Source organism: Strix uralensis, chromosome 3 (genome assembly GCF_047716275.1).
Source record: "Strix uralensis isolate ZFMK-TIS-50842 chromosome 3, bStrUra1, whole genome shotgun sequence".
NCBI classification, from domain to species: Eukaryota; Metazoa; Chordata; class Aves; order Strigiformes; family Strigidae; genus Strix; species Strix uralensis.
This window is the reverse complement of record NC_133974.1, coordinates 82,565,772-82,709,950: the sequence shown is the minus strand read 5'-3', so window position 1 is coordinate 82,709,950 and position 144,179 is coordinate 82,565,772. Positions and strand designations below refer to the sequence as shown.

Below are 144,179 nucleotides of genomic sequence, written 5' to 3'. Positions count from 1 at the left end.
TTCAGAGGCAAGGAAAACATTTAGTTCCTTTGTCATTTCTTTTTCCCAAGAGCTCTATTTATTGACCCATTATTTTTCTGTAGTTTTCATTCCTCTACTATACTGATGACATTTCATTTCTTTAAATATTTATATGCTTTCTTCTTGGTTGCTTTTTTCCCCCCTTTTGCTCTTCATGTCCTAATGTTACTTGTGTTTCTTCCCATAAACTCCTAAGATTGCTGTACTGTTTTTTTTCCGTACCCACAGTTAGACCATCGTTGTTTTACTGGAATACTGTAAGTATGGCCTAATTCCACTCTGATATTTTTTGTTGGATTTGGCATGTGAAAACCAAACAAGCCACATCCGGCATTGGTTTCATATGTGGGTAGATTGCAAAATTAATCTTATATTTACTTCATATATTTACTGACGTCAAAAGACACCTTTCTTCTTCCTCCTCCCTTTTCCCCCTCCTTTCCCTGATACATTTTTTTTAACCATACACTGCTGCATGCTGCTCCCCAGACAGTGTCACGGGACAGCATCACTGATATCTGATTCCAGCCACCCTCTTGCTCGTAACACTGAATACACCTCCGCCACTTGTGTTGAAGGTTGCTGGATGAGCATGGGGGTCTGCTGCCTTCGAGCCACCAGACAGAAGGAGAAAAAAGAGAGAGGACTGGGCACAGAACTGTTTGACTCTGCAGAAGGCAAGCAACACATTTTCTGCCTCTGTAAGATGTTTATGCTATAGCTTTTTGTTCTGCATCATCTGGCATCTCAATGAAAGTCTTACAAAGGTATAATTTAATGGGAAAAGGGGTTGGTTAAGAAACGTGGTTGTGGTAAAATCCAGTAAAATGAAAAGAAGTATTTGAGGAAAAGGGAGAAGAGCTCCATTTCAAATTCAGTCAAATAAACATGACTTTGCTCTATTTTGTAAAACAATGTCTCTGTTTTTCCATCACTTCTAGCAAGTATGCAGGAAGAGTACTGACGGGAAAAGAGATTTATCAGGGAAAAGTATAGTCTATGGCCAAAGCAAGGGTAGGCTTTCTCACTGACAACAACCTTAGAAAGACATTTGAGATTATATGAAACCAGCTGCCTGCAGCCTGTTGAATATAACTATTGGAGAGGTACCTGGTGGGTTTTTTAATCTGTGTAAATTTATTATGCAGGTAAGTGTAGAGATAACAGACCTGGCAGGAGGGTACACAAGTATCCAGTACCTTGCTGTCCCCACTGCTGGTTAGTATGGCTTATAAGTCTGAAATCTCCTCACTGGCAACAGTATTGTCAGTCAGCTTGGCTGCCTGTGGGAGAGCAGAAGAGACAAACTAGATCAGGCTAGTTACATCTACTGCCAGTTTTGGTGTATTTATCATTTTATCACTTTGATTAGCGACACTTTGAGACTCTCACTGTGGACTGAAGCCCTGGTGTGCTACATGCTGTGCAAGGACAAAACAAAAAGATAGTCTTTGCCCTGAATACTTTACTTTTTCAAGATAAAAACCCATCCAGAGAGCAGAATGAGATAAAAGAACAGTAGTCATCAGAGCAATAGTGAAGCTTCAGGGTTACAGGCTAGGGGTGTGTGTCTCTGCAGCAGTAGCCTTACAAAAGGATGAGGGTGGGATTGTTTTAGTTAAGTCAAAGCCAGAGAAATGGATGTTGCACCAACAGAGATGTGAAATGATGAGAAACAGGGTAAGATTCTTGCTGGGTGATTGCATCATGTTCTGTAAAATAAACGATGCAGAAAGAAAAGAGGGTGGGACCAAGAGCAGAGCCTTGAAACCCCAAAACCTGAAGGAAGGACACAGACGACCTCCCAGTTGAAGGGATGGGAAAGAAACACGCAGGGGGAGACAAAAAGAGTGTGGTTGCCTGCATTGAGAGTGATGGACAGGCCAAGATAAAGGAGGAGGAGGAGGGTGGAGTCTTGCAGTCTGATTTAGAACAGATCATTAAGGACTTGCCTATAAATCCCTTGCTGACTCCTAACTGGACACTGAAAATATATAATTTCCATGTCCTTAGCTCCCACGTGTGAAACAGAAAAGGCTATTCACAGCCAGGTAGAATAAGCAGACATCTTCAGAGAAAGCAATATCCCTAACTGAGAGCTATGACTGTGCAGGAAAGAGGAAAAGTAGGGATGAGAAGCTGGTTATTCCCAGCTGCCCAGTGCAGGAAGGGGGAGCTCTCCCAGCAGCCAAGAGCCACAGTAGTAATTGAAAGAGGAAGTGATGGGAGTCCAGGGGTGATGCTGAGGTCACCAAAAGCACGTGGAAGAAGAAACATGAGGAAAACAATTGAGATGCCAATAATATCATTGGCAAGGGAGCTGTTGAAATCCACCAAGATATCAAGAACATCAGGACAAGGAGGGAGAGGAAACAACAAAACAAAAGATAAAGAGCAGGATCATGCCAACACATCCCTGCGTGCATGTGGACAGCGGCCCCTGGTTCCTGTGCTGTGTCCAGCAACATTGCTTCGCTGTCTTCTCCAAGGAGGCTGGGCAGAGCTGACTCTGGACGAAGATGTTGGCTGGGGCCAGGAGCCATGGGCCTGGTGTCCAGTCAAAGGCTTGGTTCTGCTGTGACCTTCTCCCTCTGCTAATCACCCACCTCTGCCCCAAGGCACACACCTGAAACAGGCCATTTTCTAGCCATTGTGCTTTTTTAACCTCATCCTACATTTTCCACTGATGGCTAGTGACACAGTTCTGGTGGCATTTATATCCAGTTTTGTTTCTTTTCTCTGTTTCTTCATGTTTGGATTTACACCACTGCTTTGTGGTGTGTGAGATAGGGAGAGCCTTTACGTAATATATGGCAGGCAATGTTTATTAAAAAAAGAGGGAGAAAACAGAGAAGTGAATGATTTGGTACAGTAACTCAATAAGCCAAAACATATTTTACAAAAAAACATCGTCAGTCTTGTAGTATAATATCACACACTGAGCGAAATAAGTTAGTGCAGTACCTTGACAGATAAAAAGATTAATGAAATCTTCCCTCTCTGCTCACAGAAAAAATGGTTCTCACAGACTCCCTTAAATCTCTTGTCATTGCCAAACTCCCATTTTCCTTCTCCATGAACTCAAAAGCCGAGGATGAAAAGGCATAGAGAAATTTTGCCAACCTCCAGCTTCATATTTTCTGGCATCGACATTTAATTATCTCTGCAGGCATGTGGCAGGCAAGTCTGTTGCCATACATTTTTTATATACAGAGGATAAAATTTTGTGTGGTGATTAGAAGGTGGTACTTGAGGTGGGGTGAGGAGGTTCATTGGCTTTTAAAATGATTGTCTGTCTATCAGCAAAAATGTCTAGGGCACTTTACATATGAAATAAGAAAATTTAGCTCACAGTGCGAGCTAAATATCTCAAGCCCCAGCTCTGCATCAATTACACATGCACTCAACCTGTCTGTGCTGCTAGAGAGGACTGGGAAACCACTGGGCTTGATCAAGTAAGCCCCACATGGATGTTCAGAGCCAATTGAGATGCCTTTAGATAACATGCTGGGGCTGAAGCTGGTAGCCTGGAGGGCCTGGGATCTGCAGGCACTGCCTCACCTGCCTCCAGCTGCCCATGTCTTGGGAACTGGAGGGCACCTCAGGCAGCAATGGACTGAGGGGACCTCAGGTAGAAAGGACCTGGTCCCTGGGTGGCTTTTGGAGTCTCACTGGATGGTGTTGAGCTCCTGGTGAGGGCAGAGGTTTTAGATGCCCACCTGTGCTCGAGGTGCCTGAGCCAGCCAATAGCTGGAGCAGCCAGAGGGGGACTGAGCTGGCCAAGAGGGTCAGGATTTCCTCTGGCACTGCTTTCCCTTCCAGGCTACTTTGTTAACACAGGGAACAAGGATGGAGAGGGCTGAAAAGTGAACTTCACACCCATTGCTTTCCCTCGGACAGGACCCAGCTGTTTTGTCTGTGTTCTTGTGGATATTTTCCCAAGTTGCTCATTATTTTACGTGTCTTGAGTTGTTTAAACCGCGTCCTCCTTCACAGCTGTCCTTTTCGCAGCTCTATGGATTCGCAATTGGTTTTCATTTACTTTTTTCCCTCTGTGAGAATAAAAATTGGAGTATTGAACAGTTCATTTTCATATCTACAAGATGGATGCATGCTGGCAGAATGAGTAGCTGCGCACCTTATATAATCCTCTTTGAGCACTTTCTGTCCCTCGTCCCAGGCCCAGCCCATGGCCTCTGCATCATCATGTCTTTCTCTACACAGGTGAAAAGGTGCCTCTTGTGAGGTTTGGTGCATCTACCCAGAAGATCTGGGTGATGAATGAATCTGTGGCTACCACAAACCAGCATCTGTAGTTACTATGAATGTCACACTGAGACAAATAAGTGTGCTTTGGCAAACAAAACCCAAAAAGGTGGGGTTTTTTGGTTTTGATTTAAAAAAATAATTCTGCTTTATTTGAATGCCCTTCCATCGATAGTACTTTTTTAAAATTTTATTTTATTTCCCCCTTTGGAGGAAAAAAAATGTGAAAGAAAAGATGTAAAAATGTAAAATGATATATTTTTCCCTCGTGGAACAAACCAGAGCTGAACATTTTTAACTAATTCCCCTAACTCACATGGCTCTTTACAATAAGCAAAGAGTGTAAAAACACTTAACAGGCTCTTGCCTAGACAAATACAAAGCAGTGAGCCCGAAGTTGCCAGCTGGGTGGGTCTTGCTGTTATTCTGGTGTCAGGGTGGGCTGGATGCCAGAACCATTTCTCTTCTATCTGACCAGATCTTCTGGCCATGCCCCGTACAGTCTATTGCTGCAAATCCTAGCCCCTCATCAATGTATTGCACAAGTACTGGTCATTTGCAGTGCGTGCTGCTTGGGGACGGTGTGCAGTCCCCAACCCCGGCAGTCTGTAAGAGAAGATTAGGTGAACATCTGCCAGGAGCTTGTAGGTTTAGCATATGATGAAGCTTGATGGGCTTGATGGCTTACAGGGTCCCTTCAACCATATGGTTGTGCATGATATACATGATGTTCTTGCTATTCCTGGGGACCCCACAGGAGGTGGCCATCACCAGGACAATTAACACACCCTCTTTCTAAGAGTGGGCAGACAGCAGTGCGCTGTCTGCTGTAGCTGCCCTGACAGCTGCTGGGACAACTCCTCCTTGGTCATTCCCAAGAGAAAAGGTACCAGGAGCAGGCTGTGGACCAGGTAAATAGTCCCCGTGACCTGTATTTGGCCTATATGTGAGCTGTGAGTTTGGTACTCCAGATGCGGATGCCTCAGAACCTCTCCAGGCAGCACACTATGGTGCAAGTAAAAACAATGCAGGGTAGTAAGAGTGGAAAAGACCCACAACAGTGAGACATTTGGAGGAAGACAGACTTCAGTGGTGAATGTGGTTTTCTCGCCATTACCCTAAAGAGTTAGCTGAATAAGTAGGTAGTGAGGAAGCTGCTCCAGAGGCAGGAGGGAAACTGGACAAATGGCACCAATGTGAAGTAGACAGCAGCATCCCAGTGTGCTTCTGGAAAAGGAGCAAGGGAAACTGTTGAGGAGGAATGGGGCAGAGGTGTAGGGAAAGGCAGAGCCAATGGGAACCATAAGGAGCTTCGGGATGTGATACAGGAAAGAAGGCAGAAAGACAGAGAGACAGACAGAAAAAGAGGAAGGAAGGAAGGAAGGAAGGAAGGAAGGAAGGAAGGAAGGAAGGAAGGAAGGAAGGAAGGAAGGAAGGAAGGAAGGAAGGAAGGAAGGAAGGAAGGAAGGAAGGAAGGAAGGAAGGAAGGAAGGAAGGAAGGAAGGAAGGAAGGAAGGAAGGAAGAAAAAGTGGTGCATAAGGTCCAGGCCTGGAGAAGACAAGGAAAGGTTAAAAAGCCAGGAAAGGAGGTTATGCATTATACTGGCTTATATGTGTGATAGCTCAGGGAATCATCATGGTTACTCTGTGGGGATGAGGGTGAGGTGGCAGTAATAGTCCAGCAAGTGTGTGGCCCAGTATGAAATTGCAAGCTGTGTCCCTGGCTTTTAATCATTCTGAGAAACATCTGGCTAGGATTAGCATGTCTGTGGCCAGAGCAACTCCATTAGCCTCCCCTTCAGGGTGGGCAAGCCAGTGGGCTGGCAGTGGCTGGCACACAGGGAGAGGCAGGGAGTTACTGAAATGGGTAACTTGAAGTGGGGTCTTCCCTCAAGACCTCCAAGGAGCACTTTGGAGGACCTCCCTGCTCTGCAGGGACCACAGGGGCAGGCCAGGGAGACTCGTCTCCTGCCTCCAGCATCGCAGCATCCTCTGCCAGCAGGGCAGTCCCAGGCAGCAGGGAGGGCAGACAGGCAGGGTGCCCCACACCACCCTACCCCATTCCACCTGCCTCATTCATTGATGCCCTCGCCCCATCAGCACAAGAGGCTGAAAATCTTGGTCCCCTCACAGTTTTATTCATGCACATGGTTTGCAGAGGAAAGGCAACACATATATTAGCAGCAGGTCTATTGACCCCAGCTTGGTCCAAGCAGTACTCGAATTTGCAGGATGCTTGGTGAGTGCATAATGTGGTAGCTGCTAAATGGTTTCCATATGCTATTCATGTTCATATTGTTCTTCTGACAGGTGATACCTTTTTTCCATTGAAATGGTATCCCCTCTTTGGCAGGCTGCGGGTCAGTGAGGGGGAGACGTGGTCTGTTCCAGTTAATTCTGTAATTGCCATCTAACTGCTGACAGAAAGCATTTGGGAAGCTTCTTAAGCAGCCTAATGATTTTACATTGTGTACACCTAGAGGAGCACTCAGCCTTTCCAGCTCTGTTGGTGCGTTAACATGTCAGGTAATGAAACTATTCAGTTGAGATTAGAGGAAAACTGTAGCAGCAGGCAGTGGGGAATTGGTTAGAGTCACAACTGTGTCTTCTTGACACTTGTATTGCTAGGGTCACAGAAACAGGTGGAGTAGAGCATGAAATGAGTACATTGATGATAATTTATTAAACAAAATAAATTGATATTAAGCCATCTAACAGAGAGAGTACGATTCTCCTCCAAAAGCCAGCTATTGCAATGCCACCCTCATATTCCTATAAAGCACTTTTTGCCCCAAGATCTCAAAGCATGTCCTGGTCTGAGCATTTTCAGTTTGCAGGAGGTCAAGGATGGGAAGGTTCACTGCCAGTGTCCACAACCTGAGAGCAAATCTGGGCCTTCAGCAGGATTTTTGAATGCTAGTTCAGTGCCGTAACTCAGCAGCCACTCTGCCTCCCTTGCCAAATGGACAACAAATCATCTACTTTAAAGAACACCCTATTCAATGATGTCCTTTAATTTTGGACAGGGTTTAGCATTTCTGTACAACATTCCCCAAAAACGCCTGTAGCTCAATAAATTGCAGTAGAATTAGATGGCAATTTCTATTCCATGACAGAAGCTTCTCCATGCCTCGTTATTAATAGTTTTCAAATGTTGAAGTTAAGTCAACAAAATCGCAATTGTTTTTCCCCTAATCTTCCAGCCAAGGGAGGGAGTATTTACGCAGATATTGCTCAGAGTACTTGAGGAAATGTTTGTTTGTGGCTTTAAGTAAAGGACTGCACATTTCCAGAAGAGCCCCTCAGGAGTTATTTCACAGTCCTATGCTTAGGGAACTCAGTTGTTGTAGATGACAGCCTTCTGCAACCCTCGCAAGTGCTGGGCAGCTTGTACTCCTGTGAGTAGTTCCCAGTAGATTCAAGGGACTACTTTTGTAAGCACCACTAAAAATTCACGTGGGTTTCAAAATTTGCCCTGGAAAGTCTGATAGGGAAAACTTATCAGAGAGGAGTGCTTTCTCAGTGCTCCAAACAGAAGAAATTGTCTTTCTTTTGTTCTTTCGTTCCTCCATTTCCTTCCCTCCCTCCTGCCTTCCCATCCTCCCTGGCTTGCTTTCTCTTCCTTCTCTTTCTCCCTCTTCTTCAACACAGATAATTGAAAAACTGTCATTCTGGAATTCCTTTGTCCCTGCAGAAGGCACTGAATAGTGATTCCAGAATAGCCCAGCCTTTTCTTTTAATCCATAATTCATCATCCTAAATTGTTGTTCACTCACTGCAACCCTGAACAAAATGTCACAGACGCAACATAAAGAAAAGAAATCAAGTAAATGAAAAAGGGACAAAAGGAAAAGCAGCAAACCCCAAGGGTGTCTGCAAAGAGAAGTAATTTAATCCAAAAGGCTCCTCAGCTCCTATATAGGAAACCTGACTTGTGCCATGTGTGTCACCATTTATTAGGGGAACACAGGACTGGTCTTATCCCGAGAGATGTTGTAGAGTGACTTACTGGGCGGAATAAAACAGAGGCAGGACAGAGACACTAGAAAATAACTTTCTCCACCACCTGTACCTTCACAAGCAGGACTGCAGTGAGAAGCCAGGCCTGGCTCTGTCAAGACTTTCTGCATCCTATAGCAGACTCTCACCAGACTGTGATATATTTGCTCCAGCTGACACCAAAAACTGGCACTGACAGCCTGGTGACTCTGCTCCGATCCCCATGAAATATTATAGCAGCTATGGAAATGCTGGGAGAGTGGAGACAGCAAAGTGGGATAGGATCCCATGGGAGTGGTGGTAGTGTCTTCAGGCCTCTGAGACCTGTACCTAGAGCAAAACTCATCAAGCCTCCCCAACATGTGGGATGTCTTGCAGTGTTACGCACACCAACCTGAATGTGACATTAATACGGGATTTTTTCAAAATGTCTTCATCTAGAAGGAATCCAGAGAGAGAGTTTTGTGGCTTGCAACCTGTAATCTGTCTTCAGCTCTAAGCACATCAAGCTCTGGCAATAGTCACCCAGAATCGGTTCCCCTCCATACCCTGTGAAGTGCCACCAGCTTCAAGGTTAGGAGCAGACAGTTTGGACAGGGTTGCAAGAGGAGACAGGTAGAAAGCCAGTCAGGCAAGAAAGGATCCTGAGACCTGGAATATTTGAATTAATATGTACAAGTCTTTCTGCTCCTGCTCCCATTGATGTCAGTGGGGAATTTTACTATGTCCTTCGGGGGAAACAGAATCGGGCTCACTTTTGGGAAGAGCAGATCAAAACCAGGGACAAAATGCTTGTACATATATGTGATTGTGCTGTCAATCTTGTTTGTTTTCCTGAGATGTCCATGCAAAGATGTTGGAGAAATCAGATTAAAAGAGAAGGTTTTAAGCTTCCCTTGACAAGAGAAATGGAATGGAGAAAGTCATGGGGCTAGTAAATGCAGTCATTATCCGTTAATCCCACTTATGCCCTTAGGCTTGTGGCATTCACATTAGAGTTGTCCTTTATATACACTGGTCTAAGTTAGTCTTGATACTTCAAATAATGCCGGAGAAAAAAAAAAAAAGATGATAAACATATTCAAAACTTTTTAAAAGCTTGCTCAACTGTGAGGAAGAGAGGTTAAGTCCTTGATCCAGCAAGGTGTTTAAACATATGCCCTTATTTTAAGGGTGTGAGTGGTCCCATTGATTTATATTTAAGAATTCTGCTGAAGAGGGGTCTTTGACCTCTGGCTCAGCAACGCAGTTACACACGTGCTTTGCTTTTGGCGAGCATAGTCCTGTGACTTTCCTGAGGAAACTCACGTGCTTGGCTGGCTTGGGGCTGAGGGCGAGTCTTCAGTAAGTAGACAGCATTGCGGCACAGCCAGGGTTAGAGGAAAAAATGTCCCAGATCTGTCTCTCTGTCTCGGTCACCACCTCTCTCTCAACTTCTTAACTCTGTTCAACTGCTTGTAGCTTTGGGATAAGCCACAGTGGTGAAAGAGTTTCTCAGGGAAAAAAACAAACTTTCACTCAACATTTTGGCACTTACAGTTCTGGCCTTCGCCAGACATGGAAAAGAAAATATGTAGCCAAAAAGTTTAGAGTTTTGAAGAAAACGATACTATAAAAGTTTGGTTTTAATCAGGGAGAAGAGTTTCGGGAAGCAGAGAGGAAACAACAATTTGGGTCTAATTCTGCTCCTTCTGGCAAAATGCCAGCTGCCTTGTATGAGATCATTAGTGTTGCTTTTCTCCAAGCTGATAACAGAAGTGCCTGGCTTGTACGCCTTGTTCACGTGCTCGGATAAATCCGTTGCCAGTTTTGTGACTAAAAGGGATTTCTCCCTCAGGTCAACTGCGCCAACTCGGTTTCACCCTCCTCTGCAGGGAGAGGCATGGTCTGCTCCCCTAGACCGCTCAGGATGGTCTGCCAGCCCTCCTCCTGGGGCCTTCAATGGGAATAGCTTTCGGTCTTTTACTACAAGAGTTGAGCTTATAATGGGACAATGGGAAGTATCTTGCGGGGGGTGGGGGTGGGGGTGGTGATGGACCATCCTTCTGCCCTAGGCTCCACCCCACCTTACCTGTGGTGCCAGGGCCTGGGCTCAGCAGTCCCAAGGTGGTCCCTTCCCACCTTCCCATGTCTCTAAAATCCATCTAGCCTATGCATCATGGGGAGGGACACCCCTTACAAGCAGTAGCTGGTGGTGTATTGGCAAATAAGTATTATAAGTAAGGGGATAAGGTGGATACATACACATACACAGCATATGGTTTGTTGATTCATTTTGACAGCTGGAATATCTTCTGACTTGCCGTCAATTCACAATCTCAGCTCTACTTTCAAAGCAGAATGAAGCCTCTGTGCAGGGCATGCCACTAAAACTTTGGTGGGAGCTGAGCAGCACTGGCAGCTTGAGCAAACGACAGGAGAAATATCTGAGCACATCGGGACGCAGGAATGCTGGGGAAAGGATGATGGAGTTGTCTGGGATTCCGGCTCCTTGGGCCTGGCCCAAGGTTTTACACTTTGTTTATACAATAGTAATCCCGAGCACTTCATGTGATAGATCCCCAGTGATACTTTTCAGGGGAGTAACACTGATTTACACTGCTCGAGGCCTTGGCCTATATTTTCCAAAGGATTTTCCAAAATTTTTTAATGAAAAATACCAGAGTGGTCTAATCAGCAGAGGGTTAGGTTACCACAGTCCGCAGGCTGAGGAGTGCAGGGAGCCTGTCTCCCCAGGCTCCCCCAGGGAAGGCCCGGGTACATCTCTCCCAGCATGTTGAGGGGTGCAGGATGAGGTCTGTAGGCATCGGGACACTGAGAGTTATCTGCTGGCTCTCACCCCCTCTGTAAGACTGTCTGTAACGCACTCAGCTCCCACTTTCAACATCTGAGGGGCACCACTTGCTGGGCATAAGATTTAAAAGTCTCGACAGTGATTAACTCCTTCAGCCCCAAACAGCACCCCAGAGATAGTCTCCTCCCTTTGCCTAAATTCAGCTCCGGGAGCGGCAGAAATGAGCTGACAGTGCATTAGAGCCTGTAAAATCCCATTCCCCAAGTAAGACGAAATAACAGTTGGGTCTTGACTTATTCTGTACATTCCCGCTGCTGTACAGTTCAGAAACAGAGCATTGTCCTTGTCAGTGCCTACTAGGGGAGCCATTTGGCAGGAGATAGGAAGAAGAAGAGCAGTCATGACTGGAGAGGTCAGGAGATGCCTTCTTTGCTGCTGGAGCCTCAGACCCATCCCTCTATATGAACAGCCCCAGTAGTCCAGCCACAGGCTCCATCTTGCCCAGGCTCCTGTTTCCAGGAGTGGCCCTAGGTTGACATCATGCATATGACCCTCATCACCCTCCATCTCCTCATCCAGAGCTTCCCTACAGGGCACTATGTTCCTTTGAGGTAAGGACCAGCACAAATGTAGGTAGCCACTAAGGATTGCTCTCCAGGGAGGAGGAATTTAGTCCTTCTGCATTTATGGATCAATGGAGAAATGGTGTAGGAGGAGAGAAGGACTGATGAGAACACAGTATGCAATCTAAAGCAGATTGTTTGTCAGGATTTTGAAGTCTGTGTAAACCATATTATTAATACCTAAACAAGGCTTGCTTTTTCCTTTTTTCTTTTTTTTTTTTCCTCCTGTCTTCCTGTTACAGGATTGCAAAACTCATTTCCAAACAGGCTTATTTCTTTCCTGTTACTAATAGCAGCAGAAGTGATTTATATGCACACTGGAGGAAGAAGTGTATCTGAAAAGAAAAACCAACCGTCCTTCTTCCACCTGTATCCAAACTTACTCTCTTTTCTTCATTCTTCCCTCAGGGCTCAGATGCATGATGGCATTACTCCGATTTCTGGAGCTGCCATGGTAACTTGATAGCATGTCCAGGCCAGGAAGAGCCCAGCTTTGCATTGTTCAAAGCAAAAGGTCCCCCTTTTTGTTTCAGGAACTGGGAAAGGCTGAGATGCTGAGTTAAGAACATTGCCTGCCTATGGGCAGTAGGGTACGGTCTGAAATTCACTGCTCCAGTAAGAACTTGTGTTGCAGCTTTTCACCTGGAATTCATTTTAATGATTACATCATGCAAGCTCTGGCAAAATGGAGTTTGTAATGGAAACACTGGCTTCACTTTAGTGGGAGCAATGAGAGGGCAATATCAATGCCTGTGATTATTTAAGCTTGTTTGGGCTATTTTGGTATTGGAAATCTGAAAGTCTTCCTTGGGGGCCACAACCCAGCCCCAGGCAGAAGTGCAGTGGCAGGGCTGTGGGTAGTGCCTGTCCCTGTGATACAGCTGCTGAAGAGGGAGGCACAGACCATGGGTGAACAAGCTCTGCAAAGTCAGTAGCCTTGCCCAAATGCTTCTTTGTGCAAGCAGTTTACAAACCAATACAGAAGAGCTCACCTCTAGCATCACATCCATACTGTGGGAGAAGGGTCAGAGTTAACTGAAAAGAAGTTTCGGAGGTGAAACAAGTGGTCAGGGATGACCTTTGGCAGGCTGGAATACAAGAAGTTAACAGCAAACACTGCACCTGATTTTACTGGGAGGCTTTTCTGTGTGAGGTTGACAAGGGTATGTTAATAAGTATCGTTAGAATTGGGTAACAACATACTTCCATGTAGGGTTGCCTAACTCTCTTGCTGTGCTTTCAAGCTGAACATATGTTTTCAATTATTAACATGATTAATGGGAATGAGGTGACTTGAATCCCAATGAGCTCTATCTTGCCATCACACACAAAACCCACAATATGGGAATGTCTATGTAGTGTGGAAGTGCATGATCTCTTTCACCAGGAGGGGTCTTAGGAGGTCCAGGTGTCTAACTCTTAGCAAGTTTAGAGCTCCACAATTAGAGCCACGTGCTGTATTAAGTCCCGGGGCTTCTGCCCCTGCATCTCCAGGAGCACGAGGTGTGGAAACTGCTGTCCAGGAGGTGGTTCACATTGTGGTCTCCCAGCTTGGCATGGGTTTTAGTCAGGAGTCTGAGAAGGGCTGGGAAACATGAAGCCACCTTCTTCCCATTGTCATCTGGAAAAACCTCCAGGATGCATAAATCTGTGGTTCAGCTGACAGTGTCCCACTACTTTGTGTTCATGGTGGGCAAATTTTGCTAAGGTGTGCATCATTGTCTTTGGGAAGGGAATAAGGTTGAGGATTTGGAACAAGAAAAACAGACTTGGAGATTCTTTTAATGTTTAATTTCTCTTCAGCTGCCAGACCCAGAAATCATCATTATACTTGGACCCTTTTTCCTCTATCAGTTAAGTCCTGGTCTAATTCCTTCTGACATAAGTATATGTCACTCACCCAAAATCTGAAATCATATCTCTGGAAGTGAGTCATTCAGCCCCTTAACAAATTGCAAAACATTGGGTAGAAGCAAAATTGTACAGAGTAAGTGTATTTGCCAAAGGTCAAATCTAGAAATGGAGAGAGGAACACCCTTCTTCAGATCAACAGAAACAAAATAGTGGCATGAGCATTGGAACTAATGAAGCCAGCCTTCCCATCGGCTTGGGTCTGGTGGTTGAATGGAAGTTCCCATTTAAAGTTTCCTAGGTTTGCTAGACTTTCAAATTTGCTGTCTCTTGCAGATTCTGTGGGGTAAGTTCATATTAAAGGCTTTACCTCAGTCACGATACAGATCGAGGCTTTCTCCTCTGTCTGGATGTATATCTTCATTGATTTTGTAAGAATTTAACTGTCTTCAGGTAAGCTTGGAGCTGCTAAAAAGGTTTGGGATTGCAAGGAGAGCAAGAAGGCAGAAGGAGAATGATTTCATAAATCATTATTTCCATGGGAAATGTGACTAAAATTGCTATAGAGTGCAAGCGCAGATGGTTTTTACAGTACCAGCAGTGTGTGCACATGTGTGTATGCAGATAGACATACAGTATCAGTTAGCATCAAGAAGCTGTGTGACTAAATCTCCTTTTTAGTTTTGAAATATTCTCTCTATATATGTACATATGCGTATATACACATACATATAAATGACATCTTCCTGTCTGTCTCTACGCATATATATATGTGTGCATTTCTCTGTCTAAGCATTTTATATATATTTAGACTGAGGATATAAAGTTTTCAAATAGCCTGGTGTATGATTATTTGTCTTACTGCACTTCAGATGTATACTTATTCTTTTCAGATTTACCAAATTAAACAAATAGGTTGCATGTTAGGACTCCTGAATTCAGCCATGGAAAAGAGCGCGTGTGTGTGTGAGTGTGTGTGTATAATAGGTGATGTACAGCCATACGAAGGTTGCATTACAGTGAGAGACAACTACATAATATAAAAGCAGTAGGACCACCCCAAATAAGCACCTATTGCCACCGTGACTGCCACAACCCAAGCGTCTATATGCTAGCGGATGGTCCCAAGTTGCCTGTTCATTCTCCATCTTTCTGTGAGTAATTTTACTGTTAGCAAACACAAAAATTCACGTCACAGGAATAATCTGCGAATGGTTATGGGTGGTATTTCCATGTGTGACTGTAGCTGTGATCTGTACAAATAAAAACTTGCTTAATAATAAACTATGAGTCCCTGGACTGTAAAATACTTATAATTGGATCTGCACTCAACTGCTCTTTTGCTTGGGTGAGCTGCAGTAAAGGAGTATGGAGCATTACCAGTTAACTAATGGCAGTGGAATAGGCTCAACACTGTTGCTGCTACGGGTGTACAATCACACAGAAGTTGCCGTCAAACAGTAACAATTTTTGGTAATTGCCAAGCACAGCAAGAGGCAGCAATCCTCCATATTCCATTACCCATTCTCCCAAACATCCACTTCTGCTGAGGAAGGGATTTTTAGAAACAGAACCTATATTTAAGGTCAATTGAAGTCTGAAGAGGTTCCAATTTTTTTTTTTAAGTTGCCATTATTCAGCGTAGTGCACTGCTGCGAGCATCTGGAAAAGGCCAGGCAAGGGGGTGAGCTGCTCTTGTGCTGGGAGCACAGGCAGGCATCTGAAAGCAGTGCAGCTGCTTTTTGGTTGGAGCAAGGCAGACCCAAACCAAGGACCTTAAATGAAAGCAAACTGCTGTTTGTGAGAGAGAGCGTGTGCCAGACTGTGAGCTGCTTTCTGCACGACGCTTCGTTGGTGTTGGCTGGGCTAAAGAGGTTATTTATGGCAGGTCATGGGATTTCAAATGAAAAAGAGAAGCTTCTTTTGCAAAAGGTGCTGAGGTGTTTCAGGCTGAGGACATGCTCTTAGGGCTGGCAGGATAGGTCCCAAGAGAGATTTTCCCCTCCTGCGTCCCTGGCTGCCTCCACCCAGAAGAAAGTCATGTGTGTGCTAGAGCCAGACCTGACTAGGAGGGCTGACTCCCTCATGCTTGCCTTGTCTCTCTGTATGTAGCAGGAAGTGAATAAAACACAGCAGCCTGGGTTTTAGTAACAAATGCTCATCATTCCTGGGAGATGGACAGTTAAAGGCGAACAGAAGGATACTCTTGTGGGTTGTGCAACAGTGTTAGCTGGTGCATAAACAGGTTGCAGGGTTTGTTGCCCTATTTTGGTACCAGTTTTTTGCTGGAAAACTTTCAAAAGCCTCAGCGCCTTTATGCCAAATCCTTGTGCTTCGTTCTCAACATCAGATTTATCTGGCAGTTGGACTTTTCTTTGACCTAGCGAGAACCTCAGATCTTGAAATATCTAAAGAGGATAGGGACAGGATCATTTCCAAAGCTAAGTCTGAGGACTCATCAACCAGGCCAGGGCATGGTATGCAGTGGTGGGGGAACTGCTGAGACCCCAAACTACCCTGCTTGGGACCCAGAGATGTGGGCTGTGTGCTGCAATGGCAAGGAAGGAGTGGAGGCTTGCTTTCTCCCACCCTTTCTCCTTAGACCCTTTGTGCAGGTTGGCAGCCCCTGCTGAGTGACCGAGGGAGAGCTGGGAGAGCATGGTGGCTGCTGCACCCCTGAATAAACTGAGTTAGGGGATCTCTATTTCTGAATGAGAATGTTTAATCCACCACTGATTAGGTATCAACACCTAATCCACTTCCAAAGTTAAAACAATTTAATTCTCCTGAATGTCTCCATGTCAACAAGCCCTGAACGTGACTGAAATGAAACCTATCTTCCATGCATGAGATGGCTGGGGACATAACAAGTTTTAGGAAGTCTCGGGCACCTGATGACCCAAGGCAGATGTGAGGCATGGCAGTAACCTATTTCCTGAAAACCTTGTGAGGACTATCCTGTGAAAACCCCTGTGTCCGTCTCAGTGGAGGCATTTGGTGGCTTCAGCAGGGGAGTGAGAGCCAGAAGCCCACGGGTGCTGGTGCTGGCTTGTCCTCAGCTCCATTGCTTTGCACGCCTGGAGCACGTTCCTCCCGCTGAAGGCAACACCATGAACAAAACCACATTCTTCTGCCCACATTGTTTCCAGCTGCAGTAAATTTTAAGCAAAATCAGATACTGTTTAATGAGGAAAGTTAATTTTTTTTGCATCTTCTTGCAGGTTTCTCTTTGTAAACAGTACTTAAACCTCTGGATTAGAATATTTTGTAAGTATGACGTGGCAGACCATCAGCACAGCAAGTAGGAGTCTGATGAATCCCAGCAGAGACATAGTGAACTGGAAGCATAAAAAATACCTCAAATTTAGTTCTGAAAGAACTGTGAAGATTTGACTAAAATATAGATGTATATTGATACTAATGTAAAACTGACAATCTTGTATTTGTTTTTTTGAGATAGAATGACACTGAGAATACAGTGTTTATTACTGCCATGCTGCTATTTATAAGGGTCAAACCCTGCCAATTCAGACAGAAGAAAGCACTGCAGATTGTTAGAAGAGTGGTAAAAATGACAGTTTTGCTGTTGGAAACTGTACTTCCAGAACATCACAGCATGGGACCTGTGTCATATTTTAAGTACTTTTAAATTAAATGTTTGACAGTGCCATTTGAATGCCACCCCCCGAAAAGTCAGTAACTGCTCATCACAGGACAGAACAGGGAAGTATTTGGCAACCACCTTTGTAGCTCCCAGTAAGTATGTGTTGCAAGCCTCTATGAGAATCACAGAGGGTAAGAGTAGTTGCAAATATGAAGAGATGCAGTTCTTTGAGAAACAGTAAATTTTCACTCAGAAAATCATGATATTTGTGGAAGAGAATCAAGGTATTCATGAATTTCAGTCAAATTTGTCAAATCAAAGATTTTAAAATACTTTGTGTTCATGGTTTTGAAGTTGAATATTTTGTTTGGGGAAATCCTGGGAAATATGATGAAGATGATGCAGCAACATCATTTGGGAAGGAAACAAACTATTTTATTTCAAATAAACCAAAATATTTCAGGAAAATTCATTTTGGGTGGGATGTCATTTTTTTCACAAAACCTCTAGTTTGTTCTCGTTCACTTTTACCTGAACCTGGATCTGTTTTTCATTTTCCTCCTCCCCAAATGGCACAGCACACGGAAAATCCAAGTATCACAAGCCCTAGATCCAACTTTCTTTCAGCTCTGTGTTTCTCCCAGACAGTCCTCCTGGGCTGGAAGGATGTGTCCATGACACAAGACAGGTATGCGCTGCTTTCCAATCATGGCAAAGCCCACAAGCAGAAGAACTCACCTCTGGTTTCATAAGACACCCTCTCTGCTGGTGCCTGGGTTTTCTGGAAAGAGCTGGTGGTTTTCATACAGAAGATCCTGGGTTTGGTCCGTCTGCCAGATGTTGGTTGGGAGGCTGTTGACACCTGTTGATGTAGAAGCTCGCTTTTTGAGATTCACGTCATCTGGTCCAGACCCATCAGTATATTGCAGCCAGTGGCTTTTATGTGAGCAGGGTGAATAGGTCAGAAATCACTTAAAGGAGATCTGCATTGTAAGCAGTAGGAGGTAAACATTCCTCTCTGTAGAGTGAAGGAAGGCAAGACTCGATAATGAGTGATTTTCCATCTCAGCAGTTGGCTTTTGCACTTTCTTTTTGCTCTCTGCTATATGCAGAATAAACTTCTCTAAATCATTCATAAAAATACCACTTTGTCCTCTGTAAATCTCACTTCAGTTGTGAAGTGCAGAGTCAACTGTTCTGAGTAAATATGTATTAGATGCTAATAACATGGTTCAGTATTTCCTAATTGTATCTTCTAAAGAATAAAAATGTGCTACTTGTGCCCAGAACACAAGTGTCTTATAATTTCTAATCCTTCCCTTCATTTCTCCATTCCTTCCTAACAGGTTTTCTTCTGGCACTTGATGATATGTCTTAAATCTGATTTAAATATATTTGATCTAGAGACTTTTTCCCTATCTGCTTGTATGACAGAATGATTCTTGTCTAGCTGTAGTATTAATAACAATTACACAATATTTTTGTATCATCACAGCAGGGATGATATGATCCTGTGGTTTTATCCTGGTCCCAACTAAATTCTGGGGAAATCATCCTTTTCTATGGCAGGAGCAAGTCCACTACAATTACAAGTCCTCAGCATCACCCTTCAAGGTGTGTACCAAGGGGCTCAGAGGTTCTGCTAGCTTCAGAGCTGACCTCAGCTGCCTGGATGAATTCATGTCATGATTTGTGTTGCTCCAGTCACAGATGAAGACCAGAAGCTGAGCTAGAGGAATGGCTGGTTACTTGCTCCAATGCAGCAATGCTTCTGGTTGCACTAGGTCAGGCAGTGGCTCTTAAATGTTTGCCTGAAGTGCCTGAGTGTGAATAGCCTAATGACAGCAAGTAGATTCCAATCCAATACACCAATTTGCAATATGAGGTGCAGTTAATACCAGCTTGAACCAGCTGGTGTTCATCTGCTTGTCCATAGCCCTGAATTATTTATCTATTAGCCATTGCACAGCATTTTATCGCTGCAGCTTACTTTTTTGAGCCTTGCATTCATTCTCAAAAGGATAGTACAGATCCACAGAAAAATCTCCCATGTCAGTATCCTGTGACTAGAAATCCCTTGTTTCACTGCAGCTGTTTTGAACAACATAAGAAAGGACTATTTCTGAGACAGATGTTGTTCCATCAACATATGATTTTGTGCCTTCTGCACTCATCCAGCCTTTTTATTTCCCCCCAGTCCTCTCTCACAAATAACAAGTGATGCACCATAGACAAGTCTGGCAGATCATCAAGATGCAAAGGTTGGACTGTATGTTAAAAGAAGAATTCAGATATCTTCAACGCTTCAGTCATTACTCCCAGAACACCATCCTTTTGGTTTATGGACCTGCAATATCATCTGCCTGATAATTTATATACTATTTGACCTACTACAGTCTCAGATGATTGTTTTTATCACTCTGGAATGACTGGTGTGTCTTGGTTTTGGCTGAGATCGAGTTAATTTTCTTCCTAGTAGCTGGTATCATGCTGTGTTTTGGATTTAGGATAAGAATAATGTTGATAACACACTGATGTTTTAGTTGTTGCTGACACTAAGTCAAGGACTTTTCAGCTTCTCACAGTGCCCTGCCCATGAGGAGGCTGGGGGTGCACAAGCTGGGAGGGGACACAGCCAGGACAGCTGATCCAAAGTGGCCAAAGGGATATTCCATACCATATGACATGATATTTTATCTCTACCCAAGAGTTTTACCTTTTTTCTGATTCTCTCCCCCATTCCACTGGAGAGGAGTGAGAGAATGACTTAGCTGCCTGCTGTATTAAGCCACAACACTGGTGAAAAGTAACAGTTACTTTACTATAAGCTTTCAGTAGAAGTGTATTTCCCTCTGCTGAAGGCAGCATGCCATATCTAAGGGAATTCCACACACAGAGTAATTTCTGTGTATCCTTTTGGTTATGCTTCAAATTTTGTTATCATTATTTATTTATTGAGCATTGCCAATGAGCTTAGTTTTGTACACTGTGTAGGAAAAGCACGCAGACCCTGACTCTCAGCCAAGTTAAACTGGTGTGTTGTGCTCTGGTGAGTCTGGCTTTCACTCCCTTATCTTCAGGGCTTACCATCAAAGGGTTTCACATGGGTGCATTAGGTACCAAGCTTTCTTTGCTTCGTTCGCTAGCTGTACATTCAAACACCTTTGGGGACCTGGCCTTGCTGAGAAACTGGGACTTAAATCAGCTGCAGTGGGAATTCCAGTACCCCATTCCTAAATCACACTGGTCTGCTTCTCCTTTTATTTTCTGTCTTTTATTTCTTTTATCCCCCCTCTTGCATGCTGAAAAAGTGCCGTATCTTATCAGGAGCAAATGCCACAAGGCTTCTTTTATTCCTTTGAACACAAAAGCAAAATTCTCCAGGATGTGAATAGCACACAATTGGGGCACTTGGTGTTGTGAAGTGTTGCACAACCAAAAAGTTAACCTACATTACCTTCTTCCCTGCTTGAACTCCTAAATGTTGCTCACCAAGGGGCTACAAAAGGTCCCACTAATCTGGGGAAAATGATTTCCTTGTGAGCTCTGCAGTGAGGAGTCAAAAGGCTATATTCCTGGGCATTTGGCAAACTCTAGGCAGAGATGTGCTGGGGTATCATGACTTCTTGGGAGGGAGTACATGAGGAAAGGGGGGGCATTCTCTCCACTGCCATTTCTGGATAGGACCATTTCTCCTGGGAAAGCTCTGGCAACATCCCCCTCTGGACTCCAGCAGAGTTTCTGCATTACTCAGGGCATTCTGGAGCAAGACAGGATGGGGTAACATACAGGTGGTAAAGGCTGCCATGCCCTGATCATGGAGGTTGTGAGCTCCCTGCCATGCCTCTTACATGATAAAGCTACTTTACCATGCAAGGATGTGCTTACAGATCTCTTGGGCCTCATGTAGCTGTCACAGCATAGAGCTGAGCCACATCTAAGCCCCCATGTATTTATTCAGATCCTGGACAGACTTTGTAGTCCATACTAAACCCTGCACAGCTATAGTTCTGCTGTTTTTAATACTGAGCTAATATAAATCTAGGTGCTCTATCAGCTGCAGCTGGTGCTCTGGTTTGTAGTGTACCCATAGCTGGAGGGGTGGAGTACAGAAACTTACCCCAGCTGCAGGGGACTGGAACCAAAACTAGGAGCTCATGGGAAATGTGAAAAATGTGAGGACTTCTGTGAGGACAATAGCCAAAACCAATAAACATATAAGTAAATAAATCAGTAAATGGCTGAGGAAACATATCCCTGGGTGTAGTAAGAAAAGTAAATAGAAGAAAGGATAGATTTAGAGAAAAGGACTGGAAGAGAAGGAAAGGACAAGATATAGGGAAGAAAAAGAAAATTTTACTGGATGTTCATTTTTCTTAGGGGGACATGGAAGAGGGAACCGGCAAATGGGAAGAAAGTATATAGAAAAATTGAAAGCTGTGAAAGGAAGGAGAAAAAGAAAGATGCTGAAGAATGTAAAAAATGTTAAAAATAACATGTTGAAATTATGGGATAGGAAAACATAGGCTGTGAATGAAAGTAAAAAAGCAAGTAGAACCAGACTTAACTGTCCTTACACAAAACAAGTAAGCCAACGAACCCAGGGGGGTTGCTCTGCAGAGCGAAAGGTCTGTCTACATGAGAGAAGGTATCAGAATCTGGCAGGAGGGTGAGGTAGATGGAGAATTGAATGGCTGAGAAAATGCATGAGAAAAAAGAAAAATCAATGTTACTGTGTAAAGGCTGATGCCAGAATGTTGTGGAAAAATATTTTGATTTTTCACTTTTTGCAATGCATGACTGCTGAGAGGCAGGAGAAGACCTGGGCAGGTCTGATGATGGCTGGATAGTGTGCACATGCGTTGCTGCATTTTGGGTACAAGTGTGAATCTCCCTCTTCAGTAGTTGTCTTGAGCTGTTCTGTGGTGGCTAGGACTCACCTGAGTGCATCTATGCAGTGACTTTTCTTGGTGCACACTGATGTATCAGAAGCCCAACGGCTTGTTATGAGCAGGTTAGAGTTCCACCAGGAGCCTTCTCTTATTCTGACTTAAAGTCTTATTTGAACAAAAAAAGTCTTCTGAAAACACAGACAATTGTACTTTTTTTTATATTTTCCAAGAAAAAGAATTACCTGTATGAAAGCTTCTTCATTTTGCTTTACTACCTCTTCTCACAGGTTTGACTGTTGGAGCAGGGGGAGGATATTCTCCAACCGTAGTGAAAGCACTACAGGGTGGTGCAAGGGAGATCTCCAGTCTGTTTGCCTGTGTGGGTCTCAGTCCTGAGGTTCCCATTCAGCATTATTCTTTGTGCTAATTGCATTGCTGGGGTTTTCGGGCTGTGAACAAAATAATTTGTAAGAGCCACTGTGAAGCAGGGCAAAACAGCCTGCATGGTGCTCCATCCTCCTGCAGCTGAACCATTTCTTATAATCTGAAGTTACTTCACACATGTTGATACTGCATCACAGTCTGCGACACACAACAGATCAGCGACTGGACAAACATTGCCCATACTACTCCCCTCCACTAAGACAGGGAGCAGGTGAAGTAATGGTGGTGTCTTCATTTTCTTGCTGCACAGGCACTCCCTTGTGCTCTATTACAAACCTGCATGGAGGAAAGAGTCTGGTCCTTTCCTCCAGGTCCATGGATCATAAAGCTGCTGCAGGTCTGCAGCGCAGTGGGAGAGAGGGTTTTGCGAGGGGTGCTGAACTTTCAGGCTCTGGCAGAGACCTTTATTTTATGTGATTCCTGAAGCAGCATGCAGGGGGTAAACTGGAACAATGCTGTAGATCCCTCGTTTTCTGGGCCCTGACAGGCAGGGATGCAGGACTCACAGCATCTGCAAAGCAGCCCATAGGTCAGGTTGGGGGCTGCAGTATCCCACAGCCCAGGCTTTGCCTTCAGCTGGATTGATCCTGGGGTAGAGATTGGAGGCTGAGGGTCTTCATGGACAGATGAACCCTGATTAACTTTCTCTGCTTTCCATCACAGTAAGGACAAAAATTCAGGGTGACCTAGAAAATATTATGAGTAGAATCCCATATCAGATCAAGATCTAGGAGCAACTGGAAAAGGGGTATGTGTGACCAGTCGAGTGTACCCATGCCATGTAGCTGGGAATATATGCAGTGCGCAGAGAGGAGGAATGCAATCCCCTAAGGAACCTATTCCCCTAATGGAAAACCCATGTGTACAAGCAGGGAGCAGATTTAGATGATGAGAATGGTCCCTGCTTGTCCACAAAAGCATGAGAAAGAAAAGGTGTTTGATCCTGAATTTGTAACTACCAGAGTGCTGAAACAACTGAAAAGCACGTGCAGCTCAGCTTCAACTTGGTGCTGTGGCAAACAAAATGGAACTGGATGGAGCTGTTGATAAAATAAGATTGAGAATGTTGAGAAGCTATATGAAACCACTGAGATAATTTCTCTGCTCCAAGTGGGATCAAATAAACCTGTAGCTCTGCCAGATCTGTTCCTAAAATCCTCCACTAGCATAGTGTCTCAAGTCTCCCTAAGGATTATTAGCCAGCCTTAGATTTTCCTCCAATATCTAACTGTCATTCTGCAGGATCTAGTGGATTCTTTCCTGAAAACTGGGCAAAGGCAATAAATTGTTGTTGTTCTTTCTTGGACAGTGTGCTGGGTTTGAGTGAGTGGTGGGGTTTTTGGTAGCGGGGGAGGGGGCTACAACAGTGGCCCCTGTGAAAACCTTCTCAGAGCTCCCATGGCTCCAAGTCAGACCCACCTCTGCACCAAGGCTGAGCCAATTAGTGATGGTGGCCATGCCTCTGTGATAATGTATTTAAGAAGGGGAATCTGGGAGGAGGAGTTGGAGTTGTGAGGAGGAGCTGCGAGGAGAACATCTGTGTGAATACTGAAGTCAGTGGAAGAAAGGAGGAGGAAGGGGAGGAAGTGCGTCAGTGCAGACCTGCCCTATATCCCATGGTGGGACGACAGGGTCACCCCCCCTGCCACCCATGGAAGTCACTGGTGGAGCAGATGCCCACCTGCAGCCCGTGGGGGGCCCCACACCAGAACAGGTAACTGCACTCAAAGAAGGACAGGACTCTGTGGGAAGAAGCCCCTGCTGTTGTAGTTTGACACTGGGAGGACTGCAACATGCCGGAGTGACCCATGTTGGAGCAGCACAGGAGCAGCTTGTGGGAGTGACTCATGTTGGAGAAAGTTTGTGGAGGACTGTCTCCCGTGAAATGGGAACTGCACTGGAGCAGGGGGAAGAATGCCAGAGTTTCCCTCTCTCCAAAGGTGGAAGAAGTGGCAGGAGTGACGGCATTCCTTTTCCCCTGCACCTCTGGGAAGAATAGGTGGAGATATCTGGAGAAAAGCTGAGCCTGGGAAGAAGGGAGGGGTGAGGGTAAGGTGTTTTCAAGATGTGCTAATGCTTCTTACTATCCTACTCTGTTTTGTTAAGTGGTGTTGTTAGTGTTTGAATTAAATTTATGTTCTTTTTTTCTTCCCCTAACGAGTCTGTTTTTTGCCTGTGACCATAATGTGTGAATCATCCCTTTTGTCCTTATCTCAATTCAGGAGCCTTTTGCCTTATTTTCTCCACAGCGTTGCGGGGGGAAGAGGGGAGTGAGCGGCTATGTGGTGCTCAGTTGTCCTCTGAGCTCAAACCATGACAGACAGTCTTTCACATACTGGAATATTAAATATCCATTCGGAGCTTCTAGAGTGACCAACCTAATTATCTGAGCTGTTTCTGATAGGCCATGTTCTCTAAATGTCTTATATTCTTGTTGCTCTTCTTAAAAGTCACCCAGAACTAGATCCAATACTCCTGCTAGGTCTCCACCAGTGCCTTGCAGACCTGAATAGTTCCCTGTTGCTTATGACATTCCTGTAATAATACATCTCAATATAAGATCAGCCTTTCAGGAGATTTTTCCGCTTTGCTCGTATTTTCTTTGAGAGGTACTGTAGCTCTCACATGCTTTTTTTCCAGTCCTTCCACCTCTTCTATGAATCCTCATTTTGTATTTGTGCATTTGATCTTTCATTTCTTCATGTAGTAATTTGTACACATTGTTATTAAATTCTGTCTTGATAGTTTTAGACTATTTGTCCAACGTATTGAGATAATTTTGAATTCTGATCCCATCCTCTGAAGTGCTTCCATCCACTCCCACCTTGGTGTCATCTGCAGATTTTACAAGTGTACTCTCCACTCCATCATCTCTGAGGATGGTAAGAAGATACTGAGCTAGGTAATAAAACATTCTTTTTAAACCTTGCAAAGATAAATTGTGAGTTAACCTCTGATAAAGAACACTTCAGGATGAAAAAGGTATGAATATATCTTAGCTCTAGGACTTCTAATCCTGGTTTGTGTGAATAGTTCGCATATGCTACATACTTGAGTAAAGATTGGAAAAACACAATCCTACCTTTTGTGAGGCGCTTTCTTCCTCTACCAGCCTAACTGCAAATGAAGAAGGATGCTGGTAAACTGAAGTATAAAAAGAGCCATATTGTATAGTACAAGATAGTACCAGGAAGAAGTTTAGTATTCAGGGAATGTACAGCACTAAAATACTTGTCAATGTTGCAGTATTTTGACATATAAGTGGGACACATCTGAAACCTCATCTTTGCCCTCCATTGCCTACTGCTAGGAATTGGCACAGTGACAGAATTCATCTTGCTCAGGAGTCAAGATGTTACAAGAGCCATCTCTAGCAAAAAAAAAAAAAAAAAAAAAAGGGAAAAAAGAAATGGCAACACCTATAGAAGTCTTACAGCCCTGGGCTGGCAATTGCAGCATCTACAATACTCTTGACAATCCTGGGAGGTTTTGTCTGAACTCAGAAATGCACAATTTGTGAACTTGCTCTCTGAGGAAATGTCAAGACGCATTGGACGAAGAGGATACTTTCCTTAGCCTTTGGAGTGTTGCCAGTTCTCCCAAATTGCTGTCAACCTTGCCACTGCTTGTATGATTTTCCCATCCATGTAATCAATTGACAAAATATATATTTTTGCTTCCAGAAGGTATTCATCCTGCCATCACTTAAAGCTGTTTTTTTCTATGTAGGATTGTTTTCATGTCTGGAGATCTAACTGAAACAATGAGCTGAAAATACAGTAAATTCCAGTTGTATCTGTTCTTTTTGTTTGGTTGGTTTTAGTGAATTTAATGGTTCTGAATGGTGCAGGATCAACAGCCTCTGTACCCATGTTACCTTCTTTTCCATAGAGCTTGTAAAGGATCAATTCTGGCTTTAGTAAGGCTTCCTTGCTGGAGTGTATCTCAGTTCAATAGGACTGGGCAATGTACTGGCTCTCTTGTGGTCCCTGCAATAACCCACAATGAAGGTACCTATTACAAGTGTAAATGCTGATCATAACCTGTGCTGTGGACTCTGATCCGCTACGAGTGGCCTGAGACCAGGCCATTTCACAGATTGGTATTGAACGGCTTCGGCTTCGGGGGACTGAGCAGCCCTGCCAGTTCTCTCTGGCAGAGACTGGGAGCTCTGTGTGCTCTTTGCCAGTGGCCTGAGGCCGCCAGGTCTCCCAGCACATGCTCAGAGAGCCTGCTTGTGGCAGGACCAGTCTGAATGCTTCTGGGCTTTTCTCAAGGAAGCAGAGGAAAATCTTGGCAGGGAGATTTACATGGGAAGGGGCTAACTGGTTACACAGTGAAAAGAGGCCTTGGCTCAGCTGATTTATTTATTCAAACTTTTCTCAGCTCTAGGTAACGTCACTCCCCATGGGGCGTGCAGCATAAAAGCACAGCTCTGGCATGGTTTCCTACACTGAAGAGGTTCCTCTCTGAAGACTTTATTCTTCTTGGAAGGAGAAACTTTTCCACCTGGTAAATCACAAATGCAGATCTCTGTTGTGTTTGTAGATGTGAGCCCTTTGGTCCTGCATTTCTTGGGATGTCAGAAGAACATTGACTTCTCTCAGATATGTATTAGCTACTGCCTCAAGTTCCCACCATGACCCTGCTTCCTTGTCTGGGGGGATGAGGTGTGGGAGTCCTGTCAGGACCTCTTCTGGCTCTTGGAGGCCCTTTATTCTAAGTCTTTTTTCCTGGGCAGCCGCACAGTACAATTTTTCAAGAACTAAAAGAATGACGTATGCAGACTGACCCTGACAAGCACTCAAGATCTGAATCTGTTCAGGTCCTTCAAACACAAGCTCCCCATCTTTCCTTTCTCTTTCTCTTCATGAGCTATGATATGAGCTCATGGCTGATCAAATTCAGCAGCTGAAGTACCAGTGGGATCCTGAACTAATTTGGTGTCCCATCAAATTCTTTGATATAGCTATACAACAGCTCAATATTTTAGTGAGTAGAGGGAAAAAACAGCTCTCCTGGGTGTATTGGGACTGCTGATGTTTTTTTGGCTTTTAGAACAGAAAATCTAACTAAAATAATAATCTTATGAACTGCCTCGTTTTTCCTGTTTATTATTGTTACTCAAGCACATGGTATGCCTGAAGGTAATCTAGCCAAGAAAACAGCGTAGACAGCAAGCAAATGCTATGGATAGCCAGCACAGACCATCATGATCTAACCCAGGGAACTCCAGCTGCTGGATTAATTATTGTTATTTAGTCAAACATGATTAATTGCAGCAAGAAAATGCACTGCCCTTCATTAAATTTAAAAGAAGTCTGCCTGCCAGAAAGAAAGACAAAATCTGTGAAAGTGATAAAATTGAAATAGAAGCAAGAAAGAGAAAGATAAAAGCTAACAGTGGCCCTGCATCAGGTGAGGCTTCCCATTGCATCCAGCCTCTAACAAGGTTCCGTCAGAAAGCAGGGAAAGCCATGACACGCAAGCACAGAGGACGTTCCTTTTGTTCTGGCTGAAATTCTGTACCAGCAGCTTGACAGAGCCCTGGGGAAGTGTGGAAGCACAGGGAGATATTTCTCAAGTACAGGGTTTCTCTGCAAAACGGAGGTGTGTGCCTGGCTAACGTGCAGTGTCGTGGCCCTCTTCCTGGTGGGATCCTTGCCTTCAGGTGTGACGATGATTGCAGCGTGGAGCCGCCATCCACTTTCCACTCTCATCAGCAAGAGCTCTGGGTCTCAGCTGCTCCAGGGCATGTAACATGCAGGATCCTGAAAGGCCAGATGACTCAGACAAATAATGGTTTAGGTGAGGCACTGCTAGGCTTGGCAGGGGCTGTACTGGTTAAAGGCAGGATTTCTGCTGGTGGACTGCTAGCATTTCTGCTGGTGCTCCACGCGGTGTACGACCACCAAGGTCAATATTGTGTATGCACACTTGTCTCTCCACTGTCACACTGTACCTCTGTGAGTATATCTGTGTCCTTAGGCAAGTATTTAGTGAGCTCTCCTGTAACAAGGACACACAGAGAATAGCTGGTAAACATTTTATATCGTGCGGTACAGCCAAGGATGTTTGATTGTCCTGGGACATCCGTCTAGAGGGGATGACTCAGACAGTGCAAAAAGAAAAATAAGTATACACTAAAAGTGCTGCTTACAAAGATGTGAAACTAGAAATAATGTTTTTCTTGTTCAGCAGCACAGAGCTTTCCCAGCATCACAGCAGGAAACATTTCCTAAAATGTAGGGTTTTACCTCCTTAACAAGTGATGTGTGAGAGAATACAGTGTGAAGGCATGTCCCTCATGCTGGGCTTCCTGATACAACCAGTATATGCCTGTATGTATCCAAATCTGGGGCATGTCCTCTCTTTTCTGATTCTTCTCTCCTCTTGCTCTTGCTCTTGCCTTGCTCTTCCTCTTCCTCTTCCTCTTCCCATTGCCTCCCTTACCACCCCACCTCCCTGCACGCAAGACTTTAGGGCTGACAGTGGCCCCGTGAGCATTTCCATGCACAAGGTCTCCTGTGGTGATAGTTTTCAGGACTGTTCTGTGCAAAGTATATCTAGAAGTGCAGTACTCTGTGCAAATGCTTTTTTTGATCTACTGTATATTACTACCTTTCAGTGAGAGAGGAACTGTATGGGAAACCTTATTCTTTTTTTCAACTAACATCAGTTTTTCCCTGTTGTAGTGACGTGGCCTTCTACAAGTTACTCCCAATTTACACTAGTGCATGTGAGATGGCAATCAGACAAAGTATCTCTCTCTTGGACTTATGTAAGGAATGACCTTGCTGGGGAATTCCTGAGCCCAAAAATGTTATTTCAATAGGGAAGGCCTCATTTAAACCTGTATGCACTAGAAGAATCTAATTTACAAGTAAAAGTAAAATCATTACTTGGCCATCTCTCCAGGAGGTGCATGTCTCTTGTCAGTTCAGAAATAGTTTTGAAAGTTAGAGAAAACATACTCTGGTACTCTGATACTCTGGTAGAATGAGAAAGGCAAAAGGATCTTAAACTCAGTTCACAAACCCACAGTACCTTCAGATTACAGAAACAGGACAGAAAGTTCTTTAGTTGCCATTTGACTTCTTGGAAGAAAACACTTGCTCCTTTACCTGAAACTCTTGAAAGAACAAAGAGAATGGAAAACACATGGTCTCTGCAAGGCAATCAGAGTTTCTCTTTCAAATTATCTCGTTTGTGTGATAGGTGCCAGGGCCAAGTTCATTGTGGTTCAGTCATGTTACACAGAGGGTGGATCTGGCTACTTCTGTCAGAAGAGGAACAGTGTAATTTCTGCAGGTTTGCTGGTTTTGGCCCTGTTTTCAGAAACCGTGTCTTTTCATGATTTCAACAGATGATGATAAAGGTTTGAAGCCAAAAGGGTCATGAAGGCTACAAACGGGGTCAATTTCCATCCCCTGTGGTATGTGAGCCTATTTACTCTCTGTTCCAAAGTACTGAAAGATTAAATTTGGGAGAAATCAATATATGACTTCTAGAGGGTATGTGAACTGAAATAGCTGTGAGCATCTTTCTCCTCTTACATGAAATATGCTCTTGAGTGTGATACAGATGACCTGGGTAATTTGTTATAATAATTGTGGGGTCCAAACACTGAATTTTGCAAATTGGCAAATATGCAAATGAACATGATAAAGTAATATATTTATAGATGATATGTGCTGTGCGAAAAGACTACTTTTAATTGCACAGTTGTGCTGGGTTTGTGTGGTGGGGTTTTTGGTAGCGGGGGAGGGGGCTACAATGGTGACACCTGTGAGAAGCTTCTCGAAGCTCCCTTGGTTTCAAGTCAGACCTGCCTCTGGCCAAGGCCGAGCCAATTAGTGATGGTGGCTGCGCCTCTGTGATAGTGTATTTAAGAAGGGGAATCTGGGAGGGGGAGTGGGAGTTGTGAGGAGGAGTTGCGAGGAGGACACCTATGTGAACACTGAGGCCAGTGGAAGAAAGGAGGAGAAAGGGAGGAAGGTGTGCTGGAGCAGAGACTACCCTGCAGCCTGTGATGAGATGGCAGGGCTGTCCCTCCTGACACCATGGAGGTCCATGGTGGAGCAGATGCCCACCTGCAGCCCATGGAAGACCCACACCAGAGCAGGTGATTGCACTTGAAAAAGGTCTTAACTCTGTAGGAAGAAGCCCCCACTGTTGTAGTTCAGCACTGGGGGAACTGCAACACATGGGGGTGACCCACGCTGAAGCAGCTCAGGAAGGGCTGCAGCCTGTGGGAAGAACTCAAGACAGAGAAAGTTCATGGAGGACTGTTTCCTGTGAAGGGAATCACGCTGGAGCAGGGGAAAATGGGAGGAGCAAGAAGCGGTGGACTGACCATAACCCCCATTCCCTGCTCCCTGCACTGCCGGAGGGGAGGAGGTAGAGATATCGGGAACAAAAAACTGAACCTGAGAAGAAGGGAAGAGTGAGGGAGGTGTTTTTAAGATGTGGTAATCCTTCTCACTGTCCTACTCTGTCTGTTAAATGTTGTTGTTAGTGTTTGAATTAAAGTGATGTTCTTTTTCTTCCCTTAAGGAGCCTGTCTTTTCCCCAACCATAATGGGTGAGTCACCCCTCCCTATCCTTATTTTGATTCCTGAGCCTTTTACTTTATTTTTCTTCTTCTCATTTCTGAGAGTGAAGAGTTGAGTTAGCAGCTACATGGTGCTTAGTTGCCCTCTGGGTTCAAACCATGACAACAGTGCAAAATATTCTTGAGCAATATCCGGGAGTACAATCTATAGCTTTGATAAAAAAATATATCACTGGAGTTTATTTGTTTAGCCACCAACATAATGCAAAAAGCAGACACGGTGCTAGGGCAGGTGTGTGGGGAGTGGCGTCCTTTGCCTGGTGCAGAGGAGTCTCCAGGGATGTACAGCACTGCTGGCTGTCAGACTGCACTGTGTCCAGAAGAACTGTGAGAACAGGTTTCTATGGGCAGCATATCACTTTTAAGGCATGGGCTCCACTGTGTGCATCTGAGTGAGTGCCAACAGTATGAACATGGACAATGATACCAAAAAAAAGGGATTAATCAAAGACATCTGAGCTGTATTCAGCCTGTCCCCTATGATGCTTTTGATAGTAACTTGTCATTGTCAGTGACTAGGATGCTTCTCCAGAAAACTGGAAACCTGCTTTCTGTGTCTTAGACTGAAAGCATTTTCTTTAACTCCCACTATAAGGGAAGTGGGGAAGAAGTAAGGATGCTTTCCACTATCCAGCTGAAACTAAAATATTGTATAGAAAGGAAAGGTTTTTTTCTCTCTGCCCCTCTAAATCGTATTGAGTCACTGAAGAGAAGCATTTGCAATACCTAGGTTGAGCACTTGCTAAGCATCAGGTTCTCCCTGCTGTCTGTCAGGGTCTGACATCCTGGGGTGCTGGCGATCTGAATCACTTATCATCTTTTCAATTCAGACACCGCAGAGGGAGAGTCTGATTATGGTGCAAGTAACTTTGGAAGGGAAAGGCCTATGTTGCTTCCTTGTACTCTCACCTCCCCTCCTACCATGCCTCCTTCAGTCCTCTTTAGATTTTTTTTTTCATTTTACATTATTCTCTCTCATTTCGCATGGTGAGCTGATGATGGTGCAATCAGCTAGGAAAAACTTTGTTTAAAGATATAAGCAGAACCTGCTTCTGGTCGAACACTTTGACTCAGGGAAACCTTTTAGCTGATCTCCAGGAATCTTATTGTAGGGTAATTTAGCTGTATTTTCTATGCTCTGCTGTAGCAAAGCTGTATCATAGAAAGATAGCTTCAAATTACATGGCTGTAGCCTTACTGATCTGGATTATGAGTTTGAATAGATAAAGTACCAATTGAGATTACAGCACCATTGTGTGATGTGTTCACATTTGTCTTTGTTGCTCAAAATAGACTTCTGTATTATGCATTAGCACGTAGTGTTTACCCCTAGCCTCAAATGACTTACAGTACTACAGCTGCACACCACTGCAACATAGTCTTGCTTGACAGGAAAGGATGGAATTTCCTGCCCTGTCTCAGCCCGTAGATCATCAGTTTTACCACTTCTGGCAGCTATGAAGAATCCAGCATGACCCTCAGAATTCAGATAAATGCAATGAAGGGGGATCAAATTACCTCAATCAAAGGTGAGGTCATTGTTTCAGCAAGTCTCTCTCCACGGCCAATTCTCTCTTTCATCTATCATCACTCTCCTATGAGAGATGCTTCTGAGCCGTATCATATTTTGATATCTGATCATCAGCCTACAGAATGCCACAAGAGGTTTGTTTTGTGCTGCTGAAGTTCAGTCCAACACGCTAAGTGACTCAGCTCAGGAAGAATAGTTGGCAATGGGACTGCAGTTTGTACTGGCTTCTGCCATCTTTAGCGGGAGGCCTACCAAAGGCTGAGTTGTTCTTTCTTTGTCTTCACCACCCATAGGAAAAGAATCTGTTTCCTCTCTTTGTAGAATTGAACAACTCCGAGGAATGTTGAACCTTAAACTTTATTTAATAGAGAGGAAAGTCTTCCAGATTTGGATCGTTTGCCTTGGAAGTGCAAGGGCTTAAGCTGATACTTGTAAAGCCGTGTGAGAGAATGCAGTATTTACAATATCTGCCCTGCATGATGTAATGTGTTGATCAATCTCTAATGGGGAAACAGCATTAAAAAACTGCTATCAGAGGAAATAGCCACTGCTTTATACTTTAAAAGTGAAGATACTACCTTCTCGATATCAAAGTCTGGGACGAGAGAGCTTTAGTTCTAAAAGGCCTGAATGTATTTAGACCTTGCACGACAAACCCTGTGGTCAGGCAGGGTGACACACTGTTTTCAAGGTAAAATACATGATACAATATTTGCTACTTGGGGTTTTAACAGCTCAAAAAACATTCTTGGAGGGTAACAAGATTTTCTGGAAGTGAGCCACTTTCGAATGCTATTGCCAGCACGTCTGCCTACTCTGGGTAGCATCAGAAACTGTGCTGAAAAATTAAACAAACATAGTTCTTGGCATCTAAACAGATGGGAAAGGACATGTTGACTCCCAAGTCTTTAGCTGAGGAGGTAGTCTGTTTCTCATTGTTACCACTGTGCAGTGAGGAATTGCAAAACACCCACATAGATTTTCAGACCTGCTAGCTGCACTTAACCTTTAATCCTGCAAGTACTCAGCCATGAGCATATAATTTTAAACGTCTGAGTAGTCCGACTGACTCCAATGGGAATACGCACTGAATGAAGTTAAACATTTGCATAAACGTTTGCAGGATCAGGATCTTTCACTACAAACACAATTCTTGCACTACAAACACAAATTCGGCTCGGGCTGAGTACTCAGCTTAAGCTCTCAAGGCATTAATAGACCTATATCCTCTACAGATGTATTTTAAATTTCACATTAATGTGTGATTTCTATGTTATAAAACATCTTACCTTAGGCTAATGAGTAACCTTTCTCATGAGAGAGGTTTGAAAGAATGTAATCTGAACTGGATCAGCAACATAGTAGCTTCTGTGTATCAAAGAGGTTCAGGCATCTTGATCTGATTTTTGGCCTTTTAAAGTTTTTAACACGTATTTTCTGTGTTTTAGACCTGATGTGAAAATCCTCCTTCGTGTCTTTGCAAGGACAAGATTGCTTGCATGACTAAGGGATTGACTCACTTATTCCTAAAGGTGAAGACTGCTTTCCATTTGCACTGTTGGAGGATTCATTCACCTCTGACTAGCTCATTTAACTCCAGCAAGGAATGAGCAACTTTTGTGGTCTTTAGTTACAAGAAGATGAACACTAACAGTCTGAATTAGACTCTGGCAGCAGCTGTGTCTGATTTTATACCTTCTCTCAAATAAATTTGGTGAAATTCCCTCTGGTTTACATCCTAGCCAACTAGATCAGAATTTGGCCCATCAAATCTAGCTGTTTGCATTACAGATCAAAGGCAAAGTTTTGATGATTCCTTCTGCAAATTTCACTCCTATTTGTACTCTCACATGTGTGAGCTCTCTTTGGTTTAAAGGGTTGTGGTTGATACAGAAACATTTATATTCTGTGAATCATTCTAGCAATGCTGCTCTTAAAATATGCTAATATTTTCTTTTGAAATGCACTGGAAAAATAATTTTAAAATATCTTACATTTTTCTTGAATTCTTCACGTTAATTGAAGTACTTTTTTTCAGCTTTGTTTTGCTGACTAAACATGTTAGGACTTTTGAGGCAAAGAGGTATGTGCATGTGAATGCGTTGTAATAGAACAGGCAGCTTTTCCTGGAGTTAAAGCGATGTAACATTTTCCATTCTGAACCTCTGTGTTTTCTGTGGTCTCTGAAATAGAAATGATTCAGGATGAAATCTGCCGGCTTGGGACTTTGTCCAAATGTGAATGTTTTGGAGAGACTTGAACAAAACTGGTTCAGCCAGTTCAGAATATCAGAAAAGTGGAAAAAAAAAAAAAATGCGTTTCTTGAGCTAAATAGGTTCTTACAGACTTTTTTGAGCATTTTTGAAACTTTATCAGCAGAAGGCTGAAAAATGAACTCTGACATGGAAGTAGCCTTCCTTGAAGTAGACATGTATTTTCTTGTTCAAGAAGAAATTAGTTTTGATTTGACTGAGTTATAAACCTTTGAAAACTGCGATTGAGCATGTGCAGTGGATTATTTCAGTAAGCTTGTGAAGCGTGTAGCTACAGAGAGATTTTCTGTACATGCATGGCTGGCTAATTCTGCTGGAAAGGGAAAAATCTATCTAAGCACATTGCTAAAATCAGTGAAAATACCTGGGGCTGCAGGGAGACCTTTGAAGACTGTCCCAGCATCTTTCAGACTATGAAAAGGGCTTTGCTGTAGGCTTGGCAAGGTGTTTAAAGAGTAAGTGGCCTGCAGATTTTCTGAAGTTAAATGGGATTATGGCTCCAGAATTGAGCACTTTACACATGTAAGTATATGAAGTTTTCTGTGGGGAAGCATGTCATGCACAGCACCCTCTTCCTCAGCAAATCTGCCTGGTGAAGAAATACCCCGGCAGCAGGGGAACTACTTCATCTCATGTTTAGCTGACTGTAGAGGTTAAATGGCAGGAGTTTATCAGGATGTTCACAATCTTGAGCTGCTGAGAATGTTCTGAATTATATAGAAAATCTTGCTAATTAGAATTTAGCCTCTGTGTGTGTGTGTGTGTGTGTGTGTGTGTGTGTGTCTTTTTAGACACAGGCACAATCAGTGCTTTTGCAGGAATTGCTCTCACTTACATCAAACACACTTTGGATAAATCAAAAACTCTCATCCAGAACATCTGCGTGTCTCCAGGCAGCCCATACTCTCCAGTGTACCTCACTTCAATAGATGTCAGTTATTTGATTCCAAAACTTGTATTTTGCAAAAATGGGGTGTCTCTCTCCACCTCCCTCCAAACCCAAGAATCACAGTGCTGACTTTATTGAAAGAATCATTTGCTCTGAAGAAAAAGATCTCTTTATTTTACACTCCCCGAATGAATCCTTACTTGGGATTTCTTCCTTTGTCTTTCCACCCATCCTATCTTTCCATCAGGGCTCTGGCAGGTGGGAAGGTAGGCAGTTATGCACTGAGATCTTTGCGTGCCAGAAGACTTCTGCCCTGGCAGTACCAACAGTGACACAAATCCCCCCCCCCCGATGAGATTGTCAGTGGAGTGACTGTGAGCAGGTGAGTTTTTGATGCCATTTCTTTTGGCTGCTGGATCTTTTCCTACTGAGGCAATAGAATTTCTGCCAGACCCCTGCCACATCCTGGCACGGCTTGGTGAGCAGTCTTCTACAGAGACTCTGTACCCACTGGTGTGGCTGGATGTTATGGTTTGAGCCCAGCGGGAAGCTGAGCGCCATCCAGCCACTCACCCACTCCTTCCCTCTCAGGAATGAGGAGTAAAAATACAACAAAAGGCTGGGAAATGGAAATAAGGATACAGAGGGATGATTCACCCATTAAGGTCATGGGCAAAAGACAGACTCATTAGGGGAAGAAAAAGAACATCAATTTAATTCAAACACTGACAACAACCACACTTAACAAACCAGAGTTGGATAGTGAAGAGCATTACCACATCTTAAAAACACCTTCCCCTCAGCCTTCCTTTTTTCCTGGGTGCAGCTTTACTCTGGATTTCTCTGCCTCCTGGCTCAGCAGGCAGGGAACTGGGGGGTGAGGTCCATCCCACCACTTCTTCCTCCTCAGAGGGAGTACTCCTTGCATTCTTCCCCTGCTCCAGTGTCCCTTTCATGGGTGACAGTCTTTCATGAACTTTCCCACGCGCTGCTGCCCTTCCCGAGCTGCTCTGGTGTTGATCCCTCCTGCAAGTTGCAGTCCTCCCAGTGCCAAACTATGACAGTGGGGGTTTCTTCCCAGAGTCCCGTCCTTCTTTGGGTGCAGTCACCTGTTCTGGTGTGGGGCCCCCCACGGGCTGCAGGTGGGCATCTGCCCCACCAGTGACTTCCATGGGTGGCAGGGGGGGTGACCCTGTCGTCCCACCATGGGATATAGGGCAGGTCTGCACTGACGCACTTCCTCCCCTTCCTCCTCCTTTCTTCCACTGACTTCAGTATTCACACAGATGTTCTCCTCGCAGCTCCTCCTCACAACTCCAACTCCTCCTCCCAGATTCCCCTTCTTAAATACATTATCACAGAGGCATGGCCACCATCACTAATTGGCTCAGCCTTGGTGCAGAGGTGGGTCTGACTTGGAGCCATGGGAGCTCTGAGAAGGTTTTCACAGGGGCCACTGTTGTAGCCCCCTCCTCTGCTACCAAAAACCCCATCACACACACAAACCCAGCACACTGGACTGGCAGAGGAGGTCTGACATTGGTATAGACAGAAGTAGGACAGAAATGTGGGGTACAGTCAGAATGGGTGGCAGTAAAACAGCCTGTTGATAAAAGTTGGTGAGATGACAGAGAAAATTTTTAAATGTTCAGCTTTGAGTGGATGCTGTGACTCTAAAATAGAGGTGGTTTTTAATTGTTAGGGAATGTGTCTCTTCCCTTCTTAGTTTTGCATTCTCATTTCTTGATGTCTCACAGTGGGATGAGATAGCAGCAAATGCCAAACAACAAAACTCAGCAGCGTGGAAAAACAGCAGCCTGAGCTGTGCACACACAAGTCAGGGAACCACAGCAAGAGCTAGCAAGTGTAGTGTCTGTCCTGAGGCGTTTAAGGGTGGAACTGTATAAGCAGCCAGAAAGGTAATTTTACCAGGCAATGACCCCATATCAACAGACCAGCCTCTAAGAGTGGAGCCCCACCGGGTGAACCTCCTGAGAAGATCCCAGCAGAGTCCCCCCGAGGCCCCTTTTAGGCCTGCATAGGGGTGATTCCGCTTCCAGAGTGGGCACTGCTGTCATGCAGTGACCCCAGAAGTGCAAGGGGAGCAGGTGCGTGACCTCAGGGGATGGCGGAGTTGTCAAGACCTTGACGTCTCCCGTAAGGCCGCAGAAGAATCTCTTAACATAAGGCAGAGACTTATGAGATGCAGATACCTGTCACACAGAGGACGCTGGACACCGTCCAACACGACTTTGCTTTCTCACCTTCGAGGTTTAATGAAGACCTGCCTCACCACCCACCTCAAGTGATTTCAACACCTTCACAGAGCACGTTCTCCGTTCCCTGCTGCTCAGTGGGAACAGCAGGGAGAGAGACCGGGACACGACTTGTGGTGGCCAGCCTGCAGCTGCCCTGGACCTGGGAGTCCCTAGAATATAATCAACCAATATGGGTGCGAGTGAGACCACCCGAAAGGTGAGTGATCAACACATCAGTTGCGTCCTACGGAGCCCGGAGGCCGCGCTCCACGGCGGGTGCAGCCCCTCGCAGCCCCTGCGAGCCGCGCTCACCCCGCAGGTCCGAGATCCCGCAGGGAGCCCGCGGAGCGCGGCCACAGACGCTTCGCCGCTTTCGGCCTGAGACAGGCGGGGGTGGGAAGCGGCGGGCCGGGGCCCGGAGCGCACAGCGCCCGCCAGGCGGCCCCCAGAGCGGCTCCCGAAGCCGCGTCGCGACACCCGCCGGCCGCCGCTCCGGCTGCCCTCCCCGCCCGCCCGGGGAAGGCGCAGCCGGAGGAGGGGAGGGGGGGGACGGGACGACACACGGGGCGGCCCCGTCGCCTCAGGGAGGGGGCGCGGTTGCCCCCCCCGCCGCCCGGCCGTCGGCCGCGAGGCGCGGCTTCCGTCTCACAGGGCGGCGGCGGCGCGCGCCCCTCCGGCGCCCCCCCCCCGGGCCGGGAGGGAGGGGGCGGCGGCCCGGCTGGCGGCCCGGCGTGCTGCAACCATGGCGACGCCGGTAGTCCCGCCCCTCCCCGCCCCCCGCGGGGCCGGGCGGCGCGTGATTGGTCGGGGGGCGGGCGTTCGCCCTCTGCCCCCTGACCCTGCGCGGCGGCAGCGGCGGCGGCGGCAGGAGCGGAGGCGGCGGCTGTTGCTGGCCGTTTCCTGGTGGCCTGGCGGCGGCGCGGGAGGGAGGATGCGGCGCAGGTCTCGGCTGCTGCTCTGCTTCGCCTTCCTCTGGGTGCTGGGCATCGCCTACTACATGTACTCGGGCGGCAGCGCCGCGCTGGCCGGCGGCGGCGGCGGGAGGAAGGTGAGAGCCCAGCCCGGAGCCCTGCGCGGGGCGGGCGGGGAAGGTGCGCCCGCTCCGCGCCCCGGCGGCGGGGCGGCTCGGGCCGGGCTGGGGGCGGTGCTGCCCGGCCCTCGGGGCGGGGGCAGGGGCGGCGGGGGGATCTCCTCACCCCCGCCGGGCGGGGAGGGGGGCGATCGCTTTCGGGCGGGGTGAAGCTCCCCCGGGCTTCTCCTTCCTCCCGCCCGCCCGTTTCCCGGAGGCAGACGGCTTCTTTGTGGACTTCAGACCGGTTTCAGCCTCGTCACGTCGCTCCCTACCCAACTGCTGCCGGCCACGTCCCGGGCCGGGGGAAGTTGGTGTGGGAGGGGAGAGCGGGGCAGGCGGCGGCGGGGCGCCGGGGCTGCGCTCCGGGGCGAGGGGCGGGGGGGCCACCTCGGCTCGGCTCCGCTCCGCTCCCCTCCCGGCACATAACGTCTGCCCCGTCCGCCCGTCCTTCCAGCCTCCCTTCCTCCCTTCCCCCGCCGACACCGGAGTCGTTTGGGCTCGTGTTTCCACCTAGAGAATCCGAGCGAGGGTCTGAGCTGCGAATGCGTTTGCCCCTTTCTTTTCCCTCTCGGATGCACAGCGATTTCTTTTCTCCTTAGCGCTGCGCCTGAAGGATACCGTTTTCTGATCGGTTTTGCAATATTTCAGGAAATAGCTGGATTTATCTCATTTCACGTCTGTGGTATGGAAGGTCTGTCTCTTCCTTTTTTTTTAACGGCTCAGTTACTAATGTTCAAGAAGTTGTCTTACGACGATATAGGAGTGATTTTTCATTAGTCTGTCCATCAACTTATTAAGTAAATTTTTCAATGTGTTGTAGTAATTCATTGATCAGGAAAATAGCTGGAAGTTAAGTACGTCATAGTTCACCCTTGTGTCAATCAAAACAGGTTTTTGTGGCATGATGTGGGAAGTGGCAACTTTATCCACTAACTCTGTTTATAAAAATTAATTATGAATAAGTGTATTTTTTTTTTCTTGTCAGCTTTTCCCCCTCACAGACTAGCAAAGCCAAGAGTTTTTAGAAACTGTTGTTTAAGCCTTATATTTTGGAATAGGAAAGGTGAAAAAGCATCTCATAATTGCATCATTTTTCAAAAAAACCCCATACTCAGAAATGGGATGAGGGCAAGTGAGCAAAGTGTACTGCAGTTAAGCAGCGTTATTTGGTAATAAATGTCAGTCTCCTGTTAAATGAAAAGTAGTGTTTCTTAAGTCTAGCAGTATAAGAGGAATCTTTCTATGATGCAGTTTGGTTCATCAGTGCATTCCTGGTAAAAATCTGCTGATCTCTGATTCCCGTGGCAGGTCGTGGGAGCAAATACTTGCATGACTACAGACAAGATTACTTACGTGAGCAAGGGTCTAGAGAATGAGTCGCTGCTCGTTGATAATTGGCTCTCTGTTCTGAGGTGTCCTGTTTTATTTTCTCACTGTAGTTTAGCAATGTGTGCAACAGCAACTTTTGACATAATATATTAAAGTAAGTGTTAAGTGTGTATTGCTAAATACAAAGCTCTTGGTCCTTCAAAGTAGTTACAGTAGCAGAAATAGATCAAGCGTGTGATAAAAAGGAAGGCAGTAGCCTAAAAGCTTTCTTGAAGAACCACCAGAGTGTATTTAGAAAGTAAAAGCAATCTTATGCTGCTGCTGATGTATAATGGGATAAAGAAAAGCTATCAAGGCAAATATTTCTGCAGATAGGAAAATATATTTTTAACTCTTATGGTGTGTTTCATTTGGAGTTTCCAGACAGATTTGCAACTCTGTTCAATTCATTTTTACTGCTGGGGAAACTGCAGTGTGGGGATAGTGATTTGCCCAAGGTCACCTAGAAGACTAGGTGAGAATAAAACAGGAAAGAAACCAGTTTTTCTGAGTACGAATCTGGTACTTAATCTACTAGAACCTGCTGCTGTTATGTTATTGATATTAGTAGGAGTTTTTATTATGGTTTTAAGAGATCTATGATCCCGATACTTGCTTTGGTAATATAATTTGTTACCACTCTGTGCAAAATTCAGTAAACCTTACTGGTCTGGGTAATTGAGAGAGTTTAGTGAAGATCATTTAAAGAAAATGAGACACTTCATAGGCTGGAGCTGAAGCTCAGTGCTAGGTTCAAAAATGTGAAAGTTTAAAGTAAGGCCATGGTAAGGAAGAAAGTAGGTACTGTGACCACAAGAAACAAGTGGGGAAATTAACAATTATGTGTGGATTGGTGATTTAGGATTCTATTTTCTGTCAGTGAAGCGTAAAATTTAATCCTGGGCCTCAGAGTAGGTTAGCAAATGTAAGTAGAGGAAGATGTGTGTAATGTAATAGCTTTTGAATCTCAATAAAAGGCTTATTAACTTAGTGTCAGACCTTGGTGTAAAGCAAAAACACAAACTGTCTCAAACTTAGGAACAGAAACCCTGCTGTAGTAAATTTCGTGGTGTGTATGGCTTCATGTAGTCCTTATTACTTGCCCACTATTTCAATATAATGGAAACAGAGTTGCTTACAGAAGAACATCACTTTTAATAAATTGAAGCCTCTGCCGTGTTCAGTCTATAAAATTACAAAAGCCGGGAGGGGATAGTTCTTCATTTGTGTAAGTAATTTGCATGTTAATTACAGATCTGGTTATACAAACAGAGTGTTTTTTCCATAAGGATGATTTTTTTCTTTCCATACACAGACCTAGTGTGTTGTCCAGACATACTGGACTTGTTTGGTACAGCAGCCAGTCTTGTGATGTGACCAACACCACCAATTCCCTTTCTCTTCAGTGGAGTTGAAGGTGTTTGCCCTTTGTCAGTAAGAGAAAAGAGTGATATTTTTTTTTTTTTTTTTTAAATCCTTTGTTATTAGAGTAGTGTCAGAGTTAATGTAAGCTTCTGCTTATTTTGGTTCCCCATTTACAACCTTTCTAATGAGCTCTATGAAGCTATTTGGATGTTGCAGTGTGCGGTACAGCCTTGCCTAAGTTTTTGGCCCCTGGCAACAGTGGTGGAATGCACAGCCCTGTGGGCAGTGCTCTGGCCTGGTAGGAGCTGAGCAGGCATGAAAGAGTCTAAAGCATACAAAGTAGAAGCTGTCTTATTGTTAAATGTGTAAATAATAATAACAAAAAAATAGGAAGGTGCAATGCTTCTCATTTCAGACCTAGGCATAAAAAATGTAGTAGAAAGAAATGACGTCTTCCACATCTGGAATTTAGGGTGTGACAATCTTTTTTTTTTTTTTTTCCTCTTGAAATGAAGAAAAGGGTAGAGTTGAATCCTTTCATTCAAAATGTGCTTGGAGGGGGCAGAAATGTAATTTTTTTCTTTTTTTTTTTTTTTTCCTCCTTCTCTCTTCCAGTGAGTCTCCAGTTAAAATGATTGTAAGCATGAGAGCGCCATGGGTTCAGTTGACTCCTTTTCCAGCCAGATCACTGGGTTATAAACTGGAAAGAGTGAGTCTGATTCACTTGTTTAAAGGTTAGAGAAACAGTTCCCAAAACAGAGGCTGTGACACGGAAGAAAGCAAGTTGCAAGCTGAATAGTTGTGAGACTGAGAAAAATGTGGGCTACTTTTGTGTTAACTTAATGTGCTTTATATTAAAAAGCCTTTGGAGTGGAGACTGGAACTTCCCTTCTTTTTGTGGATGAATTTCCTAACCCATAGCAACAGCAGTTCATGCTCTGTGTCTCAGACTTGCATAAAATGGAGTAGCTTCTGCAAGATGGTTAAGAAGCTTCTCATACCCTCCCAAGCCAAAGTCATCCTGATGATGTGATCCCCTCCTAAGACTGGTGTGAATTTGAATTTATGTATTCGTCACACAGGTTTTGAGTTCTTTAGCCACTAAGCTCTTGCACAATAGAGTGACTGGATTGGAACAAAAAACCCCACAAAAAACCCAGCTAAAACCTCCAGCTGTTTTCTAAAGAACTTACTCTTCTAGGCATTAAGAAGTAGCCCTGTGTAACTGAGCCCTTCAGGCAGGACAGAGGAATGTCTGCATCTTGTTGAAAGTGCCAGATACTTAGTTACTGCTAGGAGTGAAATCCTCCCAGGTGTATCCTGAAGGAGACCTGGCAGCAGAAAGGGGATTTACCATTGAAAGTGAAGGCATCAAGAGAGACCTGCTAGGTTAAGCCGCAGCTGAGCCAAGGTTTGGAGCCTTCTGGATCTAGGTGCCAGAATGCTGACAAGCTTTTGCTTTTGTTGCCATGTGAAGAAGGTCGGTTGTTTTTAAGTTGGACCTCTGTCCCTTCCCACCCTGTCTTTACTAGCTAGAGAAAGTGGCTAAAAGCAATCTTTCAGTAATGAGAGATGTATAACTTTTGACAGTGCTTCTTAAAATTAGAAATATCTGTCTTTATCAACTCCCTCTTCCCTGCCCACCCCCCCACCCCCCCCCCACCCCAGAAAAAAACCACAATCCCAAACACCAAACAAAAAAACAAACCCCAACAAAACCAAACCCCAAAACGACCTTGAACTAGAAGCTTGTTACTCTCTTGGCTCACCAGATTTACTGGGTTTAATGGAATGAATGGGAGAAATCTAATTTATGGTTAGCTGAGCCACAAGGAGGCAGGCTTCTCCTGTAGAACTGGTGATCACCCTGTACATAGTGCTATTTTATCTCTCCATATTCTGGTTTTGTTTGTTTTGGGTTTTTTTAATTTATTTTGGAGCAGGCTTTTGGTAGACGGCTTCAATGAGATGGAGCTAGCAGCGATGAAATAAATCCAAAGGTAAAAGGTGACGTTTTGAATTAAGTACGTGACTGATTAAAAGTGACTTGATCACTTTGGGGAAAATGGGGGAAAAAGAAGCAAGCTTTGTAACTTCTTTTTCTGCAAGGAGAAAACTTTAGAATAATCCCTTTCAGCATGTGCAAAACTTTCTTTCTCTTGATCTTCTCCATTTTTGGAATCCTTGAACTATTTCAGTTACTGTTAAATGAGGCTCTTATTGCCATTACACATAATGACGTACATAGGAGAGCAAGAGCGCTACATATACTACAGATTTAGTGTACCTAAGTTTCTTTTTGAAGGTTTAAGTAGGAGGAAAAAGGAAATGTGTTTTAAGTTTAGGTGCAGTAACCTGTTTTTGTCAGAGAAGGAAACTGCGAGTGTAATTTCTTTTGACTGTTTCTCTCAAGGTGCGGGAAGGCAATTGAGCATCTTTTTGGAAGGGGGTTAAAAGTAACCTCTCCAATTCTGTTGTTTTCTTTCATCTGAGGAAGGCACTGCCTGTTTTAATTGCTAAACACTGAGTTTAGTTTGCTGCATCATTTTAAAATGTAACTTCAGTCCCTTATATGATGTGATTTTTGATATCTTGAACTCCAGACCAGTGAAGATATCAAAATTTGGACTTTAAAAAGTCCAAATTACCATGTGTCCTTTCTGTGACATTCACTTCCTAGAAGGTGCAAGGAGATAGAAAAGGATGTTCGTCTGTATAGCAGGTAACAGTTTTTGCTAATAGATGTTTTTCTTCTATACAATTCTATAATAAATGGGAAAGAAATTAAATGCCCAGGCACTTAAATAATAAAGCTGTCCTCTCACTAGAATGTAAACCTGTGTCTCTGAAGTTTGTTGTACATGTATGTTTTCTTAATCTAACATATGTCATGTCACTTGACAAAATGATTGTCTTGGCAACTCAGTCATTTATTTCTGTGGATTACTTTATAAAATTCAATTTTGAATGGGATGAAAAGACAGTCAAATGCAAATTTTGTGCAGTCCGTTTAGGTCTGTGGTGGTATTGGACTCTTCTCTTTTTCTCTCCTGCTATTTGAGATGCTTCAGTGGGGTTTTTTTCCCCTGTTGATATGAAGAGGTAGTGAGAAATTATTTCTTAGCTAGAATACTGTTGTATTGTCCCCTGCAACCTGCCACGTTAGAAACTGATGACTGGTACAGATGCTATCACTCTTGGATTACTGATAGCTATTTTGTTTTGTAAATGGAGAAGTAGAGCAGGGCTGTAGTGATGGCAGAAGGGTTGGGGAAACAAGAATGACTTCTTCAGTAGTTTCATACGGAACAAGGTAATTAACCATCTTTTCCTCTAGTTTTTCCCTTTCATGTGGGTGTTGTAGTAGTTTGCTGTGCTTCTCCGTGTTATTCCATTGCTGCTGTGGTTTGCTGCTTGCTGTGATCTCCATGTACAAAGTTTATAAGTTGTAGTGATGTCTTTTGACAGATATAATTTAAAAATTAAGTAGCGCACTAATGAAGCGTGCCATGTACCTTACCTGTTCTGTCTTGTTGGCCTTGTGTTTTGAGGTGTAATGCAAATAAATCCTAGTTGTTCTTTCCATGTGTTCTAGATCCTTCCAAAAATATGACATGACAAGTGATAGCACTTTTTTTTCTAGTCTAGAAAAGGTACAATATTACTTCCTGTGAAGTAAAAGAATATTAAAGATCCATCTCAGTAGTGATTACCAAAATTAAATGGTCATCGCTTGGTTTATATTTTGTTTTTCTAGGTTGATCTAAAGACCATATGTTAGGGAACTTCAATCTCAGTCTTCAAAATTCCATGATAATTCCACATTTTTTTCCTTAGAAATCCTAATTATTTTTCCCTCTTTTGTCTTGTCTGCTCTTTTGGTCCTTTTCTCTTCTGTTTACAACGTTATGTGGTATCCAAGTGCTTGTGTATAACTGATACTGTTTTGTTATGATGATGGTAGGTCAGACGAGAGATGTGGTATTGTCTGCTAGAAAGCCCCTCGTCTACTACAGAAGAGAGACCTTTATATTAGTACTGGGTGTCACAAGAGAGTAATCCTTGTTGCATGCTTATAAACTGTTTAAAAAGAATAATTCCAGCAGACAGATTGGACAGTGTTTTTGGCTGGCTTCTTGGTGACTACATATAATTTATAAATAATTTAATATACAGTACTTTCGGTTAACTTCAATTTGTTTTGAAAGGAAAACACTAGGACACAGTTGATCCTGTGAAACTCAGGTGATGACTGTAAGCTGCTCAAATGAAGTCAGTGCAAATGATAAACATAAGCTTATATTTTTATTTAAGATCAGTTGCTCCACTTAAATATTTTCTTAAATAACCTACTCTTGACAGTAGTTTAGCTATAGTGGTACAAATCAATATATAGCCAGGTGTTGTACAAATAGTTTTTCAACTCCCTGGCCATTGATAACTTGTTACTAAATGTGATTTTTATTAGGACTTAGTGGAGAAGCTGTGTATTGCTAATATGTTGGCAATGCCATGTGTCGGCAATACATTTGAATTCTAATAATGAAGCTGCAGGAAGCAGTGAGACATTTGCATTTTTACTTTTTTTTGCAGGAATATGGTGCTGAATGTCATTGCCTGAATATATCAGGGTAGTGTGGAAATGGAATATCATAGTGGGCGTTACAGAAGGAAACGCTAAGCAGGTTGTTTTATTGCCATCATGGAATGCAAAGTGGTGGTATCTTAAGCGATATAAATTTTAAAACCTGGGTACATTTTTTCATGCTGTTTTTGTTTTGAAATTGGTAGGTGCTCATTTTCTGCTCTTCCCTTTCATGTAAGCTTTCAAAGGAATAAGGGATGGATTCAGGAGGGAAGATTGGAAAAAAAAAGTTACACGTCCACATCACAATATTTGTTTTATATGTTTGGGAATTTAAAGGCAGAGCATAAGATGGTCTAGATAACACTAGAAACTGGACCATTTCATGTTCCCTCTGGGTCTGTAGGGTTCTTTTACAGAAAGCTTCATATGGTAGATCTCTCCCGCTAAGTGGAAGTGAAGATATTTAAGTGTGATGGGGTTTTTTTCTCCATTATTTGGAGAATAAATTAGTTTATGAAACCTGTATGTTACTGATGCATTCTGAATACATGTTTACCTGTCATTCTCTAAGTGTTCGTTTGCCAAGTAATCTTACCATGAATGAAGCAGTCCTGGACTATTTATTGTGTCCTGTGGCAGTCATTAATCGTTAAGAAAGTAGAAAAAACTCAGCATCTGTTTTCTTTCTATAAACTGTGACTGATACATGTCCTGTTGGAATATAGTGTGTTTTAAACTTTCATGGTGGCTTTAAGGCAGGCCTTTTTTTATTTTTCCCCTGGTTTGTATCAACTTGCATGTTAAAGTTGTTTTTCTTCTGAGAAAACAAAGTAACTTGTTCTTATGATAGCCTTCCAATGTAGCCTGTGCAAATTACTATCAACACTTTTCTTCCCATTTGACTTCTCATCTGTCTAAATTGTTTATTTTTCCCCACTATCCCTTTTTTATACGCTGCTTTTGTTAATTGCCCAGGGTACCTTTATTGTCATTTGAACAAGTTAAAATATGCTAGTTCAGATAGCTCCACCACCTGACAGAGCACATCTGTGTACAGGAACTATCCAGACAGATGTTAGTTTTGAGCTCTGCTTGTGAAATTCAAACGGGAATGGAATAAGATAGTAAAGGAACAGAAAGTCTGAATTTTAGAGCATTCCATATATCCCCAAAAGCTGCTATGTAGTGCACATCAAAGGCAATAATTTGGATTTGTCTTCTTTGTAAGTATGGTCTCTTATGGAAAAAAAGAGCCTATTGAAAAGGTTGCAGGTTCAGTTGTTAAGTAGCTTTTCTGAAGTAGTAAAATTCAGATTCTGCTGAGTTTAGATGTTAGCAAAGTGCAGTAGACTGTCTGTACTGAGTAACAGATCTGCCTGAAACAAAAAGACTTTAGCCAAGGAAAGATTACACAAAGAATTGGCACTGGGCTAATGCTATTGTGTACAAATTTGCAAAGAGCTATGACTTGATGAGGAGAAAATGTTTTTTCCTTGTATGAAGTTCCAAATGTTTAGCCACCCTGGAAGTAATCAGCACAGCTGAAGTTAGTTTTGGTTGCTAAAATAAACTTGCTCTAACTGGCCTGTTGGTTTCAGGATGGTCAATAAATATATGAGAGTGTATATATCAGTATATGCTTTAGTGAGATGAAATGTTAAGGTTTTTCGGTAGCTTGGCTTATCTTTTTCTTGCTTCTCTTCAGTGTACCGAGTGAACAGACTTTTCCATTTCACTTAAGTTCTCTTAAGACCTTGGTAAGAAAAAGGAAAATTTCCTTCTCATTAATTACTTCATTTGGTAGCAAACTGCTACTGACTAACAGTGGGCCAGCCTATATACTTAACAGGCCATTGTTCAGCCATTGGGAAACATCCCTATCACAAAACCACTACTGTGGTAGGTGGACCTACCAAACGTGGGGGTGATTGAATTACAGTATATATCTGCTGGAGTGTTTTGCAAAATAAGCTTTGCATGTGTTGTCCAGACAGTGTAATAAGTTCTTGTTACAGGTGGTGGCATGTCTCCTGCTACAGTGGAATGCACCAGTCCCCCTGGTTATCATAGCAGACCATCCATCAACAGCAACCTTGCTCATTTTCTCCTGTGTTATCTATTTGGAGCAAATAGGGGGGTGTTCTTTAGTCCTCTGACTTGTGCTCTCACAACACAATGGGTTGCTTTGCCAACAGCCACTGACGTGAAGATGTGCTACGTCATTTAGCCTCAACAAATGGTGAACCGACTGTTCTACCATGTGGAATAGTTATCACCCATATACATTATGTTAGTGAATACTTTTTAAAGTTTTAATTAAGCAAATGTTCCTTTTTGGTCCACAGACACAGCATCTAGCTTTCTTTCGGTGTTCTCTGTAGGTGCTGATAGTGAACAGAAATTGTAGCAAGTGCCGTAAGGATCCTGTTAAGAGAGCTGGAGCTTGACTCTTTTACTTGGTGCATGTTTAAGAACCATTCTTAATACCTGTCTATCAAAGACAATGCCCCCACCCCATTTGCTAAGCTGTGTGCTTTCTGTTAATAAGCACTTCCTAAGAACTTGCAGATCTTGATAGTTCAATAAAAGGGCATTTAGAGTCTGAAAGAAGTATTTCAACTAAAAGTAGTGGGCAGTGGCCTAGCAAACAGCAGCACTTCTTTGCATCCTTAGGTTTCATACTTTAAGTTCATGTGCAAAAAGTGAAGGGGGAGAGACTTGGCTGCTTTGTACAGCAAAAAGAGTGCCTGAATATTTTTTGAGAAAACCTTTTTATTTTTTTCCTTCATAGAAATGTAAGTGCAAGTGTTGTTTAGCCTCGTAGACTTTTAGTGGGAAGATTGAACTGAGTGGAAGATTGATACCACCACTGGGTTATTATAAGAATTTTTGAAGGACTTGTCTGCAGGGACTGTCAGGTTTGTGAGAGACTTGGTAAGGATGCAGTACGCAATTGTTCAGTTATTCCCAGTACTTTCTGAATATTCTCTAGCAAAAATAAGCAATGGATTGATCTTGATGTTCACTTCAGCCTAGACCTAAAGTATCTGGCTTTATACACAGCAAAATCTATTTGCTTAAAAATCCATTTCGATTACCTACTGAGATAACTAATGCGGATCATAGTGGTGTTCTAGGAAAAATACTTCTTGCATCCTGGGAACAATAGCTAGAAAATCAAGATGATAACATCAGTCTGCAATCATTTAATGTTATCTCTCATGTGTGCTTGCAATCCCAAGAGCCAGAAACTTAGGCAAAAATTGATTTTATACACATGGATGGTCTCGGAGTGTGACTTTTAAAAAATTTTTTTTTAATTTGTCATTATTCCTTAGTGGTTGCAAGTGTTTCAAATTTGGCTATGATTGTGTCTTTATTTAGTGATATGCCAAAGTAGTTGTGTGTAGTGTTTTTGTTCTTGTTTTTTTTTTTTTTTAAGTTAAGCATGTAGAAAATATTTTTGACAGTTTCAAGTAGTACATTCACTAGGTTGTCTGTGTATAAGTAATCCTTTTCTTGATCAATTTGACTGTTGTAAACATATCCGACAGTATTGGAAAGTCTGGTGAAAAGATACCACCACTTGTTCAGGACACTTTTGACTGTTGTTTGCATTATAGCATTGTCTAGAGTCCCAGTTCTATTGTGCAAAAGATTGAATGGTCTTAACAGGTTATTTCTACACCATGAACTTAGAAAAGGTCTCCTTCCTAGTAGGATTTAAGTATCTGTGTGTGAACGTTAGCTGTGGTCTTATGGTAGAAATTTTCATGTGATCATCTCTTAGCATGGCCTTTCACTCAAAACCAAACCTTTTTGTCTGTGTGTATCTCAACAAGCTATATTAGATAATTGGCTTTTATGGATTAAAACTCAGTAATTGAATGGACTTTAAGAAATGATAATGTTCCAAGTTATACATCGTATGGAAAAAATAACTCAAGCTTTTCAAACTCTTCAGCACTGAAGTGTGATGGGACCACATGCTGCTAAGCTTACTAGAATGTGGGTCTGGATCTGATATGGTAGTCAAGCTATGCAGTGAACCACATCTAGTGTCTAATCTTAGTGTGGCTGATGTTGACCACTTATGAAACCTCCTGTTCACGCATGTTCAGTTTTGTTTAGAATTGTGATACTCTAATGTTTATTTCTAAGAGCAGCTACAGCTCAGGTGCGGGCAATAGTTTGGAAGTATCATGGCATTTGTTCAGATTAACTGTGGTTGTGGCTGTTATTTCATGATGTTATTCCAGTTACTGAGAAAAGTTTCTAGTGACAGAACTGGATAAGTATGTAAGAAAATTGATGTAAAAACTTTCTTCTACTTGCTGAATGTTATGTATCCTGTAATGATTTTTTTTTTAAACATACAGAAATGTCCTTGGTGTCCAAAAGGTGTATTTTAAAAAAAAGGCAGTTTAGGATGTTGTTCCACCAATCTTGGGGTTTAGGAGTACTTTGGATGTTATTTCCTGTGAATACTTTACAATGCCTGAACTGATTGATTTTCCATTTGTAAATTGCTTTGAAGATTTTTTTTTAAGTGAACTTTGGTGATGTCTTGTGAAGACTTCTAAAACTATGTTAAGAAACATCCATTTCAGTGCACCCAGTTTGTGATGAAAGCCAGTTCATAATGATGAATGAGCAAGGTGTTGGATGTTAGTGGGTGTATGTACTTGATAGTCTTCCAAGATGTTATCTTCTTTTTTTAAAAGATGTGACTAGTAGAACTTAAGGAGGAACTCTGTACTTAAGATGGCAATTTCTATTAAAATATTCCATAGAAGCACTGAAAAAAGTTCTTCAAGACTATAAGCACTTGTTTGTGTATGCAAAGCAGCTAATAAATGTCCATGGTTTGCTTCAATTATTAATACTTTTCTGTTTGAGTGTTATATACCATCTTATTTTGAGTTTATCCCTAATTCCCCTTAGCTATATGACTGTGTCACTTTCCTCTTGTACTGTCATAATACTTTGTCAGAACATCATAGTATCTGGTGGATTTTTTTTTAAAACATAATTTCTTACGTAAGGCAGGTTTTTCAGTAGAGATTCTATTTTATTATACAAGTGAGGACAGATACAAAACTGGTTTTGGCAAAGTGCGTGTGTGTGGGTGTTTTGTTTTGTTTTTTTTTTTTTTAAAACTAAAGACAGTGGCCTTTGTAGATACTGATACTTTGTTTGCTGCGGTTTCTCATACAATATTTGAACGAGTCTGACTTCCTTCTTTTTGCCCAGAAGTGTGAAGCTGGCAGTGACGCAGTTAGTGAGTTGAAGGCGTTTGTCTGCTTTCGTCTTCTGTAGGTTAAAGTAATGTGCTCCTTTTCCTGGAGGGAGGTGATAGAGAGGGAGTGTTAAACGATCAGTCCGGAAAATGTACTTTGACATAAGCATCTTATCAGAATAATTAAAAATACTTTTTTCCCTAGCTTTTTGTGATCAGCTAGTGCTTGTGGATATCAGTTCTCTAACTCTCTGAATTTGTTTAGCTGGCTCTTTTGTCAGCTTGAAGGAAGAGTCTCCAATGGGAGAGTTTTTTTGAAAGTATGTCAATATAACTGTTCTTCTGGCAACTGCGCGATGTTTTCATTTAGACTGTTCTCATGTTCTTACTGGCAGTAGGCTGTAGCAGCTGGGATGTCAGCATGTTTGCTTTCTTGTGACATGGTTTAGTCTTCTTTTTCAGGTTTATCAGTTTAAGACAATAATTTTGTAGTATTTTTTTCCTGTATTTGAGTGGCCTTTTGCCATGATAGAAATAGTGAAGAAAATGGCAGTGAGATGATAGGAAGCATTAGTACTGGCTTCCCTTCTGGGTTTGGAAGTTACAGCAGTTCTTGCATGCCTGAATGCTGGGTTTTTTTGCCCATAGTTCAATGATCAAGCAGTCGATTCTCTTCTTAGCTCTCTTTCTGAATTCTGGATTTTGCCAGGAAAACAAAGCTTTTCCCAGCTCTGCCAGTAAACAGCAGCGCTTGCCAGTTAATGCAATGACGTTAGCCTGAATAGAACTACTGTTGAGATTGGAATTGTCCCAATTGTACTGTTTGAACAGGTGGATAACATGGTATGGGCTGTATTTCTACTGTTCCTTTGGGTGGTGGCATGCCTAAGTATGTGGTCTTAATTTGTCCATGTTAACTTCTAAGATTAATCCCCTAAATGCTTTAGCCAAGAGTGTTCTTGTTTGCTGTTGAAGAAAATGGTAATTACTGGCTCATGTCTAGTAAAAATGCAGATGTCTTTTAGCATTTTATAGTGGGAGTAATTAGTGCCTACCATGATATTAGTAATCACAGGTCTTATGTTCACTTATCCTAGTATAATCCATGTGACACGTAGCACTGTGTAGTTTTTCACCTGTTTACTTGATTCCGCCTGTTTTTTTTCTGGAAGCACAGTTCTAGCTCTTATGCCCATTCCGATAATAGAAGTGACTTACACTGCCCGCCCTCTTACTCCTTTGAGAATTGAAGATGTACAGCACAAGCTGTATTAGTTCTACTTGTCCAGTTTCTGTGCTGTGCTCTTGGGTTTGCATTTGAATCTCTAGCGGCTGTACTCTTTATATCTTAGGTGAAAAAAAGTACTGTGTAAATAAATTGCTCGTTCTCTTTTTCCTGCAAGTACAAAAAGCTACTGGTATTGACATGACAATATTCCTGCCATGGAATAAAGAATGTATGGTGAATACTTTTTGGGAAATCTGCTATCTAACCAGGAGCTTGTAAAGAGCAAGTTAGATGGTCACTTGATTATTTTCCATTTACTACAAGTTTTATGATCCTAGATTTAAGCATTAAACTATTGCATAGTGGTAGAATATGAAAAAAAGAGCTCAGTATTTCTGTTTCAGTAGGTAACTTAAACCAGGAACTGGCTGTGTCCGTTTCTGATGCCCAAAACCAGTGTTTCCATGGAGGAAGAAGGGCTGCAAGAATCTAGTAATGTTAATAGTATCTGGCACACACCAACACACACTTCACTTGAGTTCAGCAACAGAAAAGGGAAAGGTAATGATATAGGCTGCCACTTTGTTTTAAAAGGCATAATATCTGTTGTATGTAACTTTATTCAGTCACCAACAAAGCATCCTGTGTAAGAAAAGGAAAAAAGAGGGTGAAGATAAGGTGTAGGTCAAAAAGCAAAACAAAAAGTATGCTAAAGAAGCGTAGCCTCTTACTTCCCTTTTCTCTATCTCAGAAAATCATCGTAAGCCCTAAGAACAAATGTGTTTTTTACTAATCTTACCATTAGTATAAAATGCAGCCTTGTATTACCTGGTCTCTGCATGAAATTCAAATCCAGATGAAATTCAAATCCAGACGAACTGAAGGAAGTGTGGAGAGAATACCATGCTGTGGATGTCTTTTGGTTGACGTTCATTTGTACTAATGGCAACAATATATAATTTTAGTTACCCTATTAAATTAACTTAGCTTTGAGGTTTACAAAACAATAGTCTCTGTGCTAAGAATAACAATGCAGTTTTAGACTGAGCTTTTCAGTATACCTGTTTGCCAAGTTTACTTGTAGAAAAAAACCAATTATTTCCTATTAAAAGCAAATACGAGTGGAAAGCTGTTTTCATGCTTATATTTTGTTGTTTGGGCTGTTGTATCCCTCTACTTGACCATTTGGTGACTTCTTGACAACTTGACTGATTTATTTCTTTTTCAGTCATGTTTGGATTTCAATGATGACAATCGTTTTTTTTTTTTCATAGACTGTGTCAGCTGCCTTCAGATTTGCATTAGCAGAGAAGGAGGCTTCTAGAAACGGAAACCAGATCTGTCATGATACTACAGTGTCTTTTTTTGGCAGCTATAAAGCATGGTGTATATATAGAGAAATTAAATATGTGGTGTAGGGGTGTACAAAACTAAGAAAAAAGATACGACACAGTCGTGGTGCTTCATTCTAAGATGACAGGTGATTTGGGTTGTACCCACTGTTGGTGGGTACATTTCAAAAATACTTTCAAGTCACAGTAATCAATAAAAATCTGAGTTTTGTGTAGCCACAAATCACACTTCAAAAATCACTGGAAAGTTTCAGCTAGGTGGGAGAACCCACAAGTGAAGTTACAGCTTGAACTGTGGCAAAACTAAGGTACTGAACATTTTCTAAGAGAAGGGTCAGTTTACTCTGCAACCATCACTGCAATCATTGCAATAGTGAGTTTAGGTTATTTTTAAAGCTAGAATACATGTCTGAAAGCTAAAATTAAGCTGCTTTTTTTTTTCCATTGATGGCTGTTTGGGAAATCACAGTAACTTTTGTCAGGTAGTGAATTAAGTTCTGGCGAGCATGGGACGCCTGTGGCTCCCACCGTGTTCAGTGCCTCTCGGTGGTACAGAACAGTTGGCATTGAACTTGTTTTTCAGTCTTCCTTTCTTCTTCAAGGCCATTGCTCCTGCTAGTAAGTGGCACTGATGCTAGACATGTCAATGCCTGTCAATGTTGTGTGATCTCAGCTTATTTCAAAATTGATCAGAAGGTGTTTTGAGAGGAGATCTGCAATTATGAAAGGGAGGTAAAATTGCCAACTTATTTTTTTTTTCCTGGGGGTGGGTATCTACAAATTTTAAATTGTTTCCTATTTTACGATGTGGTTTTCAAACTCTGCTTCAATGGCAGGCTTGGGCTGTTCATTGAGAGAAGCTGTATTATTTCACAATTATGTTCATTTGCCAAGGCTCTGTTTTGCAGCTGTCGTCTTAGAGATGCACTAATTCTGAATGTGTTGCATGTTCAGCATCCTTCTCAGTCCACCTTTTGTTATTTAAAACAAACCCTGTCTTGTCATGTTGCTGTAAAAGAAATTGGAATGGTGACTTCTACTATTGCAACAAGAAATAACAAGCACCATTTTCACAAAATATTTTTACCACTTGAGGTAAGCATGCTATTTTACTTTATAAATTGTCTGCATTAAGTGCAAGTGGAAAGTATTATGTCTTATAAATAAAAGCTGATTTAATTTGCTTGTGATATTTTTGCCATTGTACTGTTTGCAATCTTTAAGACTTCTTAAATATGTTGGAACTTGTTTCTTTTGGAGGATGGCAAAATGTGTCTGATTCCTTCTTTCACATCACCATTTACTCTGTGCCTCAGTTTGCCGTAACAGGGGTGTCAGAGCCTTCAGTTTTCTACATAGGGCTGCAGAGCAACACCTTGTTTTCTAGATCTCGGGTTACTAGGCATTTGTAGTTAAACATGTTTTCCAAACCAGAGAAATGTTGACCTGAAATGTCACAGAGATAAGGACATTGTAATCACTTCCTCTATAAAGGACTGATGAAGTAGTGTAAAATCCATGTGGACAGGGCATTTGTACTTTATTTTTGTCTGTAAGAGGAAATGCACTGTTACTGAACTATCTGATGACATGATACTGTGACCATATGGTCATGTTTAATGCATATGTATGCTTAATTGAAGGTTTGACAGTCCTTTCTTTTTCCCCCCTCTTGCTGTTCTCATTGTGTAGTGTTAACTAATAGGAATGAAATCTTAATATACACAATTATTTTCCTCCCTGAGCGTTACAGAAACTGATAACCTTTGGGAGACCAAGTAGCTCCTGGGAGTCCTTGAAGAAGCATGTTGTTCTTCATAACAAAGTCTTTCTTCTGCAGAGCCTGAACAGCATCTTCTGCATACAGCCGTCGTCATAAAAAAAAAAAATCTTGGTACATAGCCAGTGCTTGAAATTCAAGTAAGGTTTAGTAGGCTTTCTTTTAATCATTACACAGAAGTAGTACAGAGACTATGAAACTTACAAGTGAAAATTAATGCTCATTTTCAAGATGATACTGAAAAAAGTCAGTTCCGTGTTCAGAGGCTTAGTTCATTGCTCTACCAAGGAGCATAGTCAGCTCTGCCCCAGGAAGGGAGCTTTGATTTGGTTTATAAAGATCACCAAGTAGGTTCTCCTGTACTGATTGTCTGTCTTTGCATCTGGTAACTGTGTGTTGTCCCTCTGATTTTTTTTTTTGTTTGTTTTTTTTCTCCTTTCCAGCTGCAAATAAGTAGCCATGTAGTTTGTGTCCTCACAAACATTTTTTTCTGAGTATCTTCTTACAAAGTTATGCTATTTTGTTGTTCCAGGTTTTAAAGAATTTGGCTGCCAGTGGGATTATGCTGGGTTATCCATTTTACAGTAGTGCTTTTTCTGATGCAAGCCATGCATGTAGGCACTGACTTAAAAGAAAATAACGTTCTTGCCTGTTGAGGGTTTTTTTTGGTCACCAATGCAGACCAGTGCCCTTTGGGGAGGAAATTATGTCAAACATTGTCATAAACCAAGAATACTTTTTTCTCCCTCTTGCTTAGAGAATCCTCAAATTAGTGTGAAAGGGGGAAGTTCAGAAACAAAGAAAAATAACAGTTATTTTCTTGCTGGAGGAAAAGTGTGACACAATGCTGTGCTGATGGTAACCAGAGTCAGAGGAATATAATGGTCTTACAAAAAAAGCAATTCTTCAGAGTGAGAGTGTGTGTTGGGTGGTGGGAGGGTAGATGGTAAAGCTTCAGTTTACTATGTCAGGCAATTTGATGTTTCAAACTGAACTTAGGTATGAATTTATATCAAAGATTTTGAATGAAGGTTAACTTCAAAATGTCTTTGTGAAGCCATCTTTAAAAACAGTTTCTGCCACATCTGACTTTGTTGTCATTGTGGGCTTTCTTTTTCCAAAGAAATCTGCTCTAGTAGCAGTCTTGGAGTCTGTGTTTGTGTGGCATGGCATATCTCCAAAGGCTTGAGAATTTGTTTTTGAAGAGTGGTGATGTAGCTATTTCTTTATTCTAGTTGCATACAAAATCAACCATGTTTGTTCTGCTCATTCTAATATATTCATTCCATAAAACAGATATAACCCTCAGCATTTTTTCTTGAAGCTTCCCTTGCATTTGTGACATTTTCAGTTGCTTGACTCGAACTGGTTTTCAAACACAGGAGTTTGTATTTACTGAGAGGGATATAGAACTTAACATTTCTGCTTTTCACGTCTGAGGTTTGTCCACAGCAGATATTGATGACAAGAGTACAGTATGTGAAATGCAGAGAAATATGCTCTGTTGGTACAGATTATCAACAAAGATGTGTGGGTAGAAATTAACACAATGCAGAAACCCCCTCAAATTTCGCCTCTGATGGTGAAGCTATATGTCAACAGCTAGATTCAGAAGTTGAAACATTACTTGGTTATTATAAGTAGTTGAGAGCAGCTTCTGGATTTTAAAATCTTATTTTAACATCTTTGACTGTAAGCTGTACCTTTATTGTACTTCTGCTCAGTGAAGCCACTATAAGCATTTGTCTGATGTAAGAAAAAAGCAATCCATTCAGTGTGTGTTTTTTTTTTTTTTAAACAGCAACACACAGGAATTCTTGCCTGTCATGGCTCCCTCTATTCCATGAGACTGCTCTTAAGGGTTTTTGTCAGTCTGGTGTGGTTTTCCAGTGAAAAGGTCAATTTTTTCAAGCAGTCTTTCTTTCCCACTACCATAATAGTAGTATTGCCATATTCTTGAGTAGCTTGTTTTCTGATCAGAAAGCAAGTCTTTCGAAGTACTGTATGGGCACTTATCTGTTAAATGGGTGAATAATTGGTCTCAGTTTGTGCAGAAAGCAAATAAACTGACATAATTATTTCGTTAAGAGCCAGATTTTAAATGTGCCCAGTTCATTGTAATTACTGATTGACTACTTCAGTAATTGGCCACTTCTGCAGAAGGTGCATCTGGTAGCCTCAGACCACTGGTGGAACAGTCCTGAAGTTTTGGGAAATGGGACACTAATTGCCAAGCTGCTACAGACTCCAAAGGCAATCATTCTGGAAAAAATGTTTCTAAAACCAAAGCTTTCTAATTCTGCACAAACTTTAATGGAAGCTTTTTATAAAGGAAAAAAAGCAGGTTTTCCTTGCCTTACTTCAGAATTTAATTTCTCAGAAAATGCATGTTGAACATGGCATTGGTGCTCCTGTGCTTATTAGACTGATGTTTTTCATAGTTTCAACTGTTGTTATGTTTTGAAGAATGTGCTTGGAAGAATGGATTAATTGTTCATGACTGTTATGAGATAGAGTTTTCACTATATTTAAATTTTATTCAATATTGTCCTTTAAGTGGGTAAGAGCAGCTGTTTTTCAGTACAGGATATATCTGAACGAAGTTTTTCTTTTGAGTGCCCATATCCAGCTCCCAGTATTGTTATTTCCCCACACCTCCTTCCTCTCTTATTTGAGGTAGATTGGATTGATTTCTTTTTAACAGATTTTTTTGAGATAAATTTTTGTGGCTTTTCCTGTGGAGGAGGGAGAGCATAAGGAGAAGAAAGAGTCTTAAGAGGGGTTACTGAATTGAAAGGGAAGTCTGGTGCTGGACTCTAGATAATTTTCCCAGTGTACCTTGCTCACACAACTGTGCATGACAGAATATGTTTTTACAAACAACTATGAAGTTCTCTAGTGGGTGGGAGAGGTTGCATTGTTGCAGATATTAGAACAATAGTATTTTTTCTTAAAATACAAGTAGTCAATTTCAAAATTCAAGGGCTGAATCTGTCAACTAGTACTGAAAGTATTTCAATACCTCTAAAAGTACAATGACTTTCTTCCTGGGCAATCTAGTTTTCCATTTTCTCCTTGCTTTGGGGGTATTCAGTGTGATTGGTAGCATCTTGTGCCTCATGTTTTAGTCTCTCTGGTTAGACTCCAAAGAGCAAGCCTATAAGCAACTTCACAAACCCTGTGATTTTGTATTATGTTGGAAGCTCTTTTGCTTTGAATCTAAAAAGGTAGGTAGTGAAGAAGAAAGCCTCACAGCCAGGCATACAAATACCCTTTCTTCTTTGGTTTTGCTATATTGTACAGTAATAAGCATAGCCTATAAAAAGCATTCTGTTATTTTTCTGAGCTCCTACTTGCTGTGAACATCCTTCTAGTAATGTGACAATTTTCCATTCTTGTGTCTATGCTGGGATATGGATAGACTGTGGACAACTCCTTCCTCGTAGCTGCCAATGTCCTAGTGAGTGCCATTGAGAAAGGCTGTTGTAGATGGAAATAAGTCAAAATGATTGCTGTTGCTTGCAAGTTTGTGGTTTTGGTGAGATTTTAGTGTCAAAAGGACTGTAGGATGAACCCAAGACTACAGTAGAGTGCAAAACTGTAGAACTGCTGCAGCACCTTGGAAACGTGACAGTGTGTTTATATCGCAATGGAGATTAGACCTGCTCTTCCTGTTCATGAATGACTGAGTACTGTCAGCCTTGGCTTTCTGAGGTGAATGAGATATGTTTTGCTGTTTGCCACCACATTAGGGTGGATTACAATAAGGTTTTTGGGATGTGGCTTACATGGTTAGGAAGACTTGACTCTCTAGTCCATGATAAAAGACTGCATTTGCATAGGAGTATTGTAGAAAAAATACTTAGCAGCACAGGATGGAAAGGGGATTCTGGAAGCAACAAGGATGTCTGAGAGCTAGGCATTTTCAAGTCAAGCAAATGACTATAGCCCTTCATTCAGCTGTGCTCAGTGTGATGGGTTAACCTTGGCTGGGCACGTGGTACCTATTGAGCTGCTCTATCACTCTACCTCCTCGACAGGACAAGGGGAGAAAATATGATGAAAAGCTTGTGGGTTGAGATAAGGACAGGGAGATCTCTCAACAATTACTGTCATTGTCAAAACAGACTCAATTTAAGGAAATTTATTGCCAGTTAATAACAGAGTAGGATAGTGAGAAATGGGAACAAAAACTAAAACCACTTTCTCCCATGCCTCCCTTCTTAGACTCAACTTCACTCTTGATTCTTCTATTGCCTGCCTCCCTTTTGTCGTGTAAGAGTACTGTAAAACTCAGTAGGTTGTTTTTAATTTTCTGCTTGTCCAGCTCTTAAGTGAGTAGAAACTCATGACATAGCTTAAAAATGTGAAAAGGTAGTAAGGCAAGAGTAGTCAGCAATTCCACTGCACAGTTCATATTCACATTTATAGTGTAGTAAAATGTGCAAGCTTGTCCTGAACACAGGAATTATGACTGGGGATAAGGGGCTTCTGTGTCATTAATAGCATGACCACGGATCTCTGACAACTTTGTACATTTTTATTGCAGATGGTATTGACACATGTCAAAATATGTAGATTGCTGAATGAAACAGCAGTGGTAATTAGAGCACTAAGTGTGTATGTGTAAAATCTAAACAGATACGTTCACTCTTATATTTGGAAGAAATAAAAGTGCACAGGATAGCACCATTGATATAAAATAGTTACTAGATAGTAGTTACTAAATAGTTGCTAGAGATCAAGTAAACATGTGTGGGGCCTGTCATGTAATAACTGGGTTGTTAGACAACTGCAAGAGAATATGGTAAGTGGCCATGTCTCTACCTTGCCATGCTGTTAAAATTTGGTTGCCTTACAGCATGTCACTAATGCTTACATGGTTTTTTTAAGAGTTTTGAGCCAGTGCTCTTTATAGACAAAAATAAATTCTGGTAAGGCAATGCATCATTTGGAAGCAAAGCAATAAAAATGAGGAAACTTTCTGTTTACCTTTTGACTGTCAGTCTAACTAAAAGCAGTCTAGCTCAAGTGTGAGCTGACTGCTCTGGGCTTTTGCAGGAACCCACTTTTAATCAGCTTATTAACATTAATAGGCTTATGTGATCTCAGTTACTGTGTATCAATGCTTAGGAAGAACAGATGATTTAGTGGGCAGTACTACTGGGCTAGTAAAAGAGCCTTTGCTAGACCCAGCTGTGTCTAGCAAAGCCCTTTTTTTTTTTTTATGCAACCCATAAAACAAAGAGGGAGGAAAGAAGAGTTGGAGAAGGGAGCAGGAAAGAAGCTCAAAAAAACCAGCTAGGGGTTGAAGAAGGGCAGAAGAAGGAAATATGAAAGGACGTATACCAAATGAGTATCATCAACACAGCACAGGAGGAATAGTTTCTTTGCTTTAGGAGAAAAGAGTTGGCAGAGCACAGGGAGTGGGCACTGTAGAGCTGAAGGAGCAGATGGGTCTTAGTGAAAAGAGGGTAGATCATAGAATGAATTTAAGCATATTATTTTTGATCTTGTGCCTTTAAAGTGACAGTGGGTAGACAAAACACCTGTTCTTTATCATCACTTTTTAGGAAATGTAAATAAGCCTAAATGTTAATTCACTTCTAAAACTTTACCTCAGCTTACTTATAAAATATTTCATGGTGTGTTTGCTCCATACACAGATGGGGTATTTTGAGGAAAAACGAGTTTTTTGCAAAAACACCTTTCCCAATCCTGACAACCCACCATAATATAGGACAAGTTTAGGAGTTAGTTAACTTAGGAACCAATTAACTAATTTTGGTATTGGTATATATGTAGTACTGATATAAGAAGTTGGTTGGGTGCATCTCTGTTGTTCATCTGTGTGGTGGAGAGGCTGTTTGCTATGTTTCACTGTGGTTCTAGGACTTCATATCCACTTTGCATTTCTTGTGTCAGGAAAGTTTGTATTAGCTCTCAGTCCTTGGAGTGCACTGTGCTTGCATAGAGAACAAACTGTTGGAGGATCTTGCATCTTTGTTAAAAGTAGGGAACTACAGGGGGTAGGACTTCAGCTTTGGTTTCACCAGGAGAGGGGATGCTTTGAGCATGCTTGGGCTGTGGCTTAATAAATGCTGCAGAACTCCAGATGTAGACACAATGCAAACTTGCACCAAGGCGTACCCCTTTGACATCCTAAATCACTCTTGTTGATGCAGCTGGTGTGAGCCACATCTATTACTTCACTGTTAATGTTTTCAACCCGTCCCGTCGTAATCTGCTTACTGAGTGCTTAATTTGTAGAATCATAGAATTGTTTAGGTTGGAAAAGACCTTTTAAGATCATAAAGTCCAACTGTTAACCTACTGTCAAGTCTATCACTAACCCATGTCCCTAAGCACTACACCTACACATCTTTTAAATACCTCAGCAGATGGTGACTCCACCACTTTCCTGGGCAGCCTGATCCAATGCTTCATGACCCTGTCAATGAAGAAATTTTTCCTAGTATCTGATCTAAACTTGCCCTGGTGCAACTTGAGGCCATTTCCTCTTGGGAAAAGAGACTGACACCCACCTCGCTATAACCTCCTTTCAGGTAGTTGTAGAGAGCGATAAGGTCTCCCCTCATCCTTCTTTTCTCCAGGCTAAACAACCCCAGTTTCCTCAGCCACTCCTCATAAGACTTGTTCTCCAGACCCTTCGCCAGCTTTGTTGCCCTTCTTTGGATGTGCTCCAGCACCTCAATGTCTTTCTTGTAGTGAGGGGCCCAAAACTGAACACAGTGTTCGAGGCGTGGCCTCACCAGTGACGAGTACAAGGGGACCATCACTTCCCTTGTCCTGCTGGCCACACTATTTCTGATACAAGCCAGGATGCTCTTGGCCTTCTTGGCCACCTGGGCACACTGCTAGCTCACATTCAGGTGACTGATGTTCAACACCCCCAGGTCCTTTTCCGCCAGGCAGCTTTCCAGCCGCTCTTCCCCAAGCCTGTAGCATTGCATGGGGTTGTTGTGACCCAAGTGCAGGACCCGACACTGAGCATTGTTGAACCTCATACAACTGGCCTTGGCCCATGGATCCAGCTTGTCCAGATCCCTCTGTAGATCCTTTCTACCCTCAAGCAGATCAACACTTCTGCCCAACTTGGTGTCATCTGCAAACTTACTGGGGGTGCACTTGATCCTCTCCTCTAGATTATTGGTAAAGATATTAAACAGAACTGGCCCCAATACTGAGCCTTGTGAAACACAACTTGTCACTGGCTGTCAACTGGATTTAACTCCATTCACCACAACTCTTTGGGCCCAGTCATCCAGCCAGTGTTTTACCTGGTGAAGACTATGCCTGTCCAAGCCATGAGCAGCCAGTTTCTCCAGGAGAATGCTGTGGGGAATGGTGTCAAAGGCTTTACAAAAGTCTAGGTAGACAACATCCACAGGTGTCCCAGGTAAGTAAAGCAGGAGGACAGGGAGGACTTCAGAAGTTTAGAAACTGTTGTGATGCTAATTCATACTTGACAGGGTCAGATGTGGCATGTTTCCTTTTGAAGTTTAAATGGGATCCAGGTAGTTGGGATCTGCTGGAGTTCTTTGTCAGCAAAAAGTTGGTGCTGTAAGTGTTGCCAGTTATGCCTAATAGTTGCTTCTGTGCTATGACAATATAGGCATTCAAGTCCAGTGCTTAATACTGACCATGCTGAAAATCTGTCTGCATTTATTATGTCATTGCACCTCCCGAAATCATGTTACTTGATATCATCTTAGAAAGGAAATTCCATGACATAAATTTATTTGATTCCTGACCAGGATTAAAGGGCATACCTGAGAATGTGAGTCTGGTCTGATCTCATGTATGTTCAGTAACTCTAAACTGTTCTGTTTATTGAAAAGAAAATTACTTCTGGGGTTAAATTGGAAAGAAATTAAAACACAAACTTGGTGACTAACAAATTCCCTGAATGTAGGCCTTGCATGTTGTTTGTGGTGTTTTTTATGCATGTGTGTGTTTTTCATCAGCCATCAGGGTATACATGAGTATAAGCCTTACAAATTTACATGAAGAAGCAAGTATTGCCTTTTCTATTTGATGTTTGTTTGCGTCTTCAGAAACTCCTAGCACTAAATTCTTGTGCGAATTTCTATGAAATTAGAACTTTGAGATTTCTATGAGGTACTGCTAGCATTAAGCTATGCAACTTGAAGTTGCAATTTTTCTAATCATTCTTGATTACATCTTCGTTTCTTGCATGTCAGGGCTAATTAAATGTTGACTAATTACAGTGCTTTAGATTTTTGCTGACAAAAACCTGCTTTAGAAAGTGCAAATTCCTGTTCTAGTTATAGTTGTCTTCTTCCAGCCTGTATTTTGACACATAAAAATATCACTTGGAGACTGTCTAAGCAAAAATGAAAGCAATCTGAACTGCAGTGTAATTGTCTGCCCTGAACTACATTAAGCTGTAGAATTAGTTACCTTGAAATGGTGGTACTCTTTGGGCACATCTTTCTGTACAGCAGTGCTTTTTATACCTGCCAGTCGCTTCTATACTTCTTTTGCTGAAGTCCAGGATAGCAAAGGGCTGGGCCGGAGCAAGTGGATTTTAATTTCCTTCAGTAGGATCTGGAGCATAGTCTTAGAAGGGAATTGGTTGGGTATGTAATGGTGTTTCCTTCCAGAAGTGCAACAATGTTATTCTCTGTCCCCTGCCATCCCAAAATACTGGGCAAACCTTTCCTACCTATCCTAGCACTGCTCTTGAAATTCTAGATACACATTTTTTTCTGCTAAAGATCAGTATTTTCTGCAGGGTACTTCCTGACTAACTGAATTCAAGTGATGGAAAGTTCAGTTAACGTTTCACAAACCAGTATATGAATTCGTGCTGCATAAAGCTGGAATATGGAGCAGCCACAAATGAGATACCTAGTTGTGAGTTAGTAAGGTAACATTGCACTTCATTGTGGAAAGCAGCTACCTATGGAAACTGTGGGAAACTGATTAGTGTTTGAGGACATCTTTCAGAAATCAAGAAGAGGAGGAAGTTATGGTGGATGCCTTTCAGCATTTTAGAGTGTAAGACTTGCTTCTTGAAATGCCAGCTGACATAATGAACTTGTATACCTGAAGTGAGTCTCCAGAGGAGTAGAGGATAAAAGTTAAGACCACTTTTGTCAGTATACTTCTATGATGTTCTGTTTGTTAACATGGCACACATTTTCAACAGTTAAGATATAAACTGCTTAAGATTCACTCTTAGTTCTCCTAAACTAAAAGAAGGTTTTATGGAAATTCAATCATCAGTATCCTATGCGCAGTATAGTGAGTTACCATACTAGAATGTCTATTTTTTTTAAAGAAGTACAAACACATTATCACATAGAAATTGTTACAGAAATTCTAAAAAAAAAAAAAAAATATCATGTATAGTCTTACAGATTTTAAACACTTCTTCACTTAGTGTGAATATATAGGGTTATAATTTTAGATACGGCAAAATATTTTTGGCACTACTTAAGCTAATACTTCTGTAGTTGACTCAGAAAATAGAGAGATTGCAGTGATTTCATGGCAGAGTGACCACAGAAAAATTATTCTTAGTACTGAAGCAGATCTTCGTTTTGGCTGCTTTGTTGATTTGCTGTAAGGTGCACTCACAAGCAATTGTGAAAATAAAGCTTTACTTATCTAGCCTGCCTGGTGTGTTAGAGGAGTATTGATTGTTCTTGAAATTGATTTAGAGATGCAGCTTTCCGCATGCCTCTGTGATGACTATATAAAATCTGTGGGTCTGTTCTAAATGTTTTTTTTTTTTTTAGTGTTTGTATTATAAACAGCCTCCTGAGTGTGCCCTGGGCATTGCTCTGTGTGTGTCGCCCAGGAAATGGCAGCGCTCGTGTGTGCTCTGAAGCTTTGCTACAACCTTCCACCCTGCACCTTGTGAGTGGTAATTTTCAAAGCAACTTTTAATGGCCCTGTGTTAGACATAGAAAGCATCTTGCAGCGAGTATGATTGCTTCCATAGTCCTTATGGCTTGCTTGTAAAATTGTATCAAAAACATTTTCTTTGTCTAATCTTGTACTGGGCAGATTAGTTTTGCATGAGAAGTTGTATCTTGTTTCTGCAGTTTCAGAACTGTGCTTCTTCGTCTTCAGCTAACAAAAGCTAGAGACGGTCATGCACAGATCTGCCATTTTCTCAAAATGGTTTTGACAATTAAAATTTGATTTCTTTTGCTGAAGTCAAATGCTGTGTTTTCCCCTCTGCACTAATCTCCCTTGAGTGATGAGCTTTGAAAACTTGACCTCAGTTAAAACAAGAGTTAGGGCCTGATAGTCTGGCTGGAAATGCAGCCTAGCTGTTTTGGTTGGGACCTCCGAACTCAGTGATTTTTTTTTTAATTTTTTTTTTTTTAAACTGGAAGGTTACAGTTAGTGCAGTGTACTGCAATTTGTCTTTCTGTTAATATTCTGACCACTCATATTTTACTTTTTTGTCTTCCATGGTATCTGAACTTTTCTCCTTAGTCACTTCATCCCTTCCTATCTGTCCTTTCACTGCAGGAAAGAAGCCTGGTAAATGCATATAGTCAGCTCTTCCCTTGATTGATAGGTTATGTTGTTGCTTAGCATATTGGCTGTAAAAGCATCTGTGATCAGTCAGTTTCCTTTCACTGACTTTAATGTTTCTGAAGACTATTAGTAATCGGAGTACTAAACGAAGCTTTAATGGTTCTGATCCTGGACTGACATTCTGGGAAGAAATGGGTTTTACTGTCAGCTCCTGCCTGCTGGGGCTCCACAGGGCTGCCCAGGTGCCTCAGTTTCTCTAGGCTCTGATAGCAGGTGTAGTATCTGTCTGAGTTGCTACTCCATCTGCACAGTGGAAGTGAGGGTTGGTTTTCGGTCTTGTTTTTTGTTTTTTTTTCCAAGGGTACTGGAAAAAAGTCTTAAATCTAAAACTCTGTCATTAGTTTTTATAACTGTTGCAGTTATAGCTAGTGGCCAGATTTTTGAAGGTTCCATAGTTTCCCAGATGACTAATAACATCTTTTGAATGAGTAAATTCATATTTCTCTAGTGGTTTGGGAAAGTTTTGAGCAAGAATATCGGGATTTCAACAAGGATACTTCAATGTAAACTTGCTTTTTCTTAAATCCTGAAAGATTATCTTTAGGAAAGGATAAATTTAATGTCTGACCCTCTTAAAGGAAGTTGAGAGATGCCCTGAGACTCTTTGCCTTCATTTGAGGTGATACTCCTTTTCCTAGTGGTCTGCTGCTATTTTAGAAAGTTAGTTAGAGGAAATACTGTATGATCTAGACAGTAGCCCTAGCTGAAAATGACTCTAACATAGATAGAGATGTGCTTACCTGTTTAAATGCTTGTTGCTAAAGGCTTATTTTGTACCTTCTAAATTTCTTTGAAGAATAAGCTCTGCAGGAAACAAATTTCTAGAGCTATTTGAAGTTCTTTGATAATAGGAGGAAAACAGTCAACAGTGAAAATTAATATGAAATTGAAATCTCTTTCTTTAGATGTGATTCTTACTTTGGCTAAAATTCAATTATTACATCATCTTTTGTCTGTCCTTAATTTGTGTGGGTAATTGAAAACTGCCACAGAAATTATATACCTGCTGAAGATTAAACATCGAAATGCAAATGCCCATAATGCTTAATATTCATTGTGTTAGTTCTTTATGCTGTTATCCTTTCATATTTAATTACTCACAAATCATATGCAGGTCTTCCTGATCACAACTTTGTATGAATATGCTGGTTTTTAAATTAACATGGATGCTACTTACATGATGCTTTCAAGAAGTTACATTTTTAAAGGCTGTCAGCTGCAAAATGATGGTTTTGAGAGTGAATTTAGGCAAGCTGAATAATGAAAGGTGTGACTTCTAATGATTGTCAGATTTTTTTGGATGGAAAGAAACTTTCACAAATTAAATGTGTGAGAAACATGAGCGTATTCCTACTGTGTCTGTGTAAATAGTGTTCCAGACTAAGCAGACCCTCTATTTAACACAAAGTTTAACAGTTCAGATTATCAGATAATTAGGATAAAAGATGCATGCAGTCTATCACTTCAGTGAGGGGAGGAATGACTTCTTCCTTTACAGTTCAGTGAAGAAAACATTTTCTGCTCCTTAATGTGAAGATGCACTATTCTTGAGAGTTTTGTTCTTCACTTCACCTATGCCTTCTACTGAGGTGTGGCAATTCATAGTCTATGTTCTTTGACAAATCTGAGACCACCAGAGCTTGATGTTTTATCCTTTATTCTATCACTTTAAAACTTAAGGAAAACTTTTAGGGCAGAGAGCCATTTTGCAAACAAACCTTTTCAGGTCAACGTTTAAGATGTTCTATTGAGCAAGACTTCACTTGGAAAAACTATTGTATCTCACTTCTTGCTGTTCTTTTATTGAAAGTTGTTGGGAATAGCGTTAAAGTTATCTTTGAAGTTTGTTTCTTTTTAAAGCTGTGAAATCTGCAGTGGTTTGGATTCCTGGTTATGAAAATGTGTGTGTTCAGAGCATGAGTGATAAATTAAGACAAAACTTCCTTCCTTAGTTTAAACAGGAAAGGAGTGTGGTTACTTTTGCGGACTCAGGGAGGCTAGGTTAGGTGGTATAAAATGTCCCTCTGGGAATTCCAGTTTTGTGCAAAGATGTTTCTTGAAATGCAGGTAGAAAAGGAAATAGCCTTTCACTTAAAACTTCTTCTCTCCTGCAGCCACAAGTGAAGAAAGCTGCATGTCAGGAGTTTATTTTTGATCTGTATTGAAACCTATGGCAAGGATTGTAATATTCCAGTGACTCTCCAGAGCTGCTTTGTAGAAGCATGATAATTATCCATTTAAGGTATTTTGTACCTTTGTAGGTGCTGGATGTTTTAAACATCTTCCTGGAGTTAAAACAGTTTATGAAACTGCTGCTCAGTATTTCTGGACTGGAAACTTATGTCTAACTTCTATATGCATGCTTATAAATCTCCATGGTTAATTTGCAAAGTACTTATACTGAGACCCTTCCTTCTAAGGAGTCATGGTATTGTCTGATTTTCTTCTGTTCCTCATAGTCATGATGATTTTGAATTACTTGGGAGACACCATGGAGAGATCAGGCTTTCTCCAATGCAACTCTGCAGAACTGAAAGTTATTAGAAATGTCATAGTACTAATCTTCAATATTGCTTCAGCAATTAGGTGGATCTTAAGTGCTCAAAATTCCTTTACCACTTAATGATGACAGACTTCTAACAACATGCATCTCTGAAAGGAGTTTTATGCGAAGGACCTGCTTTTACGTGATAAATTACTTCCAGTCTTCTGGCAGAGTAAGGTTTGGAATGCCTCTTATATAAAAGGTTTATTTTAAACTTATACCAAATAGGCCTAATGTACAGGGTACTGGAGATAGATAGATATTTTTTTTTCTTCCTCTAACTATCAAGTTTGGATATCTTTTTTATGGCACTGATGAAGATCAATTCACTGGTGTTTGTGTAACTATATACCAGAGTTGCTTTGATTTCTTTACCCTCCCCCAGATTATTCTCAGTATTAGCTCATAGTTTTAAAGTAGAATAATTGTTATAGCTCTGTCTTTACTTTCGCCTTCTTCATGAATGACTTCTTTTCACCAAGAACCCAGCTGTAGCAAATCCCTAAAGCTTTATTCCTTAGGCTTTCTTATTAAATTTCATTTAACTTCATATGTGTGTTGTATGCTACAGTAAGCCAAATAGTTAGCCTTCTTATTGAATCTCAGTCAAAAAACGTTTGATAAGGACTCTTAGTTTCGTACAGATAAACTGTTGGTGGGGAGGAAGGAAGGGTAGGGGTTTAGGGAAGACTGCTTAAGATGAGGAGGAGCATCTTAATTAACTTCTGGTTAACTTTTTTGTCTTTATCTGTGTAATGTTGAAGGGATTCTTAACTGATTCCTTAATTTTGTCTCTCAAGTGGACACCTGCCTGCTATCTTGACTGTTACCAGAGTTCTTCCTTTCCTTGAAATTATTGCAGATATATTTGTAGCACAGCGCTCTCTTTTAATGTTACACCATTTCTTGTAATCAAGATATCTGAAAACAAGTCTAACCTGTCCCTGTCTGGTGTCCATGCCCTCCCCCCCAACCCCCTGATCATTAATTATTTCGGGAATCTAATAATCACATGAAACAGTGACCTTTGTCTTCTAACAGTGCTGTATAGCTATTAAAGTAGTAAATGAAGTACTGTAATGCAAAGTTTTTAGCTTTGTAGTACCTTTTTCTAAATTTGCAGAAACTTAATTCTGCAGAGTTTTAATCTTCCGATCAAGTATTTCTGTGTAAGTACAGAAGTTTTGCCTTCATTAGAAAAGGTTGGAAGTAGTCCTTAGAGTAACTGGGAATTTCCCTTCATTGTCATGAAGATGTTAAACATTGTCATGAACTAATTAGCATCACATTGTTTGGCTTTTAGCACTTGCTAAGTGAAATCCAATTAAATTGCACGTGTCTATTTGTTTCCAAAATAATCACTTTGAATGTTTGACAAATGGACCTGCCTTTGTAATCACACACTCATTCTAGGATAGTTTCCCCACTAAAAATGAGAATAAGGCTACCTGTGAATCTAACTGGAAAAGTAGCAAAGTAGTTTTGTATTTAAGTATTCAGTAGAGCTTAGGGCCCAATTATGTCCTTAGATGTAATTCAGACTCTCTAACAATACAAGTTAAGAAAAATGTAGTATTTTGTCTTTTGACATGATACTTCACTGTTTATTTGAGGTAAGACCACAGCCCTGTGCAGGAACACGACACTGTATAGTGCAAGATGGATTGCAAAACAGGCTGTTTGTCTTCTGCTTTTTATGCTATTTTTTTAGATATTTTTAACTTCTGTATGTCAAGAGGTGAGTCTGTAGGCCATGCAATGTAGGCCATCATTAGGGAAGAGAAGGGTTGCCTGTTTGTTCAGCTGCATTGATTGCCACTAAGGAGTATATTTTTCAACAAATCCTTTTCCATGATTCTATGATTTATTGGTGATGTGGCTGATGAGCTGATCAGAGATCAGGCTAAAGTTGTATTAGTTGTATAAAGCTGTATTAGCCTCACAATAGGGGGAGTAGGTATCCCCCTAGCAGATGTGAGGCAGACATGCCCAGGCACTTCTGTATTTGAAATAGTTGAATGTCATCAAAACTGCACCCAATTGATTTGAGCAGTGGAGCAAAAGCTTATGCTCCTCCTGACTGCAGTAAATTAATGGTAGAAAATACAGCTGGAGAAGAGCAATGTAGTCCACAGTGCTTTGTTGCATTTCAAGATATTTTTAAGGAATAATTGGTTATCAGTTGCTCTCTCCCATAGGCTTGTATGAGTCCATGGAGTAACGGCTTCTTGGCAGAGCGTGCGGTTGAGCTGGCAGCTCTGAGCAGGCGTGTATTGCCAGCTTCTGCATGGTGCAGGGGATGGCCTGTGGCCAAACAGTGAGCTGTGAACTCTGGGGATGGTTCTTCTGTGGGTCATTGTGGAGGCACTGAAGTGAATTCTGCCCAAAACACAGCCTTTTGAATTAAGAGGAAAACTACCATTTACTCAAGTTCTTGTTTGTGCTGACAGATTGGCTTAACAATTTAATTCAGCTCTCACTCTTCAGTTAATGCCTAGGAAAGATATGAATCATGCTGCAGTACGTTGCTGTCGTGCCTTCATTCTGAAGTCTTAAAATTCTCTTGCAAAAAATTGATGTCAGGAGTATCTGTTCTTCATTTAAAAAAAATCAGGGAAAATTCTAAATGTAAGATTAAAGTATGTGCATGTAGAGACTTCAGTGTTGGGAACATTTTATAAAGAAATGCTGAAATTCTTGACGCAATCCTGGGAAAGTGGATGGGCTAGAATGCATTAACTGCACTGAAAAGCTAGCTGTTGCTGTACATTTGACAATTCTGTAATATCCTATTAGCTTTATCTTTTAGGTAGTTGGAGTAATGTCTACACTATGAATTCCTCCAAGGGTTTAAAAACAAAAGTTGAAAATCCTTTTCTTTACAGTCACCTTCTCAAGATAGAAAGGAATGTTACTAGCTAATATTTTTATGTAGTAAATTAGGCAACTCTGACAGATTTGCCAAGCTATTCTTCAATCATCCGTAAAGCAGAACTGTCTTACAAGCAATGCCTTAATTGGTAGACGAAGAAGTGTATCTAGTGTACTTCTAATAAATCTTAATTTAAGCAGAGTATTATTCAGAACAGGAGTGTTGTCAACCCACAGATAAGTGTTCACACAGAAACTTCAGGGTTAGCATGTTTCTCGCATTTTCCCTATCGTATTTTGATAAAGCGCTTTTTCTTCTTGTTTACATCTATATAAATCTTATCAGTAGTAATTTAATTAAAAATCATTTAAAAGAGGAAGATTGTTTGTTTGGATGTGAGTCATTGAAAGACTAACACAAGAATTTGATAAGATCATGAGTAGGAGTTAAGAGGAAGCCAAACTTGGTTTCCTTGCACTGCAATGAAACTTGGCAGCCTGAGGATTCTAGACTTTTCATTTCTTTATTAATACATTTCTCATGATGGATGACATGCAGTGTGTTTTTCTAGGATAAGAGAAGTATTGACTGCCAGAACAGCTATTTAATTTTCTGTTCTCTCCCTTGTAACTTTGTTTCCTATGAAAGGAATATGTTTCCATACAGTTTGCTAGTTGTGCAACAAAAGAGCTGTTCATCTAATAAATTTTTTGTTAGCCAAGGACTTCTTATGCATCTGCTGTGGTATTTGGCTTTAATAAAGTACCATGAGGGACCAATGGAAAAGGAGAAATATTTTTTTGTCATATTAGTCAATGTTGCTGTATAAGGTGCTGTAGAACAATTAAGAATGATTTCTCATAGCTTATGTTAGCTTCTGGAAAGGTAGGCTTCTGAGATGGAACCTGTTTTTACCTTTAAGCAGAAATCTTATGATGGAAATGTAGTTTGTTTCCAACTGATTCTTGTTTTGTTACAAAAGATCAGTACTTACCATTCTTAAAAGGAAGACTTGTTAGAAACTTTACTGTAAGTGGTAGACACCTGGAAAATGAATAGGACAAATGACATATTTTGAAGTTTTGTACCTTTTATAAGTGTTAAATATGTACTGTGGTTTGGTTTTGCCCACCCCTTCAGTTTCCATTGTTCTTGTGTGCATGAAAGCTTTTTAAAAAAAAAAAACAGGGCAATTTTTGTGTAGAGGATAACATTCTGTTGAGAAAATATATCCCTTCCTTAGGTTCAGTAGGGATCACTAAAATGCAAGTGAATTTACTACCAGAAAATTGAATTTATTTATGTACTTTTTAAAATGTCTTGCACATCCATCTTCTGGGTCAGCCTAATAGATGAGTTTTAGTAGTTCTTCCAATGGCTGAAGAGAGAGACAGCAAAACTTCAGAGGGCACAAAGTCCTTTACTTCTAAGCTCTCTGAGCAGTCAAGAGGGCTGTCCTCATGACCAAATTCTCCTTTTGATGATTCGAGCCTTCTACCTTGGCTGGACCATGTCTTCCCAATACCTTATCCATATATGCTGTAATGTTTTTGCTGTGGTGTGTGCTAGCTCTGCCTCGTGAAAAGGACTGGTGTAATTGGTCTAGCAGAACAGACTTCTGCTGGGTGTCTGGGTTCACATGTCAGCACTTGCACGCTCTTGAGCTTCACTATTTTTACCTGGGTCCCAGCTGACATAGCTGTGTAGCTTGGACTCTGAAGTGTAATGTAATGGTTGCTTGGAGATGCCTGAGCGTGCCTTTAGTGGAAAATAAAACTGAAAGCTGAAAAGTGGTGCTCTGTTGGCACTCAGTAAGACATTAATAGGTATCTAGATGGAAGGCATGAGAAACTCTGCTTGAAAGTATTCTCTAATAGTTTTGAGTCACTACTAGAAGAGCTCTATCCATGAAAGTAGAGCTCTCCTTAGTTCTGTGCTCTGCAGAGCCCTGATGAAGAGCTCCTGGACAGATATGCTTTTCTGTGTCTGCCAGCTCTGCTCCTTTGCCTTAATCTCATGCATGTCCTTAGTTCTTGTTAGCTGAGTCAATCACTGAACAGACTAATTTTCCTGGTGACATGGTGTATATGGTAAAACCAGGTTTGCTTTTCTACGTATTCAGAACTAGATATCCAAAGCTCATTAGAAATCAGTTTTAAGGGGTTTTTTTGAACTGTTTTTCAGCTATAACTAAACATATTGCAAGTGTGCATGTGTAACACATCCTTCTGTGTGCTGAACCAACACAGAAAGCAGATTAAGAATGCAAACTGCAAAATGTCTGGTGCAAGAGCAGGGAAAACTAATTTTATTCTAGTCCTTTGCTGAAAGACAGACATGTCCAGTTTATCAATAGTGTGGAGGAGGAAGGTGGTATTGTTCTTCCAGGAGCTCTCTCATTTGGGTCCCCTGACACTTGGTGTATTTCCTTATTCCTATGTTGTATTTTTTTTTTTACCCTAGCTACAGAAATTTGTGCTTTCAGTGTATGATTGGCAATAAAGACACTATTTTCTTCAAAAGGTTACAAGATTTCAGTACAGTTTCTACAAAGTTCAGAAGCACGCAGCTCATACTGATCTTCTCCAAGAAAATCCATCATCAGGGATGCAGTTCTCTTTTTTAAGGGGATGTAAGTGTGAGATCTCAAAAGTTAAGTAAAAATAACCAGTATTTTTTTCATCTCCAAAGGAGTAATCTCATTAAGAGAACAAATATTTACTTTCTCTCATCTGGAATATGTATTATTCATACCATTATATAGTTTGTAGATATTCATGACTAAGATTCATTTTGGATTTCAGAGCAGGCTTGTTTTTCCTTGCTTCTGCTGGTGCAGACCTCTAGGTTTCTTTTCATTTTGGAGAACCATTTCTTATGATCTCTGCTGCCTTTCAAGAGTTTATGGTAGAAATATTCCCAAGATGCTTTTCTTTTTCGTAATTAAACCTGAGTATGCAGCTGCTTTTTTTTTTTTTCCTTAGATGCGTGTGTTCGGGTTTATGAGTAAACAGTATATTATATTCTCCTTTTTTTTCCTCTCCCCCGCCTCTAGAGAGTTCCAGATGTGAGCCCCTTTCTTCTGAAAAATCTCTTGACTCTGCTTCTGTCAGTTCTGCAGGTTGTGCATTTTTCCTCAAATTCCTTTATATGTACTCTCACTACAGTTTCCTGGAATTTAACCTGAACAGATCCAAATAGATGCAAAGGACTAATCTGGTTAAAAAGTGAGACGCATTATCTCTTGTTCAGAAGAGAGTCCTCTTGATACCACACCTGAGGGCTCATAGGTTATGTTCTCCAGATCGCCTTTTGTATTGATTTCCCTGCCCCATATGCTCACCCTCCTTGATATAGTCGAGATCTTCAGTATGATGTGGTTGTTTTCGGTGGTGGTAGGTGTTCCCCAAAATTATCCCTGAGAATTGACATCAGGTGCGTGAACTGTTTGCGAAGTACTGTATATTTTTCTTTGGGGATGAGGGCAAGGAAGAATAAGCATACAAAATAAAAACTGTTATGGGGGCAGTTTCTCTCTTTTATTTTAAATCACTCCATATAGAAAAGTGGATTAAAAAAAAATCAAAAAACCTTTTTAATTCAGAAACCTTATCGGAGTGCAAGATGGTAGTAAAAATCCATTAACATGTAGAAAAACTGGGCAAAGAAATAATAGATGTGGAAAAATGTACTGCTTCAACTTGAAAGTGTTTAATGTGAGGAGATACAAGCACAGGTTCATCCCTGTGTAAAGGGCCACTAAGAAATACAAGGTGCTGCTGGCTATTCACAAGGCTTAAAGTGTGGTTGCCAGTGAACTATTTCGGAATACTAAGTTCACTAGTCAAGTCTTGAATAATTGTCACAAGACTTTGTACCTAGGCTTAAAAAAATCTACTCTGCTTTTTACTTGCGGTGGTGTCTAGGGTATCTCATTATTCCATAAAAACAATTTTACCATTAATTAAAACACTTCTGAAAAACAGCACAGAAGGATATTTGAAAATCTAAAAATTGAATTACCATGTTTCTCTTCAGTGATGCTAGCAGCAGTGGTCCGTAGTCAGTGGAATAAGCTGATGCTTAAGATAGAATCAATACCTTCTATTAAAGTGAAGTGTAAACTGCAGTGTACAAGTTTCTGTGTAAGTTTCTTTGCCTCAAGAACGTTGACTTCATAAATGCAAGATTTTCCTGTGTCCAGAACTAATCAATAAACCTGTCTGTGTGCACTGCTTCAGATTTACTGTAACCAAGCAATGAATCAAGATTATTCTCAAAGATGTTTGTGGTCATGTGTTTAATATGACATTCTTCTTATTGTATCTGAAAAGTATTTAAACTAATGGCTTGATTGAAAACCAACTTACTTATAAAGGTGTTCCCTAACAGAAAACCTATTGCTCTCATTGTAGGTCATGAATTTTAACAAATATTCAATATTGTATTGGTTTTCACCTACTTAAATATGATTTTAAAATTCTAAGTTCCTGCTTATGTCTGACACCTCACCTATCTCATCTTTAGCAATGGGCCAGTTGTTATTTTCAGTAACTCCAGCCAAAGAGAATTCCTTTAGCAGTAATGAAAGCAGCTGGTAGATAAACAAAATAATAATTTTGTACAACAAGTATTCCAAACCAACTTATTATATTATTGTGCTTATGAAGAGAAACTCTTGCCCAGTTGCATTTCTCCCTGTATGAGAAAGTTTAGAGACTACCGATATGTAACTTCAGCATTATTTCTAAGTATGTGCCATTGCAACAAATGGTTAGCATTGGGTATGAAGCTGACAATGGATTTTTGAGTGTTTTGTGTAAGTGCTGATGGTAAAGAAGTCACAAGCACAAGAAACTGTAAAAATGGTGGTTGCTGAGTGCATAGCTTTGAAGCAGTAACAAAAATGTGTAAACAGTGCTTAGCACTGTCCTAGGGCCAAGTATGGCCATCCCAGTTTATAATACATAGGTTTTTCAGGTGCAGCTAATGCTGACAGTAAGCAACTCCTTTTAATAAAGCCAGCAGTCAAAAATGTTTGGAGAAAGGGAAAGGTGTAGCCTTGTGAAATAGAGGATCAGAACAGGTTTTCATGTTAGGTTGAGGAAGTAGAGTTGGCAGCTTTCAAAAGCAATGTAAGAAACCGCTGCTATAACTTGCTCCTGTTTGTGTTGCAGCTTGATTCAGTGGCATCTGATCAGTTTGAGCATCAAAGAATTCAACTCTGCTTTTAAGGACTGATTCATCCTCTAAGAGGAGAGAAGTGTGAGTGCACGAGTGAAAAAGAAAAAGGTTGGAGTCACCAAGCAATATCGCTTGGGACTGGCAAAAAGTAGCAGATACTTGGCTTTTGAAAAGCAGCGTTCAGTAGCAAGAGAAGTTGAAGTGTGTGTCCCCCTCCTTTCCCCCTTTAAACTGTTTGTGAATGTTGCTTTTAGTGCTTGTGTAAATTTAGTGCGTTTTATCTTTCAGAATTTTCTTTAGGACTTAGTTTTTTCAACTTTAATCTTAGCATGTGATTATCCATCAACAGAACAGCACACACTTTAAGAGCAGGTGACCTAATCTATGGGTCTGTCTTTATCTGTGTTTTTCTGCAAGTGTGAAATAATTGAGTTTTCAAGTGTTCTGTGTTTTTAATAATAAACCTTTTAAAGTTGCTGTTATCTGAAGCATATGTAACCAGTAGCAAGAATTAAATGTCAAAAAAATACTTGTTTTGAATTGTTGCTTGGTGGTTCTGAGGTTTACCTTCATTTTCTCTAGGAATTTTTTGCGTCTGTATGTATAAGTATTTTTTTAGCCTTCCTCCCATCCTAGAAAACTCTTTTGATGGACCATCCCATTTCTTTCCTCTCTTATTCTTCTTCCTCTTCCAGCTTTTGAATCTGTTGTTCAATTCAAAATAAGCTTCAATAGTTCATCTTTTTCAAGTTCTTTGAAACTAGACAATGTAGTAGATAAGGACAGATCAGATTATGATGTCCCTGAAGGAACAGGTGTATTGTGAATTAAAATATCTGTAACTCCTTGTGGGTTAAGGTTACAAAGCCTAATTTCTCATGGTCTTAGCTTGTAAATGCTGCGGCTTGCATAGTTCTGATATCTATTCTAGTCTTACTGAAGTCTTTAAAATTATGGTAAAGCTGCATTTAGGCGGCAACTCAACTATTAATCTTGCTAAGTGAGTCAGAATTTAAGGAATTTGACAGATCATATTTACTCAGTCTAGAAATAGCTTTTGAATTATTAGACTGTGTAAGTGAGAAGTATGGCTGTGCTAAGTACTACCAATCTGAATCTCAGTTTCACTTGTATGCTGTGGCTCAGTATTTTTGTGCTTTTTTCCAAAATATAAGCAAAATGGGGTAAGAAATTACAGCAATGGGGGGGGGGTGTGGGGTGTGGGGTGTGTGTGTGTTTAAAATCTGGTGACTCTAACTTTTGGGTAGGGTGACTGGTCTAAAAATTGAAGCTAGTCAACTATACCTGGTGTATTTATCCACACTAATCAAAACAAGTCATTAGGAAGATAAGACAGTATCTGAGAACTTCTGACTTAAATAGTTTGAATCCCTCCAAGTTTGAATAACTTGTTTGTTATTCTCTCCCCTAAATCTGTTAGGTGAAGCAAACTGTTCTAGGACTTAAGAAAAATTCAGAAAAGTTTTTCAGTTTGGGTATGGGTTTTTCTGTTTTGCCTTAGAGTATCTAGCTTTCATGCTTGAAATACTGAATGTCTACAGTTACAACCTGTTGCTCTCAAATATTATCATTCAGCCTTGAAGTGAAGGGACTGGCTGATGAAACTTGACACTTATAATGCCTCATTGTGATGAGGAATTACAGATGATTTGAAAGAACAACGATGAACTAAGTTTAAAAAGCCAGTGATGCAGCTGTATTGATATCTACAGGTAGTATCTCACGTTACTACTTGTTCCCTTCATTCCCCTGTTGTCTGAACTGTTGGGACTGGACAGCTATAAAATGAGATTCTGTATAAAAGTGTCCCTACAATCAGTAAAAGTGGAAAATATAGCCATAGCAATCTGCACAGTCCAGTGTTGAATTTTTTTTTGTCATGAGATGTCTCTTGATAAATTTCGTCAACACAGTGGCACTTCATAATGGAGTGTGAGACTTGACAGCTATCACCTTTTTAGCCAGAAAGAAGGTTGCTAACCAGTAGTGATGATATTCTAGTCAGATAACAGTTGGAAAAGAGTAGATGAGTCAGACTTCAGGTGTGAAGTGGTGTTACTGCTCTGCAAAACTGAGGACCAAGTCTGCAGTGTATGTGAGGGCATAAATAAAACCCAGGTTTTCAGACTGATGCAAGGAAAGAAGATGCTTCTGTCTCAATTTTTTTTTTCCCCTGAATATTTTGTGGAATAGCCAATACCAAAATAATCCTCCTTTGTTTCCCACCACATCAGCTATTTCATTCTGTCAGTTCTGCTACTGTTTTGACAGTTACAGAAAATAAAATGAAAAAGGATGAGAAATAAGAAATAATATCCTATTAGTGAAACAAACTCTTTATGGTTGTGAGAGTTGTACTGTTTGTGGGTGTTTTGTGGTTTGTTTTTTTTTTTAAAATGATCTGTAGTGTTAGATACTGCATTACCTGGCTGTATCTTGCTTGATTGACCATCAACATGGGAATGAGTTAGTATGTTCATGTAGAGTAATTAAAATATTCGCAGCAGTGCAGTGATCTTTCTCAATATGAAGCCTGCTGGTCAGCACAAGCATCAAACTGATAACCATATTCTTACTGGAGCTAATCTGTGATTTGGAGCTGCCTTCTAGTGTATAGATATACACTGTCTTTCCTGAGTACCCTTACGTAGTCCTTACTCTCTCATCTTTAAGGAATTTTCTAATCCATGTGACAATGTATTTTTCAGGAAGCTGAACGCACCCTTTTATTCTACCAGCTAAATTTGAGAATGGTGCTGTGGGTTCAAGACAGTTAATACTAATTTTTTTTTCCTTAGTTTTTGTGAAACCTTGTTGCTTCCCTTAGTTTTTTTTTTTCTTCTTTGGCGTAATGTATCTCTTAATTTTGTTATTTGTTGTTGTGCTGTGATCAGGATTTCACCTGTTTTCTCACCTGTTAGAGAGCAATTTTTTTTTTTTCCTGTCTTCTAATGGTAGCTCAAATTACTTGTTAGGATTTCTGTTGTGCTTTTGAAAGGGCACTTGGTCTCCCACCCCAGGCCTGCCTCCATTTTTCTAGTACAAAGTAAGCTGTGATTTTTACTTCTAGCTGCTAATGTGAAAGGCTACTTCTCTCTGTGTGTATGCATGTGTGTATGTATTTTTGTGTGTGCATATATATGTATATATGCATGCATGCACATGAATTTAAGGAGTCTTCCTCCTCAAATCCTTTTCTTATCTTTTTGTTTACTTTGAGATGACTTCTGTCTTAAATGTCAGTATATGGGCATATCTAGCAAGAGCAGGCAGAGAGCTCACTGTTGAAAACAGTGGGGTCGTACATACTGTGGAAATGGTAGATGATAGGAGCGACATTTTGCTCTTATCTTTTATGTACCATTCATGACTTCCAAAACAGTTGATGGCTTACCTCATCTTTCGGCATTTTCCAACATTAAGGCTAATATTCCATTTCCAAATTGGTTGTAAAAAAAACCTTGTTTGAGCTAATGAATTCTAGAAAATGATACCTCATAAGATCCTGCAGGAGGGTTTAAATTTTCAACTTTGAGAAGTTTCTAATAGTTTGAGTTAGGCAACCTTAAAGTGTAATCTGAGTTGGAGTCATCTTTCCTGTTGGAGCCTTTTGAGTTGTTAAATTCCAAGACTTTCTTTCTTATTGGTAGTTTTGAGAGCAGCACAAAAGCTTTCTGCACTGCACCTGGTTTAGCCGTCATGCTTGGATCAGCCTTTAGTTCTGGCTTTCTACCACTTGGGTCAGTTTCTATGATAAGAGCTCTTTGTGGAGGTTGTGTGAGATCTCCTTGAAGGGTGCACAGTTGGTGACCTCTCCTCAGGGATTGCAGATGAATAGGCCGTAACTTGAGCAGACTTTAGCCCCCACCCTCTTCTTGCTAGGCCTAAACATCTAGGAGGAGTTTTCCCCCCCTCTTTTTAGAATGAGATTAACTCCAGTGTGCCTGTATAGTGTGAAATCACCTTCCAGCTTGCTGCTTGCAAATCTGCAAAATTTCTGGGATGCTTCAGTAAATTGCCCAGTCCTTTCAGACATCTCGGTCCTGAAAAACTTGTTTTCCTATGAACGGGTTTGTGTGTTCTTAGCTCTGTCTCGCAACTGAAGGTTATGTTCTCCCAGGTTTCATAGATATATCTGATACAATTGAAATCTTGAAGGTTTTGCACTGGACCTAAATTGTATCTAAAGGGCTCCATTTATACACTTAGTATAAAATTTAGCTGCATAAAGCTTCTGCTCCCTTCTGTGCCTCACTATCTGCCTTTGCTCAGGATTCAACAAATTGGATCCCAACTTGAAGGAATGTACCTTCTCAGAAAGTACAAACTAATGAAGCTCAGTTCAGAAGAAAAGCAGTGCTGTGTGCTAGGAGCAGAATGTATAGCAGCAAGGTGAAATGCCTGATTTCCTGCCTTGAAGCTGTGGGCCTGTGTGTGGTCAAAATTTTACTAATAGACTCCTCTGACACTGGTTTCCTGTAATAGCATCACTTTGGGTGTTAACCTTAGTAGACAAAAAAAGCAAGTTTGGGTTGTTTTTTCCAGTCAGTACCTTATTGCAGAATGGTGTCTTTCAAAAGTATAATGTTGTATAGTTTTGTTGTGTGTTGAGTAGAGATACAAAGATCTTCATTGCCTACTTCAGATACAAGTCTTAGTACTAAAATTTGGCAGAAAGAATTTGAAGGAAGTATAGATGTCTCTTATCTCTGTAGTGAATGGTGTTTTTTCTTCCTGATTCAGGGGTCTGCCTTTCACATTTCTTGTCTGGTTTGTGATAGGCATTTGTTTCATTATGGGATTGAGCTTTGATTTAGTAGTCCAGAGTATTTCAGATGAATGATGTTGTCTAGGTCTGGCAAAACTGAAAGATGTTATTGGGAATTATCTGTGTGAATTTCATGCTATGGAGCCTTTAATGTTTGAATGCATTAATAGAGATCATTTACTGTCAGAATTTTTGAACTGTACTAAAACTTTACACTTGCTGTGGACAATATTTTTCATTTTGATTCTTTTTTTGAATAAGAATCTGCAGTTAAACACTGATGCTAAATAGTGATACTATGTGTACTGTGTCATGTGCCCAGAGCTGCAGAGACTTGTCCATAAATCCTAATGTTGGGAGAGAAGGGAAAATATGCAGAGAGTTATTGAAGGCAGAAGTCATCTGTCAAATGCATGCTTGTCATAAGGTTATTTAGTTAGAGGAGTTACTAAGTAATTTTTCAGACTTCTGGGACTTACTCCATCTGTTTGTGTTCAAAGATGTCCTCCTTGAAAGAGGTAGAGGAAATAGTTCCCTTGTTTTTTCAGTGACTCAGTTTCTGAATCTGAAGATTAATCTTTTCCCCTTTTTAAAAAGGTTAGGATCTTAAGTCAGTATCACTTCTTGTTTTCTTAGAGAACAAAGCAATGCTTTTGCATGCTGCAGAGAAGATCCAAGACACAGCAACTTTTATTCCCTTGTCTCAACCTATCTTCCATTTCCTTATATGACTGCAATAAACTTCTGTTAGGGCTGAGAAAACGTGGTGTAATGTTGTGTTGCTTCATTGCATCATAACCCTGCAGATCTGATCCGGCAAAACACTCAACCTGTTAACTGCATCTTGTTTTTTCTTCTTTTTTCCTCATTCAAGATAGCTCTCTTGGATCCTATTTCTGTGTTGTTTTGTTTTAATAGTCACCTTGTTCCCTTTACTAACAAACTGCAGACATGACTGCCACAGCAGTTTTGCCTTTACATATACTTGCATTTCTGATAAATGTATTTCCTTTTGATCTCTGTTACATTTGCAGACTTCAGTATTTTTAAAACAAAATTAAGCTGAAAAGGGTTTAGTTCTAACAGCTTTCTCTTTCTGCTCTCTGTGCTTCAAGATGTGTGTAAATGCATGGGACTTTTTTTTTTTTTTTCTCCTCTCCCTCTTACATTCTTCCCTCCTGCCCCAGCTGGTTCTTGTATTGGCAGCTGAGGGATTGCCTGCTGCTTCCTTCAGAAGTATATAGATGAAGAATTGGAAATATCTGTGTTATTGGAATACTTCAGTGTGCTTAAGTTATTGGATGCATACATTTTAAACAGTTCTTATTTATTCAATCCTTTGCTTTTCAATTATTTAACTTCCGTTTCCTGGACTTCTAGAAAATATAAGACTTTCTCATGTGCGTAAATATTAAAACAAAGCACCACACCCTTTGATTTCTGTCCTTTTTTTCCCCCTCTCCCATGGGAAAGCTTTTTTTTTTTTCTTTAGAGAGTCAGTCCTGGAGCTAAGAGCAAGCAGTGATCAGTTGAATTCAAAGAGGATTAGGGACAGGACTTTGAAATGCAGGCTAATTCATCAGACACTTCTGATATTGTAGAATTAACAAGAGATGGCATTAAATCATGCCTGAGCATTTGTTGGAGTAATTGCCTTCTTTCAAGCAGAAAAGTATGTAGTGGTTTTGAGCGATGGGTGGTTTAAGGTTGTAACTAAACTTGTAATCCTTTACAAGTGGGAACACCCCTTTCAGCACCTTTTCCCCTGCTACCCTGGCTTCTGCTTCCCTTGCATCAAATACCTCAGATAATTTAGTGGTTGATCTTGTGGTTGAAAAAAAGCCCAACCAATGAAATAATACATCCATACTGCTGCCAGCTCACTGTCAAGTCAGCTGAATGAATCAGATCCCTTGATCTGCCCCACCAGTGTCTGTAAGGGGAGAAGTGGGGACAGTCCAGCAGCTCCGGATGGAGATGTGGTGAAGTGTGAACCGTCCCTTTCAGCAGCAGCTGACTTGTCAGGGTAAGCAGCACTGGCTACGTGCTCGCTCTGGAAAACATTGCAGCGGCTTAAGATTATATTGTCCTTCTGGTTTCTTCCCCTTGCTGGACTAGTTGTTCTGTTGGATCTTTTGTCTGCTGTAAGTGAAATCAGCTGGGAATGTTAAACAGGGGTTTAGTCTAATCTCGTTAATTTTTTGAATGACTAATGTGCTCACTGTATCTCTTGGATCTGAATTGGAGTCTGTGTACTTGTATCAAGCTACTTGAATGTTCAGATTTTACATCTTGGAAGGCGCTCAAGCAAGAAAATGAATACGCACAGTAATTCTCAAACAATAGCTATGAACTTTGAAAGAAGCACAGTGGGCACATACTGTTTGTACATCAAGCCATGCCTTACTTTTTGGGACCTGTCACCAGTATTTTTACCTTGTCCCATTTCAAAGACTGATCAATCAAAACAATCAACCAAGAAAATTGAAAATACTCTTTGCAAACTTTATAAAGTGTAGGATAAGTAGTAGGTATGAGATAGGCATACTAAAATTAATGCTGCTTCCTGAGTATGTACCTCAAAACACTTTTTAACCCACATGAGACATGATGACAAAATGCTTCCTGGAGGTGGACATACTGGTAAGATTCTTTTAACAGGTTGCAAATGGTAAAGTTTTGTGATGTCTTCCTGACTCTTCTTTTTGGCTGTTGAAGTTTTTTCCTGGCATATGTACAACAGATCAGATCGCTTGTCTCCTTTTGATTGATGATGATTTATGATTAATTTATTCTTGGATATTTTTTACAATCTAGTGCAACTAAAAGAGCAACGTAAACACCGTTGCTGCTGAGTGTGCACTTTGTATATCATGGAACTATGCATCTGGACTGACAACAGTTTTGGAATAGAAGGCTGTTTTAAACATTATTTTAAAAAACCAATTAACTATTGAAAGAAATCCATCAATCTTTCCTTTGGGAACTAAAACTGAGTGATAATAGACTTAAATGTTGTGGTGGGTTGATCCAGGTGCCCACCAAAGCCACTCTACCACTCCCGTCCTCAACTGGACAGGGGAGAGAAAATATAACGAAAAGGGTTGGATAAGGACTGGGAGAGATCACTCGCCAATTACTGTCACGGGCAAAACATACTTCGCTTGGGGAAATTTAGTTTAGTTTATAAACAATCAAATCAGAGTAGGATAATGAGAAATAAAACCAAATCTTTAAAACACCTTCCCCCACCCCTCCTTTCTTCCTGAGCTTAATTTCAGTCCTGATTTCTCTACCACCTCTGCCCCCAGTAGTGCAGGGAATGGGGGTTGCGGTCAGTTCGTCACCTGTTGTCTCTGCCGCTCCTTCCTCCCCAGGGGGAGGACTCCTCACACTCTTCCCCTGCTCCATCGTGGGGTCCCTCCCATGGGAGACAGCCCTCCACAAACTTCTCCAATGTGAGTCCTTCCCACGGGCTGCAGTTCTTCATGAACTGCTCCAGCGTGGGTCCCTCCCATGGGGTGCAGTCCTTCAGGAACAGCCTGCTCCAGCATGGGTCCCCCATGGGGTCACAAGTCATGACAACAAACCTGCTCCAGCGTGGGCTTCCCACAGGGTCACAGACTCCTTTGGGCATCCACCTGCTCCAGTGTGGGGTCCTCCCTGGGCTGCAGGTGGATCTCTGCTCCACCATGGACCTCCATGGGTGCAGGGGCACAGCCTGCCTCACCAGGGTCTGCACCACGGGCTGCAGGGGAATCTCTGCTCTGGCACCTGGAGCACCTCCTCCCCCTCCTTCTTCACTGACCTTGGTGTCTGCAGAGTTGTTTTGTTAATATATTCTCACTCCTCTCTTTGGCTGCAGGCTGCAGTTGCTGTTGTGCAGCTTTTTTTCCCCTTCTTAAATATGTTATCCCAGAGGTGCTACCACTGTCACTGATGGGCTTGGCCTTGGCCAGTGGTGGGTCTGTCTTGGAGCTGCCTGGCATTGGCTCCATCAGACACAGGGGAAGCTTCTAGCAGCTTCTCACAGTAGCCTCATCCCTGTAGCCCCCTGCTACCAAAACCTTGCCAAGCAAATCCAGTACAGATGCTATCTTGAATTTAAATAATCATAGCAAATCTTTTGTGATGTTTTATTTCCATAGTCTGTGGCAGGTAGTGCACACAGGTGAGAGTTGTTTTGAGTCAAGATAAATTTAACAGGAAATACCAGATACTGTTTCTGACTCCCTGCTGCCATCTGTAGAGATAGTTATTCCTTGCTTTCAAAGTTACTGGTGCACTTGAGAGTTTACCTTTCCATCAGTCCCAGTACTCTTAATGTTTCTTCTTTTCCTTCCCCATGCTCCTCCATCCACCCATATACATTTACAGAGCTTCATGAATCATGAGGATTGAGTAGACTTAGAAAAAAATAGAAAAGCCTTTTAATGGTTCCTCTGCAGCATTTCTGTTGCACTCGTGTTTTCTGGTGTATGATACTTTCCCCTGGCTTCTGCTGTTTCTGTGGAGGTGTGATAGTCTCTCCCACGAATTGGAGTGAGAGTTGTTTTGCATTCTCGTCCTTGGGTGCCTCACAGCAGGTGCCAGTCCTGCTTCTGTCTGTGGTAGCCTCTGCTGAGATTTTTGCTTGGTTGTTAGGGCTTCTTTAGGCGTGATAGACGTGGGTTAGCTTATGGTGTCAGAAGCAGCCTCTGGCAAGAAGATGTGCTCTTATCCACCGACACTTTGTCTGAGCAGGAATGTGTGTTATTGCACCATCTTGACTGTCCTCTGTCTGATGACCACTTCAGCTCCAACAGCTTTTTATTGTACAGCTGAAGAAAACGAAAGGTGTGTTATTTTTTTTTTTTGGGTTTGTGAGTTTTGTGGGGTTTTTTGTTTCCTCTTTCTGGTGGTATACTAGCTTGCCAATTTTGTAAGGCAAGTATAATTTAATTTTCTGCTTTCTTGGTAGGTGATAAGGTTGACCACTTAGTTTAGACATTTGTTACTTAGAGTGGGTGAAATTTCTAGGCAAAAGGTAACATGGTTTATTAGAGGTCACCTGGAGCTGAATAGTGTTGTGGGGTTTTTCTCATACTTTCAGGATCACATTATATGATGTCAGATGCCTGCAGAAGAATTGTTTGTTGTAAAATACTGAAATACAGTCTAAAACTGCATAGCACTTGTGAGCTAATCAATTAACCCAGTGTATATTAAACTGAGGTGGGGATTTGGGAGATAAGTCATGCTGTTACTTTAACTTCAAATTTTCATTAGTCCCCTAAAATACACTGAAATGCAAATTTTTATATTTAACAACTTACCTAGAGTTAAAAGCTTACTGCCTGAATAACCCTACCTGCCCTAGCTGGGGATTTCTGTTGCTCGTTGGCTCTTGTCAGTTGAATAAGTTTATTGTGCCCAGAAATCTTAAATGGAGTTGAACCAGAACTTCAAGTTGATCCCATTTGCTGTACAAAGAAGCCTTCTGCTCCAAAGCTGGATGAGACCTTCCTCAGAATATGTATACATGTATACCAGAAACTTCAGATAAAGCATTATTTTTGTTTAATCCATTCTGGGTTTATAAAATGTCAGGTTTTATAGTTGTTTTGGTACTTCAAATAGTGCCTGTAAGCTCTAAAATGTGTACTTTGCTCCAAGAAAAGGTAAAATTTGCAGAGAAGTTAAGTCACTAAGACATTTAATTTTGTCTGGAGACTACACCTTATAGTAATTGGCATTTTCAAAATGTTCTGAGTGTATTCACTGAGAGTATATCTAAACATATTTCCTATATATGTTCGTAACTTTTTCCCCTTTTTTTGAGAATTTAGAATTGTCCTCTTGTGTACATGAGGAGTGTGTGTGTTCCCCCCTGCTGGAAGCTTCTATTTTTGTTTTGCATATTCAAACATATGAAAGGAATATACCTTTGGCAGCAATTTACTTAAACTGAGTAAAGGAATAAGAATAAAAATTAAATCATCTTTGCTGTAATAATGTCAGACATTATGTCTAACAGTGGTAATCAAATATCGTAAAGTACATATATTTTCAGTGTTTTTTCTGTATATTTATGCTTTGTTCCTTGGTGTACTTGAAAATGTCTGTTTTACTAATGCTAAGAAAGTTGGCAATCAAAGGAAGCCAGCATTTGTTTATGGGATATTTCCTGCACGTCTTGCCTGCAAGAAGCAGAGTTCCAGGCGTTTTTAGAGCATGCTTTATCTCAGTTTACAAAACATTTTTGCTGACAAGGTAAGACATGGGTGCCCTGCAGTGTAATTACATTAAATTGCTAGAGCACTTGCCTGGCATGTAGGAAAGCTGGACTCATTTACTACAGCAAGAGAGACTTGGAGGCATGTTTCTGAAGACCTCCTGGAAAGCAACGAGTAAGCATTGGGTCAGAAAGCAAGCCAACACACTGGACTTTGTCCTCTGCTGAAGGTTCTCTTGGGTTAGGAGGAACTGATGCTTCAGAACCTGCTTAACTGTTCTGTAAGCATCTAATGTGATGTCTAATTAAAAGATTGTAAACTTAATTGGGGGGAAAAAGAGAGGCAGTAATAAGTGCCAGCAGTAGCAAAGGAGATTGGGCTTTTGTGGTGCTTGTGGCTTAGGCAGCTGTCTGACTCTGCCTGGCTTTGAGTCCTTTTCTTAGGTAACTATGCTCTGTAAGGAGTCTTCATGCTTGGTTTAGGGGTCTGAGTTGTAGCAGGCATTAAACTGTTGCAATGCCAAGTGCTGCTCTTGCAATGCCAAGTGCCATTTTACATAACATCAAAGTGCGTCTGTGTATCTGTCCCCTAGTACATGATCAGAACAGAAGTATATGGAGTGCTGAGAGGAGTGTTGTCTGTAGTGAGAGCACGCCTTCCAAAATCATCAACTGATTTGACTGATCTGTACAGCATGATCCAGTGAAGCCTTGTATTAGGCCAGCTGGATCAAATGATGCTCTTTGAAGGTGCTGCCAGTATTCAGTTTCCTCTTAGAAAATCACCAGTAGAAGAAAATCTGTCTGCAGTTGGCTCTTGGCCAACATCTTAAAAGCAAGTACCAAAACGAATGTTACACTTCAGCATGTATTTTGTCCGATGAAGACACATTTCTCAATTATTCTATCTGAGTGTACACTACCAAGGAAAGTAGAAATTTGTTCTGTGTAATTCCCCACTTTGTGTTTTGCATGAACTTTGAAAAGTTGTGCTGGTACATGGTGTTGAGCAAAGCAGTTGGTTTGACATGTGTCTAGGATAGCTGGATGCCTTTAGCCTTTGGGTAGTGCTGTGTGTTAGTCTGTGTGATGTTTTTATCTGTCTTGCTGCCATTTCCGTGGAAGAGACAGTCAGCAGCTGTCCGGGTAGCACGTGGTGCAGTTATAGCTCCCAGCCATCTCTCCTGTGCCCAAATATTGCATGTTGTGCAGCAACTGGGTTGTCTGTGAGAGGAATGGCTGGTATTGGAGGCACACTCAGCTCCCACTTAAGATGTTTTCAACCTCAAGAGCTTTGCTGAAGTCTGTGTTGACTTGCCACTTAGTAAGGCGTGTGATATCTTAATATATCTGGTGATGTTACAAGTTGGTAAGTTGTTCTCTTGCTGATAGGAAGCCAGTGTAGGACAGAAATCTCTGCTATAAGGAGATCTAATACATAGCAGTTAAATGTCAAATCCGTGATACTTGAAACTTTAATTAAAAGAAAAAAGTATTGAAAGACAGAAATTGGAAAACCGGTAGTGGTTTTAAGTGGTTTTTATATAGGAGCAATACCTAGGGACTTAGAGCAGTTGAATATCTTTTTTTTTTTGGTGCCAAGTGAAATAACAATTGACAGAATGCAAATTGCTTTGCAACGCTTGTAAGGAATATAGTATTCAATGTGAACAAATACACCAAAACCAGAAGGATAAGTGGTCTGGAAGATCTAAGTAATGGTAATGAAATTATCCACTTATGTACATCTGTGTATAATTACAGCTTTCTAAACTCAAATGGCACTAGTCTTAAATTTCTTGTTGAATATGATTGTGTCTTGTTGTAGATGTGTAGAAATGCTGTAAAAATGTGTTTGAATCTTGCTTTGTGTTTGTACTACCTCATCTTCCCTTTCCCTGCACAGTCAGAGCAGCTGCAAATGTGTAACTAATCATTTAATGAAACAATTTTTTCAAGTCTAGTTCTTGAAACGGGAGTTTCATGTTGCATCTTTGTCATATCTCAAGTTCAATCTACAGGGTAGTCTTAATGGAGTGGGTGAGTTGAGTAGGAAAAGTGGTAATAGCAAGGTTTATAAACTGATGTGGGCTGAGACATAGAGAGTTTACTGTATCCTGAAACAAAAAGTTGCTGCACTTCAGTGATTAATCAACCTAAAAAACCCCCTAACCCCCCCCAAATTTATTCAATTTAACCATAATCAATTCTGGTTATGGTTTACAAGGAATGTTTTAACAAATTGATAAGTAAATGTACATCACCTTAACTTCTGAGCTTTTGGAGTAGCAAAGGTATTTGAATTTAAAAATTATATTTGATTTAGGTTTATTTGGTACATCTAAAATATTACTGCAATACTGCTGTAAGATTAACCACTGAATGGTGTCAAATTTTATTTCTTCGCATCTGGTACTGAATCAGGGATTAATGGGAAGCAGTGACATGATGTGTAAAATTAATGTATGCCAAATCCCTGCAACGTGTGCATTATAGCTGGAATGTGCTTATCTTGATGTTGCTATATGTGTCCTGGCCCAAGAAAATAACTGCATGAATAACAGTCACAAATGTGTTACTCTAGTGGCATTCCATGTGCATCTAATATTTGGTTAGTGCCTATGCTAGTTGGCCAGCTACCTTTTCATTTTTTAATAAACAAATGTCCTTGTGTTTACAGCATTTACATATTTAGCTTGTAGCTTGATATTGTCAGCTTTTTTAGTATGTCAGGAAAATAGTATTTTAAAGTATTAATAGTATTTTAATATAGAAAAGGCATTAGCCTTTTCTTTTTAATTTTTATTCATTAAATCATCTCTTGTGCTCTCATGATTAAAGAGCTGTGCCTCCTCATAAATGGTTTCAGCTGCTTTCAATCTTGCCTTAAGCTTAGCTTTTTGTATGAATGACTTTCAAGCATTGTTATCTTCCACCAAGAAGATTACTCATCAAATGCAAGTGGCTTTTAAAGGTCACATTAGAAGTTAGGGGTTTGTTTCACTTCAAGCAAGCTGAAAAAGCAACTCTGTCCTGTGATGATGACAACATAGGAGTGTCATTTGACCATATGATTCATTTGTGTATTGCAGTAAATTAACATGCTGAAGCAGTTTACAGACAGAGATGCAAAGAAAGGGGCTATATTTATGGTTTTAATGTCTGCTTTCTTCTCCTTTTGTGCACTTGAGTTCTTTCTAAAGGATATAACGTATTGTTTGCCCCTAAAAGGCATGGGTTTCCCACATATACTTTCCAAATGCTTTATTGGGTGACAGTGCTTACAACAGAACATCAGTTTTAGCTGAATAGTCTATTTTAATAATTATAATAAGACTTCTTTTGGAAAAGAAAAGTACCACAAAGCCCTTATCTAGGGCACAAAGGTTAGAGGTTAATATCCCATACTCTCCCATCGCTGCACTGTTTTATAGAGAGTCCAAGGAGGCAAGTTGAACATCCAGCAATCTGCGATGGAAACTTTCATCTTGGCAGCTTGGCTCACCTCAGACTGTCTGAAAGCTGTACCCAAGTAGTTTCCTAGAACCCTCAAATTCATAAGAATTTAAAATGGCATTTAGCTGTAAGATCTCTAAATCTAACTTTGCCTTTGGTAGTTTGTTTATTAAAACCAAAACACAACAACAAAACCCAAAGTGAAGGAACTTGATAAATAATTGTGCTTCATGACATGCTTCTCAGCTAGAAGGATCAATGGGAAGGCAGAGTTTTCCCCTAAAGATTTAAAGGGGAGGGAGAGAATGAGGAAGCACTCAGTAGTTTTTGTTTAATTACAGGAGAAATTCTTGCAACTTTTTTTGATTGCTTAATAGATGTTTTGCATTTATTTTTCAACTTAGGTATTTTTTTTAGACTCGTTACTGTAATTTGGAATAGTGAAGAGCTTCCTGGAATTTTGCAAAACTTGACATTCTTACTGAAGACTTTTCCTCCAGCTACAGTTGATGCTTGCACTTATTAAGAGTTTCTGTAGTGTTGCAATTTTTAAAATGGTGCACAAAGCCAAATAACTAGTGAAATACACCTTTCTAGAACCATAGAAAGCTTCTGTTTCAATGTGCTGGTGGTATTCTGCATAGTGACAGATAATCTCCCAGACCAGCATGAGCCATGATAACTTTTTTTGAAATGTGTTGTGTTTGTTGGGGTGTATGTTTTGTTTTGGGTTTTTTTGTTGCCTTAAACCTTTCTTTAAGTGAAGTTATTGACCTCCACAAGGCCCAGTGGCCTAAGGCATATACTAACATGGTGAAATGTAGTATAAGAATCTGGACAAATTCCTTCTCTCTGGTAACCTCGATGCATGATGCTATGAAAAACATGCATTTGTAGCATTTAATTTTTTAACTGATTTAGTGTTTATATGGTTGTTTTTATCTGAAAATGATTAACAATAACAAAAAAGCATCAGTATTCAGTTTTGTGTTTCAGTATTTTAGAAATCTGATGTCTTTTTTTCAACATATTTCCAAAAATTAGTGGTTACTTAATGTAGACACTTAAGCTGAATTTACATTAGAAAACTCAGACATGTGGGGACATGCTGAAATGCTATCATTTGTGGTTGAAATGTTCCCCAACATGAGTTTGGCCTGTTCCAACTACTTACTATCTACCCAAAGAACTCTGAGCCGGGGCTTGGGAGCTGGGGTGGCAGAGACAGTGTACAGTATGCATCACCCTGTTCTGGAGATTGACTGGTTCCTAGAAGAGATAGAAACTGTTCTGCACTGCTTGGCTTTAGTGCCTGGTAATGTTTTTAGGGGCACTTACTTTATTAGTATAGGCATAGTATTGTATCTTCTTACATGATGGCGGTAAAGGTGTTGTCTTTAGCAGGGTTGTGCAGATAAAACCAGTATTATCAATGCAGATGTAGAAAAGGAAACAGAATTTCCTTTGGCAAGTGTGCAAGAAAAACAGAAGCTGATGGCACTTAAATCAGTTGGCTAAGTGTAGTGTGCAAATTGTCATACAGTTGCTAATTTTCTTTTTTTTTAATTTTAAAAAAATTACCCTCTTCTCTGCTTCTTCTAAATACATAATGGGATAATTTCAGGGTGACATTTTGTATTTTTGTGGTAATGAACATAAAAGATGGTGGGGCTTTGTTGTTGTTGAAAGAAAAATGAGGTTTATAGATTCAGAATAAATGTTGGAAATTGGAGTAGCGGGGAGATGAAACTTTTTTTTCACCTCTAAATGGGTATTATCAATATTACTGGAATTGCAAATCCAGCAGAGCTGCCTGTGAAGCCCAGAATAAGCACCACTGAAATGAACACATGAAAATAGCAACTTGAAGATGTTTTGGAAGGTTTTTTTCCAACAGGAAGGCTGCCTCTCTGGATATAACTGCTAGGTAACCTGACTTCTCTTTCTCAGATAACTTTCCTGTTTGGTCTGTTCCTTGCCAGAGTAGGGCTTTCTTCAGGTTTTTTTTAATCTTTTTGCCTGCGTTGCTCATTTGAGTATTACTGATATAAAAAATAAATAAAATTATTCCATCTTTCCTATTACATTTCCTTCTTAAACATTTTTTTTTCCCCAAATAAGAATTGCTGCATAAACTAAATGGAAAAGCCTGTCTTAAATTTTTGTTCCATTTTTTATGTTTTTCAAGTAATGGAGGAAATTAATCATCCTTTCTCTTAAAATCCAAAGTTAGCTCTCTTGGACCACTTCACAAGTTTAAAATCCACAAAATTTAGTTATTACTGTTTGCCTTGAAAACACAAAATTAAATCAATTAAGGAAATTATTTTAAAGATTATGTACTTTTTTCAGGAGGACCCAAATGATATCGACCCCAAAAGGAAAGACGTACGTGGCAGTGATGGGGAGGACAAAGCACAAAGTGTGGAGACGCTACCTCCAGGTATTGCAGTAATGTTTGTTATGAAAGATCCATAGCCATAAAACATTTATCCTTGAAAGCCATAAAACACAGCAGTAGTTCCGATTCTAATCATTCTTTGTAGTTTGAAAGTGCTAGAGTTATTTTAGCAATATGTACTTCTCTATTCTTAAAGCTTCAGCTTCCTTAAATCTTACCTGCTTCACTGCTCCTTTGCATTTAAAACCATAGAGACTGTGACTCTTTGCTAGTATGTTTGTATTGTTCTGCAGTAGGTTTGAGGTGCCGTAAAAGCCTCTGGTAGAAAAGCAGTCCATTTCTCTCAAAGAATAATGTTGGCAGGCAACAAACAGGTCGCTTTGGGACTGTGCTTCCAACTGAAGATTCAGCCAAGGTTCATACTTTTTAGTTTTGTCTAGCTTTTGATGTGGCAGTTTTTCCTGAGTGTGCTGATGGTGTACCTTATTTTTTTCATACTTGCTCAGTATCTGTCACATGCTGGCAAATAACAGAGCAACGTGATTTTTGTTTCATTTGAGTGAAATGGTCTTATGCCTTGAGGGTGAGCTAGGAAAATTCAGTGTTAAGGAATCTTAATTTCACGTGACTGCTTCCATAAACTTCTTTTGCTGCTTAACTGTTTCACATCAGTGAGATTTAGTCTATAGCTAGAATTGATGTACTAAGGAATACAGAAATAGTAAAACGGATTTGAATATTTTACACTGTATTGGAAAGCTTTACCATACAGGGCAGACAACTTCTGATCAGACAGCTTTTACTCTTCTTCTTTTAATCCTAATGTTTGGCTTCCAAATTTGTCTTAGCCAAACATTTGAAATACTGTGCGGTCTTAAAGAAAGAGCTAACCAAGTTAAACATTCCTTTAACCAGCGGGAAACTTCCATCCCCAATAACGTGTGAAGTATGATTTTTGTTTTACAGTCTTAGACTTGTGGTACAGTATAAGCTGTTTGACACTCATGGCTTTTTTCCTGTATCCTTTGGCCTACCTTGTCTTAGCTGCTTTCCAGAGAGGGGAGACAAGACTCTGGTTATGTATGTATGCTTTTTTGGCAAAACTTTTACTTTTGTGTATGAATTAGGAAATAAATCCTAAAAAGTTGAAGAGCCTGGCTTAGTTAACTTGGTTTCTGGCAGATTTTTCCAAGTATGTTTTTCCCTTAACAGAACTCTCTGCAAATATTGTTACTGGGATTGTAGGCCAGCCAGTTTTGCACCTTCCAGCTACTATTCTTATGTTCCCTTTTCTGAATGCTTATGTATTCTGGGCCAAACCCTATACATTTCCTCTAAGACCTTCCCTTCCCAGTGGCCCTAAGTAGCCATTTGAGTATTAAAAGAAGGGAGAGATACCAGAAATTGGAAGTATTGAAGCTAGAATTAAAATTAAGTGTAGAGCAGGTCAGGGCTTTTTTCATTTCATCTGTTGATTAGTAATCTCTTATGGCTTGATTTAACAGGCAGGAGAATTGTTACTGCAAAGTAGTACGAGAGTCTTGAATCAAACATCAAAGGCTACACAGGCAAAGTTACCCACTCTTAAATCACTGTTCTGATTATTTTTAATTTGTGTAGGCAAACTTTTGAATCCTTATGGCAGTGAAGCTTGGAATTCATATTTCTGCAGATTCTTTGCACTGTTTTAAAGCAAAGTGATCAAATTTTAGGAGGGCTTTGGTTCAAAATTTTCTTGCTTTTCCACTGACGTTAGGAGACCTGTAGTTTAGGTTTCAGCATTATGCAGCATAGTATCTTTCAGAACTTCTTAGAATTAAGGAATAGTTTATTATTATCTATAAAATGGCTTTATACAAAGATTACACTTTTTTACCTTCTGTACATCAGAGTGTATCTATCCTTTGTCATTTGGTGACTTTATTATATGCTGCAAAAGTATTTCTTGTTTTGTGAAAATAGCGATGTTACCTCTTGTAGTTAAAAAGGCTGACTCTGAACTGTCTACATGGATAACTAAAGCAAAACTGTATAACCAGTTCTCTGTAACGATACGAGTTTCAGCAGTTACTCTAACATCTCTTTTTGTTAATGAAGATCTGGAATCTCTTAGTGTCTGTAAGTCAAAATAATCATATTTATATTGAGTATCCTACTGCTTTTAGTCTGTATTGAGTCAGTATGGGGGAGTGCAAGCTATTTAGAGGATTTTGTATCCATCTATTCCTACTCTTTGTTGCCTGCTGCTTGGTTGCATGCAGAATTGTCTGCTATGCTTTTTTCATCTGCTATCTCACTTTGAGCTGCTTTTACTGTTATCTGTCTCTTCCCTAATAGATCTGATCCATATTGCACAGGGTTGTCAGGGCTGTCTGCTGTAGCCAGAGCCAGGCTTTGCCTCCTTCCTGGCTCCTGAAACCAAATTCACTTGTTCTTATATTCTGTGGGCTGTCACTGCTTTTCAGGAAATTTAGCCCGCTGAAGTGGTCTCCTGTCTTCTCAAATTTACTCTATGATTCCTGGACTAGTGTTGCATTTGCTGGTTTTAAAGTCTTGGAAAATCATAAATGATACATTTTTAAATGATTTATATCAAGCTCTACTTGGATGGAAACTGGAATGGAATAAAATGTACTAAACTAGCACTAATTTTTAAAAACAGCTATTTATTAGAGAGGAAAAAAAGTCAAAATGTGCTTACTATTTAAAATTAACCAGCTTATTAAAAATAATAGCAGTGAATTGCACTATTTTTGTTGACTGTCTTCTCCAGTACTTCAGAGCTGGGAAATACCTGGAACAAAAAGAAGCAGTTTCACTAGATTTCACCTTTTTCTTGTTTCTACTCAGCTTCTCAGGCTCAGAACAGCCTGTAAAATAAGCACTTCTTGGCAAAACCAAATTTAGTACTGCAGCATACTCTGGTTCCAGATTCTTAGCTGGTTCAGTGATATTTTTTTGTTTTTTTCCTCTCTTTTTGACTCTGGTAGCAAACTGCAGTTCACTTACTGTTGAGTTTAAAAGATTAATTTATTGTCTTGTTAGGTCTCAGTACAGATAAACACACATTTACTTGAATATGAAGTTACAAACTTGCTTAATTTAAGTTTGAAATAATGTAGTTGTGTTTTCTGATACTCATTCCACCTGGCAAAGTAATTGAAACTCAGGAAACTACAGAGCCAGTTAACTCCCTAGAAGAAATTAAATAAAACACGCTCCTATTTGTGTACCCCAGGGAAGCGCATTTTAAATGTAGATTGTATTTTGTAACATGCACTAAAATCTTTATTTTTAGTCTGAAAAAGCAGTGACATGACATCTCCTGTATTTCAGAAAATATTCAACATATGTTCCAGATAGAAGCTGTATTATAAATTAGAAGCAAGGGTGATAATATAGTTTAGTTACCAAGGAGGCTGCAAAAGCATTGGGAAACGCTGAGGCGGAGAGTTATACAGGGAAATGATCTGGTGATCTCTGCTGTTTTTTCCAGTTTCCTAAATCAAGCCACTCTGCATTTTGTTTAGTTTTGTTGCAAGTGAGGTTTGGTGTAATTTTTTGCAAACAACTCTGTATTGGGTTATTTGTAGTGTGGTAGCTTGCTGAGGTGTAAACTTGTTTTCAAAGTAAGTTCCTGGAAATACTTTGAAGAAAGAATTTGGAAAGGCCAAGAAAAACTCTTGGCAGTCTGTGGACTACCAACAACAGCTGGAAAGTTTCCTTTGTAGAGTTCTTTCAGTAACTGGAATTTGAAAATCTGTATTTCTTCCTTCAGTTATTTTCCTATGGTTTCCCCTCTGGGCTGCTACACCAAGTGTCTATTAAATGTTATGTCATCTCTTTTTAACTGTCTTATTCAGGCTTCTGTGTGTGTGTACATGTTTTAACTTATTTAGGATGGTAACTCAGATGTAAAAATAGTTTCTTAGTATTAACTGGCTAGCTCTTAAACCAGTAATCCAAAAATATGGGCACTTTTCTAATACTCTGCGACTTTACTTCAATGTTGGAAGTTTCTTAAAAACAAACGAACCAACCCAAAACCACCTTTCCACCAGTCTTGATATTTTTGCCTTACAACCTCCACTACCATCTGATAACCAAATCGTATCTTGCGTCCAAGTTGCTTTCATAGATGAGCTCCTCGGGTGATCCTGAGATTATAGAGGATTTTTAATCATGTTGGTGGTATTTGTCTGGTTAAACAACAGACAATTATTTTGTTTAATGACAGAAGGTGTTCTTTCAATATCAGAATATTCTATTAGGAGTTAACGCACTGTAGCTGGGGCATGGCTTGTGGATAGAAAGCTGTAAATGAGGCCTGCCTTAGTTTCCATGCTGTGCAGTTTGAGAGATGGAGCAAAGGCAAACCTTGAAACATCTGAGCAACTTCTGGCTCTTGTTAATAGCTGTTAGAGTAGTATTCCCTCAATGCATAGCAGCTTGGTTTAGGATATGCCTGAACTATATTATTTGTCTAAAAGCTGGGCTTGAATGGAGTGACATCTCTGCAACCTGCTACTTACTGAACTTAATGCAAAGTATCTCAAAAACTTTGTATGTTAATTATGAAAACAATGAATATTAACTCCTCTCATCTGTAATAAACAGTGACCCCAAAAGACTTTTGCTTTGTATCTTTTCTTGTATGCCAACAACACGCTGTGTTCACCACAACATGCTTGCAGGAGATTCTTGTACACATCCGTGTTAAAACAAGAATGTCTGTACTGCATTAGAACTTGAGCTCTGATTTTGAGTTAAGTAGGTAGTAGTACTACCTTGCTGTAGGTAGTGTAGGTTTGGCTGTTAATAGGCAAAAAAGTAAACATTCAACCAGAGGTAAGAATTGATAGTTTTAAGACATTTGGTATATATTATACTGTTGTTTTACACCTGAAGATGGTGAAAGTCCTGAAATTTCATTCCTGATGGTTAGATGCTAATCTACTTTTCTGTGTTAGTGCCACAACCAGTCACATAATAACACAGTCTTTGTTAGAGAGGTTAATCTGTGAATCAGTTCTGATTGTAAAGGAGGTTGCAGTTACATTGTATTGGAGAGTGATCTAGTGCTCTGCCTACATAAAATGCTGTTTTTTGAGAATAATGTCTTGTACTTCTGAAAGGCCTGTTCCTCAAATGGTTTGATTATAACTGTGTTTTTACTTATGTAATGAGACAGTAAATTAAATTATGTCTTTGAAGTCTGGACTGGTTCTTAAAAAATAAATGTTATTTGGATAACTTTATAACTAGATCATCTACCATATATATATATATCTGTCGATATGTGGAGGGGTTTTTTTACATGGAAATTATGGTACTTGGGGTTAAGAAAAACAACAAACAAAATGGACAAGATGAAGCATGGTCTGATGATTACTTGTATGAACTGAGATCTGTAAAATTGTTCAATTTTATATTAATTCCCACGGTGTTCTAGAGGAACTTAATATGCAAAAGTGACTGTTGATGTTACACTGTTAACAATACTGTTGAAGTTTAACTACTTTGTTGCAAAATTAAAAACCAAGCTATTTCATCAGTTATGTTTGTATTGCTGAATGCTGTTCTTTAAATTGCGAAGACTAAATTATATATTCTCCTTTTTTTTGTTTTTGTTTTTTAATTGTAGGAAAAGTTCGGTGGCAAGACTTTGATCAAGATGCTTATGTCGGTGCTACCGTGGTGCGATCTGGTCAGGATCCATATGCCCGCAATAAATTCAATCAGGTAGAAAGTGACAAACTGCGAATGGACCGAAGCATTCCTGACACTAGGCATGATCAGTAAGTGCCAAACTGAGCTGTGTTTGACTTGGATTAACTTTTTTGTATTTATGGCTTTTAAGCAGGAGGTGGTTTTTCTAAAGCAGCTCTCCAACTTTCGAAATGACAGGAACAGTAAACTGTGGTGTGATCCTTGATGCATTGTTCTTTAACTCACTGTTCTTATTCAAGCTTTTCTGTTTCCATGACTTCCATCAATGTGTATTCTATATCCAGACTGGTGCTGCATTTCAGTCTCTTCTTATTTCCCTTTATCTGATGGCTTTTCTTGGTTTCTACGTTTGTAAGTCTTTTTCACTGTGAGAGCAAGTTGCCCAGAGAGGGTGTGAAGTCTCCAGGCTTAGCGATATTCAAAGCCTGATGCAGTGCTTGCTGTAGCCAGCCCTGCCTTGAGCAAGGAGTTTGGACTAAAAGATTTCCAGGGGCATGTTCCGATCTCAGTTGCTCTGTGATTCTGTTCTTCTATGTGACAAAAGTCAACTCCAGACCTACAGGAATCCGTTTATGCACACCCTGGTGAACACAGGACAGAATTATACTTCAGATGCTTAAAAACTTTTGCTATGTCAGGCTGCTTGTGCAGATTCAGGAAATTGAACACCTCAGGCTAAAGAAGAATATTATTTTCTTGTGGGTAGAGAAGACTTTCATTTTTAAAAGGGTTTGCGTGATTTGCACTAATCTTGTTTAAGCAGAATTGATTAGTATTAAAATGACAGTTGCTCATTAGGACTTCTGTAACTTAAAAATAACAAAAGCAGGTTGAACATGCTTTCAAAAACTAGGCAAGCGTAGTCTCAAAGCATAAAATTAGCCAACTGTGTATAGTTAATTTGCCTGACTAATTCTGCAGTTATGATGAAACTACACTCGCAGCTTTGTAGATAGAAGAAGCTGGAGGAGACACCAGAGGGAGAGAAAAAGGTGCCTGTTTTTTCTCCATAAAGCTCTTTAATCAGGAATGGCACAGTGAAGGAGATTTGTATAGAAACTCAGACACTTACTGTGTCATTTTTAAATCTCTTGTATAATAGCATGGGTTTAGGTTCTTTTAAGCAGATGATTTGTGGTAAAGCCAGTCTTGTATAATTTGCCATTAATTGAATGGGAAAGTAAAAAGAATCTGGTGTTTCACTTGCTGCCGTTAAAACTGTGAAAAGCACAATGCCCGTGGTATACTGAGGAGTTTAAAATTACTTTTGAATTTTCTTCATCACATACTTTTTTTTTTTCTCAAAAACCGTATTCTGACTTTTTAGACCAGGTATACTTTTTCCACAGGAGCAAAGTTCAGCCACCAACTTCTAGAAGCTTCTATGATTTAGATAAGCTGAATTTGGAATTTTTCTACATATTTAATATCCTCGGGTGGAGGGTGGTGGTGTGTCTAACAGACAAATGCCATCCTTTGAGAAGAACTTAAATAAGGGAGATGATAGGAGACAAATTGTGTTACAGTGGCTGTATTTGTTGTAACTGTCAGTATTGTGATTATATGCTGACCTGCCTAGGTTTTTTCACTAAATGGAGCTGGAAAAGAACCCTGCAATAGAGAGAGATGTTTCTGGGAAAAGGTTGTATCTGTGCCGTGATTATTACTTAGACTTTGCCATGGAGCAGATTTAAGTGTCCATCAGTCTGTAAATGGTTGTCTCTTTAAAGAAAAAAAACAACCAACCAACCAAAAAAACCCCAAACTGAAGCAATCATTCCTGCAAATAGTCAATGATGCTTTCCTTGCCGTGTTGCAATTAATTTTCCTTCCATTTTGGCAAGGCCGTTCACTGCAGAAGTGGAAAAAGTCAGATGAAATACTTGTTTGGGACCTGTCCAATGGAAAGAGCAATAACCATAGGAAGAAGAATATGTTACACTTGGAAGCATGTTATTTTCAATAAAATTGGAGGCAACTGGATTAAGATCTCTTATGGAGCTGCTATAATCTTTTTCTTTAAGAAAAGATACTTGTATGAGGAAATACTTATTTCTGCTTAAGCAACTTTTTATTAATTGTACTGATGTGTCTAAGAGGCTGTTTGGCTTTAACCACATAATACTATTTATTTGCTAAGTTGTCTAGGTTGTTTAGATTGGGATTCTATATCAGATATATAAATGTGTGTGTAATTATGCATCTCTTTAATATTACATTGTTTAGTGTTTTCTGCATTGGACAAAATTTTACTATCATCAGGTTAAGACCAAAGTTTTCTACTTGCTTTTTGTGAAAGCCTGACAGCAGTACTAGAAAACACTTTGGTTAGTCTGTTTAAGCTGCTTATCTTTATTTTAAGCAAAAGGGAAAAGTGAGAAACAGGCAGATACAACATAAGAAAGGAAGCAGAGAGAGGAAGTCTGAGCAAGAAAGCAGATTCTCACTCCAGCTGATTCTCACAACTGCCACTTCCAACAGCTTTGAGAAACCTCTGGGTTTCCTTCTGTTGCAGTCTGTTTATGACGTGTAACTGAGAGCTATCCCTGTCGTAGTCGATTCTGGAGATCCAGAAAGTGAGTATCACAGTTGTAATAAGAAACTTCCAGAGCTGTCTTCCTGTCAGTGTAAAAGAGTCTCTCAAGTGGGAGGAAGGGTGAAATACTCCATGGTTTTTGTGGATCAGTGCTTACCACACTTACTTCGGACCAGGGGTTTCTTATCATGTCTCTTACCTGATGTTTCTTGAGAATTACTGGTAAGTACTTCAGCTGGACTAAACCATGTTTTCTTTCTCATTCGACAGCTGTTAGGAGCTTCTGACCTCACACTCATGTTTTATTCCTAAGTAGAGAAGAAACAATCTTTCCTGTCTCTCTGGTACTCAGATATCTGTTGAGATGGATGTTCTCCTTGCACTGGTTAAAGTGGACATTTCTGTCAAAAAGTGGTTTCAACAAACCATGGAGGCTTCAGAAAACTTGTTAATGATATGAACTAGTCTGGTAGCTCAAATTTCTGGGGGAAAAATTGTATTTTTCATGTTTTCACTGATTTTAATGACCTATGGTATGCATTGAAGGTCTAGATTGAAGTTTTCAGTTCAAGTTCTATTTTATCCAAATGTATTTTCTCATTCTGTGAGCAAAATTAAGTTCTGTAACTTGAGGAAAAGGTCTAATCTCCGTGCCAAAAGTGATGACATTGTTTCTTTGAGTCTTAACTGTGGCACTATTGAGAGTAGGAGGAGGACTGCTACTGAGTCAGTTAAAGCAGGGATTTTTTGAATTCTGCTGAGAGCAGAAATACTCAGTGAAATATTCCTCCAGTTTTATTTGGAAGTCTAAAAATCTTAATTTCTCCCTCAGAAATATGCAGTAGTGCTCTTGAGTTTTCTTAAAATTGAGAGGCTTCATTGCCTTAATTCCACCCTAAGATGTGCTCTGACTCAAGTGCTCTCTTCTGCAAAGAGATCAGTATAAGTTTAATGTGACTTTTAAAAATTATTCTAATGCAAGTGCTTCATGTGATAACTGCATGCACAGTAGGCTTGTCCTCTGTGGGCAATTTGGAATTTTGCAGAAAAAAAGAGTATCTTTTTTGGCACCATAGGCTTTGGTGTATAATAGCTGAATGTCTTGTAGCTGTCTAGATGAACAGACAGAAGCTCACAATAGAGAAGGTCTTAATTCTTTATTTTCCAGGAATGCATACATGTTTGTGATTTATTGCTTCAACACTGGGCACTAGTGATGAAGCCATTTTGTATGCCCACCATTTGAGAAACAAACCTAGATAAGGGCTTGCTAATCTGACATAGCAATTGTAGGGTTGGCATGGGCTTTGTGTTTCTTCAGAGCAAGTGAGCTCACCATGGCACAATAATGTTTTGTTTCATGGCAAGTGCTAATATGTGCAATGTTATGGATGTGTTTTATTGAAAACACTGCAGGTCCCTGGGATTTTGTAGGGTGGGCAAGGACAAGAAGCGCATTGCTGCTCACTCTGATTCCAAGAAGTTGAAGGTTGAGTGGTTTATGATGCGTGTCGCAGATGTTTAATCAGTTATGGAGAGGTCTTTTATATACGCAGAGGCCTAGTTTTAGAAGTTTAGGTAACAATGTAACTTATCTCTCTTCCCTTAAAAGATAATTTGGTTAATACTGCACAGAGTACAAAATTACTTGCTGAATTTGCTTACAGGTGTACGCTAACTGGGTATATCCCCTCTGAAGACAACTAGGCCTGTTAAAACTCTACCCCTAATATTAAATAAAGGGTATGTTAAGAAATACATCACTTGTGTATGTTACTATATGAATGCCAGTCAGTATTGTGACCTGTCAGACTGTACTGCTTTCAGCATAAACTCAATATACGATGTTTTCTAGTACTGTTACTTTCTAATACAATGAGAGTAGTGTCTTTTTTAGGCTTATTGTCAGTGAATTAAAACATCTTAACTTTATGTAGTCCTGCAGGAATTATCTTGGATTTTGCTTCTTGTTCCTTATTATATTAATTTCAGGCTACTAGAGGTGATGAAAAATAGATGGGATGTTTCATTTCATTATCTTTATTGTTTGGAAGGATGTGATTCTGTGTTTGGCTGGCTTAACATTGTCACAGTTACCTTTGTTTTTCAAATTCTGAATGTACAATCCTTACAACTTCTCATTAGAATAGAAAACTGTTTTTATCTATGAGCAAGACCAGGATACTGCAGGAGCTTTAAAAATAAAGGGAAAAGTGGACCCGTGCCATTCTAAAGAGGAGACATATGGTAGCCTGTGAACCTGTGCATTTTCATTGAAAATATGCTCATTTGCTTAGATTTATTGAATGCTTTTAACGTAAAATAAGCATTCATACTCGGTTGCGTGAAAGGTATTTACAACATACTGCGGTGATGATGGTCTGGTGACTTTTCTGAACCTGTCTATATCTGACACTGACTTCTTAGTCTGTTGTGTACTAAGACAACTACCAAAAGTGGCAGAAGAGAAGTTGATTATAATCTCACCTGCAAACAAGATATTTCATTCTTCCTTGGTAGATGTAGTGTGTACATGAGTTGAATAAATAACTGCTTTGTGATGAAGGCTGTCTACTAAGCCTGGGATGTAAATGCTATGTTTTAATGACAGGGTATTATGTCTTTCAGGTGTCAACGGAAACAATGGCGGATAGATTTGCCAGCCACTAGTGTGGTGATCACCTTTCATAATGAGGCAAGATCTGCTTTGCTTCGAACTGTTGTCAGGTATTCCGAAGAGAGACCTTGATTTATTTTTTTTTTTTCCTAAAGGCCATTCACCTGTGTCAGATGATAGTTTATGACAAGGAAGTGAAGTGACAATCCGTTATGCTTTTCTGAACCATTTGCAGAAGGAAAGCTGAGACTTAATTTCATTGATGCCTCCAGTTCTTACATTCTGAAATGGCAGCATTAAACAGAATCGTGCCCCTTAACTATAAATACATGAAAGTGTGAAACAGATTACTAGATGATCTTTGGAGTTTGGCTTGTATAACTAGTTTCAGGAAAAACTCGGGGTGGATTCTCAGGGTATATTTGACCTAAAGCTATCTGCAAGACTTCCATGTTACAAGCTGTCTAATACACTCATTTCTAGAGACAGGAATTTGGGGGGGAACGATTCTATGTATGCCTCTCTTTACAGATGCTATCTGTAGGAATGAACCAATAGCTGTTGTTGAAGATAGGATCCTTGGCTAGGTTCTACTGTGGCTTAACAAAGTAACTGCTTTTATGATATTATTATGGAAAATTAAGACTGCTTAGTATTGAATAAGTTTTTTTTGGTCTATTTTAGTGTCCTTAAAAAAAGCCCATCACATCTTATTAAGGAAATCATATTGGTGGATGACTACAGTAATGACTGTAAGTACTTTTACAGGGTCGTAACTTTATTTTGTTTATTCTGGTAAGACTTTCTGTAGATGCTAGTATGTGTTTTGGTCAGGAATAGGTCACGTGAATAGGAATCTGCAGAGAAAACCAGTTCTTAATTCTTTTGTATCTGTCATTGTGGAAATGTGAGGTGTTCTGATAAATGCTCCAGGTATATTTTATTACTTCCTGCTAGCTGAAGAAGCAGAGTGTATAATTGAAAACAGCTTTTAACATAGTATGTAATCTGATGTAAAAAAAAAAGTGATTGCGTCAAATATTTTTGTAGTAATGCTTTAAATGAATGGTCGTCATCAGTCTCTTGGAAAAATTCTTACTGAATCTAAAATAAGTCAAGGTTTTATAGGTACTAAGGTATCACAGTGCAAACTTGAACGTTGAAATGGACGTCTAAGAACATTTCTTAAAAGAAGTTAATGTATACATTCACATTGTTAGTTTATAGCTAGTTTAGGAGAGGTTTAAGCCTTAATGTTGGTTAAAAAGTGAATTTTCTTATATGCTAAGAAAACTTTATTTGATCCTATAAAAGACTTTTTCTTATGCAATATAGAAACTGTCTAAAGTAAGCAAAGAGAATATAATTAAATAAAAATATTTAAAGAGTATAAAACTAAATTAGCTTTAAATAACATAATGAAGGTAATAATTCTTAGCCTGGTAACTTTTCTTTATTTCTGGTGAGACAAGTAGGTGGGGTTTTTTTAAGCATATATCTTAAATTTATAACTATTTATGACCATAAACATTTTCCCCTACAAAGCTTTTGCTTTTCTTTTAAGACAGCCTTTCTTATGGTATACCGTGTTGGATATCAAACTGGTTCTCATGACTTGCCTTTTTTTTTTTTAAATTTATTTTTTTAAAGCTGAGGATGGTGCTCTCTTGGGAAAAATTGAAAAAGTTCGGGTTCTTCGAAATGATCGCCGAGAAGGTAAGTTTAATCTGAGGGAAGGAAAATACAAATTCCACTGTGCTGCCTTATCTGTTAATCTTCAAGTCTTTTAAAGGAACGTTCTGCTATACATTCCGTATCGGAGGGGGCATTTTCACTTTGTAAATCAATTTACTAGTGGAAGTAATAAAAAAATACAACTGCGTAAGTAAAATGATTCTGATTAATTTCATATTGTCATGTGTGCAATTGTCCATTGTTGACTTTCACAGTGAAAGCGAACTTGGGAAATTGCCTTTCCCCCTCAACCTCTCCCTCTCTTACTGTACTGAATCCTCGGTTAAGCTGCTCCCATTGTATGTAAGGTCTTACTGTAAACCGTATGAATGTTTGAAATAAATGATCCAGCTTAAAAATAGCCCTCTCTTTTGCTAGTTCCCTTACTAGAGATCATTTTAAGGATTCAGTTGGTGAACAGCCCAGCAAACAGTTTGTTAGGCAGACTTGAGAAGTTTGAGCAGCCAGGAGGGCTGGGACCACATATGCCAGTTTTGCTAAAGCCAGTGTGCCATGTAATAAACTTGTCTTACATTTTTTTTCCTCTTTGTTGCTTTGTAAATTATGGTCTCATATCACTGAGCCCTTCAGTCAGCAGCTTCCTGGCTATGGAGCTTAAAGTATTAGATATAGACAACTGTTATTCTACAGCCGTTTGAAATGATAACTGAGAGTTGATAGTAGAAACAGCTGACTGAGTGAACAGGTATGTGTTTGTTTATTTTTATAGGCGCTGTCTTCTATCTTGCCAGCCTGGCCTAGGGAGCAGCTAGAATCATTAGATGGTCAGAAACTGGAAATGATGTGCACAAAATCTGTGTTGTCCCATAATTAAAGTTATTACAAATTGATACTTTCTTAGTGTTTAAATATTTTGGTTTGAATATGCTTGTGAACAAAGGCTTGTTAGGAAAGCGGGCTTTTTATGACTTGCTGTGGTTGCAGTGTTCTGAGTAAGTTAATGTCATTTTTCTGATCAGTACAGCACTTAAAGATGGAGATATGGACAAAATGAAGTAACACATTTTTATTTTTTAGTAATTATAAATATTAACTTTGTACCGGATATACAGATTTGTACTTAAAAATATGCATCAGTATACCTGAAAATGAAATATAATTTGACAAATCTTTTACTACATCAGAAAATAGCAAGTATTTGCAGAGTGAAGGCACAGTACTACTTTACTTGGTATTTTTGTGAACCAGAACAGATTTGGTAGGAAACAATGTCGAAAGAAAAAGGGAGAAAAAAGTAATTACTTGGCTTTGGTCTTTAGTGACAACAAAAATCAATGAATTTTGAATAGTAGTAAAGAAAATTAGGGAGGAAATTTGCAAAGGAATGAGAGGAAGCTTGCTGCTTTTCTGGATTGAAGTACATGGTGGGATGTTCTGGGGTATGTGTGTATATATAGCAAGGGAATTTAAGGAATGGTGAGGTCATCCAATGAAAAAGTATTAAAACAGAAGGAAGGAAAGAAGAAAAGGAACAGGGTAAATCAGTGAAAGGATCTGTGTAATTGAGGTGTAGAGAAGAGAAGAACCTTTTGGCTTTACCAGAAGTTTCTTCCAAATGAAATCTTTTCAGGATAAGATTTTAAAAAACCCCAAAAATCCTACAAAGCAAGAGAATTGCAAGAAACACAGGGGAAAGACAGTTGAAAGGGGTGGGGGGAAGACTTTCAGGTGTGAATTAATGAAGCCTGGTTATTTCTGGAAGAAGTCAATAGAAGAATGGACAGACTGTGGTGAGAACTGAAATGGGGGTGTGCCAAAAAGGTGGCAAGGACAATGATGGTGCTTTCCTCAGTTCTGTTGTAGAACCGTAGGCAAGGTGTTAATTTTCAGGACCTATCTTGGGTAATGTTTATCAGTATACATACCACTTACTGTAATGCAGACCCAGCTGTACTTGTGTGTCACTTTTTTTTTTTAAATGGTACTTTAATTCTTCTACTTAGATTAGGTTGGAACCTGTATACTAGGGTGCAGTAGGTTGGAAGTTTGCAGGCTGTTTGGTATAAAATCATTTCACTGAATTGTTAACTAGCATCTCATTTTGATAATGGAACTTATGTGTTTGTCTTGTCCGAGTTAGATTACTTTTAATTCATGACTAACTCAGAGAAATGCAATAGTTTCTCACTACTGTTGATTGCTTTCCTCAGTAAATACTTAAAACTTTTAATCTTTATTTCTCAGGCTTGATGCGCTCCCGTGTCAGAGGGGCAGATGCAGCACAAGCAAAAGTGCTGACCTTCCTGGATAGTCACTGTGAGTGCAATGAACACTGGCTGGAACCACTTTTGGAAAGAGTAGCTGAGGTTAGTAAAGAGTTCTAAAGTCATTTCCTGAAGGAGTAGCTTTTAAATTTTAAAGCCATCTGTTTTATACTACATTAATTTTATGCATTTTTCTAAGGAAGCTTTTTTGCTGAAGTGAGATGATGGAGATGATCAGAGTGTTCTGTGATTGTTCATTTAATCTGTGAACACAGGAACATAAAATCTGAATATTTATTATTATCTTTACAAGCAATTCAAATATATGCTTCTTTGGTTCTTTAGGGACCTCCTCAGTAAGTGTTGAAAATCTTTAGAGCAAAGTATAGTTCTCAACCAATATCATCTCAATGTAATTCAGTTTACCTGAGTATTTATGCCTCATTAAGATTCAGTGTGATAATAGGAGAGAGGTTAAGCTGTGAAACCAAAGTTTTCATGGAAATTAACAGGGACTGTGGGCTCTCAGCTTCTATGAAAATGATGTTTAGTGTGTGTCCCTGAAAAGCAACTGAGAGGATTGAGAGTGAAAGTATACTATTTTCTCCAGGGGTTGGTTATACATGTTAACTTCCTCTGGAGGAGCTCAGTTGAAGTGGAAAGTGAATCAAGTGTGATTCCAAAAAGCACTGGGGAACACTCAAGACAACAGCGTTTTTCTTCTTTCTTAATTGCATTCCCTTTCTGGTAAAGTCCCTTTCCTGGAAATGCTTTCTTTCAAAATGCTGCTGGTCAAAATGGTTTTGCTAAACTACTGTGTCTTGTTAATGCCCAGTTCTTTGCTTACCCTCCCTGCACTTCCCTTTGCATTTCCCCCCAAAAAGGGGAGGGGCGGGAAAAAAAAAAAAGGAAATAAACCCCATACACTTAATATGCTAGTGGAGAAGCTATCAACCGATGACTGATTTTTCCTTAATCTGTTTGATTCTATGATGCTTTATAGAATCATTTTAGGTTAGAAAAGACCTTTAAGATCATCATGTCCAACTGTTAACCTAGCACTGTCAAGTCCACCACTAAACCACTTTAATCAGCTCAAACCTGGACACAATTGGAGTACCTAGAGCCTACAAAGCCCTTGAGCATGAGTGACATAGCATTTCCTTCTATATTTGTGCCAGTGTAAAGTGTTGCAGCCTTAGAAGGGTTGGGGGTGTTTCTCTATAATTATGAACTAGGAAAGTAAACTTGGCATTAAATATATCTCAAAAGGTAGTGGAGAATATTTACAGCACTAATGGATTCTAGGATGTGGGAACTGTTTTGAGACCTTTTTGTGTAAATGGTTTGAAGCATCTATCTGTTCAAGGAATCAGCACAGAAATAGTAGTTTTGGTCAATAAAACCCTGCTTTTTAGTAAGAGAGCTGTTTTGTCACTTACCCTTTTTCTTGTCTATGATTTCCAGGGCATACTCATTTAGCTTTCTGAAACTGATATGGGATATGAAAAAGTGTTACCTTTTCATCATATCAGAATGTAAAACCTCTTATTAAATTGATGACAATTTTGTGAAGATCCATCGTAATATATGGTATATTTGGTGGGAGAAACTGGTGCATATTTTGTGTTGTGCAGCAGCTACTTTTTAGCAGCACATGAATTATTAGATCCTTCAAAACTTGCTCCTGACAATTGTCATCATGATACACACTAATCATGTGTGCCATTGAATATTTTTCAGCTGTATGAATACAGTTTTCCATTCTTAAAAGCTTGATGTACTGTTAATAATTGATGTGGAATTCCAGTTTACTTTCATCTGGGAAGATTCCCAACCAACAGGTATGGGGATTGATAAAGTAGCTTCTCAACTTTCTGCTTGTTCAAATAATTAAGGCATGGATAGTTCTTAGGTATAATATATGATATTTGTTATTTTAAATGGATTGATTTTGCTCACAGTGAGGACGGTATGTTACTTGATGTCAATTGGCATAATTTTCTTTATAGTCTCAGTGACAAGAAGCTAAATGGACATGAACTCATTTCTGCTCTGGCCTCAAAGGTGACTTTTTCAGGTCAGGGTTACTATGCATTAATACAATATTTTGTGATGTGCTGCTGCACCTATTCTATATGTGGTAGAAAGTGTGGATTTTTTCTTTTTTCCTTTTGTTCCAGAATTGCCCACTTGGCATTTAATTCTTTAAGAGTTTTGGGGGATTAGTTGTGTGTGTTACAGTATAAGAACTTATAGCTTCCAAGAAACAGTCTGAATTGAATCAGTTCTACAATACTCTATCTGATGTGCTGTAACCACTTTAGAAAGCTGTGTCTCTGACATCTTGTTTGTGTTAGAAGCACCTGAGACATCAAGCTCTCCTCTTCAGTTGAAGGAGGATCCATCCCATAGTTTTCTTTGAGATAGTTTCCTGGTTAGAGTATCTTTGTCTATTAGCATTCCTAGAGGGGTCTGATGCTGCTAGGGATATTTCTTCAGCAATTTGAGCAAAGGGTTAAAGCGGAAGCAACATACCTACAAAGAGTATTTTTGAGCTCAGAATGTGTACAGATGCCTGGAGCTGGTGTATCTTCTCTCTCTTCACTCCCGCCTGGAGAATGTTTTTCAGCCTGATTTCCTAAGGCTACATTTTATGCCCTCTAGACTTTTTTCTGTGTACATTAGGAGAGATTAAAGGAGGAGACAGTGGAGGTTAACCCTTTGATTCCCCAAAAAGGTCAACATAGTAGTAAGTATGTGCAATCTTGAAAACATTGGTAGCTACTAGCTATTTCATGAACATTTGTGTACTTGGCTCTTTCCATTTCAGATTTCTAATCACTGACATTCTATTCTTAATACATCAGTTATATGAGAAGAATAAAAATTGAAAGATTCTGGTGCAGTACTAAACTAATCTCTTTTCATGCCATAGCTGTAAATCCTATATCACTTTTAGGAAGGTATTTTTAAACAAAAATCTTAGAAGGAAGAAAGAACTAAGACCAAGAAATGAGATATGGATTTCTTTTTCATATCTGTCTCAAATTTTTGTGACCTTGAATGAATCAACTTTTAACTGGCACAATGCTGAAAGGAAAATATTTATATTTTCTCTTAAGAGTGTTGTTAGGCTTAATCTTTGAAGTGTCTTGAGATTTTTTGGGTGGGGGGAAGCAATGTATGCAGAATCTTGAGGATAATTTCTGATGGTTTATGAGAATAATATATAATAGTCTAACTCTCTAGAGCACACGTAACTTCCTTATGAAATATTAAGATGAAATAGTCTGCTGCAAATTTCCAGGCACTAGAAAATTGCAGTATTCACAGGCTATTTCTTTCCATTGTCCTCACCAAGAAGCACATGGTTTTCCAATTGTGTGTTCCATTATAAGTTATGGTGTCAATGCTTCAGAAAGATTTCTACTTTAATCACACTATGGATAAATAAGTATCTTGCTTTAGAATAATTTAAAGGGAGCAGCTGCTTTTTAGTGTTTTAAGTGAATGAGCTCCCTGTACTTTGGAGACCCACAAGCTCTTTTTATCAGTCTCTGCATTAACAAATCTGTAGTGCCCTACAAAGCATCACCTTAAAAATGTGCAAGTCTTTTGACTGCTTTGGTGCTGAGCGAATCTGTAATTTCAAATCATGGAAGGAACAGCATGTTTCCAAGCCCGCAAAGTGGGGGTTGTACATCAAACTGAATGCTCACAACTTGGGTATTTGTCTGTTGGAGAAACAACTGTAAGTTGTTTTAAATAATATGTTAACTGTAGCGAGTGCTGTTAGTGTGGTGTCGCACTGATATTGATAGGACTAATCAGACCAGCTGTAAAAGCCTGAGGAAATCCCAAAGGCATAGAGGCAGCGTGCTACCTGCTTACTCAGCATGGTAGAGGTAGGTTGAAGCCGAACTGAAGCTCTACCTGATATGACACCTGATAGCTTGGGCAACTTTTACCACCAGGTTCAGTTGTACAAAGTAGAGCCATTTGATAAAATGCAAATTTTTGTCAGAAAAGGTTTTTTAGAGATGAGCATAGATATATAAGCTGTCTCAGTTTCAGCTAAGAAAGAGAAAGAAAGGAAGGGCAGTTTTAATTTTGTATTTCATGTTGATGGATGTATTGTGAATAACTCGATAGGCTCAATATCTTCTCTCATCAGTCTTTATTTAAAGGAGTTTCCTAATTCTGTTACTGTATATAGAATGTCTAAAATAAGGTCATGGGTGCACCTGAAGTGCTTTAGTAGTATAGGAGGGCACACAAACACAGTGTTTAGATCAAGCTAATTACTAGTAGCAGACCTGATTAGATGTTGTATTACATCCCTCATAAAAGCAGATATTTGGCCCAGGTGGTATAGCTGCAGTGATACTTCAAAGGAATGTAGAAATCAATACTGGGTCTTCAGCTTTTAGCTTAGTCTTCAGCTTGGATTCTCTTGGGTTCATTCTTTTGGCTGATACAGAAGTTAGTGACCTTTTGCTCAATCAAGCAGAATGACCTAGTAAATGCCAACTGTGTAATTAGGTTTTATTAAAATCAGCACAGATTGAATAGTTAAAATTCAATAAATAAAAACGAGTGTTTAATGTCCTTATTGGACCAAGCAAAGCATTTGACTAAGAGAGTTGCTTTTAAGTCTTATTATGAACTCAAGCTATTCTTGTACTACTTTAGTTCCAAGCTGTTCTGTATAATACTGATTAGCAAGGCGAATTCATTGCTGAACCAGTGTTTAGAATATATGTATTGTTGTTTGAAGGCATACTTATGAAATAAATTCTTAAAATGGAGATGTTTAGGTTGGTATGTTTTTTAACCACGAGAACCGTTTCTCTGTAACAGTTACCAAAATATCTCCTGTTTGGTCAAAACTTTTTTTTATATTCACAGATTTGGTGATACACTGTTCTGAAGTTATCTGTGCTCTCTGAATGATGTTAAATTGTGGAACTCAAACTTTTATTTTGAACTCAAGCAAAATGTTCCATCAGACTACAATAGAAGTTATGCTTCAGTGTGTAAATGTAATTTTTTTTTCCCCCCCCCCAATAAGTCAGTCATGGAGACAAACTGGCTTAACCATCATATTGCATTTCTAATATTAGATGAGTCTTTATTTTAGAGTACTGATGTCTTGTGATCCTACTGGATGATGCATGTGGAGGTACTGGAAAGATTTTGACAAAAACATTAGCTGAGGTAATTAACATTGCTCAGAGTAGTATGAGACCATGGTTGGACAGAGGAATGTGGTATCTGTACGACTGGAATCTTGACTGCTGGAGATTAATAGCCCTCATTAGTTTGAGGTGTTTTTAGGGTCTCTTTCCTATCTAAGTATCTGTTTGGGAAGTGTGATTCTTCTAGTGTGAAATGGGTTAGCATTAACCTAAGACTCTTCTGACTGCAGAAAGGCCTAAGTGTTCCTTAAAGGTTGAAATAATAAGACCGTAGTACGATGCGTGGCTGGACATTTGCTGTGGAAAGTATGAATTGCCTGGATGCTTTCCTTTGAGCTGGTTTTAAAAGTAAGAATGGAGGTACTGTTTGCTCAACTACCTCTGGAACTACAAGTTTGCTGCCTTCTTCAAGAGCAAGTCAGAAGAGGGGGATTACTTGAATATAAGTAGCCTAGAATAGAAAGAGGATTCCCAGCTATATAGTGTGGTTTCTGCTTTCTGAAGCAGTGCTGAGCAATGCTATTTATAGCACTTGCTATTCGGAGACGTAAGTTGAAGTAGGGGGAGAACTGGGAGAGAGGTGCTAATGAAATCCTGCTGAACTGTTCAACATCTCATCCTACCTGAGTCTCTATATATTGATTTCATTATTTCAATATTACTTTCTAATATTTATTTTAGGACAAGACCAGAGTTGTGTCTCCTATTATTGATGTAATTAATATGGACAACTTCCAGTACGTGGGGGCGTCAGCTGATTTAAAAGGCGGTATGTACCTGTACTGGAATACAGATTTTAAAAAAAAAAAAGGCATCAAGAATCAAAGCTCATAATCACTGCAGTTGCGGAATGGGCAGTTAACATACTGTTCCTTCCCTTCCATATATCCAGCTTTAAGTTCTGTAGGTCACTTGCTTCTAGGCTTGGATTTTAATTGGCCTTATTGTCCTCTGCTTTAAAACAGTTCATCTTAATTATACTAATTCTTATAAGTTTGTGCTGCCTTTTACCAATGTGCAAGACTCACTCCAATGTTTGTAGGCCTGTGTAAATGTGTCAGAAGCAGCTTATGACCAGAGCTTATGGGTCTCTTTTTAGATAAGACAGGCTTTAATTGCTCACTAGCTTAGAAGCCCATCAGCAATGCAGTGACTATGAGTTTTTTTACAAGATGCTGTTTTGCTTAAAAAATTAAACTCTTCTGAATAAGCAGAAAGCTTTGGAATGTGTTTTAAAAAATAAATGTTTTTGTTAGCCATGATCTCCAATTGTGAAGAGAGTAACATGTAACCATGAAAATTTGTAGTGTTTATCCCTGTACTGTTACAAGTTTAGAAGTGTTACAGTTTCACTATGTCTAGCTAGTGTAAACTGTTAACAGCAAATAGTAAAAAGACTTGTGAAGCCCTCAATAAAAATAAATAAATAAAAAAAATCCTCTCTTCTTTTCCAAAGAGGGGGAGAGCAGCCACACACTAAAATCCTTATTACAGGTTTTTAAAACTTTTTTCACTATTAGCAAGAATCTAGCCTTTAAAATAGCTGCTCACTGCCTGCCCCCTCCCTTCCTTTTTTTTTTTTTAAATAATTATTCCTACAACCCTGGAAACTGAACTGTCTGCATAAAGATATAGGATGAGCCATGATATAGAAATTGCGCAGTGCTGTTCCCACAGTGTTTCAACTTTTTCTGAATGGACTTTCTTGAGTGAGGAAGGAAAAAACTATTTCAAGCCTGTTCTTTCAGTAACTAGTCTCTAACTGGCCACCAAGCATTGTTCCAGTAAACTAAAATAAAAGCAATATTTTCATAATGTTGCATATGCTTCAAGTTCATCAGTGATCTGGAGGTGAGAGCTTCTATATCCTTTTAATTAACATTTTGAAGGAACACCTACAGTGCATATATTCACGGTATGCTAATGTATACTTCTGTGCTATTATCTGTGCACCAGCTTTATTAAATCCTTACGGCTTTTACCCAATCTATTCATTATACGTCGAGTATGGAAATCTCTATACCATTATGTGGCTTTTATTGTTGTCTGCAATAGGAGGAGGAATTCTTTCATTGAAACCTTAGATTGGTTCCTGTGGGGTTCATGCTCTTTAATTCTTCCCAAGTGAAGTGGATGAAGATTGAGAGATCATTTCACTTGTTACTGCTTTTCATGCTTCATCTTTGGAACTAAGTTTCTTTTTTTTATTCACTTTTTAGTGCTCAATTTTCTTCTCTTGTACACAATAGAAATAGATTTTTTCCCCCCCCCCCCCCCTTTTTAAGTGCTTCTGGACTGAGGAGTGAGAAGCTGTCTTTGGGTTTTTTTTTTTTAATGTTAACAATAGAAATTTTGCACATACCAATGTTTAAAGCTATTTGGGAGTCTGTTGAAACAAGAATAATATATTTCTTTTCAGTTCCCAGAGGACAGATTACAATGTTAGAGGCACTACAGCATTTGGCATCATGGGGCACTTTCACCATGGGGTCAACTCTAAACATGGAAACCAAACTATGCTTTCAACCTTAGATACTGTATCTCTGTGGCTGAAGCATGGAGACTTGAGACAGCTGGGACAGCATTTGTGCCTAGTCTATTTTGAAAGGACCTAATCACCCAAGACAAGCAACCTTGCAAATGCTACAGACTTTTCAAAGTGGACAGGGCTGAAATAATTCCAAAGTCTGGCCAATAGCAAAGCCACGCACTTCATGTTACAAGTTTTTTTTTTGAGGGGGGATTTGCAAAAGTGTTTATGCTGCCCTGAGAAACACTTTAATTACTGCAATAAGCTGTAGTTAACTGAGATGTAATAATTTAGAGTATGCCTATGATGCAGTTTACACTGGATAGAATTTCATATTGGATATGCACTTGTGTTTAAAAATACTCCTTTTACAGAGTTACTGATACTATCTCATTGAGTGCAGATTTTTCCCAGAGTCAGTGAAAATGGAGACAGAAAACCAGTTTTTATGGGTAGACAATTTATACACTTGTTTGGCGTTTGTAAGAGTGCTGTGTTCCAAAAGAGACCCCTTGTGTTCACTGGAGTATACGTAACTCTATCTTTACTGCTTCTGCTGGAAAGCAGTAGATTTTTTCAAGTTCTCCCAGATGCAAGTCATTTTGCTGGGTATGTATGATGAAACGCGACTTTTTAACTGCATGGAAATATTGCAGCTCATTTTACTTTTCATGCTAGAGGCTTTGCAGTACTATAGATTGTAGCCATTTTACTGTTTGCTACTTGGAGTTTTGGAGTAGTTAAATGGTCTTTCATTTTTACAGTGCAACACTTCATGAAATACTCAAACATGGAGAGAAACAGTTGACATGCATGCTGTGAAGACTGTTCAGGATAATTTCTGTATTTGGTGTGTGTGCATGATAAGTATCTTATGAGTTTAAATTAAAACTGTTTAGTTCTCAAGTCTCCACATCAATCATTACTATGCATGTTTAAGATACAGACAGTCGGTTAGTAGGACTGTAATTGTTGTCTGTTTACCTTAGCTTCTCCCCCACTTCCCTACAAAGTAATTGCTTTATCTTTATGCTGGAGAAAGAAAACTATTGACATCTGTGCACAAGAAATCTGGAAATCATTCGTTACATGACCTCATAGGATCTAAATGTGTTTGGCAGCAGGCAGTCTGGGTAAGGCTGATTTGCTAGGTGTACTGGAAGAGGGCTATGGGCCATGTGTAGATTTTAGTAGATGTTTATACTTATGGGCATAACTAGCTCAACTGTTACAACAATGTTTCCTATAGGAAGTTTGTCTTATACCAGCTGCGTATTGTTGCCTAAAGGAGGTAATTCAAATGGTTGTCAGGTAGAAAGCTGCTGTAGGTGAGCTATTGGTCTTGTCTATTCTAGTGATCTTTATGTTCTTCTGTGCTTAAGTCACAGAAGGACTAGACCAACTGTTGCTGTGTGTACACACATACATGTACCTACATAAGGGAAGTAAGATTTTGGTGCTCTAGCACCTTGGGTTTAAAAAATGATGCACTTAGAAGCATGCAGTGGGAAAGCAGAAAGTTAAATGAACGTTAATAAACTAAGTAGGAGCTACATAACCTGTTGTGACCTTCATGATAGACAGCTCATGCTGATAGAGGAGCACCAAGAGTACTGCATAAATATGTGATTGATAAGAGTTGAAATGCAATTGTTCAGTAAAGACTGTTGGGAGCATTTGAAATGGCTGGAAGATCTTTATATGGTGTTCTATTTGATGTGAGACATTGGATTCATATATAAGACTTTTGCTTTGTCACTTGTTGACCGAGTTTCTTACTTTGTGTAATAGATGGCACAAGAGAAATTAAAGTTATTTTGTGTTTGAGATTACTTTTTTTTTATTGTCCTGTCAACTTCTTTACCTTTCATCTGGACTCTTACTTGTTTGTGTTCTACCCAGAAGTTTGTACAAGTTTAAATTCTTAATTTAAATTACAGTTCCCCGTGTTCTCAGTCAACATTATGTTACTACAAGTTGAATGATGACCACAGTCTTTTTAACATGCTACTCTAATATTTTCTTCTTGAAGGCTTTGATTGGAACCTGGTGTTCAAGTGGGATTACATGACACCAGAGCAAAGAAGAGCACGACAAGGAAATCCAGTTGCTCCCATAAAGTATGTCTATACCACCACTTCTCCCTCTAATAGAATGTAGTTTGCAACTAAACAAAGTTAGAAATCATCTTCTCTGAGTATGAAAGGGGATCTTTACTATAGCTTTCATTAATATTGAAATTTCATTCATATTTATGTAGCATTATGAGACTCTCAGAAATAAATTCTATTTAAAATAATACTTTAAAGCATACTAGTAGATTATTTACCCTTAACAAAAAGTAGATGTCACTTTGTTTAAAGTTGGTATGTTTTGAGGACTAAAAATACAGCATTAGTTTTAAGGTTTTACTGCTGACACAAATCCACACCCTTCACATAAGGAACTTGTGAGCCGAATGGAGATTTGGAAACTGCCTCAGAAGGTGGTCATAGCACTATATATGCAGTAGAAACATGTGCGGACAACATTTGAAGCAATAGATGCAAAATTAGTTCTGTTCAAAAGCATTGCAAATTTTTTCAAGGAGGTATTAACCTTGAGGTGCAAATAATAGTTACTTCTCAGTTCATGGTTCTATAAGTATTTAATTTTTCTTGTCTGTTTAGGACACCCATGATAGCTGGTGGGTTATTTGTGATGGACAAATCCTATTTTGAAGAACTAGGGAAGTATGACATGATGATGGATGTTTGGGGTGGAGAGAACTTAGGTATGTATATTATTTACCTCTACAGTCTTGAAAGCAAGCACATTTCATCAGTGCCTTTACTGTCACAGAGTCATCGTCTTCCAGATTTTGTGCAAAGAGGGTTAAAACCAGAGTTAAAACTTCACATGCATTATTGGCAAAATCCAAAAGGTTTATTTCAATGAAAGAATTACAACAAGGTAGGAATTATATGCTAAATATGAGAGAATACACGTATTTGTTCATTAAGCAGTGGAATTTTTTTGTAAAGAAGTTGACTGATAAAATAAAAAGTTACAGTATGTAGATAAGCAATTACTTTCAAAAATGCTATCTTATTTGAAAGTTACATCCTCATCTAAAGTTATTGATTAAAAGACAATAATGTTTAAATGCTGGCAATTTAAGGCATGTTTTAAGATGTTGCTAAAATTTAATCATGAAAAGGAGACCACCAGGAATTCACAAGTTTAATGTTATTACATAAACCTTAAGAAATCAATCAAAACTTAGCTGACTGAAGAATAATCTATTTCTTAACATTAAAAATATTATACTGCCTGGCATCTAAACTTAGTGAGTTTAAGTTTATACCCCTACTTTAGCCCTATAAGATAATTATGGTTGAGAAGGCATCTTTGTTGTAATTCCTTATTTTCAGATGTTTGAGTGGGATTTAGGGAAGAGGAAGGGCTGAGACAACTTTCACTTTAGCCATTTCTTCTTTGACCTGGTGGTTAGGGCTGGCTTTAGTAGTTTGGGTTTTTTTTTTTCATTCTTTGCATTACAGTATTGTACAAAGTTTTTCTCCAGTTAAGATTGGTGTGCTTGTATTAAAACAAAAAAGATTTGGAATGAGCAGAACTCTACAACTTCTTAAGGCTTCCAGTCTGTCATTAGTTTAGTTTTTTAGGGTAGAGATATATCTTGGTCATTTTAAGTAGTGTGTTTTTTAGGACCAGTTCTAAGGATATAAACTTCTCTACTGCACTGTGTGTCATGGTTTGAGCCCAGAGGGCAACTGAGCACCACCCAACCATTCACTCACCCCTTCCCCATCAACACTGGGAAGGAGAAAATGAATCAAAAGGTTCAGGAATCGAGATAAGGATAGAGAGGGATGACTCATCCATTGCAGTAATGGGCAAAAGACAGACTCGTTAGGGGAAGAAAAAAGGAACATCACTTTAATTCAAAACACTAATAACAACAACACCTAACAGACAGAATGGGACAGTGAGAAGTGTTATCACCTCTTAAAAACACCTCCCCCCACCCCTCCCTTCTTCCTGGGCTCAGTTTTGTTTCTGGTATCTCTACCTCCTCCCCCCAGCAACACTGGGGATGGGGGATGCAGTCAGTTTGCTGCTTTTTCCTTCACAGAGGGGAAAAGCACTCTTCTGCATTCTTCCCCCTGTTCCACGTGGCTACTCTCTCACGGGCAATAGTACTCCATGAACTTTCTCCAGTGTGAGGTCCTCCCACAGGCTGCAGCCATTCCTGTGCTGCTCCAGCATGGGTCACCCCCGTGTGTTGCAGTCTTCCCAGTGCCAAACTATAACAGCGGGGTCATCTTCTTCCCTCAGAGTCCCAACCTTCTTTGGGCGCAGCTGGCTGCTCCAGTGTGGGGTCCTCAGCAGGCTGCAGGTGGATCTCTGCTCCTTGGTGACCTCCATTAGTGTCAGGGGGGGCAGCCCTGCCATCTCGCCACAGGATACAGCGGGGCTCTGTGCTCCGATGCACCTCCCCCACTTCCTCCTCCTCTTCTTTCCTTCCACTGACCTCGTAGGTGTCCTTCTCATAACTCCTCCTCACAAGTCCCAACCCCCTCTCAGGTTCCCTTTCTTAAATAAATTATTCCAGAAGCGTGGATACCATCACTAATTGGCTTGGCCTTGGCCAGAGGTGGGTCCAACTTGGAGCCAGGGGAGGAGCTTTCAAGAAGCTTCTCACAGGGGGTCAGTGCCTTAGACCCCTCCCATGCTATGAAACACCCCGCCACACAAACCCAGCACAACATGCTAGCTGCAAAATCCAAAAATAGCTTGAACTTGTAAAAACCCATGAGTATTTTGAGTTACTGAAATATGCATATGCATGGAGCATATGCTTGGCCTACAAGGAAATGTCTGCTGTATGCAGCTCACTAAGTATGGAGATATGGTAACCAAATGTTTAACATTCCTGTAAGAAACTTAAAGGCTGGAAGAGGCATCCTTACAGTCCAGTCTCTATCCTTCCTATGCAATACTCGAAGAAACCTCTTATGTATTTTGAACAGTTATTTTCTGTGTTTCTATTTCCTCACTATTTTGGTTGTATATTGCTAAATTGTATTAATATGAATATCACAATTTTTCATTTTTTAAATGTCCTGGAAAGTAATTGGATAAACTTACTACAGCAATACTCACATTCACTCTGAAAATCTCTTTTGCCCATAGAGCACCTAAATATTTGATTAGCTGCAAGCATGTACTTGAGTGACTGAGTTTTTTCTGAAAATTTAGCAGCTGCTTTTATGCTTTGGTAATTGAGGCCTTGATAGCAGGAAAGGGCATAAGCAACAGCTCCTCACTCAATGTGAGAAGTCCGCATGCAAAAAGCTGTTTATGTTGCTCGTGCTGCATTCTGTTCCCCCTCCTCCAATGGATGGAGGAGATGGAAACTTTGGGGTGCCTTTTCTCTGTTCCCTGAAATGGCAAAGTCAGTCAGTACAGCAGACAGCTAATGATTTGTTCATAGCTGCTAGACTAACTGAAGACAAGTAAAAATCACTTGGCGTGTGATTCAATTGGCAATAAATGACACAGGCACCAGATACCAGAAATCTGTGATGTGCAGCTTAAATTCAACAAGCACACTCATCAGGCCCCTTTACTCTCAAGTGTATCTCCGGATCAGCAGTTTGATGTTACATGCAAATAACCTGCTAGACAGACTTGCAGAATAATTCTATACATTATATTTATGCTTTATAAAACTTAGCATTTTTCCTTCAAGCATGTACAGAGCAGCTTTTATATGAGATTTTGTTCATATTGGTATAGTCTCAACTTCACAAATTTCAAGATGAGCCTGCAGTATTTTGCCTAAATTAGTGAAGAGACAGCTCTTACCATGAAGATACAGTGCATTTTCAGATTGTTGCTAAATGTGACTGATAACATGTGCTTGCTGTATAAAATGTGGATCAAGGTTTGTTCAGTCTTGTCTTGAATTTGTAAACTCTAATTCTCAGAATCTTTACAGTGCTTTTCGATAAGCATAGGATGATTGGAGTATGCTGGAGACCTGGAAGGACCTTTAGAAGGTTTGGGTCTAATTTGAAAACCTAGGCTCTTCTTAATAATTTTGCTAAAATCAGGGAACAAGTAAGACATTACCTGTCTTCTATATCGATGACACACTACAATAAAAAGAGTGAATTTGTTACTGTGAGGTGTAACAACGTCTCATGCAACTGAAGAATGTTTGACGTGCCATTTATGCCTTTTTAATGAAAAGCTGTGTCCACTGAAATTGTTACAACAGTAGCATTTCTTCTCCCACACTTTGAGTATGGCAAAAAAGATGTCTTAAGGGAGTTTGTGGGGTTAAGTTTTAGTTGCTGTACATTCCTTTTTCTTTAAAACTCCATGCAGGCTTGAAAAGCCATGTTGGTGCAAATAAGAATTAGTTTGCTTCTCCCCCTGTACTAGTCCTTTGCTCTCTTTCCTATAGAGCTACTTCTAATAATTTTCACTTTTTTTCTGAGGTTCTTCAGAATCTAAGGTGCTAGAAAGCATGCATGTAGGTTTACATTTCTGGGAATTTATGGAGGGAGAATTAATCAAATTAGTGTACACAGTAGAGGAAGTTATGAGTAATGAAAAAAGTTGACACAAGATATTTCTAAATTACTTCTAAAACAAAAATACTTTTTCAACGCCTTCATAGATGAAGTGACTTTTTTGGGTTGAACCTTCAAATGAGTAATTTAAAAAAGAAAGAGCTGTAGGCGTACTTCATTGACCTTTATTTTTAACCAGAATCTCACTTTACCTCATTTCAGAGGAGTCTGTTTCCTAATACTTAAATAAGTTTAATACTAAATTTCAAACATTTAGTCTGCACTTGCTTGTCTAATGCAAAAGCATTTATCTTTGATCAGATCTAGCTGCCTTCTTCACTAGGCTGTTCTCACTGAGTGCAGCATCCTCTTGCGTTGGGCTAATAACTGTATGAACTTTTTAGCAGAACTTCATAAATAATGCTTCAAAGGGGTAGAAGAAAGCTTCTACTCCTCTGCTTTCACAATTTGAGCAGTATGGGACCAAATTTGAGCTAGATATGGGAAAGTGACGTCTTCTTTCTATGTGTAATTTAGTCTGGTAGAGACATAGAAGTGCTTTTGTTACTAACTTGTTTAATAGAAGCAGTGACCAGTCATTCACTGTGACTCTCATTTTTTAAATTTTTATTCTAAGCTCAAAATAAGTGGTGTAAGACTGAAGTCAGTGCTGTGAAAAATGTATGGAGAGAATGTCGTGTTCAGTGGCTTTAAAAATTGCTTTTGTCTGTTGTCCCATGGTAATTCAACTGGAAAATCAAGACTGTAAGTTACTGGCAAAGACAATGTTCTCATTAGTATTTTTGGAGGATGATCTGTTATAGATTGGACTGTGTTGCCTGTCTAGGATTCATGAATGTGCCTAATTGGCCCTGATGCCACAGAATTTATCACTGAAGTAAAACAAATAGGAAATGATCCTTGTAAAAGTAAAGACCATTCAGAAGAAAGGCAGCTAACTTGCACTGTCAACAGTTGAAATCACAGCACCTTTTTTTTCCCCTTTTTCTCTGAACAAAACAGACCATCAAGAAGACACGGTCTCTAACCTTTGGGGCTTTTTTTTCCCCCCAATTTAATTTTTGAAGTAATGCTATTTTTATTTCTTTGTGTATGTGGGAGGAAGGCTTCTGGCGAAAGGAATGGCACTTAGTGTCTAATTTTATGACATACTGACTTTAAATTAGAGGTGCTTATTTTTGTAAATTTAAATCTGGAAAGATACTGAATGACTATGAGGAGGCTTGAAACTAAGGGTAGCACTTGGTAACTGGTAGCAGCTGAAGGGGGAATTGTCAAAATTGAAACGGTGCTACTGGAAGCACCCCTCTTACTGTACTTATTTGGAATGAATGAGAAAAAGTTCTCTGTAAGCACTAAGTGACTTCTGCTGTCAAAGGTCTAAGTGGAGAAAGGTGTATAAATGTTTCTAGACATTCTTGTCCTCACTAGCTGTGTCAGCTCACTAGGTTGGCTTAGAAGTGTAGTGTCCATAACCTTCGGTTTACAGAAATTGTGTCTTTATTTAGTCTGTCTTCAAATCAAGATTGACTTGATATAACTCCTTCCATGGCCAGTGTTTGGGAGTGTTTGGTTATCTGCTATAATAAGTTAGCAGCTTGAATCTATTGACTGTTTTATCATGCCTTGATTTTGTCCACTGTGTTACTCCATTTTTAGCTGAAAAATTTTATTATAAGCTAGATCATTAATTTATCTAAGTGTATCTACTGTTGCGTACCCTTTAGATAAAGCACAGTAATAGTACATAGAGACCAACCTTACTCTGGCAAATTGCAACATGGTTTATGAATTTGGGGCATGTTGGTAATCTCAGATAAGAGAAGACGTACAGGTTTGCTTCCAAGTTAATGAGATTATTTCTCCTGAGCTTGGAGAACATAAATGCTCAGATATGCCTTTGTTTATCCTAGAATTTCTCAGAAAACCACCTTACTGATCTTCTCAGCAATAATCACTAAAAGTGTTCTCTGTAAATAGTATACTATAAAATTGCAGTATTTTTTGATGTTGGACTTTCATGTTTTTGTTTCAGAGATCTCATTCAGAGTTTGGCAATGTGGTGGGAGCCTAGAAATCATCCCTTGCAGCAGAGTGGGTCATGTATTCCGCAAACAGCATCCATACACATTTCCTGGTGGGAGTGGTACTGTGTTTGCAAGGTAACTGTTAAGGTTTCAGCTAAATAACAATGTTTTGGATTTCTTCAGATGATCAGCAGGTGGCAGTAATTTCATTTTAAGGATTTTTTCTTTAGAAATATTTGCAGTATTATCTAGCATCGAAAAATATTAATTAAAAGGAAATTAATTACTTTGAGGCAACTACACAGATTGTGAGAAGAACCTGAGAGTTGAAAAAGGGAAAGTCCTAGTAGACACAGTCTGAGAATCTGGAAAAGAAGGAAATGCTTAGCTTGGCATTCTATCAGTTTTGAGAACTTTGTGTTTATTTGGTTTTAAAGAAGGCTTTATTTTCAGAACTGTCTCATAAATCTTCATTTTATAGAAACTGTTTTATCATTCACTAAGAGCCAGAATACACTAAATTATGAATATGCTTTGCTTGCTTTTTGTTAATACATGATCACTATGTGATATGCAAGTGATTATGTAGACTGATTCTGGCATTTGTGCCAGTCCCTTGGCAACTTCATTCTATATCGTATTTGCCTTTCCTGTGCTATGTTGAAAAATGCTTTTCCTATAGACCTAAGAAACTGCAGTATTATGTGCTTAGATTAATATGCCTGTTAATTTTGCTGTTGATACAACGTATAGCAGTAGCGGAAATACTGAGCTGTTTCCTTAGTTTCTCCTCTGTAGAATGAGAACAGCAATTCTGATTCATGTTCGTAGTGTTTAAGTAATGTGGATGAAGGTATTGTGTGAGTGTGTATAGTGGATGTTTTGACCAGGGCTTTATCAGTCATAGCTGAAGAATCACTGTAGGTTTTTGTTTGGAGAATTGGACTTGATGCTGTAGAAGTACAAGTCTCAGCTAAAGGTTCTTTATGTTAAGAGCTGCAAATAAAATTGTTTGTTTATCCTTGAAGGGATATGGAGCCCAAACTCTATTTAACATGAAGCAACAGATGTACTTAAATTCGTAAGAATGTTCTAAGCTGCTGATATATTTGGACTTGTGTTTCACCTTAGATTGAGGAACCTCCTTAGGATGTAAATCTTCTCTTCCATGCTGGTTATGCCGCAAAGATGACTCCAATGAATTTAATAGTCTGCTTAAATAAAGTCACTGTCCTGTTTCTTCCAGTAGTTATAGTAGGATTTTTTCTGGTCCCCTATTCTTTAAGATATGTATTTTATGCTACAGTAAAAATGAATAATAGTACTTATGGGAAAACAAAAGCTAGCAATGAAATATCCTCTCTTGATACATCACATCTCTATTCCAGTATTTATACTGTATATCAGGAAGGTAGAAAGATCTATCAATTAGACTGTATTATGTAGGTTTAGGATGCAACGGTTTTAGTTTCACAGTAGATTTTCAAAATGACAATGTCATAAGAAGCATGGTTAATAAAAATAAATAAATACATAAAATGTTCAGTTATCCCACTCCTCTGCAGCTTTTCCATCTTTGGGCTGTTGCCAAGATGCTGCTTTTCCTGTGATGTAAAAGGTACTTAAACATAGCTCAGCTGAAAAGTAGGAAAAAGGTGTGGCTGTATGCATGTAAGGGTACAGCAGACATCAGAAATGCATCATATTATCAGGGGTTGAAGATTCTGCATTCATACTGGGATTAAAGCTTTTGGATTTTGTTGTGGTGTCAAATCATCATTGTGATTTGATTACTTAAATGTCCCGACAATTACTATGACAGGTATTTTTTAAAGTCGCATTGTGTTTTCCAGTCATTTGTGTTCAAAATGACTTTGAAAAGAGATCCCACATGTACCTGAGTGGTGAGGACAGCTGAAGCCTGTAAACCAGTGTCTTGGGTATTTACATCCCTTTCCAGATCTACCTTTCTCTGCAAGTGGTTTATTACCTGTGTTCTTAGCTGTCCAGCTGTCTCAAATTCTGAAATACCGTTAAACTTCTTTGTTTCATTGGAATTAGTTTTGAATTGACCTAGAAAAGTTGCATATCACTTAAAAGCAGGGTTGACAAGTTGCTGTATATTTGAAGGTTTCCTCTTCAGTCAGCTTTCTTGGGTGTCAAACCAATATAACAGAATGCCTTAAAATCGATTTTAGCAAGGAGAGAACAAGAAACATAGGGTAATGGGATACCCTTGTAATACTGATATTATCAGATATGTGTAGGACCATGGTGCCAAGAAACTTGGGGTGTGGAATCTGTGCTGGTCTTGCGGTTGGGACTTGCTAGCTTACACCATCATTTGTCCCTTGACCATGCCATTTGTTCTGGAGTGCTCTGGGTAAGCGTCCTATTTTTAGCTGACTAGTCAGTATGCGCTGCCTTTTGGCAGCCAAAACAAATTGGTGATTCTGGATGAGAGACTGGGAGTCCTGTTTCATGAGAGGGGAGACCACATCCTGGCTATCTGGTGTGGACAGATACAGCTTGTGCCTGGCAGGATTTGTTAGACCAGTATGCACTGCCTTAATACACCACTTCAGAGGAGCTAATAAACCTTGCAGACCTCAGTCAGCTCCATGCAAAGCTACCTCCAATCACTCGGTGCTAGGTTTCATTAACTGTTGCTCAGCATTAAGTGCTGAGTGCACCCCACACTGTGTTCCTCAGTACCCTGCCTTCTTTGCGGTCTTATTAGTTTAGACAGTTCTCAGCATCTATGCAGTTTCCTTATTTGTGTCGCGCTAAGCCTGAACTGTTCATGAGTAGGGGGAAGTGTGATGCAGGCATGCATTCTGGCCTCGAAAGTGTCTTTGGAGTCATTAAACCCTGGCAAACCGTAATAGCTCCTCTCCCACCACCAAAATCTGTTTGGTTTGTGGGCAGCCAAACTGATTTTGCTGAGCAAGCAACAGGGGTAGGTGCTGAGTGGCTGGCTGACACTCACACAGGCCTGAGAGACTGCAAGTGAAGATAAACTGAAATACCTCTCTAGTTTGGATTGAATGGGATTTTGCTTACAAAAAATTTAAGGGAAACTTTGCAAGGAAATATCAGTCCTCAAACAAAAAAATGATCGGGATCTGTCTCGTGACTTTTTTTTCTTCCCAACATCCTTCCTTCTCAGCGACCTGCAAGAACAACTCACTTTATCCTGACTATTTTTTTGAATTTGAATTTTGAATTTGAAAAAGTCTTTTGAATTGGAAAATCGTAGTAAAGAAGCTATTGGCTGACTGAGTTTACTCCAGTCGCTTTAGATGAACTTACTGCCAAATATAAGCTTCAGAGCATGGCAGTTGCAAGTGAAATAAGACTTAATTTTCTAAGCATAAAATTACAAACAATAGAAGTAAATGAGATTTACATGGAAGCCAGAGGATGGAAAAAGGCATTACCCTCTTGCAGTCCAAAAGGAGATTTAAAGACACCAGTTACATAAATACAGGAATTTTAGTTAGAGATGTGTTTGATTGGAAGTAAAGAATTTGGGTTAGTGTTTTTCACGCTTATTGCAATAATTAAACTCTCTTGAATTTTAAAGCATTAAAAACATTTTCTAATTACTGGTTGTCCTCTGTTACCTCAGCTACAGCAGACCTGCTTGGTTCATAGCCTTAAATGTCATGACAGCTTATGTCTTTTTGGAACTTTGAGTGCTCTGCTGGTAGGAATAGAATGAAGACTGAAAATATATCTTGCCTATGTTAGCATATCTATTTTCAGAAAGGTAAAAGACATTATTAAATACTGCCAGTTATTGAGATTTTTATGTTTCCAATTAGCTTGCTTATCCAGGTGAACATTCACTGAATTTGGCTTCTGTCAAGTTATTCTTATAAAAAAAAAAAACCCCAACCAAAGAACAACCTAACAACTTCTGTGAAGTTTGCACAGTGCTCCAAGAAGTGTATTAAATTCTGCATAAAAACCTGAAGCAGTGATGGGTGTGGAAAAGACATAAATTCCATTCTCAATGCATTCATTTCAGTTATGTTACTCTCTGGTTTTCTATTACTTGGGTCTTTAATAGGGAATCTTCTGCCTGGCTTGAGGCAGCTGACTATGTAGTACTAGGAAGGATTAAAATAAACCGAAAGATAAATGACATGGTTTAGTTGCAGCTAGAGAAAATATAACCTGTGTGTTTCATGATTGTCCCTAGAAATACACGCAGGGCAGCAGAAGTCTGGATGGATGAGTATAAAAATTTCTATTATGCAGCAGTGCCTTCAGCCAGGAATGTACCTTATGGCAAGTAAGTCACAAGTGCTTCTTTGCCCTATTCATTTATTCTTCATGAGAGCACATTCTGAGGTGAAAGCAGTGCTAGCCCTCATGTGTTCTCTTTAAAATATAGTTCTACGTTTCTACTGGTTTTGAGTTTTCTGTGTATTCCTTAACATATGTGAAGACAGCAGCCTGACTTTGAAAACTGCTCCTTTTTCTCCTGTCTAGTATTCAAAGCCGAATGGAACTCAGAAAGAGACTTAGCTGCAAACCCTTCAAGTGGTATCTTGAAAATGTTTATCCTGAGTTACGGTGAGTTTTGACTGAATTTCCCTTCCCAGAAATCATCAGTTTTTCCTTCTCCTTCCTTGGATTGTAAAGGATGTGATTAATTTATTTGTGAAAGCAATGCCTCATGCAGGCTTATTTGCTTTTGTCTTTTATTAGTTCTATTCTTAAAGAGCCATTTTTTCCTAGTAAGCTGCTTTCTCTTTTTCTACTTACTGCAACTACAGCTGTAGTAGCAGGTATTTTAGAAAACAGTATCCAAAGGACTCAACTTATCTGAGCCCAAAGTTAGTCTCCTACACAAGCCCAAAACTGGGCTCAAAAGTGCATTGTTCTGCATCCTGTTGTTGTCTCTTTAAAGCTTTTGCCTTTGCCTAAGCACATGTCTACTTGAGGGAGGAGACTGAATCTCAGTATAGCACAAGTAAGGGGAGTCCGCAGACAAGAGGGCCTTGTAACTTTGGCATACAAGCAGAGTCTTCTGCTCTTTCTGTCTCTTGTTCTCTGTCACTGGATAATCACTAACTGGGGAAGTGGTGGGGCAGGGGGGTGAGAAGAGGGAAATGAGGGCTAACATTGCTAACAGTTTCTGTAACGTGAATGCATCCTAACTAATGAAAAATCCTCAAAGAGAAACCCTTTTTAAAAGGATAAAAAGGTTTTTGTTCAATAACCTTTAATAAGTATGTCTGTCAGATCTAAGTCTATAAACTAGTTTGTCTGCTGTCAACCTAATATTGGTAGTGTAATAGTAAAATACTGTGTGTGGCTTATAAGAATACTTGTTTCTTCCCGGGGGCATTTCATGTCAGTAGTCAGGTAACTGCTAGTGGCATACAGGCTTGGAATGCAAAAGCACCAGCCATTACAGCCCTAGCAAAACATGTACAGAACCAGACATACTAAAGAATCTCATAAACCAGGATGATGTTGAAGAAGTAAGTTATTCTTTATTTTCTCTTAAAAGTGCCAGAGGATATTTATTTTTGTTTAGTTTCTCAGAAAAAATACGACTTGCAAGCTCTCTTGGAAAATGTGCTACCATAAGCATTACTTAAGAGTAATGTCATCTTACTCTGTGTCATCTCTTGTGCTTGTTCTGCTGGGTTGAATTATTATACTCGTATTATAGTCTGAAGTTTTAAAAGGGGCTAATATGCCCTTACTTTACTGTTTGACATGAACTGATGGACTCTACCCCACAACTCTACTTTGTTGAATGGGTTTACCTGGGTATTTCCATACTATATGAGTGCACTTTATGTGCAACCATTAGAAAATAGATATCAGTAAAACATTGATTTTTCTTTTTCAAATTCCTAACCCCTTTTCTAACACTTCAGTAAAAACAGTCTGGGAAATATGTAGAATGTCATATTTCTGCCACAAGCTAGCTTGGTTGAAAAAAGAAGAGGGCTTGATGACCTTAATTGAAAGCATTAAGCTTGAGTGACCTTAAATAATGATGTTAAGTCATCTTTTATTTGCTTTTTGTGCTGAGTTTGTATGTTCATCCTCATTCTCTGGTACAAGTCTTTCTGTATTCTGCCATAAGCTTGCAAGTTTACTCACGTTTGATCAGTTCATGATCAGATAATTGCTTTCCCTCCTCAGAAGATGATTGAGATTTCTAGATAGTCATCGCTCATTTTTAACCTGTCATCTTAAAAATAATCCAAGTAAAAACAAAGAGTTGAAAACACCCAAAAATTTAAAGATGCTGAATTAAGCAGGTATTTCTGGTTTCATTTTAGGGTACCTGATCATCAAGATATAGCTTTTGGGGCTTTGCAGCAGGGTACCAATTGCCTTGACACTTTGGGCCATTTTGCAGATGGTGTTGTTGGAGTTTATGAATGTCATAATGCCGGGGGAAACCAGGTATGTATGCCTCCTTTTTTTTTTTTTTTTTTAAATATCCCATACTGTGGGGGGGGAGGAAAAAAACCACAAACCGAAACCAAACACCAAAGTGAAACTTTTTAACTTAAGGAGGCACTATGTACTGGTGATAGGAAGATGAACCTGAATCAGCAGATCAGTTATTATAACAGATTGGCTAAATATCTTCTTCCTCAAATATAATTTTGCATTTTCTGGATTAGAATTTGAGCCCAGAGATTCATTCAGTGTGCATCAGATTACCCCCTTCCTTTGTCTCTATTAATATTTGCTTTTACACTAGAGACCAGTAACTTGCTTCCCAGGAGGAAGCTTAATTGTGATGCCCCATTAGTCATTTCCAATTTGCGGTAGCAAAAAAAAAAAAATCTGTCTTAAATCTCTATTTGGCTCTTCTAGAAAACAGAGATGCCTAGATGTCATGTCCTAATGACGCACAGTAAAGGGAGTATTTCAACAAATCCTTTCTAATCCTACTCTTAAACTAATTGCAAATGTGTTAAATCTGTAAATGGGGGTGTTAATTATTTCAGAGAATCTATTTATGCAGTTGTGACTTAGTTATCGTTCACAAAGTATATGCATATGTGCTCACTGGTTTGTGTGCTGCTTTGTCACTAAATTCTTTTCAGAATCAACCTGACTATAAATCAAATGTAAGATTAATACTTAAGTACATCTGTTTAAAATAGAAGGCTGACCAGTTACAAACCTAGCATTGAATAAGTATCAGAATTGTACTCTCTCTGATTTAAATTAGAAGGGGAAGACCCTGAAAACAGACGAAGCGTAAAATAAAGAAGGTATTTCCTGGAAAATGTATCATGTTGATTTGAATGCATTACCATAATACATCTGAGATAGGCCTCTTTTACCTGTCATTAAAGAGAATATATCTGGGGAGGCTTTTTCTATTACCTCTATGAAAGTACACATCTTTTCAGAACACCACAGTGTTTTTTAGGACAAAGGGTAGAGATGTCAGAATTGCCTTGGTGCAGAAATCTTAGAAGTTTCTGGTGGTGTTGTGTGTTGTCTATAGCTACACAAAGTTATCTTTCTCTTTCAGACTCCCCTCCCTTGAATCTGACCCTCTTTTCTGTGTAGTTTCTTCTGTGAAGCTAACCTTGACAAACCAATATGCACTTACTCTGAACAGGTCTCTGTGAGAGGACATTCAGACAGTTTAAGAGTCAGAACGGGTCAAAACCAGGTTTTATGACCGAGCAGAACTCGTATTGTATTGGAGGGAATGAACCACATGGGAGAAGAGGGATAGAGAACAAACCACAGTGTTTAAATCTGTGCTATGTGTTTTGCACCTATTCTTACCAAGAGGGTTTGGACAGGGGGGTTGGGATTAAGAGTACTCGTGTATTATAGGCTGTGGGCACCTTCTCCTATAATTTGAAGAGTGTACTCTGGCTTATGATCAACACAATTTAAATGCAAAATGTAAGTCAAAATGGGATTTCTGCCCTTCCCCCTTCCCCCCACCCCCCATAGAATTCAGTGATTGAAAAGGTAGATGTACACCTCTAAAGGGCTGAAGAAATTGTGGTGTATTTGATAATTGTGTACAAATAAGTAGGGTTATGATAAGGAGCTAAAGGTAAAGCCAAATGCACTTAGGTGTAAGGGGAAGGTTTCAGGTTAGTAGTATTCTATTAACTTCATATTTCTGATTTATGGCACAGATTTTTTTCAAATGTTGTGGTTTTCAAAGTGTTACGTAGAGCTATCCTATTTCCAGCCCGTGCCCTGAGCACATACACTGCTTGCAATTTTTCTTCTCTTCTGGTGTAGTGGAACTTGCTTAATCTTATCTCCATTAGAGATAGTCATAGTTCTCGGTCACTGGAGGAAAGCATCTATACGCTGTTTTGTACCATGAAGGGCCATCACGTACATGTCTCCAGCAACAGAGCTTGGAGCTTTTGTGAAGTACCACCTTTGGCTTTTATATGTGTTAACTTCTTGCATGATTTCTGTTCTGTCTGGAGGTCTTGCAGCCTTTTGGTGGAAGGGTTAAGATGTGTAAAGCAGTATTTTCAAGGCTGTAACTTTCTCTGACTGCAGGGTTCTCAAACACAAGTTTTACTGCTTCCCTGGTAGTATTTTGAACTGTCATTATTCAGTATAAATCTTGTAAGGGGGCTGTCTGTTTCAGGGACATTTGTGATTCCTGATATATTCTGAAAATAATTCACTTAATTACTTATATTGTTAAAAGTGGCTATTGATGATTCTTGTTGACATTTTATGAACTGGACAGAACTGAGAAGGCAAGTAATTTGGCTGTCATCTGAGATTAACATATTGAGAGTGAAAGGAAAAATTTTCAGTTTAAGGGTTTGGGGGACAAATAGAGTTCTCCTGCCTTTGCTTTGTTTTGCGTAGTTGTCATCGTTCTAGTACTTGCATAATATGGTACCCATCTATGACTTGCTACCTGTATGATGGCAATTACTTGTAATCACATGGGTTAGAAGTTCTGATTGTTTCCTGAGCATCTATCTGTTCTCAAAGGAATTTAATCATTGTTAAATCTGAGTTTAAAAGTGATTATGCAAGCCAAAAATTCAGTTATGGTATCAGAAAATAAGTAAAAAAAAAAAAAGGGGGGGGGGAGAATGAGATTAGTCATTTAATTCCTTTCTGAAATGCTGATTGCTTGCAAAATAACGTTTAAGTGTAGCCAGGCTTGGCCCTGTGTATCTAGGGTTTTGTTTTATACAACTCTGAATTCTCTTTAGTTGCTGCAAAAAAGCCAATCGTGCCATTTTAAGTGGAGATGAGCATGATTTGGATAATTAGCATGGCTTTAGTTGATAGATCAGCTTCCTTCTTCAAAGGATAATTAGACAAATTAAGACCAATCTGGATCCTGGAGACCAAACTTTGCAGAGAAAGGCACAGAGAGAGTCTGAACATCAGTGAAAGATCAGGCCCTGCGTAGAAGGATGCAGAGATCAAACAAGCTGGGCAACAGTACATACAGAACGGCTTTTCTTTGCTCTCTATTTAAGAGTTGAATATTTAAATGCATTTAAAGGAAATTGTGTTGTGTCACGCCTTGGATAGGAAGTAACGTTCTCCCTCTCCCCTTGAGTTTGGCCCTCCTATGTATTTCTCTGTGTATTGAGGTGGTCTCCATCATTAACAACTACTGTTTCCTCACTGTGGTACATATGCGTTGTTTGGACAAGTATTTTAAACTTGAGGTTGTGTGACTGCCCGCTGTACTGGTGTAAAGCCAGCAGAGGGAGCAAACGGCCAGCCCAGTCCTGAGCTAGCTTGGGGATACCGAAGCGATTGGAATTACTGTGTTTGAAAAGGACCTTTTTTCCTAGCCTGCTCTATGAGAAGCAATGACCTGTTCTAATGCTCATATGTAGCTAATTACAGGATTTTAACCTGTGCTATATATGCAGAGATAGCATATGCACCTAGTGCATATGGTAGTATACACAATTTTGTACACTTTTTTATTCCCTTTTCTAGGAATGGGCCTTAACAAAGGACAAGTCGGTGAAACATATGGATTTGTGCCTTACTGTTGTGGACAGAGCACCTGGTTCACTAATAAAACTTCAGGGCTGTAGGGAAAATGACAGCAGACAGGTTAGTATGTCGTGAATGCACTCTGCAAACAGTGGGGAAAACCAGGGTTGTGAATAAGAGTGCAAGAACACGCACTGGTCATCATATCTTCTATCCATTCTACTCTTCACTCTGTCTCACTGTTGTTTGTTTGTGTAAAGTTAGAATGCATGACATCTGGGGAGAGCAGCAGGAATAAGCTTGTGTACTGAGCTTTTCTTTTCATAGGCCAGTGGCAATCTTTTATGAACATATAGAGGTTTTATCCCAACAGTGGGCTTATGTAAAGGTTTTGCCCAACAGCATTGATGTGTAACAGTCTTCAGCTGTCATGTCTGTTTTCTGAAATAGAATTTATATTCCACAACATACTTTTGAAAGGTGAAGTGACTTCAAATGTCAGTGAAGTTTGAAGATTATGTAGTCCGTGTCTCAAGAGTGTGGTTTGGCTTTCCTTTCTTCTTTTCAGCTGTGACCTGTTTATAACAGCACTAGACTCCTTTAATTCATTTTTATTAATGCATCATTGTAACTTAATCTATTTCCCATGCCTGAAGAAAATCACCTTTGCAGAGTTGTACCATCTTTTTGATGTAGTCATCTAACAATTCATCTCATTCTGCTAAGTCATCAGTTTTGAATGTCTGCCAGCTTCCTTGCTCCTGTATCTCAGTTTTTGCAGACAGGTAACTGAAATGCTATTCCTTGATAAAGGGAGAATATTCTCACCATTCTTCAGAAAAGGAAACTAAGGAAGCAAGATTTTCTTGATAAGGTTTAAAGTCACAATATGTTAGAAGTACAACAGAAGAAAACTTCGGTTTTTTTAAACATCCTGTATCTGGGATTTACTCTATCCTTAGCATTACCTTAGGCAAAGAGCTTCTGACAGCACAGATTGACTGGTTGACTTCTGTATAATTGAAAGCTGTCTGACAGATTTATGGATTTCTGTAAAGTTGCCTTTAGTGATGGTACTTCTTGCTTCTCAGTGTTCAGAACTGTAGTGTTACATGGATGGGTTTTGTGATTTTTATTTTTTTCTTCAGACCGAAGGTTTCACACAGGTAACACAGTGTGACAGTGTATTTGAGAAGTGCTGAAGTAGAGGAAAATGATTTGGTGTATTCTGTATCTATTGCAGTGTTAGCTGAATGAACAGTTGTTTTGGCAAGGCTTGCCATAACTTACATACTCTTATTCAGGGATCATCTAAACTGTGTACTGTTATTGCAGTTTTCACAACTTTCCCAAGCACGATGCAGGGAAGCTTATGAAGACTTCAAAAGACAGGATGTAGAACTCATCCTTTTCCTGCTTTTCCAGCTCAATAACTGTATTTTCTCTTCCAGAAATGGGAACAAATTGAAAGCAATTCCAAACTGAGGCACGTTGGCAGCAACCTCTGTCTAGACAGCCGAAATGCCAAAAATGGTGGTCTCACTGTTGAGATCTGCAGTCCTTCTTTGTCACAACAGTGGAAATTCACACTTAATCTGCAGCAGTAGACTTACAAGCAAAATGCTGTTTTGATTCATAGACGTTGGGCAAAGTTTTGATTGAATTACTGATGTATTTCTTAAAACTTTCCACGGAACTTATATACCTCAGTATTCCACCTTTATCTGAAAGTAGGAGAGTGCTGAAGCAGACACCAGGGATCCAGGGGGCTTGGAGCACTGCAAAGATGTCACTGAACATGACTGCAGCACAATTCCTTATTGGTGTGAAGACTTCAACGATTCCTTTCTGTCTTCAGTTACGTACTTGCACAGCAGATAATTAACTCTAGGAACAACTGATGTATGATAAAAAAAAGGATCTGAAGAAACACCTGTGGGGAAGAGGGTGTGGGAGGGGAGGGTGGGAAAAAATCACTAGGAGAAGGTCATTTGAAAACTCCATTTGCATAGAAATCATGGTTTGTCGTTTCCAGAAACAGAAATGTCATTTTGAAGGTTTTTTCCTCCTGTGTGTACTTGGTAATTTGAATATGAACTTTTCTATGATGGACTCTAAATATAAATATATAAAAGTATATATATTGTCAGCTCCCAATGATTTATATTGGTTTTCATCATCTTATAATTATCAACGAAGTGAATGACATATGTACAACCAGAAATTGGATTGGAATGCTAGGAAAGTGAAACTTTATGAAGGTGCGGATTTTGTGCTGCTGAGTATGATGTCCGTGCTAACACTGGATGCTTTTTGCTTTGCAAACTGGATCTACTTCTTAACACTTCGCCCTCACTGGAGATCATGAAGCTCAGGAGGAGAAAGAAAATAGCAGAATAAGCCAATGCATCTGCACAAGATGATTGCTCGGATTGTTTATTCCAACTTGGAAATTCATTACATGTACTCAGCGTTAAACTTGTACTTGATGTTTGCGTTTGATCATTTCTGTAATACTTTAAAATACTTCTTCCTTTGTTCCAAAATTATATAAATGGTGCAGATCTTTCATGCAGCCATGTGGGTTCAGCACAGTTTCATTCTGGGCCCCAATGAGAAAAATTTGTCTCAAACTTCCCTTTTGAGTTGTAGAAATAAGATAGAATAGTAATGTCACTGACAGCACAAGATTTGAATTTTAATTTGCAAGGATGAGCAGCTATGTAATATCTCTGAATTGCACTTGCTTAATTTATAGACCTACTACTGGGGAATTTTCTTCCATTTTGTTTCTTTAAATGGAGCTTTTGAATGGATTCAGGCTTGGCTCTGGGAATCAGCCTGAATACCAGCAGATCCTATGTGTTTTTAACCATAGAACCTGTGCATTTTGCAGCTTCAGTCCAGCTGATGTCATTTTTATATTAAAATAGTACTGTCAAAGTTAACTCCAACTTTGACCTGTCCTTTCTTATGTTTGCATAGACTATATACTTTTTTATTAAAAGCAAATGCTTCAGTGAGCTTTTAAAATGAAAATGAAAGGTAAATAAGTACTAATAAGCAAGACAGCATTGACAGAAATTAGTGCAGACGTGCAGTGCCAGGAATGTTTTGGTAAGATGATGGATCTTGGAAAAATGTGAGGGTTGATCATAAGGAGATGAAAAACGTCTGCTGTACTATAGTATGCTGGTACAGTTCTCCTCTTCCTTTGTTCCTGGAAGTAGAATAGTTCCTGATTTTTTTCAGTTTTCTTTGGCTGTATCTATACATTAGGTGGTACTCTTCTGGGCAAAATGACTTTAAATGTGCCAGTCAATGTGCCCATAAATACCTTGTGTATCTGAAGTTATGACTTGCAAGTACTTGCATACCTTTTGGATGGGGGTGTTAAATCCAGGTTCTCCCATCTATCACCTGACTTTTTTATGAATAATTAATACTTTTTTTTTGCTTCTTCACAATCCACTTTCTCCAAAACTTGCCTGTTTGAGAGGCCATATAGTGGATAAACTATTTTTCAGCTTTTAGTCTCTCCCTACCTGTAGCCTTTTAACCTAGCTAAGAACTTGAAGAACGTGTTTCATAAACATAGCAGTAGATCTCTTCATATTCTGGAAAAATAAATGCTGAAATATGGGCTCAGCAGCAAGTCAATTGTTTGAGGTTTTGAAAAACAGAATTTAAAAGAAAAAGTCCAACCACTCAGCTTTCTACCATGGAGGTATTTCTATTTGCAACTTTGATCATAGTAACTAACTGAAATCAGCAGTTGCAACTCTGAATAATGACCTGCCTCTTATTTCTGAATCACAATTGCTAGCAAAAAAAAAAAAAAAATAAATCCATTTTCCACCTCTGAAGTCCTTAATGTCAACTGCTATCATACAAAGTAGGAATATTTTCACTAATTCCCCATGGATGCTGTGCCTAGGGGTTTTAATATAGGAGCTGTATGTTGCTTTTCTTTGAGAGAACAGACAAGAAGTGGTATCCTTTTGTTATGTTTACATGACAGTGTGCCAAAGTTACTTACTGTGATTTTAGGGGTTTTTAATGTTGAAGAAATTTGCCCATTTGAAAGATAAGTTAAGAGCCCTTGAAGCAAATTGTGATGGAGTCTCCTGAGAACTTTTCTTACTGTCTTCAGAGCAAGAATGGTGATATTGTTTTGCAGATTTTCAAAACATAGTTTGGAAACTGTTTTTTCAGTTGGTTTGAAAAGTCTGCTGTACAGAGCTTGTACTTTTTTCATTTTATAGATGGAAACCATCCTTGAAAAATTGTTTAACTTAAATAAAGAAGAATGCTTTATAGATAAATGTGTGGTGATTCATATAACTGAGTAAAACCAAGAAGTCTGCCTGGAGCTTGTAGACTGAAGTAGTTTTCAAATGCTTCAGTTCACTTGGTTGTTTCATAAAGCCCCTGCTCTAGAAGTGTATATATGTGGGTGTATATTTGTGTTTATGAAAAGATAACTTGTTTGTATTTAAATGAATATAACTTTGAGGAAATTGTCTTTAGAAGCTGCTTTACATTGAAGAGTGAGTTAGCACTGACTGTAGTCACCTGAAAACATACACTGTTAAGGCACTCCCCCTCCTGCCCCATTAGGCCTAATCTTGAGACTTCCACTGTCCCTTTCTGCTGCCAGAAATCAATATGCCAAGCATGACAGGGCCTCCTGCAGCCTGCAGGATGATTGCAGCAGCAGCTCTCATAGTTGATTGTGGTGCCTGTCCTCACCTGCTCCTGTTGTCCTTCTGTTGTTCAGGGTAGTAATTCAGATGTCTGTGGTACACTTGAAGCTAGACCTTAAATAGTCCATATTTAAAATCAAAACTTTTTTTAAAAAAAGTCTGCCTTTGGGGGCAAATATTACACAGGTCTAACTTAGAGAGCTTCCAAATGAACTTGCACTGGCACAGTTGGGGAGGGAACAAATTTTCCATGGTAGGTGATGGACAGCTGTGAAAGTGTGAATTTCTCCTACTGCTGTAAGAGTAAGTGGGGCTGCAGCCAGGGCATGGTGCTCAATTACAGCATCACCTTGGCAGAGCTAGTGGATGGTATGATTCTCTCTGGGGCAGGGTAAATGGGAAGCAGGAGAATGAATGAAGTAAAAGATCTCACCTGTGGTTGTGGTGTTTTGTCCAGTTTCAGAGATGCCTCAAGTCAGTTCTTGGGGCACATCCTTCTTCTCCACTCTGTGGCATACAGGACTAGGATCTTTGCTCCAGTCTAAGAAACTTAGCTTTTTAGTTAGCCCCAAGGACACAATCAGCTAGCATAACCTGCAGAAGCATTTACAGGAAAGACTTAAACCCTCCTACTCTCTTAATTGTACTGATGGGAAGATTTTTACCTATTGGGCTGTAGGAAAGGAGAGTTCTTGGGTGCAAACTTACTCTCCTTGTGTGTCAGATGTCAGTTGGCACCTTTCAAAGCATCTCTAAAATCAAACAAATAGATCTTTAATATTAATGGTTGGCAAAAATAAAAAAGCCCTGTCAAACTGCAGTAAACAAAAAAAACCCCTTGCATTTGCAGATCATATTGGAGAAGTCAAATGAGGATCCTCCATCTTAAATGTCCTTTGACACCTGTGAGCTGACAGGTAATACTAAAAGATAATTACAACAGGCTTCTGGCAGTGGAAGCTTTTAATCTAATCCGATGTTAAATGTAAAGTCTGTCTCATGTCTCAGCTGGACATAACGAAAGGCTTGTGAGTCGAGATAAGGACAGGGAGAGATCACTTGCCAATTACTGTCACAGGCACAACAGACTTAACTTGGGGAAATTAGTTTAATTTATTACCAATCAAATCAGGTAGGATAATGAGAAATAAATGCAAATCTTTAAACACCTTCCCCCACCCCTCCTTTCTTCCTGAGCTTAATTTCAGTCCTGATTTCTCTACCTCCTCTGCCCCCAGTAGTGCAGGGAATGGGGGTTGCGGTCAGTTTGTCACCCGTTGTCTCTGTCATTCCTTCCTCCCCAGGGGGAGGACTCCTCACACTCTTCCCCTGCTCCATTGTGGGGTCCCTCCCATAGGAGACAGTCCTTCACAAACTTCTCCAATGTGAGTCCTTCCCACGGGCTGCAGTTCTTCATGAACTGCTCCAGCATGGGTCCCTCCCATGGGGTGCAGTCCTTCAGGAACAGCCTGCTCTAGTGTGGGTCCCCCATGGGGTCACAAGTCCTACCAGTAAATCTGCTCCAGTGTGGGCTCGTCTCCCCACAGGTCCTGCCAGGATTCTGCTCCAGTGCAGGGTCTCCATAGGGTCATAGCCTCCTTCAGGCATCCACTTGCTCTGGTGTGGGGTCCTCCCTGGGCTGCAGGTGGATCTCTGCTCCACCATGGACCTCCATGGGTGCAGGGGCACAGCCTGCCTCACCAGGGTCTGCACCATGGGCTGCAGGGGAATCTCTGCTCTGACACCTGCAGCTCCTCCTCCTTCTTCACTGACCTTGGTGTCTGCAGAGTTGTTGATCTCACATCTTGTTCCTCTCTCAGCTGCAGGCTACCCAGCAGGTTTTTTTTCCTTAACGGTCTTATCCCAGAGGTGCTACCACTGTTGCTGATGGGCTCAGCCTTGGGCAACGGTGGGTCCATCTTGGAGCCAGCTGGCGTTGGCTCTATCGGACACAGGGGAAGCTTCTAGCATCTTTTCACAGAACCCACCCCTGTGGCCCCCCTGCTACCAAAACCTTGCCATGCAAACCCAATACATCAGGAGAGTTTAAAAGGCTGCAACCTGCTTAAGGTAAGGACTGTTGTCTTGTTTAAAGTGGGTCCTATAGAGTATTTTCCAATTCCTGTCTGGGTTGTTACTGCCGTAACCTTAGTTATTTTGAAATGTTATATTTTTGTATACAAATGCAGAAGTCTACTTTGCCTTACTTAAATATATATTAAATGTAGATAATCTATAAAATTTATGTGGTCCTGAGTTGCATGCATGCGTCACCTGTGTCCTCATTCAGCCTAAAATACAACGAATAATTTCATAGCAATAACTTGTTATAGAACACTCTAGCAAGAGGCTTGTTCCTCTACAGAATTATTTTAAATGAATGGAAACCACTGAAAAAAAATAGTCTGGGATAATAAGCCATGATTACATAATGAGCACAAATGTGAGGGTTGCATCTTTTGTTAGACTGCACATTTTATTTACAGATTAACATCCAGTAGCTATTTTAAGATCTGCTAGTAATCAGGCTTAAAAACTTGGAATAAAGTCAGTCCACAGATGTTCTCTCTGTACAGCCCTCCAAGAGGTTGTCTGAATGGGTGCAAAATACCCTTTTGATTTGATTTGATTTCTTGCAGCAGAGCAGCATGTTGTTGCTCTGTATGTAGGAAGAGGGATCTGTTTGATTTCAAGTCCCTATTTCTACCCAGCAGATGTTTTTAATCCAAGGATTATTTTTTTTTAATTAAAAAGGATTTGGAAATAGCAAATAGCTATGTTTTCTGCCATACCTCTATTAATTAAACTTCACTTTTGGTGATCTGAGCATTGTGGTAAAAAGTGTTAGAAAATGACTACCAAGAGTCTGTTGTGCTCTGGTTGTGTGGTGAGCACCACTTCTGCAAAATGCTTTTCTTTTAACTTTTGTGTCACCTTTCTTCCTGTCCTGCAGGTTGTTTTTGAAGTGAACATGAGGTGGATTCCTAGGTGGCAGCTCCGTGCTCACCTGAGCCAGCCTATTTGCTGCTGAGGGGGAGAGGGGTGCTGGTTGTGCCTCTCCTCCCTTATGCTAGCATTGGTGACCGTTCCATGAGACTATTAAGTGAATAAAGCAGTAGGACAAGATTAACTTTATTTTGTTCTATCTTGGAGAGATGAGTTGGCCTTTTGAAGGGTCTTGAGAGCTGGAGCTGGCACAAAGTGGCAGGGTTTCATAATCAGAAGCAGGTGAGCAAGGAAAGATGTTGAACTTTCCCCCCTGCCCAGCACCAGTAAAACATAAAAGCAGCTTGCTCATCCTGTGGAGCCAGGGGATTCAACATCTGCTTAAGGTATTGCTCCTCCCTGCTCATCACTGTGAGATTTTGGGTACAGTTTTGTCTCTGTCCTGTGCCGATTTGTGAGCTAACAGCAGTTAAAAGGAGCATTAGGAATGTTTCCTGGTGAGCCAGTGTGGGGTGTAAGGAAGGTTGGCAAAAAAAAAAAACCAAAACCCAACATGGAAAGAGTATTGTTATTTTCAGTAGCTGAAAGGCATTCAAGCTTGGCTTAACTAGACTGTAAAATCAAACCTCTTGTTTTCCTGAGAGAGACTGAGCTGAGGGATGTTCTGCTTTGCTTTCCGGTTCAGATGCCTTTAATGATAATTATTATTATTACTACTTATACCAAAACAGCTTTATTGCTGTATGGTGGGTTGGCCCTGGCTAGATGCCAGGTGCCCACCAAAACCTCTCTATAGCTCCCCCTCCTCAGCTGGACAGGGGAGTGAAAATATAACAAAAAGGTCATGAGTCGAGATAAGGACAGACAGAGATCATTCACCAGTTACTGTCACAGGCACAACAGACTTGGGGAAAAATTAATTTAATTTATTGTCAATCAAATCAGAGTGGGGTAATGAGAAATAAAACCAAATCTTTAAAACACCTTCCCCCACCCCTCCTTTCTTCCTGGGCTAAGTTTACTCACAATTTTCTCTACCTCCTCCCTTCAGTGGCACAAGGGGCAGGGAATGGGGGTTGCAGTCAGTTCGTCACCCGTTGTCTCTGCCGCTCCTTCCTCCCCAGGAGGAGGACTCCTCACACTCCTTCCCTGCTCTATCGTGGGGTCCCTCCCATGGGAGACAGCCCTCCACAAACTTCTCCAATGTGAGTCCTTCCCACGGGCTGCAGTTCTTCATGAACT

The 144,179-nt window shown here is 40.0% G+C and overlaps 1 protein-coding gene across 1 annotated transcript; it reads left to right on the top strand.

Annotated features, from left to right (window-relative positions):
• The first annotated feature begins 38,924 nt into the window (after positions 1-38,924).
• Positions 38,925-137,225, top strand: GALNT2 (polypeptide N-acetylgalactosaminyltransferase 2). The gene is made up of 16 exons (XM_074863102.1): positions 38,925-39,107; positions 94,066-94,156; positions 99,759-99,912; positions 105,009-105,107; positions 105,682-105,749; positions 106,648-106,713; positions 108,937-109,058; positions 114,839-114,926; positions 118,720-118,807; positions 119,357-119,460; positions 125,328-125,454; positions 129,527-129,619; positions 129,820-129,903; positions 131,634-131,760; positions 135,286-135,405; positions 136,737-137,225. Exons 1-16 carry the CDS (start codon positions 38,991-38,993, stop codon positions 136,890-136,892), a joined length of 1,704 nt encoding a protein of 567 aa, XP_074719203.1. The 5' UTR covers positions 38,925-38,990; the 3' UTR covers positions 136,893-137,225.
• The last annotated feature ends 6,954 nt before the right edge of the window (positions 137,226-144,179 follow it).

Bases quoted from the DNA above. Each gene is read 5' to 3' on its own strand.
- GALNT2 (XM_074863102.1), top strand. From the start codon at position 38,991: ATGCGGCGCAGGTCTCGGCTGCTGCTCTGCTTCGCCTTCCTCTGGGTG. The intron at 109,059-114,838 runs GTTAGTAAAGAG...TATTTATTTTAG, and splicing joins TTTTGGAAAGAGTAGCTGAG to GACAAGACCAGAGTTGTGTC. The intron at 114,927-118,719 runs GTATGTACCTGT...TTCTTCTTGAAG, and splicing joins GTCAGCTGATTTAAAAGGCG to GCTTTGATTGGAACCTGGTG.